Source organism: Saimiri boliviensis, chromosome 10, assembly GCF_048565385.1.
Source record: "Saimiri boliviensis isolate mSaiBol1 chromosome 10, mSaiBol1.pri, whole genome shotgun sequence".
Lineage (NCBI taxonomy): Eukaryota > Metazoa > Chordata > Mammalia > Primates > Cebidae > Saimiri > Saimiri boliviensis.
The window spans coordinates 9,265,766-9,407,198 of NC_133458.1; the positions used below are offsets into that span (position 1 = coordinate 9,265,766).

Below are 141,433 nucleotides of genomic sequence, written 5' to 3' on the forward strand. Positions count from 1 at the left end.
TGTTTTTTGAGATGGAGTTTTACTCTTGTTGTCCAGGCTGGAGTGCAATGGGGCAATCTCAGCTCCCTGCAACCTCTGCCTCCCGGGTTCAAGCTATTCTCCTGCCTTAGCCTCCCGAGTGGCTGGGATTACAGGCATGCACCACCACATCCAGCTAATTTTGTATTTTTAGTAGAGACTGGGTTTCTCCATGTTGGTCAGGCTGGTCTCAAACTCCTGACTTCCAGTGATCCTCCTGCCTCAGCCTCCCCAAGTGCTGGGATTAGAGGCATGAGTCACCATGCTGGGTTTGTGTACTCTTTAAAGAAGATGCACAATATTTTCAGAAGCAGATTTAGGTTATTGCACTAACTTATTTTTAATTCATAACAGTTTTTTCTGTTCTTGCTGCTGTATATAACCACTAGAGAAAAAAGTGTCCTAAAAGTTTGGATCTAGAAATGTGACTATGGACCAATTTAATTGTTTGTTGTTGTTGTTTTTTGAGATGGAGTCTTGCTCTGTTGCCAGGCTGGAGTGGAGTGGCCAGATCTTGGCTCACTACAACCTCTGCCTCCCAGGTTCCAGTGATTCCCCTGCCTCAGCCTCCCGAGTAGCCGGGATTACAGGTACACGCCACCGTGCCCAGCTAATTTTTGTATTTTCTTTTTTTTTTTTTTTTTTTGAGATGGAGTTTCGCTCTTGTTACCCAGGCTGGAGTGCAATGGCGTGATCTCGGCTCACCGCAACCTCCGCCTCCTGGGTTCAGGCAATTCTCCTGCCTCAGCCTCCTGAGTAGCTGGAATTACAGGCACGCACCACCATGCCCAGCTAATTTTTTGTATTTTTAGTAGAGACGGGGTTTCACTATGTTGACCAGGATGGTCTCAATCTCTTGACCTTGTGATCCACCCACCTCGGCCTCCCAAAGTGCTGGGATTACAGGCGTGAGCCACCGCGCCCAGCCTAATTTTTGTATTTTCAATAGAGACAGCGTTTCACCATGTTGGCCAGGATGGTCTCAATCTCTTGACCTCATGATCCACCCACCTTGGCCTCCCAAAGTGCTGGGTTTACCGGCGTGAGCCATCACACTCAGCTGTTTGTTTTTTGAGATGGAGTTTCACTCTTGTTGCCTAGACTGGAATGCAATGGCACAATCTTGGCTTCCTGCAATCTCCGCCTCTGGGTTCAAGCGTTTCTTCTGCCTCAGCTGGGATTACAGGTCTCCGCCACCATGCCCAGAAAAATGTTTTTTGTACTTTTGATAGAGTAGCTGGGATTACAGGCACCTGGCTAATTTTTGCACTTTTTACAGAGACAGGGTTTTGCCATATTGACCAGGCTGGTCTCGAACTCCTGACCTCAGGTTCCTTATGTGAAAGAAAAAATTGAGCTTGATTGTTCATATCCAAATGTCTTATGTACCAGATACTGTATATATCAAGCCATTCTCTGCCTCAGCCTCCTGAGTAGCTGAGATTACAGGCACCTGCCACCACACCTGGCTAATTTTTTTTTTTTTTTTTTTTTTTTTTGAGACAGAGTTTCGCTCTTGTCACCCAGGCTGGAGTGCAATGGCGCGATCTTGGCTCACCGCAACCTCCGCCTCCTGGGTTCAGGCAATTCTCCTGCCTCAGCCTCTTGAGTATCTGGGATTACAGGCACGTGCCACCATGCCCAGCTAATTTTTTTTTGTATTTTTAGTAGAGATGGGGTTTCACCATGTTGACCAGGATGGTCTCGATCTCTTGACCTCGTGATCCACCCGCCTCAGCCTCCCAAAGTGCTGGGATTACAGGCTTGAGCCACCGCGCCCAGACCTTAATTTTTATATTATTAGTAGAGATGGGGTTTTCACCATCTAGGCCAGGCTGGTCTTGAACTTCTGACCTCAGGTGATTCTCCCCGCTTGGCCTCCAAAAGCACTGGGATTACAGTATTTTATATATCAGATACTGTATATATCTGGTATATAAGACATTTTAAATATTTTATTATTGCAGCATATTTAATATGTAATTAACCTTTTTTGTGCACAGGAGAATATGAATCAGGAAAGTTTTTAGGTATGTTTCCTAAAAGAAGTCAATATTTAGAATTAGTACCTTGGGGAAATCAGACGGGGCACAGTGGCTCACACCTGTAATCCCAGCACTTTGGGAGGTTGAGATAGGCGGATCACAAGGTCAGGAGATAGAGACCATCCTGGCTAACACGGTGAAACACCGTCTCTACTAAAAATACAAAAAATTAGCTGGGCATCGTGGTGTGCACTTGTAGTCCCAGCTACTCGGGAGGCTGAGGCAGGAGAATCCCTTGAACCCAGGAGGTGAAGGTTGGGATGAGTGGAGATCTCGCCACTGCACTCTAGCCTGGGTGACAGAGTGAGACTCAGTCTCAAAAACAAAAAAATAAACAAACAGACAAAAAACCTGTCAAAACTGAACAATAAGAAAACAACCCACTTTCAAATGCCTGCCTTCTTAAACTAGGCTTTGTTAACGTGTTTATTGCAATCAGCATTATCTCTAAGAGTCTTTAACATAATAAATGAGGTCCGGTGGTAATCCCAGCACTTTGGGCGGCTGAGCTGGGCAGGTCACTTGGGGCCAGGAATTCCAGACAAACCTGGCCAACATGGTGAAACCCCTTCTCTACAAAAAATTCAAGGGCCGGACGCGGTGGCTCACGCCTGTAATCCCAGCATTTTGGGAGGCTAAGGTGGGTGGATCACGAGGTGAATAGATCAAGACTATCTTGGTCAACATGGTGAAACCCCGTCTCTACTAAAAATGTAAAAAATTAGCCGGACGTGGTGGCACATGCCTGTAATCCCAGCTACTTGGGAGACTGAGACAGGAGAATTGCTTGAACCCAGGAGGTGGAGGTTGCGGTGAGCTGAGAATGTGCCATTGCACTCCAGCCTGGGCAACGAGAGCGAAACTCCGTCTCAAAAAAAAAAAAAAAAATTCAAAACTTAGCTGGGTGTGGTGGTGCATTCCTGTAGTCCCAGCTACTTGGGAGGCTGAGGCATGATAATTGCTTCAACAAGGAAGGCAGAGGCTGCAGTGAGCTGAGATCATGCCACTGAACTCCAGCCTGGGCGACAGAGGCAGACTCAGTCCAAAAAAAATTAAAATAAAACTGCTGAAGGAAAAAAACCAGCCTGGGCAACCAAGTGAGACTCCATCTCAAAAGAAAAAGAAAGAGAGGAAGGAAGTAAGGAAGGCAGGAAGGCAGGAAGGCAGGCAGGCAGGCGATACTCTTTTACCTATTACCTGAAGTCTAGTTAACATATGTTTATAAGTACTAACTCAGAGTTGAAAAAAGAAACTTTAAGTTGTACAGAAAGATCATTAAGAATATAATGGGGGCCGGGCGCGGTGGCTCAAGCCTGTAATCCCAGCACTTTGGGAGGCCGAGGTGGGTGGATCACGAGGTCAAGAGATCGAGACCATCCTGGTCAACATGGTGAAACCCCATCTCTACTAAAAATACAAAAAATCAGCTGGGCATGGTGGCTTGTGCCTGTAATCCCAGCTACTCAGGAGGCTGAGGCAGGAGAATTGCCTGAACCCAGGAGGCGGAGGTTGCGGTGAGCCGAGATCGCGCCATTGCACTCCAGCCTGGGTAACAAGAGCGAAACTCTGTCTCAAAAAAAAAAAAAAAAAAAAAAAAAAGAATATAATGGGTGGGATGCGGGGGCTCACACCTGTAGTCCCAACGCTTTGGAAGGCTGAGGCAAGAGGATCTTGAGCCCAGTGGGTGGAGCCTGCAGTGAGCTATGACCACACCACTGCACTCCAGGCTGGCCAACAGAATGAGACCTCATATCAAAACAAAAACAAAACAATCTGAAGGTCACAAAAAAGAAAAAAATATATATATTAAAAAAAACATGTTGGAAACAGATGCTCAGTGCCGCAAAGAAAAATTAGCACCGAGACAAAGGATTTCAGGGTTTTTTTTTTTTTTTCCCCCGAGATGGAGTTTCACTCTTGTTGCCTAGGCTACAGTGCAATGGTGCAATCTCACTGCAACCTCCACCTCCCAGGTTCAAACAATTTTCCTGCCTCAGCCTGCTGTGTAGCTGGGAGGTTACAGGCATGCACCACCATGCCCAGCTAATTTTGTATTTTTAGTAGAGACAGGGTTTCTTCATGTTGGTCAAGCTGGTCTTGAACTCCTGACCTCAGGTGATCTGCCTGCCTCAGCCTCCCAAAGTGCTGGGATTACAGGCGTGAGCCACCACACCCGGCCTGACAAAGGGTTTCTTAGCAAGCAATTTTTTACTTTCTGGACTGCAGGAAGAGTAACCTCACTAGCCATTTTGCCAAGAGAGTACAATGAATAAAGGAAAAGCAGACATATTTATCCTTTTGGGTTTGTCCTTACTCCTGCGTCTGAACTCCATTGGTTGGAGCCAGACCTTACAATCTAAATCAAAACCCAATTGGCTAATAACTTAAAACTTTTCTAAACAGGTAAGGGGCATAGGCTGTGAGCTGCAACATGCCTGTGAGCACATCCCGCATAGATAGCTTGGTTAAAGTACAAGGACATAGAACAGGCGTCCCCAAACTTTTTACACAGGGGGCCAGTTCACTGTCCCTCAGACCATTGGAGGGCCACCACATACTGTGCTCCTCTCACTGACCACCAGTGAAAGAGGTGCCCCTTCCTGAAGTGCGGCGGGGGGCCGGATAAATGGCCTCAGGGAGCCGCATGCGGCCCTCGGGCCATAGTTTGGGGACACCTGACACGGAATATACTGTGTGCCTGTAAGCATGGCATGTTTAACAGCTACATAGGATAGGGCTTAACAAAGAGTTATTAGCACACATATGATTTATTCTTTAACAAGAAAGGAAACTTTGAAGAGGAAATTTTCCTTCCCACAAAACACAAAAATAACCAAAAAGGCCAGGTGCAGTGCCTGATGCCTGTAATCCCAGAACTTTGAAAACCTGAGGTAGGCAGATCACTTTGTCAGAGGCCTTTGAATCAGAGCAACTCCATCTTAAATAAGGGCTGGGTAAAATGAGGCTGAGACCTACTGGGCTGCTTTCCTAGATGTTAAGGTATTCTAAGTCACAGGATGAAACAGGAAGTTGGCACAACATACAAGTCATAAAGACCATGCTGATGGCTTGGCACAGTGGCTCATGCCTATAATCCCAGCATTTTGGGAGGCTAGGATGGACAGTTCACTTGAGCCTAGGAGTTCGAGACCAGCCTAGCCAATGTGGTGAAACTCCATCTCTACTGAAAATACAGAAGTTAGCCAGGTGTGGTGGCAGGTGCCTGTAATCCCAGCTACTCAGGAGGCTGAGGTAGGAGAATCACTCGAACTCCAGAGGCAGAGGTTGCAGTGAGCCAAGATAGCACAACTGCACTCCAGCCTGGGCAAACAAGACCAAAACACCATCTCTAAAAACAGGGGGGGTTGGGGTGGGGGAGGCACAAATAATTCACCCTTTGTTCAGCATATAATCAAGAAATAACCATAAAAATGAGCAACCAGCAGCCCTTGGGGATGCTCTGTCTATGAAGTAGCCATTCTTTATTTCTTTCCTTTCTTAATAAACTTGTTTTCACTTTTCTTTTCTTCTTTTTTTTTTTTTTTTTTTTTTTTTTGAGACAGAGTTTCTCTCTTGTTACCCAGGCTGGAGTGCAATGGCACGATCTCGGCTCACCACAACCTCCGCCTCCTGGGTTCAGGCAATTCTCCTGCCTCAGCCTCCCAAGTAGCTGGGATTACAGGCACGTGCCACAGTGCCCAGCTAATTTTTTGTATTTTTAGTAGAGACGGGGTTTCATCATGTTGACCAGGATGGTCTCGATCTCTTGACTTTGTGATCTGCCCGCCTCGGCCTCCCAAAGTGCTGGGATTACAGGCTTGAGCCACCGTGCCCGGCCCTGTTTTCACTTTATTCTCTGGACCTGCCCCAAATTCTTTCTTCTTCAAGATCCAAGAACCCTCTCTTGGGTTCTGCAGGACCCTCTTCTATAACAACTTGAGACCAGGAGTTCAAGACCAGCCTGGCCAACATGGTGAAACCCCATCACTATTAAAAATATAAAAATTAGCTGGGCATGGTGGTACACGCCTATAATCCCAGCTAGCTGAGAAGCTGAGCTACAGGAATCACTTGAACCTGAGAGGCAGAGGCTACAGTAAGCAGAGATCACACCATGGCACACCAGCCTGGGAAACACAGCAAGACTTTTTGTCTCAAAAAATAAATAAATAAATAAAAAGCCAGGGCACTGTGGCTCATACCTGCAATCCCAGCACTTTGGGAGGCCGAGGTGGGTGGATCACCTGAGATCAGGAGTTTAAGACCAGCCGAGCCAACATTATAAAACCCTGTCCACTAAAAATACAAAAATTAGCTGAGCATAGTGGCGTGTGCCTGTAGTCCCAGCTACTCAGGAGTCTGAGGCAGGAGAATTGCTTGAATCCAGGAGGTAGAGGTTGCAGTGAGCTGAGATCAAACTACAGCACTACAGCCTGGGCGACACAGTGAGACTCTCTCAAAAAAATAATAAAAAATAAATAAATAAAAGGCCAGGCACTGTGGCTCATGCCCATAAACCCAGAACTTTGGGAGGCTGAAGGAGGTGCATTACCTGAGGTCAGGAGTTCAAGACCAGCCTGGCCAACATGGTGAAATCCTGTCTCTGCTAAAAATACAAAAAATTAGCTGGGTATGGTGACAGGTGCCTGTAATTCCACTACTTAGGAGGCTGAGGCAGGAGAATTGTTTGAACCCAGTAGGCAGAGGTAGCAGCAAGCCAAGATCATTCCATTGCACTCCAGCCTGGGTAACAAAAACAAAACTCATCTCAAAAAAAAAAAAAAAAAAAAGAGAATGTAAGGAAGTCAGTGGAGATATAAACTGATGTAACCTCTTCTGAGCAACTTAGTAGTATATCAATTATAAATAAGTAGACCTTTAATCAGCTATTATTTCCTAGGAATGTATTCTATAAATATATTTGCAAATGTAGTATTCATCAAAAGCAATATTTGCAGTAGCAACAGACTATAAACAAAATATCTAGCAGAGGACGGGATGAATAAATTGTGGTAAATTGGTTTGCTGCATAACTGTTAAAGAAGATGTGAACATATTTAAAATGTCTAAAACTGTTAAAAGTGTTTAAATGTTTAAAAGTGTCAAAAGCAAAGAATTTTCCACCAGGATAGTAGACTAAGCTAAAATAGGAAACTCTCCCGCCTACTTCAAGTTCAATAGTAATTCTAAATAAAACATATATTTTCAAGTGTTTCCAAAGCTGGATTATGGATGTGGCTTATTATATTGTTCTGCATATACTAAAAGAATTGCCCATAATAAAATCTTTCCTTAATAAAAAGTCTATATTTATCAACCTGAAAAAAATGCAATTTAAAAATGGGCAAGGAACAAGAACAAAAACTTTACTAAAAGTTGGCAATTTGCACATAAAACAAATTTTGGTATCATTAGCAACTAGGGAAATGCAAATAAAAACTACACTGAGATGCCCCTACACTAAAACAGACCCAATTTGCCTATAGAACTGATGTTGATGGTTTCTTTGAATAAACACAGCAATGAATCCTCCTAATCTTAAAACTTGAGACAGTTACATTTGTCTTATCTGAGTTCCTTTCTCAGGAAACCAACCATCAGGCCTCCCAGATAGTTTTAAGAAGTTGAAACTCACAAGATTACTGCATTTGGACAATGAAAGACCCCTACCCATCATGATTGCCTAACCCACCACCTGCTTCCTGTTGACCAACCCCTCTTCCTTATCCCCTCACCAATTCCTGTTTTTCTGCATATGGTTACATTTCTTCCCAGCAATATAACCCTGTCATATTAGTCTGTCAGAGAGACGGATTTGAGACTGATCGCCCATCTCCTCAGCAGTAACACCCAATTAAAGCCTTCTTCCTTGGCAATACTTGTTGTCTCCATAATTGACTTGCTCAGCCAAAAAGAGCAACTCCTAGACAAAAAGAGCAGCTCCTAGACAAATACCCTAGTGTTTCAATAACACCACCATTGATCAGAATGTCAAACAGTTTCTTAAAATGCTAAAAATACCAAATAAAGGATGTGGGCCAATTGAACTCTCATACCTTCACAAGAACACATAGTACAGTCACTCTTAAAAATGGTTTGCCGGTTCCTTGCAAAATTAAATGTACAGCTGTGCACAGTGGCTCATGCCTGTAATCCCAGCAATTTGGGAGGCCTAGGTGGGCAGATCAACAGATCAAGAAATACAGACTATCCTAGCCAACATGGTGAAACCCTGTCTATATTAAACATATAAAAATTAGCTGGGTGTGGTGGTGGGCGCCTGGGAGGCTACTTAGGAGCCTGAGGCAGGATAATCTCTTGAACCCAAAAGGCAGAGGGTGTAGTGAGCCAAGATCATGCCACTGCACTCCAGCCAGACTCCATCCCCCGCCAAAATTAAATATACATATTTACCATGACTCAACAGTTCTACTCCTGGGTCTCTACCTTAAAGAAATAAAAATTGCCAGGCGTGGTGGCTCAAGCCTGTAATCCCAGCACTTTGGGAGGCCGAGATGGGTGGATCATGAGGTCAAGAGATCGAGACCATCCTGGTCAACATGGTGAAACCCCGTCTCTACTAAAAATACAAAAAAAATTAGCTGGGCATAGTGGTGCATGCCTGTAATCCCAGCTACTCAGGAGGCTGAGGCAGGAGAATTGCCTGAACCCGGGAGGCAGAGGTTGCGGTGAGCCGAAATCGCGCTATTGCACTCCAGCCTGGGTAACAAGAGCGAAACTCCGTCTCAAAAAAAAAAAAAAAGAAAGAAAGAAAGAAAAATTAATGTTCACACAAAAACCTGTATGCAAATATTTCTAGCGGTTCTATTCAGAATTGTAAAACTTGGGAAAGGCCAGGCACTGTAGCTGCAGCAGTTTGGGAGGCCGAGGCAAGTGGATCACTTGAAGTTGGGAGTTTGAGACCAGCCTGGCCAAAATGGTGAAACCCCTTCTCTACTAAAAATACAAAAATTAGCCAGGTGGGGTGGTGTGCACCTATAATCCCAGCTACTTGGGAGGCTGAGGCAGGGAAATTATTTGAACCCAGGAGGCAGAGGTTGCAGTGAGCTAGGAAAGTGCCACTGCACTGTAGCCTGGGCACTGGGCACCAGAGCAAGACTTCATCTAAAAACAAACAAATAAAAATTAAAAATGAAAAAACAATGAAACAGGAAAAAAATACAAATGATTTTCAATGGGTAAATATTCTTCAGTATATTCATACCATGGAATACCATCAGCAACTAAAATAAACTGTTGTAGGTTAGGCATAGTGGCTCATGCCTTTAATCCCAGAACTTTGGGAGGCCGAGGCAAGTGGATCACCTGAGGTCAGGAGTTCAAGACCAGCCTTACCAATACGGTGAAACTCCTTCTCTACTGAAACCATAAAAATTAGGGCAGGGCACAGTGGCTCAAGCCTGTAATCCCAGCACTTTGAGAGGCTGAGGTGGGCTTATTACAAAGTCAGGATTTGGAGACCAGCCTGGACAATATAGTGAAACCCTGACTCTACTAAAAATACAGAGATTAGCCTGGTATGGTGCCACATGCCTGTATAGTCCCAGCTACTTGGGATACTGAGGCAGAAGAATCACTTGAACCCAGGAGGTGGAGGTTGCAGTGAGCAGAGATCGCCCCACTGCACTCTAGCCTAGGTGACAGAGGGAGATACTGTCTCAAAAAAAAAAAAAAAAAAAAAATTAACTGGGGGTAGTGGCATGTGCCTGTAGTCCCAGCTAGTTGAGAGACTGAGACAGGAGAATCACTTGGTTTCAGTGAGCTGAGATCGAGTCACTGTACTCTAGCCTGGGCAACAGAGCAAGAGACTCTGTGTCAAAAAAATAAAAGTAAAAGCTAAATAAATAAAATAAACTGTTGTCACATACAATGATATGGATACCAACTAAATTGTGACCTTTCCTCCCTTCCTTTTATTTTGAGACGGAGTTTCGCTCTTGTTACCCAGGCTGGAGTGCAATGGTGCGATCTCGGCTCACCACAACCTCCGCCTCCTGGGTTCAGGCAATTCTCCTGCCTCAGCCTCCTGAGTAGCTGGGATTACAGGCACGTGCCACCATGCCCAGCTAATTTTTTGTATTTTTAGTAGAGACGGGGGTTTCACCATGTTGACCAGGATGGTCTCGATCTCTTGACCTCATGATCCACCCTCCTCGGCCTCCCAGAGTGCTGGGATTACAGGCTTGAGCCACCGCGCCCAGCCTTTCCTACCTTCTTGTCCAAATTTCTAACTAAGGGGCCGAGGGAGTCACGTACTACAAACCATAAAATCTCACCAGAAAGGTTTTATTTAACCCGATATAATGGCTTAGTTTCCAACCTGTCTCTGGCATAACAATGCATGACAAAGAAGGAAATCAAAATATTTTATCCCCAAATATGCTTCTTTGCCATATATATTATATATTTACATTAAAAATTGCCAAGACCAGCTTGGTTGTAGAGACCCCAACCCAGGCAGCGCTGAAGGAATTAAGAAACAGAAATAAAGATAGAGTGCAAAAGTGGATTAGAGTGGGACATCAGGGGACTGACAGCATTTCCCAGCTGAAAGCCCAGAGCAGATTCTGACCCATGCATTTATTCTTTGTGAACAAGTGATTATTTTTAATAAGCAAGTGCTCAGTGTTTCTTCATAGGATAAAGGTAGACTAAACAAGCAGGTAATGCCTGTTCACTACTAAAATAGAAATAAGCTAGAAAGCACTCTTTGCAAGTCAGCAATGGGGACAAGGTCATATATCCTGTGTTCTGGGAACTGGTTTAACTAGTGCATGACCAGTACATATTGCCTACTATTCTAGCAGTTTTCTGCCTGGGGAAGGCTCAGTATTCCTTGCCATCATCTCTCAGCAAACAACATATACTCTTGACATACACATCAAGACCTTCTCTCAACAAAAACATATATTATATATATATATTTTTTAGACGGAGTCTCCCTCTGTCTTCTTCTGTCACCCAGGCTGTAGTGTCATAGCACAATCTGGGCTCCGGCAACCTTCGCCTCCCAGGCTCAAGTGATCTCCCACCTCAGCCTCCTGAATAGCTGGGATTAAGGCTTTTGCGACTGTGCTGGCTAATTTTTTTTTTTTTTTTTTTTTTTTTTTTTTTTTTTTTTTGAGACAGAGTTTCAGTCTTTTTGCCCAGGTTGGAGTGCAATGGCAAGATCTTGGCTCAGCACAGCCTCTGCCTCCTGGGTTTAAGCAATTCTCCAGTCTCATCCTCCCAAGTAGCTGGAATTACAGGCATGCGCTACCATGCCTGGCTAATTTTGCATTTTTAGTAGAGATGGGGTTTCTCCATGTTGGTCAGGCTGGTCTCTCTCCCACACTCAGGTGATCTGCCCACCTCAGCCTCCCAAAGTGCTGGGATTACAGGTGTGAACCACCGCGCCTGGTCCTGGCTAATTTTTTTTTTTTTCAACCAGTCATCTTTTATTTGGAGGTTAATTCCATTAGGATATGAAAGGATTCAGCAATAATAGGGACTGTGTTCCTTATGGAGAGGCTCAAGCCAAGAAGGTCACAGACGGGAGTGCAGAGCTTGTCTTCTTCAGTGGTACTTGCTTCGCCGCTCATGCTTGAGCTCCTTGTAGGAAATGGTGTAGTTGAAGACCATGTAGCATGCCAGCAGCATGGTAAGCCCCGTGATGCTCCCCTTCTTCACGTCGATATATTTGTTATAGTACCGGTAGTAACCTCTTCGAAACGCTCTGACAATGCCACTAGGGCTGAAGTCCCGCATCAAGATCCAAACTTGGCATCTCTCCTAGTTTGACCTCCAGAAGTTTCCTGTCCTTCAATGGTATGACTGACACCATCTTGGAGTACTGGTGTCTGCTGTGTCTAATTTTTGTATTTTTTGTAGAGACGGAGTTTAGCCATGTTGCCCAGGCCGGTTTTGAACTCCTGCTCTCAGGCAATCCTATTGCCTCAGCCTTCCAAAATGCTGGGATTATAGACATGAGCCACTGCACCCAGCCAGATAATCCAGCATGTTTTAAAGGTCTAAATAGGAAATGTTTGCCATCTAAGGGCAGTCACTCTGGGACATCCTAAGAACCTTGGTCTCCATAACACTTATCTTAACCCAGACAGTCCTTTCTATAAACCCGGTTTTCAGATAACCAATTGCCAATCAGAAAATCTTTGAATCAGCCTACGACCTGTAAGCATCTCTTGGAGTTGTCCCATCTTTCCTGACAGAAGTAGTGTATACATTACATGTATTAATTGACATCTTAAATCTTCCCAAAACGTGTAAAACCAAGCTGTAACCCAACCACCTTGGATACATGTTCTTGGGACCTCTTCAGACAGTACCTCGGCCTTCATCACTCCTATTTGGCTTAGAATAAATCTCTAAATATTTTACGGAGTTTGACTCTTCATCAACATGGATGCATCACAAAAGCATTACTTTTTTTTTTTTTTTTTTTTTTTTTTGAGATGGAGTCTTGCTCTTGTTGGCCAGCATCCCAAGTAGCTGGGATTACAGGCATGTGCCACCATGCCCCACTAATTTTGTATTTTTAGTAGAGACAGGATTTCTTCATGTTGGTCAGGCTGGTCTCAAACTGCCAACCTCAGGTGATCCACCTGTCTTGGCCTCCCTAAGTGTTGGGATTACAGGTGTGAGCCATTGCACCCAGCCAGCATTATACTTTTGAGGAGCCAGTCACCAAGGTTACTATATGATTTCATTTATATGCCATTCCTAAAAAGAGAAAACTATGTTCCAAGAGCAGATCCGTCCTTGGCAGGGGTCTAGGTGTTACATGGAAAATTTTCGGTGCTGTAAAAGAAGTAGCACTCGAATATAAACTGCTGTGTCTACCCCTATTGGCTAGGGTTAGCACAGTTTAGTCTCATTCCAATTTGGCTATTTTAAAGGGAGCAGGGGTAGGAACAGGAGTGGCAGGGTGAGTAGTTTGGCGGGAAGGAGAGTTACGGGCAGGTCAGAGCAGGTAACTAGGGGTCAAAGCAGGTGACCCAATGAGTGAGGATGGAGCAGGAAACTGGGGGAACAGATGTGAACTACTGACTAGAACTGGTGGAAAAGGTTGTTTATTGAAACTACAAGGAAGTTAAACTTTAAAATGGAGCATTAAAGAGTAAGAGAGCTGAGCATACTGACGCACTGATTCTTTGAAGAGAAACTTGGGGTTCACTATATCTAACACACGTGTCGGAGGGAGTAACTATAAAGCAGCGAAAGCACGGAAGAGAATGGCCGCACAGGGAGTTTCGGCGAGGGATAGAACTCTTCTGTATCCTGGTTATAGTACTTACTACACGTATCCGGACATGACCAGGACAGAACGCGAGGCTGATTTTCTGTGCACAATCACCACCCCCTTCCTCACCCTCTCCCTCCTTTCTGTCTCCCCTGGTTTCTCCTGCGTCTTCCCACCTCTCCCCTGTTGCGTCCCGTGTTTCTCACGCCCCGTGTCATGGCTTCCTCCGTCTTCTCCTCGCGCTCTGTCTGTTTCCCGCCAGGACTGGGGGTGCCCGACCCGCATCCCTGGGCCACGCTGAGACCCTGAGTCCCGCAGGCGGCCCTGAAGCTGGGGTGGCTTCCCCATGGGGTCTCTGCCCGAGGCCGTTCTCTGCCAAGGAGGGAGCGTGGCGGCCGGGGGAGCCCAGAAGGGCGCTGGACCCACGGGGACCGGCCGTGCTGGGCGGACCCCACCTCCGCGTCCCCGACGGGACAAGCCTGGGGACCCCAGGGCCTCCACGTCCCCGGCGGGACGGACGCCCCGGGCCACCGCGGGCAGCGCGCGCCTCCCGCCCCCTGCCCCCTGCCCCCTGCCCGGCTTCGCTGGGTTCCCGGGACCCCCTCACAGACGAAGCCCTCGAGCTCATCCCTGAGTCGGGGGCGGCTTTGGGAGTCCGGACGCCCCCCTCTCGCTGCCTCTCAGTCTGGCTTCTGTGGAGCGCATCTTCCTGTCCCGGCCCCTGCTGTCTCCCAGTCCCTGCTCTCTCCATGTCCACCTGCTCCGCCATTTCCCCTCCCGTTAGCTCCCTCAGTCGTCTCCAGCCGCCTCCCTCCCATGCAGATCCTGGCAGGCCGAGGGTCCCACGAAGATCGGCGTGCTGCGGCCTGCACAGAGCGAGCCCGGGCCCCTCCTCCGGGGACCGAACCCCGGGCGGCGCCGCTCTTCCAGCCCGCAGGGGGCGCTGTGGGGCGGAGCGGCCGCCGAGGCCGGGTGCCGAGTCCCAGCATGCACCGCGCCCGGCCGCCGCTGCGTTTGGGGGCACCCAGGCAGTGCCTGGGAGTCGGGTTGGGGCGGAGCGGAGGGGAGGCCGTGCCAGGCGGGGCCGGTTCGTGCGGAACCGCCATGGCCGAGCCGGCTTCGGTAAGAGGGGCCGGTAGACGATGCAGGCGCTGTCGAAACTCGGGTCCCTGTCGCGGCTGGAGTGGGATCTGCGTCCAGGGAGTGGGGCGGCGGGGGCCCGGCCAGGGGGTTGGCAGTGGCCCACGGACTGAGCTCCGAGCCGGGCTGGAGGAGGCGCAGTCTTGGTGCGTGTGCTGTTCTGGAATTGACGCCGGGCTTGGCAGCGCGCTTCAGTGGCGCGGGCCACTCCGAAGGCTGAGGCGGGAGCAGCGCTTGAGCCCCGGAGCTCTGCACTGTATGTGCGCTGTGCCCATCGCGCGGTGGCTCCGAGTTTCGCATCTGTGTTGTGACCTCCCGGGAGCGGGGACCACCGGGTTCCCCAGGGAGGGGGAAGTGGCCCAGCTCGGAAACCGAGCAGGGCAAAACTCCCGTGCTGATCGTTAGTGGGAACGCGCCTGTGAATAGCCACTGCCCTCCAGCCTGGGCAACAGCCAGAGCCCGTCTCTTTAATAAATAAATAAAAATTGGTTTGGGAGAAAGAATCCGGGTGGGAAAGATCTGTGCCTCGGCCTGTTGTTGGCTCGGGTCACCAATGCTGTCCCCGCCTTCAGTGTCGGGGCTCTGAACCTTGGGGTCTCTCTGGAGCCCGTGCTCTCCTGCTGCAGTCTCAAAGAAGCACATCTGTATAAGCAGATGAGAAAAAGTTAGGAGAAGGAAAACTGGAATGAGAAATTGGAGACTGCTCCTTCTAGGAAAGAACAGAAAACAAAATGAGTTGGGTGGTTAGCGTAAATCGAATTTACCGTAAATGCTCTAGTATTGTAATGAAAAATTTGAGCGGTTTTAAAGTTTGAAAGGCATATCCTGAGGCTTAATCCAGGAAACCCTACTAAATTTAGTTAAGTATAACCTGCTTAAATGTGCAAGTTTTTCTTGTGCCCCCAATGAAATTTTACAATCTTACTAATGTAATTCTCCCTATTTGCATTTCATTCTTCCCTTTTGCCCCCTACCCCTTTTCCCCAGCCTCTGCTGGCTGGTACAGATTCTTTTCTGATTTCTTCAAGCTGTGTTTCTACAGCCAGACTTTCTTTTTTTCTCTTCTCTTTAAATGATTGGGAACCTCCTGGAATATTCCTCTCTGTTCTATGAAAGTTTGTGGTAGCTCTTCTTTGGCTGTACATTTCAGTTCATAGAAAATGTGCTAGCAGTTTCTTGGCTAATGTATTATTTGGGATAGGCAAGGAGAAATCGTTTTCTTGATTTTCTTTTCTATTGTAACAATTTAGTGCTAATTGTGAATATGGTCACAAATGGGAATTTTATAGATAGAAAACACATGGATGGCCGGGCACAGTGCCTCACACCTGTAATCCCAGCACTTTGGGAGGCCAAGGTAGATGGATCACCTGAGGTTTGGAGTTCAAGACCAGCCTGACCAACATTTAGAAACCCTGTCTCTACTAAAAATACAAAATTAGCTAGGCGTGGTGGCACATACCTGTAATCTCTGCTACTTGGGAGGCTGAGGCAGGAGAATTGCTTGAACCCAGGAGGCAGAGGTTGTGGTGAGCTGAGATCGTGCCATTGCATTCCAGACTGGACAAAAAGAGTGAAACTCTGTCTCAAAAAAAAACAAACAAAAAACACATGGGTGAGGTACAAGGAAACTGTAAAGGAATTTGGTTTAAATTGTATTGTAAAAATAACAGTAAGGCCGGGCGCGGTGGCTCATGCCTGTAATCCCAGCACTGTGGGAGGCCGGGGTGGGGGGGGTGGGGACTGATCAGCTGAGGTCAGAAGTTCCAGACCAGCCTGGCCAACATGGTGAAACCCCATCTCTACCTAAAAATAGAAAATTTAGCTGGGCGTGGTGGTGGGCGCTTATAATCCCAACTACTCAGGAGGCTGAGACAGGAGAGAGATCTTGAACCTGGGAGGTGGAGGTTGCAGTGAGCCGAGATTGTGCCACTGCACTCTAGCCTGGGTGACAGAGCGAGACTCTGCCTCAAAAAATAAATAAAAATAACAGCAAGTTTGAACTTGTTTGTCATAGTAGCTGATACTTCAGCTTTCAAAGCTATGATAGTTTTGATGATAGAATTCTAGCTCTGAAATTTTTCTCTCCAAAATCCCAAGTGTCAAATGTCAGGTCTTCTAGATTTCCTTATTGAGAGAATTTACTTTAGTGCTTCTGACCAACATTTTCTACTATACACTCGGGAAGAGCCTTAGCCATCTTTCAAGGTATTCAGTGCTCTTCTTGTAGGCTCTCTTCTACATTTATAGCACAGAATCTGAAAGGAGTGAAAATGGAATTTTCAGAAGTTACACATGTTCTGTTGCTTCCCTATCGCTGTAGTGGATCTGTCCTTGAACACCCAGGAAGAGCAGCCCCAGTTAGTTCAGTTCATACTAGAGGTTGTAGATTAATGGTCCATGAGCCAGTGGTGGCTTGCAGACATTTTGTTTGAAACACCTATTGTTAAAATTGTGAATTTTAGTTGCCAGCATGAGTTTACATAAAATGATGTATGTTTCCAGTTTCTCTTAAAGAAAATGAGACATCCCAGGTGTGGCACAGTGGCTCCCACCTGTAATCCCAGCACTTTGAGAGGCCGAGGTGGGTGAATCACCTGAGGGCAGGAGTTCAAGACCAGCCTCGCCAACATGGTGAAACGCCATCTCTTCTAAAAATACAAAAATTTACTGGGTGTGGTGGCACATGCCTGTAATCCCAGCTACTCTGGAGGCAGAGGCAGGAGAATCACTTGAACCTGGGAGGTGAAGGTTGGAGTTGTGGGCCAAGATTGCACAATTGCACTCCAGCCTGGGTGACAGAGTGAGGCTCCATAAAAAAAAAAAAAAGAAAAAAAAAAAAAAAGAAAATGACACATCTCAATGTAAATTATAAAGCTATAAAACCTGTAGAGGATGACACTGGAGAAAATTTTTGAGACCTAGGGCATGGTAGGAAGTTCCTAGATGTGGCACCATAAGCACAATCAATAAAGGGAAAATGATAAATTGGACATCATCAAAATTTAAAACTTTTGCTTTTTGAAGGATCCTGTTCAGAGGGCAAAAAGATACAGACTGGGGGAAAATATTTGCAAACCACGTATCTGACAAAAGACTCCTGTCTAGACTACATAAAGAACTCAGTCAAGCAAGGTGAATCACGCCTATAATCCCAGCACTTTCAAGACCTGAGGCCGGAGGATTGCTTGAGCCCAGGAGTTTCAGATTAGCCTGTGCAACATAGGAAGACACCGTATTTATTTAAAATATGTATATATATAAGAGGCTCCCCTGGACAGTTAAAAAATCCAATTAGAAAATGGGCAGAAGATATAAAGTGACATTTCACCAAAGAGAATATATGCCTGGGAAAAAACACATAAAAAGAGTTCAACATCATTACTAATTAGGAAAACCAAATTAAAGCTACAGTCAGAGGTCACTATACACCTATTAGAACAGTTAAAATGAAAAGTAGTGACGTTGCCAAATGCTGGGGAGGGTGCTAAGAAATGCTGTCTTATAGATTGCTGGTAGGAATTTAAAATGACAGCTGGACGCAGCGGCTCACGCCTGTAATGCCAGCACTTTGGGAAGCCGACACTGGCGGATCATGAGGTCGGGAGTTCAAGACCAGCCTGGCCAACACAGTGAAACTCCATCTCTACTAGAAATACAAAAATTAGCCAGGCCTGATGGCGCATGCCTGTAGTCCCAGCTACTCAGGAGGCTGAGGCAGAAGAATCACTTGAACCCAGGAGGTGGAGGTCGTGACCTGAGATCGCACCACTGCACTCCAGCCTGGGCAACAGAACAAGACTTCATCTTAAAAAAAAACAAAAAAAAAGGCCAGGTGCGGTGACTCACGCCTGTAATCCTAGCACTTTGGGAGGCCGAGGTGGGTGGATCACCTGAGGTCAGGAGTTCAAGACCAGCCTGGCCATCATGGTGAAACCCCATCTTAAAAAGAAAAAAAAAAAAGAGGAATGTAAATGTAAAATGGCTCAGCAACTCTGGAATATAGTTTCACATTTTCTTTAAAAACTAAACATATACTCATCATATGACATAGCAGTTGTTATCTTAGAAACAGAAAAATAAAAACATGCCCACCCAAAATCCTGTACATGACTGTCCATAACAGCTCTTTTGGTAATAGCCAAAAAGTTAAAACAAAAATATTTCTCAGTAGGTGAATGGTTAATCAAACTGGTATACCGTGGATACTACTCAGCAATAAAAAGGATGAAATACAGTCATGGGTTGCTTAATGACAAGGATACATTCTGAGAAACACATTGTTAGGCAATTCTGTGGTTGCGCAAATGTCACTGTGTACTTCCAAAAACCTAGATGGTATAGCTTACTATGCACCTAGGTTATACAGTATAGCCTATTTCTCCTAGGCTACAAACTTGTACAGCATGTTACTGCCCTGAATACTGCAGGCAGTTGTAACAATGGTAAGTTTTTGTGTATCTAAATATAAAAGTACAGTAAAAATGCAATATTATAACCTTTTTTTTTTTTTTTTTTTGGAGACAGAGTCTCATCTGTTGCTCAGGCCAGAGTGCAGTGGTGCGATCTCAGTTCACGGCAACCTCTGCCTCCTGGGTTCAAGCAATTCTCCTCAGCCTCCTGAATAGCTGGGATTACAGTGCAGTGATCTCAGTTCACGGCAACCTCTGCCTCCTGGGTTCAAGCAATTCTCCTCAGCCTCCTGAATAGCTGGGATTACAGGTGCGCACCACCATGCCTGGCTAATTTTTGTATTTTTAGTAGAGACGGAGTTCCACTATGTTGGCCAGGCTGGTCTCAAACTCCTGACCTCAAGTGATCCACCCGCCTTGGCCTCCCAAAGTATTGGGATTACAGGCATGAGCCACTGTGCCCAGCCCAGCAATATCATAATCTTTTAGGACCACTGTTGTATATGTGGTCTGTTACTGAAGCATCATGTGGCACATGATTATACTGGTAAACATGACAACTTGGATGAATCTCCAGGACATTATGCTGAGAGAAAAAAGTCAGTTTCAGAAGGTCAAATGCCATATGATTCCATTTATATAACGTTCTTTTTTTCTTTTTTTTTGAGACAGAGTCTCACCCTATCACCCAGGCTGGAGTGCAGTGGCGTATTCATGGTTCACTGCAACCTACACCTTCCAGGTTCAAGCAGTTCTCTTGCTTCAGCCTCCCCAGTAGCTGTACATAAATCATCTCTCAATTACTTACAATACCTCATACAATATAAATGCTATGTAAACAGTTATGCTGAATTTTAAAACTTTTATAGTATCTTTCATTCTTGTATTTTGAAATATATTAAATTTTTACTTTTTAATTAATTTATCTTTTTAATTTATTGTTATTTTTGAGACAGAGTCTTGCTCTGTCGCCAGGCTGGAGTGCAGTGGTGCAACCTCTGCCTCCCAGGTTCAAGCAGTTCCCCTGCCTCAGCCTCCCCAGTAGCTGGGACTACAGGCACGTGCCACTACACCCAGCTAATTTTTTGTATTTTACTAGAGACGAGGTTTCACCCTGTTGGCCAGGATGATCTCCATCTCCTGACCTCATGATCCACCTGCCTCAGCCTCCCAAAATGCTGGGATTACAGGTGTAAGCCACCGCACTCCGCCTTTTATTTTTTAATAGAGACGGTCTTGCTATGTTGCCCAGGCTTGTCTCAAGCTTGAGCTCAAGCAGTCTTCCCAACTTAGCTTCCCAAAGTGCTGGCATTACCATACCCGGCTTTTATTTTTAAAGTACTTTTGATCCAAGGTTGGTTGAACTTACGGATGTGGAAACTGCAAATACAAGGGCTGACTGTAGTTAAGTTTTCTGATTGCGGTAGTGCTTACATGAGTCAGTATATGTGATGAAATAACAGAATTATACACACACATCGTACCAATGTCAGTTTCCTTGTTATCATATTGTACTATAATGTACAGTACGACATTTTGGGTAAACTGGGTGAAGGGTACATGGAACCTTTTTAAAATTCATTTTTCAGCCAGGCACGGTGGCTCAGGCCTGTAATCCCAGCACTTTGGGGTGGATCATCTGAGGTCAGGAGTTGGAAACCAGCATGGCCAACATGGTGAAACCCTATCTCTACTAAAAATACAAAAGTTAGCAGGTGTGGTGGCAGGTGCCTGTAATCCCAGCTACTCAGGAGGCTGAGGCAGGAGAATCATTTGAACTGAGAGGTGGAGTTTGCAGTGAGCCAAGATTGCGCCATTGCACTCCAGCCTAGGGGTGTACTCCTGGCCTGGGGGATAAGAGTGAGACTGTCTCAAAAAAAAAAAAAAAAAAGAATTTCAAAAATGTGAGCTGGCCAGGTATGGTGGCTCATGCCTGTAATCTCAGCACTTTGGGAGGCCAAGGTGGACAGATCACTTGAGGTCAGGAGTTTGAGATCAGCTTGGCCAACATGGTGAAACCCCATCTCTACTAAAAATACAAAATTTAGCCAGGCATGGTGGCAGGCACCCGTAATCCCAGCTACTTGGGAGACTAGGGCAGGAGAATCACTTGAACCTGGGAGTCGGAGGTTAGAGTAAGCTGAGATTGTGCCACTGCACTCCAGCCTGGGTGACAGAGCAAGACTCTGTCTAAAAAAAAAAAAAAAAAAAAAAAAAAAAAAAAAAAAGGCTGTGCACAGTGGCTCATGCCTGTAATCCTAGCAGTTTGGGAGGCTGAGGTGGGTGGATCACCTGAGGTCAGGAGTTTGAGACCAGCCTGACCATCATGGAGAAACCCTATTTCTACTAAAAATACACAATTAGCTGGTAGTGGTGGTGCATGCCTGTAATCCCAGCTACTCAGGAGGTTGAGGCAGGAGAATTGCTTGAACCCAGGAGGCGGAGGTTGTGGTAAGCAGAGATTGTGCCATTGCACTCCAACGTGGGCAACAAGAGTGAAACTCTGTCTCAAAGAAAAAAATAATCCAGGCTCGTTTGGAACTCCTGAACTTAAGCAGTCCTCCCGCCTCAGCTTCCCAAGTAGCTGGGACTATAGGCCGACTTACATGGAAGTCTTCTGTGTTATTTTTACAACACCTTATGAATCTATAATTATTTCAAAGTGAAACATTTTCAAAACCTGACCCATCCAGCAAAACTGGATCCAGTCTTCCACAGCAGTAATTGGTTGCTGCTAAGTAAAGCATCCCTCTTTAGATGATCTTTGTGCTCAAAGGCCTGTTATTCATTTATTCTAGTTTGTTATTTTTGAGATGGAGTCTCACTCCGTAACCCAGGCTGGAGTGCAGTGGCATGATCTTGGCTCACTGCAACCTCTGCCTTCTGGGTTCAAGTGATTCTCCTGCCTCAGCCTCCTGAGTAGCTGGGACTACAGGCATGTATCACCACACTCAGCTAATTTTTGCATTTTTAGTAGAGATGAGGTTTGCCATGTTGGCCAGGCTGGTCTCTCAAACTCCCGGCCTCAGATGATCCACTCACCTTGGCCTCCCAAAGTGCTGGGATTACAGGCATGAGCAATCATTCATTCATTTTATTTGGCTCCAGTGGACATTTATGACTCCTTTGTTGTTTATTGTATAGGCACCATCCAGCGATAATTAACATGTTTTCTTTCTGTATCTCAATAAAGTAATGGACATTAAAAAACAAGGCAGCCTTAAAGTAAAATGTATGTATATGCTATTTGTGATTCCAGGTGACTGTGACATTTGATGATGTTGCCTTATATTTTTCGGAACAAGAGTGGGAGATCCTGGAGAAGTGGCAGAAGCAAATGTATAAGCAAGAGATGAAGACCAATTATGAGACCCTTAATTCCCTGGGTAAGATGGGCTTCTAAGGAATCACTTTTTGGGAACCAGCCTAGTAGTACCAGGCCTCCTTCCCTGTATGAGTCATGGGCTGGTTGAATATGGTACTGTGCCCTAATGTCTCTTTCCTGATGTCTCCTTCCAGCTGCATTGGTGGTATAGTGGTGAGCATAGCTGCCTTCCTAATGCCTCCTTCCCTATCTATAATAGCCTGGGAATATTAAATTCCTTTTTATCCAGTGGTATCTGTGCCTTTAGTATTATTAATATTCTGAATTCTCTGTCTCCCACCTTAACCCTCCCCCATTTCTCCCACAGTTAGAATTACTAAGTAATCTAATTGCCCCTCTCTTTTAAAAAAGTGTATTCTTTGGGAGGCCGAGGCGGGTGGATCACGAGGTCAAGAGATCGAGACCATCCTGGTCAACATGGTGAAACCCCGTCTCTACTAAAGGTGCAAAGAATTAGCTGGGCATGGTGGCGCGTGCCTGTAATCCCAGCTACTCCGGAGGCTGAGGCAGGAGAATTGCCTGAACCCAGGAGGCGGAGGTTGCGGTGAGCCGAGATCGCGCCATTGCACTCCAGCCTGGGTAACAAGAGCGAAACTCCGTCTCAAAAAAAAAAAAAAAAAGTGTATTCTTTTATTTTTTAATATTTTTGTGCCTCCTTATTGTGTTGCCTAAATAAGATGAATTTCTCATCTTCACAGGAACTATGGCTTCCATGAGGAGGACATAGTGATTGAAAATAAGCTCGGACACAACATAGTGCACAGTGTGAATATAACAGGCAAGAAAAGGTGCCTGAGTAGAGAAGGAAGGACAGAGCAGTGGGATGGGACACTTAGGTATCTCCAGGGACATACTCAAGGAGTAGATTAAAAAGATTACAGAGAAATTTGGGGAAATTCTAACTTGCTACTTACCTGGCTCAGTCTGACACATTTTTGTATCACAAAATGTGTGATACATTTTTGTATCAGTAAATAACTAAATTTCTGCTAAGGTATCAATATAAGTGATTCTGGCTGGGTCTGGTGGCTTATGCCTGTAATCCCTAGACTTTGGGAGACTGAGGCAGGCAGATCACCTGAGTTCAGGAGTTTGAGACCAGCCTGGCCAACATGGTGAAACCTCATCTCTACTAAAAATAAAAAATTGCGCTGGATGTGGTGGTGGGTGCCTGTAATCCCAGCTACTTGGGAGGCTAAGACAGGAGAATCACTTGAACCTGGGAGGTGGAGGTTGCAGTGAGCCAAGATCACAGCATGGCACTTAGCCTGAGCGACAAGAGCAAAACTCTGTCTAAAAAAAAAAAAAAAAAAAAAAAAATGATTAAAGAGAAATTTAGGGAAATCGTAACTTTCTGCTTATCTGGCTTACTCTGACACATTCTTATATCAAGAAAACCATTTCTACTGGTATTAATATAATAAGTGATCTCAGTCTAGCCTGAAGAAGTCATTCCCTGTTTGGGGTGTTTATTTATTTATTTGTTTGTTTTTGAGATGGAGTTTTGCTCTTGTTACCCAGGCTGGAGTGCAATGGGGCGATCTCGGCTCACTGCAACCTCTGCCTCCTGGGTTCAGGCAATTCTCCTGCCTCAGCCTCCTGAGTAGCTGGGATTACAGGCACGCGCCACCATGCCCAGCTAATGTTTTGTATTTTTAATGGAGACGGGGTTTCATCATGTTGACTGGGATGGTCTTGATCTCTTGACCTCGTGATCCACCCGCCTCGGCCTCCCAAAGTGCTGGGATTACAGGCTTGAGCCACCGCGCCCGGCCTGGGGTGTTTATAATTTACTGTGTGAGATATGAAGGACAAGAGTTGACCATGTGAAATTAGGGGGAAGAGAATTCTAAGCAGAGAAAAACTAGGGCAAAGACCCCAGAGTAGGAATGCACGGGCTCAGTTTGTTGGGACCCACACTGAGCCTGTGGTAGGACACACACAGAGGGCTGGTGAGAAAGTGATGCCAAGGCAGGAAGGGCCCCATAGGACAAGATAAGGAGTTGGATTTTATTCTCAGCACAAGGGGAAGATGATGAGGGGATTTAAACAGAGGGGAGTGATTTCCTTTTTTTTTTTTTTTTGGAGATGGAGTCTCACTTTTTTTGCCCAGGCTGGAGTACAATGCATGATCTTGGCTCACTGCAACCTCTGCCTCCCAGTTCAAGTGATTCTCCTGCCTTAGCCTCCTGATAGCTGGGATTATAGGGGCCTGCCACCACATCCAGTAAATTTTTTGTATTTTTATTAGAGATGGGGATTTCACTGCATTGGCCAGGCTGGTCTCGAACTCCTGACTTCAGGCAATCCACCTGCCCTGGCCTCCCAAAGTGCTGGGATTATAGGCGTGAGCCACCATGCCTGGCCAGATTTACTTTTTAAATGGTTACTTGGGTTGCTACGTGGAGAATGAATCATAGTGGGTAGCAATGAAAGGCGAGACTAACCAAGAGCTTTGACTGTTCTGGTGCGATTTTATGGCAGCTGAACCAGGTAGTTAGTAATTAAGACAGATAGAAGAAGGTGGTCTCTAGACAGGTTCTGGGGGCAGAATCCCAGATTTTGCTGATGGATTGGATGTGGAGTAAAAAGGTAAAAAGAATCAACTTCTCGATTTTTGGTTTGAGCATCCTGATGGCAAGTGGCTTTGTTCACTAACATGAGGAAGGGTCAGGAGGTCACACATTTGGGCCACATTGCATCTGAGATGCTCATAGACATTTCCATGAGCATAAAGTATGTGAAACTGAAATTCTAAGTTAAGGTCAGGACTGGATTTACAGAATTGAAAGACATTATAAGGTTGGTATTTTAAACTGTGGGGCTGGTTTGGGATCATCTAGAGAGAGAATGTATAGATAGAACAGAAAGAGCCCAGGGACACCTCGGCATTTAGAGACTAACCAGAGGAGACTGAGGCCCAGTAGCCAGCAGGGTGGGACAGATGAGAGCCATGTGCTGATCCAGTGTTGTTTTGAGATATCACAATTAGTGCTCCAGAACTTGGAGAATTCAGTCTGATTTTTCCAATTTTTAAAAATTAAATGGTATTACCTGCCAATGATTTTCTGTAGAGAACATCCAGATCCCAGCCCCAGAGCTTAGGGTTCAGCAGGTTTGGGCACAGGCCCAGGGATCTACATTTTTCACAAGTACGTGAGGTCCTGCTAATGCTGGTGGTACCCACTTCCCTTGGAGAACCCTTGATCTGAGGGCTGAGCCATAGCTGACACCACCAAAGGCTCGTAAAGGAAGAGGCTTCCTGCTGCCTGCTCTGAAGACCCTTTACTGATTTATGAAAACCCTTCTTTTAGGCTTACACCACTAGACTGCATTACTCTCTACCTCTTCATCACTGTCATTTAACAACCTCCCGTTTCTATTACTTCACTGATCAAAAATGTTGGTACTTCGATATTTGCCAGGCACAGTGGCTCACACCTGTAATCCCAATACTTTGGGAGGTTGAGGCAGACAGATCACTTGAGGTCAAGAATTTGAGACCAGCCTGGCCAATATAGTGAAACCCCATCCCTACTAAAAAAAATTAGCTGGTCGTGGTGGCCCATGCCTGTAATCCTAGCTACTCAAGAGGCTGAGGTAGGAGGATCGCTTGAACGTGGGAGTTGGAGGTTGCAGTGAGCTGAGATCGTGACACTGCACTCCAGCCTGGGTGATTAAGACTCCATCTCGCCGGGCGCGGTGGCTCAAGCCTGTAATCCCAGCTCTTTAGGAGGCCGAGGCGGGTGGATCACGAGGTCAAGAGATTGAGACCATCCTGGTCAACATGGTGAAACCCCATCTCTACTAAAAATACAAAAAATTAGCTGGGCATGGTGGTGTGTGCCTGTAATCCCAGCTACTCAGGAGGCTGAGGCAGGAGAATTGCCTGAACCCAGGAGGCAGAGGTTGCGGTGAGCCGAGATCGTGCCATTGCACTCCAGCCTGGGTAACAGGAACGAAACTCCGTCTCAAAAAAAAAAAAAAAGAAAAGAAAAGAAAAAAAGAAATTTGATATCTGAATAGTTCCTTGGATGTTAGCCATCTAATCTGAAAGTTTAGTGATTGAACTTCCCTCCTTAACTCCCTGTAAATTTTCTGTTTTTTTTTTTTTACTCACATTGTTCTCATAATGATCACTTTTTAAAATCCTCATCATCCCTAACTTCTCTGCTTCCTTTAATTTTGTGAAATATTGGGCCGGGCACGGTGGCTCATGCCTATAATCCCAGCACTTTGGGAGACTGAGACAGGTGTATTACGAGGTCAGGCGTTTGAGACCAGCCTAGCTAACATGGTGAAACCCTGTCTCTACTAAAAAGACAAAAAATTAGCCGGGCATGGTGGCAGGCACCTATCATCCCAGCTACTCAGGAGGTTGAGGCAGGAGAATCATTTGAACCCAGGAGGCAGAGGTTGCAGTGAGCTGAGATCCAGACCACTGTATTCCAGCCTGGGCAACAGAGCCAGACCCCATCTCAAAAAACAAAAAAAAAAAAAAAAAAAGAGGGGACAGGGCGTGTTGGCTCACGCTTGTAATCCCAACATCCCAACACTCTGGGAGGCCAAGGCGGGCGGATCACAAAGTCAGAAGTTCCAGACCAGCCTGGCCAATACGGCAAACCTTGTCTCTAGTAAAAATACAAAAATTAGCCAGGTGTGATACGCACCTGTAATCCCAGCCACTTGGGAAGCTGAGACCAGAGAATCCCTAGAACCCAAGAGGCAGAGGTTATAGTGAACTGAGATTGCACCACTGCACTCTCGTATGGGTGACAGAGTGAGACTCTGTCTCAAAAAATTTTTTGAAATATTGCAGAGAATATTTAAACTGAACAGTCTTTTTTTTTTTTTTGAGACAGGGTCTCGCTTTGTTGCCAGGCACCAGGCTGGAGTGCAATGGCGCAATCTCGGCTCACTGCAACCTCTGCCTCCTGGTTTCAAGCAATTCTCCTGCCTCAGCCTCCCAAGTAGCTGGGACTACAGGCACGCGCCACCATGACCAGCTAATTTTTGTATTTTTTAGTAGATATGGGGTTTCACAATGTTGGCCAGGATGGTCTCGATCTTCTGACCACCTCGGCCTCCCAAAGTGTTGGGATTACAGGCCTGTGCCACTGAGCCCAGCCAGTCATTTTTTTTTTTTTTTTTTTTTTTTTTGAGACAGAGTCTCACTCTATCACCTACCTAGGCTGGAGTGTGTAGTGTTATGATTATGGCTCACTGATACCTTGATCGAACTCCTGGGCTCAAATAATCCTCCCAGCTCTGCCTGCTGAGTAGCTGGGACCACAGGTATACACAACCACACCTAGCTAATTTTTATCATTTTTGTAGAGATGGGGTCTCCCTATGTTGCCCAGGCTGGTTTTGAACTCCGGGGTTCAAACAGTCCTTTCACCTCAGCCTCCCAAAGTTCTGGGAATACAGGCATGAGCCACTGAGCCTAGCCTAAACTAAACAGTCTTGGTAAGGCTGTCTTTGATTGTTATTCATGTAATTTCTTTTTTTTTTTTAGACTGAGTTTCGCTCTTGTTGCCCAGGCTGGAGTGCAATGGCGCAATCTTGGCTCACTTCAACCTCCACCTCCCGGGTTCAAGCAACTCTCCTGCCTTAGCCTTCCAAGTAGTTGGAATTACAGGCGTGTGCCAGCATGCCTGGGTAATTTTGTATTTTTAGTAGAGATGGGGTTTCTCCATGTTGGTCAGGCTGGTCTCAAACTCCCAACCTCAGGTGATCCACCCACTTCAGCCTCCCAAAATGCTGGGATTACAGGCATGAGCCACCACGCCCGGCCATCATTCATGTAATTTCAGCGGCTTTCATTTTTTTTTTTTTTTTGAGACGGAGTTTCGCTCTTGTTACTCAGGCTGGAGTGCAATGGCACGATCTCGGCTCACCACAACCTCCGCCTCCTGGGTTCAGGCAATTCTCCTGCCTCAGCCTCCTGAGTAGCTGGGATTACAGGCACGCGCCACCATGCCCAGCTAATTTTTAGTATTTTTAGTAGAGACGGGGTTTCACCATGTTGACCAGGATGGTCTCGATCTCTTGACCTCATGACCCACCCACCTCGGCCTCCCAAAGTGCTGGGATTACAGGCTTGAGCCACCGTGCCCAGCCCCAGCGGCTTTCATTTTTTGACTTAACTTAGATCTCACGTCTCTAGGAATCAAAGTCAACTATGAAATGATTTTTATTGTGGATAATGATAAAAGACAGAGAGAGAGAGGCTGGGCATGGTGGCTCATGCCTGCAATCCCAGCACTTTGGGAGGCTGAGGTGGGTAGATCACCTCAGGTCAACAGTTCCAGACCAGTCTGGCCAACATGGTGAAACCCTGTCTACTACAAATACAAAAATTAGCCAGGCACGTTGGCGTGCACCTGTAATCCCAGTTACCCAGGAGGCTGAGGCAGGAGAATGGCTTCACCTGGGAGGTGGAGGTTGTAGTAAGCTGAGATCATGCCATTGCACTCCAGCCTGGGCAACAGAGCAAGACTCCATCTCAAGAAAAAAAAAAAAGAGAGCGAGAGAGAGGAAAACAAAATTAAAAAAATAATAATTTTGGCTGGGTACCTGTAATCCCAGCACTTTGGGAGGCTGAGGCAGGCAGACTGCTTATGCCCAGGAGTTTCAGACCAGCCTGGGTAACATGGCAAAACACTATCTTTATAAAAATACAAAATTAGTCGGGTATGGTAGCAAGTGCCTATATTCCCAGTTACTAAGGAGGCTGAGGTGGGTGGATCACTTGATCCCAGGTTGGAATGAGCCAAGACTGTGCCACTGCACTCCAACGTGGGTGACAGAGTGAGACTCTGTCTCAAAAAAATAATAAAATAAAATAATAATGATAATTTAAAAGTATATATATAGAGAGAGAAACAAAGTCTCAGTCTGCTGCCTAGGCTGGAATGCAGTGGTGCAATCTCTGCTCACTGCAACCTCTGTCTCCCAGGTTCAAGCAACTCTCACACTTCAGCCCCTCCGGTAGCTAGGATTATAGGTATGCACCACCATACCCAGCTAATTTTTGTATTTTTAGTAGAGACAGAGTTTGCCATGTTAGCCAGGCTGGTCTCTAACTCCTGACCTCAAGAGATCTGCCCACCTCAGCTTCCCAAAGTGCTGGGATTACAGGCATGAGCCACCACAACCAGCCAAAAAAATTATTTTTATTTAAGTATTGGTTGGGCACGGTGGCTCACGCCTGTAATCCCAGCACTTTAGGAGGTCGAGGCAGGCGGTCAGGAGTTTGAGACCAGCCTGACCAACTTGGAGAAACCCCGTCTCTACTAAAAATACAATATTAGCTGGGTGTGGTAGCACATGCCTGTAATCCCAGCTATTCAGGAAGCTGAGGCTGGAGAATTGCTTGAACCCAGGAGGCAGACGTTACAGTGAGCCAAGATCGCGCCATTGCACTCCAACCTGGGCAACAAGAGCAAAACTCTGTCTCAAAAAAAAAAAAAAAAAGTATTCAGTAAACTCAAAGTCTGTGTGAACTCTATTTGCAGGGTATGCTTTTTCCAAGCCAGATTTGATCACATGGATGGAACAAGGGAGAATGCTATTAATCAGCGATCAAGGACGCTTACATAAAACAAAAAGGACAACTGGCCCTCCTACTGATGAACAGTTGGACATGAAGAATACTGAAAAGTTGCCATGTTTTGGTGAGTAAGATGGATTTAAGGTCATGAATTATTTAATTTTTCTAGCCTTGTTTCCTGAATATTTCTTTTTGGATACCTGACTAGAGCTAGTCAATAAGAAGCATTATTTTGATGGAGAATGTTAATTTTCTTTACTCAAGAGCGTAGCAGAAGTGGCCAGGGATGGTGGCTCACACCTGTAATCCCAGCACTTTGGGGGCCTGAGGTGGGTAGGTCACTTGAGGTCAGGAGATCCAAACTAGCCTGGCCAACATGGTGAAACCCCGTAGTGGCAGGTGCCTGTAATCCCAGCTACTCGGGAGGCTGAGGTAGGAGAATTGCTTGAACCCTGGAGGTAGAGGTTGCAGTGAGCTGAGATTTCACCAGTGCACTCCAGCTTGGGTGACAGAATAAGACTCCATCTCAAAAAAAAAAAAAAAAAAGAAAAAGAAAAAGAAAAAAGAGGGTAGCAAATGTGAGACTGTATTATGTATTACTTTCATACATATGTACTTTCATACATATGTATATACATATTAAAAAAAATTTTTTTTGAGACAGTCTTGCTCTGTCACCCAGGCTTGAGTCCAACAGTGCAATCTTGGCTCACCCCAACCTCCGCCTCCCGGATTCCAGCAATTCTCCTCCCTTAGCCTCCCAAGTAGCTAGGATTACAGGCATGCACCACCATGCCCAGCTAATTTTTTGGTGGTTTTTTTTTTTTTTTTTTTTTTTTTGAGACGGAGTTTCGCTCTTGTTACCCAGGCTGGAGTGCAATGGCGCGATCTCGGCTCACCGCAACCTCCGCCTCCTGGGTTCAGGCAATTCTCCTGCCTCAGCCTCCTGAGTAGCTGGGATTACAGGCACGCACCACCATGCCCAGCTAACTTTTTGTATTTTTAGTAGAGACGGGGTTTCACCTTGTTGACCAAGATGGTCTCGATCTCTTGACCTCGTGATCCACCCACCTCGGCCTCCCAAAGTGCTGGGATTACAGGCTTGAGCCACTGCACCCGGCAACTGTCATTTTTATATTCCTGAGAAAAATGCTTCTATTAGCATTTATTCCAGAAAATCTTTCCTGAAATTTCTGGTAGAAGGGAGACAAGAATATGGCCCTAAGCCTTCCTCCTTTAATATTTGCCATTTATTTCATAGATTTAATGGTAAAGTCAGATTATGGGAGTAACTCATTTTCACTGTCTCTAACTTCTGCTTACCCTCTGAGGGCAATTTATAGTTCACAAGATGTATTTGCTTGCAATTTTTTTTTCATGCTAAGTTATTTCTTAACACATGGTGAAAGGAATATAAAAGTTAAATATGATTCACCTGTAGGAGGCAGATTCACAAAGTCATTGAGGTCAATGGGATTCCCTTTTCTACTTTTTTTTTTTTTTTTTGAGACAGAGTCTCACTCTGTAGCCCAGGCTGGAGTGCAAATGACATGATCTTGGCTCACTGCAACTTCCACCTGCCGGGTTAAGCAATTCTCCTGCCTCCACCTCCTGAGTAGTGGGCATTATAGGTGTGCACCACCACACCCAGCTAATTTTTGTATATTTAGTAGAGACAGGGTTTCACCATGCTGGCTAGGCTCGTATCCAACCTCTGGCCTCAAGTTGATCTGCCCGCCTTCGCCTCCCAAAGTGCTGGGATTACAGGCGTGAGCCACTGCGCCTGACCTTCCTTCCCTTTCCTACTTTGTTAGTGATATGAAGACAGTCCTTGATTGGCTGGGCATGGTGGCTCATGCCTATAATCCCAGCACTTTGGGAGGTGGAGGTGGGCAGATCACCTGAGGTTGGGCGTTCAAGACTAGCCTGACCAACAGGGTGAAACCCTGTCTCTAATAAAAATACAAAACTTAGCTGGATGTAGTGTCATACACTTGTTTAATTCCAGCTACTTGGGAGGCTAAGGCAGGCGAATCACTTGAACCTGGGAAGCAGAGGTTGCTGTGAGCTGAGATCACACTACTGCCCTCCAGCCTGGGTAACAGAGCGAGACTCTGTCGCAAAATAAATAAATAAAATAAAATAAAAACAATTTTTTTTTAAAAGATAGTCCTTGAGCCCAATTATAGAGTAGACATGATATGAGATGAGACTAATACTTCTTTCCTTTCCAGATGATGGAGGAACTCTCGGGACAAAAGAAGAGGATTGCCATTTAAATGGTCCTCAAAAACAGGACTTGTGTGCTGCCTTACCAGGGAGGGAGAGAAAGATTTTATCAGCTCAAAGAGCCAGCTTCCGGTCTCCAAGTATCCAAGAAACAGAGATTGTACATAAAAAAGTCAGCATCACAGCATCTGATCCAGATCAGAAAGATCCGTGGCATAAGCCTTGGGAGACCCCAAGCCACTTAGAAATTCCCACTGGGCCAAGGTGCTATTCCTGCTATGTCTGTAGGAAAGTCTTCCAAGTAAAGAGGGACTTGCTAAAGCACAAACGGAGCCACTCTAAGAACCAGCCTTACAGATATCCAAAGCACAAAAGCACGCCCAGAGGGAAGACTGAACTCAGGCGGCCGCAGAGGCTCCTGTGTCCGAAGAAGCCGTTCCAGTGCAGCGAGTGTGAGAAGAGCTACTTCCTGAAGGGCAGCCTCGTCACTCACCAGGTTGTCCACACCGGCCAGCGGCCCTACCCGTGCTCGGAGTGCGACAAGACCTTCCGGTACAGGGCCAACCTGAAGAAGCACCTTTGCCTGCACCGCGGGGAGCGGCCATTCGGCTGCGGGGAGTGCGGCCGGGCCTTCGTGCAGCAGTGCGAGCTCACGGAGCACCTGCGGCTGCACAGCGGCGAGAAGCCCTTCCAGTGCCCGCAGTGTGACCGGCGCTTCCGCCTGAAGAGGGGCATGAAGGTCCATCTGTCCCAGCACAGCGGGAAGAAGCCCTTCCACTGCCCCGAATGTGGCCGGAGCTTCTCCCGGAAGGCGGCCCTGAAGACCCACCAGAGGACGCACAGCGAGGAGAAGCCGTTTTCTTGTGATCAGTGTGGCAGGAAATTCATCTACAAGATTAAGCTCGACGAGCACATCCGAGTTCATACAGGAGAGAAGCCGTTTTCGTGTCCCGAGTGTAATAAAAGTTTCCGCCTCAAGAGAAGCCTGAAGGCCCACGGGCTGCAGCACAGCGGGAAGAGGCCGTTCCAATGCCCGGAGTGCAGCCGGGGCTTCTTCTGGAGGAACGCCATGCGCGCCCACCAGCGCCTGCACAGCGAGCAGAAGCCCTTCCCCTGCGCCGAGTGCGGCAAGCGCTTCACGCGGCCCTCCAAGCTCGCCTGCCACGCCAGAGTCCACGACAGGCAGAAGGAGTTTCCCTGCGGCGAGTGCAAAAAGACCTTTTCTCAGCAGTCGCGGCTCATGCAGCACCTGAAGGTCCACACCACTGAGAAGCAGTTCTCCTGTGCTGAGTGCGGCCGCAGTTTCCGCCGGCGCTCGCATCTCAGGGAGCACACGAGGCTTCACAGTGGCGAGGAGCCCTTTCAGTGTCCCGAGTGTGACAAGAGCTTCTCCTGGAAGGCCTCCATGAAGTTCCACCAGCGGGTGCACAGGGACGAGAAGCCCTTTGCGTGCAGTGAGTGTGGCAAGACCTACACACATCAGTCTCAGCTCACCGAGCACCTGAGGCTGCACAGCGGAGAGAAGCCCTTCCAGTGTCCTGAATGCCAGAAGACTTTCCGCCTCAAGGGAAATCTGAAAAGCCACCTGCTGCAGCACAGTGGCCAAAAGCCATTCTCTTGTGTGATGTGCGGCAAAAGTTTCACTCAGCAGTACCGGCTCACAGAACACACTCGAGTCCACAGTGGGGAGAAGCCTTTCCAGTGTCCGGAGTGTGACAAGAGCTACTGCGTCAGGGGCAGCTTGAAGGTCCACTTGTACACGCACAGTGGAGAGAGGCCCTTCCAGTGCCCCGAGTGTGGCAAAGGCTTCCTCCAGAAGAGAAGCCTGAAGGCCCATCTGTGCCTTCACAGTGGGGAGAGGCCTTTTTCTTGTGATGAGTGTGGAAGGAGCTTCACTTATGTGGGGGCCCTCAAGACCCACATGGCAGTCCATGCCAAGGAGAAGTCCTCCAGCCTCTAGGTCAGACCACGTGGTGGTCCCGCAAGCACAGCTTTCAGGTGGTGCCAGGAGCCCTGTTGGCCTCGAGTGGAGGCAGGTGAAAGGATTCCTAGAGTAAGATTGGGCACAGTGGCTCCCGCCTGTAATCCCAGCACTTTGGGAGGCACAGGCAGGAGGATAACTTGAGCCCAGGAGTTTGAGACCAGCCTGGGCAACGTTGCGAGACTCCATCTCTACAAAAAATATAAAATTCAGCTAGGCGTAGTGGTGCATACTTGTGGTCCCAGCTACTTTGGGAGGTTGAGGTAGGAGGATCGCTTGAGCCCAGGAGGCAGAGACTGCAGTGAGCCATCCTCACAACACTGCACTCCAGCCTCGGTGACAGAGCAAGATTCTGTCTCAAAAATAAATAAATAAATAAATAAATCATAGAATACTGGCTGCAGACACACTGGACAGATGTGTGGTCTGCAGAACCGGATGGTTCCTTGACAAAAGTTCCAAATACTCCAGGCAAAGACAAAGAGACATCACCCTTCAATAATCCTCATAGGAAAAACCTTCCAGTTGTGGAGGAAACATTTTCTACTGATCTGCTAGTCCAACAGATCTCTTTGGTGTCATCCAAGAACGTAGTAATAATCCCTTCATTAAATTCAGAAACTACAGCCTTAGTGAAGAAGTGTTACAGGCAGGAGCATTCCTTCATACTCCTCAGTCAGCTTTTCCATCCAGGCCACTTTACTGAAATTTGCATTAAAGCCTTCAGTTTTTTCTCATAGTGGATTTTAGTTTTCTCTCAGGTGGTGAGACAGCATCTGTTCTTGAAATTTTCCATATTGCTAAAAATAAATGTCTTCCACAATCTCGTTTGTTAAAATGATTACTCATGTGTTATTTCCTTCTGAATTGACTTACATCACCTAAAAATCCACCATTATGAGTAATAAGCAGTGCTATTTATCTAACCCCTCTGCATTTTTGACAGTGTTATGTCAATTCTCGAAGAACCATACTTACCTTGGCCGGGTGTGGTGGCTCGTGTGTGTAATCCCAGCACTTTGGGAGGCTGAGGTGATTGGATCACCTGAGGTCAGGAGTTCAAGACTAGCTTGGCTAACATGGCAAACCCTCTTTCTACTAAAAATACAGAAATTAGCTGGGTGTGTGGGTGGGCACCTGTAATCCCAGCTACTCGGGAGGCTGAGGCAGGAGAATCGCTCGAACCCAGGAGGCAGAGGTTGCAGTGAGCCGAGATCGTGCCATTGCACTCCAGCCTGGGCAACACGAGAAGGGGCAGTTCCATGTCATAGTCCAAAAAGCATGGGGCTTGGAGTAAAACCCACAAAATATAACAGACTCTGGCTCTGGCCTTGGGCAAGATACTAGAGCTCTGTAAGTTTCAATTTCTACATTGAATATAATGGTGAGGGGAGGGTACCTTTATGAAAATCAGCCACATCTACAAAAAAAAAAAAAAAATGCTTTTTTTCAGCTATACTGGTAACACAGGCGTTCTTGAGTGTGAGCTAGGTGATGGATTGCAGTACATGGAGTGGCCTACAGAATCACTCCCAGTCCATACATAGCATAGGGGACTGGCACAGAGACAGCAATAAAGAGTGCTTCTGAGGTCAAACTGAGGCAGGAATTCTAGGAGCAAAAAGTGACCAAGTGCAGGTAGAGAATGGGGAGGAGCTGAGAACAAGGAGGAGGGGTAGCTTTAAGAAAGGAGAAAGGGCTGGGCGAGGTGGCTCACACCTATAATCTCAGGACCTTGGGAGGCCAAGGTAGGTGGATCACCTGAGATCAGGAGTTTGAGACCAGCCTGGACAACATGGTGAAACCCCATCTCTATTAAAAATACAAAAAAAATGGCCAGGTGGCGCACACCTGTAATCCCAGCACTTTGGGAGGCTGAGGTGGGCAGATCACGAGTTAAGATATGAATACCATCCTCCCAACACAGTGAAATGAAGTCTCTACTAAAAATACAAAAATTAGCTGGGCTGGGTGGCATATGCCTGTAGTCACAGGTACTCAGGAGGCTGAGGCAGGAGAATCACTTGAACCCGGGAGGCGGAGATTGCAGTGATCTGAGATTGCACCACTGTACTCCAGCCTGGCAACAGAGCAAGACTACATCTAAAAAAAAAAAAAAAAAAAAAATTAGCTGGGTGCAGTGGTAGGCACCTGTAATCCCAGCTACTCATGAAGCTGAGGCAGGAGAATCACTTGAACCCAGAAGGCAAGTGATTCGCGATCATGCCATCGCACTCCAGCTTGGGCAGCAAGAGTAAAACTACTGCGTTTCAAAAAAAAAAAAAAAAAAAAAAAAAAAAGGAGGAGAAAGGAACTCTGCTAAGTGTTACCGGGAACTTTCTAGATGCTCAAGCTTATTGAGGAGTCAAGCAAGTTTCTATTTAAGCTGTCTTCCTTGCCCCCAAATCCGGTCACCTAAGTAAGGGAGTATAAATTGTTTCATGCCCAGTACTCAGATTCTGGAAATAAAGGCCAAGTTAGTGGACACTATAATGTGAGAATGAAAGTGAGATTATGAATGTAAAATACATAGTGTCTAGTCAAGAGTAGGCATTCAGGGCTGGGCACAGTGGCTCACGCCTGTAATCCCAGCACTTTGGGAGGCCAAGACAGGCAGGAGAATCGCTTGAACCCAGGAGGCAGAGGTTGCAGTGAGCCAAGATCACGCCACTGCACTCCAGCCTGGCAACAGAGCGAGACTTCGTCTAAAAAAAAAAAAAAAAAAAAAAAGGAAAAGAAAGAAAAGAAAATGGTTTGTAATGGTTTGTTTCTTATGAACATGTACTTACTGAACGACCAGAAATCCTACTCTTGGGTATTTATTCTAGACAAATGAAAACCTCTTTTCGCCCAAAAACATGTATATGAATGTTTCCAGCGGCTCCTCCCATAATTGCTAAAATGTGGAGCAACCCAAATGTCCTTTGATGGATGGTTGCTATACAAACTACAACATACATAGTACTAATGCATTTTTTCCCTTTCTTTCCAAAGTCTTTCTCTGTCACTCAGGCTGGAGTGCAGTGGTGTGATTTCCACTCGCTACAACCTCTGCCTCCCAGGGTCAAGTAATTCTCCTGCCTCAGCCTCACAAGCAGCTGGGACTTCAGGCAGGTGCCACCACACCTGGCTAATTTTTGTATTTTTAGTAGAGATGGTGTTGCCATGTTGGCAGGGCTGGTGTCAAACTTCTGACCTCAAGTGATCTGCCCGCATCCGCCTTCCAAAGTGCTGGGATTACAGGCGTGAGCCACTGTGCCTGACTTGAATTTTGTTTTCTTTTTAGAGAAAGGAGTCTTGTTATAATGCCCAGGCTGGCCTTGAACTCCTGAGCTCAAGAGATCCTCCCACCTCAGGATCCCTTGAGGGGACCTACAGGTGAGAGCCACTACACCCAGTGTTCCTCGATAACATTGATACAGATAACAATGTGGATAAATCTCAAAGGTGTACTGAGTGGAAGTATGTTGTAACCTTTTACAAGTCTCAAAAGGTTACATACTGTATAATTTTATTTATGTCACATTCTTGAACGGTAAAACTATAGAGACAGAAATAAATCAGCTCTTGCTAAGGGTAACAGATGTAGGAAGGGAGGTGAATCCAAAGACATCATAAGCTAGTTGGGCACGGTGACTCTCACCTATAACCTGAGCACGTTGGGAGGCCCAGGCAGAGGATCGCTTGAGGCCGGGATTTTGAGATCAGCCTGGGCAACATAGCAAGACCCTGTCTCTAGAAAAAATTTTTAAAGAAAGATATTATAAGGCATTTCAGAGGGTGATAAAACTTCCAATAGCCTTGTAATCGGTGCCCTTGAGAGTTGAGCATCCTGCAGTTCTTAAGGACTGAAATAATGAAAATTCTGATCAGGACTTTGCTTGTTTGCATGTTTTAACCACTCACTTTTTGCTCAATATTCCTTGTTCTCCCAAAATAATTATATACTGCTGATGCACTGTTTCATTGTCAAGGAGGAGGAGATAACTTCAGGGTTATGAAAAATTGTTGTGGGGAATTAATGCCTTCAAGGTCATTGAGGCCAGCCACTGAGCCCAGAAGTCTGGTTGTTCAAGGTGTTATCAGAGACTGAAGAAACACAGACTTTTCCCCTTGGTTCCCTGAAACTTCCTTCCCTTATTCTCTAGCCCCATTAAAACTCCCTGTTTTTTTTGTTAAGACAGATTTTAGAGATTTGCTCTGCTGCCTTCTTTGGTAGAATCAAAACCTTTTTCTATCTCCAAGCACCGATGTCTCAGTGTTTGGCCTCAGCTGCCCAAGGTACACAAGCCTGATTTTGAGGTTCTACAACAGTCTGATTATGATGTCAGTTACATGTTTACACATATGTTAAAATTTGGAGCTCTATGTAGTAGTATAGAAGTATACTTATTTGGGGGGGGGCGGGGGTACAAAGTTTCGCTCTTGTTGCCCAGGCTGGAGTGCAATGCCGAGATCTCAGCTCACTGCAACTCCCACCTGCCTTATTCAAGCATTTCTCCTGCCTCAGACTCCCGAATAGCTGGGATTACAGGTATGTGCCAACATGCCCGGCTAATTTTCTATTTTTAGTAGAGATGGGATTTCTCCATGTTAGTCAGGGTGGTCTCGAACTCCCGACCTCAGGTGATCCACCCGCCTTGGCTTTCCAAAGTGCTGGTATTACAGGCATAAGCTGCCGCACCCAGCCAGAAGTTATACTTCTATATACCTTAAAAGTATTTTTTTAAGTTCATAGTTAAAAGTTCACAGCACTATGCATAAGAAAACAATTGTACCGTATAACATTTGTAAAAATAAAAAATGTTCAACAGTAAGGTGCATGTACACGTCTTGATTCAGTGGCAAACACAGATATGTGCACACGCTCCTTAGCCTATTCGGGGACTATTTTACTTCTCATGGACACCCTCTCCCAACTGCACACTTTTCATTTGTTACTTTAGCCTGACACCTAAGACATGACCAGGACAGAATGCGAGGCTGATTTTCTGTGCACAGTCACCACCCCCTTCCTCACCCTCTCCCTCCTTTCTGTCTCCCCTGGTTTCTCCTGCGTCTTCCCACCTCTCCCCTGTTGCGTCCCGTGTTTCTCACGCCCCGTGTCATGGCTTCCTCCGTCTTCTCCTCGCGCTCTGTCTGTTTCCCGCCAGGACGGGGGTGCCCGACCCGCATCCCTGGGCCACGCTGAGACCCTGAGTCCCGCAGGCGGCCCTGAAGCTGGGGTGGCTTCCCCATGGGGTCTCTGCCCGAGGCCGTTCTCTGCCAAGGAGGGAGCGTGGCGGCCGGGGGAGCCCAGAAGGGCGCTGGACCCACGGGGACCGGCCGTGCTGGGCGGACCCCACCTCCGCGTCCCCGACGGGACAAGCCTGGGGACCCCAGGGCCTCCACGTCCCCGGCGGGACGGACGCCCCGGGCCACCGCGGGCAGCGCGCCTCCCGCCCCCTGCCCCCTGCCCGGCTTCGCTGCGTTCCCGGGACCCCCTCACAGACGAAGCCCTCGAGCTCATCCCTGAGTCGGGGGCGGCTTTGGGAGTCCGGACGCCCCCCTCTCGCTGCCTCTCAGTCTGGCTTCTGTGGAGCGCATCTTCCTGTCCCTGCTCTCTCCATCTCCACGTGCCTCCGTTTCCCCATCCGTAGGCTCCCTCAACTCGTCTGCGACTGCCTCCCTCGATGTAGATCCCGGGAGTCCGAGGGTCCCTCAAAGACCGGACTGCCGCGGCCGGCACGGAGGGCGCCCGGAGACCCCTCCTCCTAGTCCCGACCCCTGGGCGGCGGCGCTCCTCCCGCCCACAGAGGGCGCTGTGGGGCGGAGCGGCCGCCGAGGCCGGGCGCCGAGTCCCAGCGTGCACCGCGCCTGGCCGGCGCTTCGATTGGGGGCCCCCCGGGCTGCCCCTAGGAGTCGGCTTGGGACGGAGTGGAAGGGGAGTCCGTGCGCGGTGGGGCTGGTTCCCGCGGAGCTGCCGGGGACGGTCAGCGTTGCCAGGGCCGGGCGGGACGGCGGGGGCCATGGCGGAGCCGCCTCGGGTAAGCGGGCTGGCCTGTGTGGACGCCCGGTTTCGGGGTCGGGGTGGGTCCTCGGGTTCCGGGCTAGCCCGTGTCCTGGGGTCCCCGTGGGCGGCTGCGGTGCACGGGTCGGACGGAGTCTGCAGGCCGCTTCGTTTGGGGGTGTGGAGTCCGGGCCCTGCGGGGAGCTGGTGGCCCCCGCTCCCGCGGTTTGTCTCTGGCCAAACCCCTGACAAAGCCGAGCGTGGACCGAGGCCGACCTAGGAACGGGGAGGAGCCTGGGCGAGGCTGGCAGACGGCGGAGAGGATAAAAGCTCTGAGGCCAGAGGTGGATGTCACCCGTCAACCAGTTTTACATTATAGTCATCGAGGTCAGAACAGCCGTTCCAAAAGATGTTAGGTTCCGAGAGGTTGAAATGGTGTTTCAGAATCTGTATTTTCTAACGTGGTTTGTGTTGAGTGTAAGATGATACAATTAGAAGGAGAAGAGGATACAAAAATTTAAGTTAGTGGTTTCTTAAAATCGAGGTTTAGAGGGTATTTTGATCTTGCAAACTTTTCTGTTGAGGATTTTTGCTGATTATTAAATGAATTAGGCTGGGCCTGGTGGCTCACGCCTGTAATCCCACCACTTTGGGAGGCCGAGGCGGGTGGATCACTTGAGGTCAGGAGTTGGAGACAAGCTTGGCCAAAATGGTGAAAACCCCAAGTCAATTAAAAATACAAAAATTAGCTGGGCGTGGCAGCTCACGCCTGTAATCCCAGCTATTTGGGAGGCTGAGGCAGGAGAATCGCTTGAACCCGGGAGGCAGAGGCTGCAGTGAGCCGAGATCGCCCCATTGCATTCCAGCCTGGACAACAAGAGTGAGACTTTGTCTCAAAATAAATGAATAACAAGAGTGAGACTCCGTCTCAAAATAAATAGATGAATGAATGAATGAATGAATGAGTGGCCAGGGGTGGTGGTTCACTCCTATAATCCCAGCGCTTTGGGATGCAGAGGCGGGTGAATCACCTGAGGTCAGGAGTTGGAGACCAGACTGGCCAATATGGCAAAACCCGGTCTCTACTAAAAATACAAAAATTAGCCAGGCATGATGGTATGTGCCTGTAATCCCAGCTATTAGAGGGGCGGAGGCAGGAGGATCACTTGAATCTGGGAGGCGGAGGTTTCAGTGAACCGACATTATGCTATTGCACTCCAGCCTGGGCAACAGAGTAAGACTCCATCTCAAAAGAAAGAAAAGAAAAAGAAGGCCGGACGCGTTGGCTCACGCCTATAATCCCAGCGCTTTGGGAGGCCGAGGCGGGTGGATCACGAGGTCAGGAGATCGAGACCATCCTGGTCAACATGGTGAAACCCCGTTTCTACTAAAAATACAAAAATTAGCTGGGCATGGTGGCGCACGCCTGTAGTCCCAGCTACTTGGGAGGCTGAGGTGGGAGAATTGCTTGAACCCAGGAGGCAGAGGTTGTGGTGAGCCAAGATTGCAGCATTGCACTCCAGCCTAGGTAACAAGATCGAAACTCCGTCTCAAAAAAAAAAAAAAAAAAAAAGGGAAAGAAAAAGAGTACATGCATACATCCATAAGCATATCAATGTGCTAAAGGGAAGATAGGGATCCGATTCTTCCATAGACTCTAGGGCTTAGAGCTTTTCAGAGAGAACCTGGCCTTGCTGGCACCTTGATTTCAGACTCTGTAGTCAACGAAATTATAAGAACACATTTTTATTATGTTAAGCCACCCAGTTTGTGGTACTTAGAAACAGCAGTCCTAGGAAACTAATACACAGACCCCAAAAGCTGACTTCGGACCACTGACTTTTCCATTTGAGGGGTAAGAAAAAACATAAATTGCTATCTTATACCATTAAAAAAAAAACATGCTAGATGAATTAAAAATCTAAACATAAAAGAACTTGAGATGTTCAGGCAAGAGCATCTGTGATCTCAGTATAGAAAAGAATTTAAGACTCAAAAAGTAAAGAGACCTAAGAAAATACTGTTATATTTGCATTAAAATTGAAAACTTCTGTATAAGATAGCATAAATAAAATTTAAAAGTAAGCCACAGGCAAGGACAAAGTATTTAATTGCATAGTCAATAATCAATATGTAAGTTATATAAGGAAATACAACAAATGAAAGGATAAGTAACCCAATACAAATGTGGGGATAGGGCCGGGCACCGTGGCTCACGCCTGTAATCCTAGCACTTTGGGAGGCCTAGATGGGTGGACCACCTGAGGTCAGGAGTTTGACAGCCTGGCCAACATGGTGAAACTCCATCTCTACTAAAAATACAAAAAGTAGCCAGGCATGGTGTCAGGCTCCTATAATTTGAGCTACCTGAGAGGCTCAGGCAGGAGAATCACTTGAACCGGGGAGACAGAGGTTGCAGTGAGCCGAGATCAAGCCATTGTACTCCAGCCTGTATATACAGTTATTTTTTGGAGGCGAAGTTTCGCTCATAAATACATACATATATATATATATATATATAGAGAGAGAGAGAGAGAGAGAGAGAGAGTGAGTGTGTGTGTGTGTGTGTGTGTGTGTGTGTGTGTAAAGGATATAAACAGTGAAATTATAGACCTGAAATGATTAATGAATAAAAGAATGGATTTAAAACTGGTGACATTCAGGCCAGGCACAGTGGTTTACGCCTGTAATCCCAACACTTTGAGAAGCCAAGGCAGGCATATCACCTGAGGCCAGGAGTTTGAGACCAACCTGACTAATATGGTGAAACCCTGCCTTTACTAAAATACAAAAATATTTATCCAGGTGTGGCTGCACATACCTCTAGTCCCAGCTACTTGGAAGGCTGAGATGGGAGAACTGCTTGAAACCAGGAAGGGGAGGTTGCAGTGAGCTGAGATTATGCTCCAGCCTGGGTGACACAAGGAGACTCGTCTCAAAAACAAACAAACTTGTAACATTCAGACAGTGGAACACTATACAAAATTAAAATAAATTAGCTCTATATATAATCAACAGGGTCAGATCTCAAAATGTTGATTTTGAGGGAAGAATACAGGTTGCAGTATAATAAAGTATTTATGTATAAAAGACACTAATATTATTTATTGATACATATGTATATTAAAATGAAGCAAAAAGTTCCCATATTAATCATAATGTTTGCCTTTACAAAGGAAAGAGAATGTGACAATACCAGAAAGTGATTGAAGAGAGGAACCACAGGAACCTGTTTCATCTGTTACATTCTATTTCGTTAAAAGGAACTCTGAAGAAAAATGTTGAGGCCAGGTGCGGTGGCTCAAGCCTGTAATCCCAGCACTTTGGGAGGCCGAGGCGGGTGAATGATGAGGTCAAGAGATCGAGACCATCCTGGTCAACATGGTGAAACCCCGTCTCTACTAAAAATACAAAAAATTAGCTGGGCGTGGTGGCGCATGCATGTAATCCCAGCTACTCAAGAGGCTGAGGCAGGAGAATTGCCTGAACCCAGGAGGCAGAGGTTGCGGTGAGCCGAGATCGCGCCATTGCACTCCAGCCTGGGTAACAAGAGTGAAACTCCGTCTCAAAAAAAAAAAGAAAAGAAAAATGTTAAACTTATTAAATCAGTGGGGACTACTAGGATGCTTGTTATAGTTTTCTCTGTAACTTTATGGATCTTTAAACTAGTAAAAATAAGGAATTTTAATCAGAGAAGAGGACGTCTCAAAAAAACAAAACGAAAAATGTTAAACTTGTTAAATCAGTGGGGACTACTAGGATGCTTGTTATAGTTTTCTCTGTAACTTTCTGGATCTTTAAACTAGTAAAAATAAGGAATTTTAATCAGAAGAGGAGAGAATGGGTTCTTTAACACAGAAGTTTAAACATACGTTCAGTTCTGCAATAATACAGCATATGCATTTCTGAAAATCATAGTACTATGCAAAATTGTACAGTAAAAACCACAGAGCTTATTGGGAGAAATGTTAAGCAAGCAGTACTCAAACTTTCACCTGCGAAGTGTTAACAAGAAAGGAGTAGAACCTAAAAGCAGTTTTATGCACTTCGATGATTAATAACTAATCTTAATTGCCTTAAAAACAGTTTGTCTAGCTGTTGTTTGTCTGAAATAAGCCGGGGCAGGCCTGGTGCAGTGGCACACGCCTGTAATCCCAACACTTTGGGAGGCCAAGGCAGGCAAATTACCTGAGATCAGGAGTTCCAGATCAGCCTGGCCAACATGGTGAAACCCTGTCTCTACTAAAAATACAAAAAATAGCTGAGCATGGTGATGGGCACTTGTAATCCCAGCTGCTTGGGATGCTGAGGCAGGAGAATCACTTAACCTCATAGGCAGATGTTACAGTGAGCTGAGATCGCACCATTGTACTCCAGCCTGGGTGACAGAGTGAGAATCAGTCACACACACAACAAAAATACCATGGGCAACATGGTGAGACCCCTCTCTACAGAAAATTAGCCAGGCGTGGTGGCATATCCCTGTGGTCTCAGCTACTCGGGAGGCTAAGGCGAGAGAATCACTTGAGCCCAGGAGATCAAAGTTATGGCGAACTGTATTGGCACCACTGCACTCTGGCTGGGGCAACACAGTGAGACCCCATCTCAAAAAAAAAAAAAAAAAAGCCAAACCTAAAAGAACTACCTGAAATGTGCTTGTGCAAGTGGGTATAACAAACGTTGCAATTTGTGAGCTATATTTGAATGAGGTGGAAAGTTGTGACCCCAGAGGTGAATAGGCAGGGGTCATAACACGGGGTAATCTGATGTTTGAAATGTGTTGCATGTGTGCATTTTACGAATGTCTAGGCAGCTCAGTTCTGTTTGTTCACGTAGTTCGCAAAGTTTCTCACCCTTGCCACTACTAACATCCTGTGCTGGATAATTTTCTGTTTTGAGGGCTGTCCTGTACATTGTAGGATGTTTACCAGTATTCTTAGCTGCTCCTCACTAGATGCCAGTAGGCTGCCCCCCCCATTATAACAATAAAATATGTCGCCAGGGGACAAAATTGTTCTGATTGAGAACCACTAATCTAGTGTTTCTTTTTTTTTTTTTTTTTTTTTTTTTTGAGACGGAGTTTCGCTCTTGTTGCCCAGGCTGGAGTGCAATGGCGCGATCTCGGCTCACTGCAACCTCCACCTCCTGGGTTCAGGCAATTCTCCTGCCTCAGCCTCCTGAGTAGCTGGGATTACAGGCACGCGCCACCATGCCCAGCTAATTTTTTTGTATTTTTAGTAGAGACAGGGTTTCACCATGTTGACCAGGATGGTCTCGATCTCTCGACCTCGTGATCCACCTGCCTCGGCCTCCCAAAGTGTTGGGATTACAGGCGTGAGCCACCGCGCCCGGCTAATCTAGTGTTTCTTATAGACAAAATTGCACATGAGCAAATGCAAAATTTTGTAATATATTGTCTCCTTATACAGCAATCATGGTGAAATAAATTCACATTTCAAAACAAGCATTATAGCAGAAATGACTATATTTCATTAAACTTAATGAATTTGATTTAAGTGTTGCTACATCTGCAGTTTGGATATTTGTCCCCAAACCTCATATCAACATTGGATCTGCAATGTTGAAAGTGGGCCCTAATGGGAGGTGTTTAGGTCATGGGGGGTGGATCCTTCATGAATGTCTTGATGCTATACTCTGTTAGTTCCTGAGGGAGCTTGTTAAAAAGAGTCTAACACATCCACCCCTTGGTGTCCTTGTCTTGCTTCCTCTCACCATGTGATGATCTCTGCACATGTCAGCTCTTTTTTTTTTTTTTTTTTTTTTTGAGATAGAGTCTTGCTTTGTTTCCCAGGCTGGAATGCAATGGCGTGATCTCAGCTCACTGCAACCTCCACCTCCTGGGTTGAAATGATTCTCCTGCCTCAACCTCCTGAGTAGCTGGGATTACAGGCCCCTGCCACCATGCCTGGCTAATTTTTGTATTTTTAGTAGAGCCAGGATTTTACCATGTTGGCCAGGCTAGTCTTGAAGTCCTGTCCTCAGGTGATCTACCCACCTTGGCCTCCCATAGTGCTGGGATTACAGGTGTGAGCCACTGGGCCCAGACCCCTTCACCTTCCACCATGAACAGAAGCAATCTGAGAACTTTGCTTCTTGTACAGCCTGCAGAACTGTGACCCAAATAAACCTCTTTTCTTTCAAATTTACCCCACCTTGGTGTTCCTTTATAGCAATACTAAACATACTAAAACAAATACAGAGGAAGCATTTGAGTTTTAAAAACTCAAGTCTAAATTTCACAATGAATATAACAAAAAGATGGGAAGTCCTAGGAAGAGCAATCCAGCAAGAGAAAGAAATAAAAGGCATCCAAATAGAAATAGAGGAAGTCAGGCCGGGCACGGTGGCTCAAGCCTGTAATCCCAGCACTTTGGGAGGCCGAGGGGGGTGGATCACAAGGTCGAGAGATCGAGACCATCCTGGTCAACATGGTGAAACCCTGTCTCTACTAAAAATACAAAAAACTAGCTGGGCATGGTGGCGCGTGCCTGTAATCCCAGCTACTCAGGAGGCTGAGGCAGGAGAATTGTCTGAGCCCAGGAGGCGAAGGTTGTGGTGAGCTGAGATCGTGCCATTGCACTCCAGCCTGGGTAACAAGAGCAAAACTCTGTCTCAAAAAAAAAAAAAAAAAAAAAAAAAAAAAAAAAAGAAAGAAATAGAGGAAGTCAAACTATCCTTTTCTGCAGACTCTATGATTCTATATGTAGAAAAACCCCATGGTGTGCCCAGACGCTCCTCGTTCTGATAAACAACTTCAGCAAAGTCTGAGAATACAAAATCAGTGTACAAAAATCAGTAGCATTACAATACACCAACAGCATCCAAGCTGAAAGCCAAATCAAGAATGTAGTCCCAATCACAATAGACACAAAAAGACTCAAATACCTGGGAATACAGCTAAGCAAGGAGGTGAAAGATCTTTACAAGAAGTACAAAACACTAGTCTAAGAAATCAGAGATAACACAAAGAAAGAGAAAAATACTTCATGCTCATGGATAGGAAGAATCAATATTGTTAAAATGGCCATACTGCCCAAAGCAGTTTCCAGATTGCCATTCCTCTCAAACTACCAGTGACAATTAGGAAAAAAGCTATGTTGTTTGTCTCTTTCTTTTCTTTTCTTTTCCTTCCTTCCTTCCTTCCTCCCTCCCTCCCTCCCTTCCTCCCTTTCTTTCTTTCTTTCTTGCTTTCTTGCTTTCTTTCTTTCTTTCTTTCTTTCTTTCTTTTTCTTTCTTTCTTACTTTCCCTTCTGTCTTTCTTTTTCTTCTTTTTTTTTGGATGGAGCTTTGCTCTTGTTGCCCAGGCTGGAGTGCAGTGGTGTGATTTTGGCCCACTGCAACCTCTGCCTCCTGGGTTCAAGCAATTTTCCTGCCTCGGCCTCCTGAGTAACTGGGATTACAGGTATGCTCCACCATGCCCAGTAATTTTTATATTTTTAGCAGAGATGGGGTTTCTCTATGTTGGCCAGGCTGGTCTCAAACTTCTGACCTCAGGTGATCTGCCCACCTTGGTCTCCCAAAGTGCTGGGCTTACAGGTGTGAACCATTGTGTCTAGCTGTTGTTTGTCTATTTTTGAGGCAGGGTTTTGCTGTGTTGCCCAGGCTGGAGTTTAGAGGCACGCTGCAACCTCTGCCTCCCAGACTCAAGCAGTTCTCCTGCCTCAAACTCTCGGGTAGCTAGGACTACAGGCATGTGCCACCATGCCCTGCTAATTTTTCTGGGTTTTATTATTGTTTTGGTAGAGATGAGGTTTAGCTCTGTTGGCCCAGACTGGTCTCAAACTCCTGGGCTCAAGCAATTAATCTACCTTGGCCTCCCAAATTACTGGGATTACAGGTGTGAGCTAGTGTCTGGCTGAAAAAACTTTAAAAATTCATATGTAAAAAATAAAATAAAATTCATATGTAATCAAAAAAAGAGCCCAAATAGCAAAAGCAGTCCTAGGCAAAATGAACAAAGCTGGATACATCTCACTACCCAATTTCAAACTATACTACAAGGCTACAGTAACCAAAACAGCATGGTACTGGTACAAAAACAGACATATAGACCAATGGAACAGAATAGAGAGTCCAGAAATAATGCCACACACCGACACTGATCTTCTACAAAGTCAACAAAAGCAGTGGGAAAAATGACTCCCTATTTAACAAATGGTGCTGGGATAACTGGCCAGCCATATGCAGAAGACTGACACTGTGCCCATTCCTTATGCCATATACAAAAATCAAGTCAACATAGATTAAGGACTTAAATGTAAAACCTAAAACTATACAAACCCTGGAAGATAATGTAGGAAATAGCATTCTGGACATAGGCCCTGGCAAAGATTTTGTGATGAAGACTCCAAAAGTAATTGCAATGAAAACAAAATTGACACATGGGACCTAATTAAACTAATGAGCTTCTACATAGCAAAAGAAGCTATCAGCAGAGTAAACAGACCCTACCGAATGAGATATCTGCAAACCATGCATATGACAAAGGTCAAATATCTAGAATCTACACGGAACTTAAAATTACAAGCAAAAAACTGATTAAAAAGTGGGCAAAGGACATGAACAGACACATCTCAAAGGAAGACATACACCTGGCCAACAAGTATATGAAAAAATGCTCAGCATGACTAACCATTTGAGAAATACAAATCAAAACCAAAATGACAAAGCCACAATGAGGTACCATCTCATATCAGTCAGAATGGGTACTATTAAAAAGTTTCAAAAAAAAAAAAAAAAAACAGATGCTGGCAAGGTTACAGAGAAAAGAACACTTATTCACTGCTGGTAAGAATGAAAATTAGTTCAGCCTTTGTGGAAAGCAGTTTGGTGATTTCTTAACTCAAAGCAGAATTAACTTTTTTTTTTTTTTTTTGAGATGGAGTTTCACTCTATTGTCCAGGCTAGAGTGCAGTGGTGCATCTCGGCTCACTGCAACCTCTGCCTCCGGGTTTGAGCGATTTTCCTGCCTCAGCCTCCCAAATAGCTGGGATTACAGGTGCCCGTCACCACACCAGCTAATTTTGTATTTTTAGTAGAGACGGGGTTTTGCCATGTTGGCCAGGCTGGTCTCAAACTCCTGACCTCAGGTGATCTGCCTGCCTCGGCTGCCCAAAGTGCTGGGATTACAGGCATGAGCCACTGCAACTGGCCATAATTGCCATTTGACCCTGCAATCCCATTATACCCAAAGGAATATATACCCAAAGGAATATAAATTATTCTGCATGAAGACACATGTATGCATATGTTCACTGCAGCACTATTCACAATAGCAAAGATGTGGAGTCAACCTAAATGCCCATCAGTGGTAGACTGGATAAAGAAAGTGTACATATGCACCATGGAATGCTATGCAGCCATCAAAGAAAATCGTATCCTTTGCAGAAAGATGGATGGAGCTGGGGGCCATTATCCTAAGTGAAGTAATACAGGAAAAATAGTATCACATGTTCTCCTAAGGGGGCGCTAAACACTGAGAACATCTGGTTACAAAGCAGGAAATAACAATGGGGCCTACTTGAAGGTGGAGGTTGGGAGGAGGATGAGGACTGAAAAATTACTTATCGGTTCTATGCTTATTACCTGGGTGATGAAACAATCTGCACACCAAACCCCCACAGCACGTAATTTGCCTGTATAGCAAACCTGCACATGTACTCCTGAACCTACAATTAAAAAAATTTTTTTTTTCTTTTGGCTGGGCTTGGTGGCTCACGCCTGTAATCCTAGCACTTTGGGAGGCCAAGGCAAATGGATCTCCTGAGGTCAGGAGTTTGAGACCAGCCTGGCCAATGTGGTGAACTCCATCTCCTAAAAATACAAAAATTAGCTGGGCATGATGATGGGTACCTATAATCCCAGCTACTCGGGAGGCTGAGGCAGGAGAGTTGCTTGAACCTGGCAGGAGGAGGTTGCAGTGAGCCAACATCGTGCTGCTTCAGTCTGGGCAAAACAGCAAAACTCCATCTCAAAAAAAAAAAAAAAAAATTAAAAGATGAAGAGGCTGAGCACGATGGCTCACATCTGTAATCTCTGTACTTTGGGAGGCCGAGGTGGATGGATCACTTGAGGTCAGGAGTTGGAGACCAGTCTGGCCAACATGGCAAAACCCCATCTCTACTAAAAATACAAAAAAAAAAGGGCAGTGGTGCACACAGGTAGTCCCAGCTACTTAGGAGGCAGAGGCAGGAGAATTGGGAAGCGGAGGATGCAGTGAGTTAAGATCATGCCACTGCACTTCAGCCTTGGCAACAGAGTGAGACTGTCTCAAAATAAAAGTAAAGAAATAATAAAAATTAGGCTGGGCATGGTGACTCACGCCTGCAATTCCAGCACTTTGGGAGGCTAAGGTGGGCAGATCACAAGGTCAGGAGACCGAGACCATCCTGACCAACATGGTGAAACCCTGTCTCTACTAAAAATACAAAAATTAGCCGGGTCTGGTGACACATGCCTGTAATCCTAGCTCTTCAGGAGGCTGAGGCAGTAGAGTAGCTTGAACCAAGGGGTTGGAGGTTGCAGTGAGCCAAGCCGAGATCTGACCACTGCACTCCAGCCTGGCGACAGAGCCAGACTCCATCTCAAAAATAAAGTTGAAACAAGATTAATACACTTAGAAAATAAGGACATACAGCAATAACAGTTGCAGTTCAATAAAAAGTGGGATGTGGCCGGGCACGGTGGCTCAAGCCTGTAATCCCAGCACTTTGGGAGGCTGAGGCGGGCGGATCACAAGGTCAAGAGATCGAGACCATCCTGGTCAACATGGTGAAACCCCGTCTCTACTAAAAATACAAAAAATTAGCTGGGCATGGTGGCGCGTGCCTGTAATCCCAGCTACTCAGGAGGCTGAGGCAGGAGAATTGCCTGAATTGCCTGAGCCCAGGAGGCGGAGGTTGTGGTGAGCCGAGATCGCGCCATTGCACTCCAGCCTGGGTAACAAGAGTGAAACTCCGTCTCAAAAAAAAAAAAAAAAAAAAAAAAGTGGGATGTATGCTTATGTAGTTAGAGTATTTTAAACTAACAAATATGTAATTTACATACTCCTACTTATGAACCTCAGGAAGTGTCCATTTATCCAAGTCAACTATAATAAACATAAATATTAAGCAATACTAACAAATTTTCGTGTGTTGCATTTTTTCTAATGCAGTTTTTAGAAAAGCAATAAAATTCAAAACCAATTGCTGGTAACTATTTAGTCTTCTGCTTCTTGGGGAGGCCTCGGGAAATTTACAATCATGGCAGAAGGCAAAGGGGAAGCAGGTACAGTCTTCACATGGCTGGAGCAGGAGACAGAGAGTGAAGGGGGAAGTGCTACACTTTTTTTTTTTTTTTGAGACTGCGTTTCACTCTTGTTACCCAGGCTGGAGTGCAATGGCACGATCTCGGCTCACTGCAACCTCCGCCTCCTGGGTTCAAGCAGTTCTCCTAAGCAGATCTCGTAAGAACTCACTATCCTGAGAACAGCAAGAGGGAAGTCTGCCCCCCATGATTGAGTTGCCTCCCACCAGGCCCCTCCTCTAATCCTGGGGATTACCATTCAATAGGAGATTTGGGTGGGGACACACAGCCAAACCGTATCAAGTGTATGCCTAGGTATTTTATTGTGTTTCCAGCCATTGTAAAAGGTACTGAGTTCTCGATTTCTCAGCTTGGTCATCGTTGGTGTATAGAAGTGCTACTGATTTATATACATTTTTTTTTTTATAACCTGAGACTTTTCTGAATTCATTTGTCAAATCTAAGAGAGTCTTTTGGAGGAGTCTTTAGGGTTTTCTCTTGCCTGATTGCTCTGGCTAGGATTTCCAGCCTCACATATTAATGTAAATTAAAACACTGAAATACAATTTGCTGCCCCACATTGGCAAAAAATAAGGTTTAAGAACATCTTGTACTGACAAAGGTGTAAAAAAAACAAGAAGTCTCATGTTAGTAGCAAGGGTAAATGTGTAAATAAATTGTCTTTTGGAAGACAATCTAATGTTATCTATTAAAACTGAAGATGTGTATACTCTTTGATTTAGTAGTTCTCCTTTTTTTTTTTTTTTTGAGGCAGAGTCTCACTCTGTCTCCCAGGCTGGTGGGCAGTGGCACGATCTCGGCTCACTGAAGCCTCTGCCTCCTAGTTCAAGTGATTCTCCTGCCTCAGCCTCCCAAATAGCTGGGATTACAGGTGTCTGCCACTACGCCCAGGTAATTTTTGCATTTTTGGTAGAAACAGAGTTTCACCATGTTGGCCAGGATGGTCTTGATCTCCTGACCTTGTGACCACCTGTCTTGGCCTCCCAAAGTGCTGGAATTACAGGCATGAGCCACCATGCCCAGCTAGTAGTTCTCCTTTTTAGACTTAACCTGCAAAAGTAAAAGCACTGATAGCTAGGAAGCACATGAGAACACTGTATTTTATAAGTCAAACAAACAACATGTGTCCCATCAGTGGGGTGTATCTACTCGTGGAATATTAATGCAACTTTACCAAACAAATAAGTTTGCCTCAATATATATTATTGACTTAGAAAGAGATCTGTGACATATTAAGTGAATGAAGCTACAAAGTGATTTGTTCCCATTTTTGTAAAAAAAATTCCATACTTTACATATGTACATATACTTTGAACAAACATAATGAAACATGGAGGGGGCGTGTAGTGGTTAACAGCAGAATGATGTGATTGGAGTTTGGGAAGGAGTAGTTCTCCAGGAAGAAGCTGCTGAACAACGAAAAACAGTTGTCCACTGCAGAAGTCTTTTAAATTAACAAGGAGAAGGAGCTGGAGTCGTTTTGAAGCAATCATGAATGCATATGTCTTATGTCTACAATTTCAGCTACCTCTGACTTTTGAGGATGTTGCCATTTATTTCTCGGAGCAAGAATGGCAGGATCTACAGGCATGGCAGAAGGAGCTTTACAAGCATGTGATGAGAAGCAATTATGAGACTCTCATCTCTCTAGGTAAGGCCTGTTCACCTTTGTGGGTAGGGCATGGAACTGGATCCTGTAAGGGGTCACAGTCACTTGATGCTCCTGTTTCTTGGGTAGCAAGATTTCTCAGAAGGATATTTTTACTTTGTAATCTTTTGTTAATACTTTTGTCTACATTGTTAATCCTTACTCAAGGGTAGATGTTCGCGTGAGAATATTTGAGCAGTGTAAGGTGATGGGGTGACTAAATATTATATATGAAGGGCCTTTAGTCATGACTTACCGTCAGGATGCCATGATCGTCCACATAGGAGCACACCTAGCACACATTCTTGAAGCACCCTGTATATCTTTAACCTAGGATATTCCTACCTCACAACTTTTACAGTGGAGTCTAAATACTTCAGAAAACCTATTTTGGAAGGCCGTACAAGGAAGTGTTTTAAGAGTAGCTGTTTCTGCCTGGTTATGGTATTGGATGTTCTTTTTGCTTATTTGGTTTTTATATTTCTTTTTATTTATCAATATAATTTTTTAAAAATCAGTCTGTTCAGAGAAGCATCAAGTGAAAGATCAGAGAGTCTCCTGCTTCATTCTTACCTCCACATTCAGTTAACTACCTGAAGGCAATCACTTTTTTTTTTTTTTTTTTTTTTTTTGAGACGGAGTTTCGCTCTTGTTGCCCAGGCTGGAGTGCAATGGCGCGATCTCGGCTCACCGCAACCTCCGCCTCCTGGGTTCAGGCAATTCTCCTGCCTCAGCCTCTTGAGTAGCTGGGATTACAGGCACGCGCCACCATGCCCAGCTAATTTTTTGTATTTTTAGTAGAGACGGGGTTTCACCATGTTGACCAGGATGGTCTCGATTTCTCGACCTCGTGATCCACCCGCCTCGGCCTCCCAAAGTGCTGGGATTACAGGCTTGAGCCACCGCGCCCGGCTGGCAATCACTTTTAACCATTTTTGTTTGTTCTTAAAGTGGCTTCCTCCAATCCAAATATGCTTATACTAACTATCTTGATTTATTGAGTTTAGAAAGCATTAATTACTATAAAAATGAGGCATTAGCTCACTTATACACTATTCTGTCTTCTTTTCCCCAGTTTTTGATAGTTTTCTGTGCCTCTGTTGGTCAGCTTTATAATTTAAAATAATATGTTTAAGATTCTAGCTTGTGCCGGGAGTGGTGGCGAGTGCCTGTAGTCCCAGCTACTCCGGAGGCTGAGGTGGGAGGATTGCTTGAGCCCAGGAGTTCTGGGCTGTAGTGTGCTGTGCCAATCGGGTGTCCACACTAAGTTCGGAATCAATATGGTGACCTCCCGGGAGCGGGAGTGTGGGACCACCAGGTTGCCTAAGGAGGGGTGAACCAGCCCAGGTCGGAAACAGAGCAGGTTAAAACTCCCGTGCTGATCAATAGTGGGATTGTGCCTATGAATAGCCACTGCACTCCAGCCTGGGCAATATAGACCCTATCTCTTAAAAAAAAAAAAGGAAAAAAAAAAAGATCTAGCTTGTGTTTCATCAATTTCGTCTCTTGACTCCTTCAGTACATAATGATAATTAGTTCTCTAGTACTTCCCTTCATTTCTTCTGCCAGTTCATGACAGCCATACTTCCTTATATTGCAAAGTTTCTATTATTTATATTCTGTTCTGTTAGCATAGTTAAGTTTTACAGGCTGTGTCTATGGATTGTTTCTAAAACATATAACTGAAAACATTACATTATTTTCATTGTTACTGAAGAATCAGTTGCAGTAAATGAATCTATAGAAACATAAATATAATTCTATGTCACTAACCCTGTGCCAACCTGTTAAGAATGTTCCAGGCATCAAGATCAAATGGATTCCCTTTTTGTCATTCTTATAAGTTGTTCAAAATTATGCTACATTTTGACCAGGTGTGGTGGCTCACGCCTGTAATCCCAGCACTTTGGGAGGCCTAGGTGGGTGGATCACTTGAGGTCAGGAGTTTGACACCAGCCTGGCCAACATGGTGAAACCCTGTCTCTACTAAAAATACAAAAATTAGCTGGGCATGGTGGTGCCTGCCTATAATCCCAGATACCTGGGAGGCTGAGGGAGGAAAATCACCTGAACCCAAAAAGTGAACGAGTATTGTGCCACTGCACTCCAGCCTGGGTGACAGTGAGACTCTGTCTCAAAAAAAAAGAAAAAGACAAAATTATACTGCATTTTAATTTGTTTCACTGTTTTCATTGTTAGGCCACAACTTTTTTTTCATGCTTTCATCATATCCCTGTGATTATCCATCATCATGATCATCTTTATTTTTTTTTTTTTTGAGATGGGGTTTCACTGTCACCCAGTGTCACCCAGCCTGGAGTGCAGCAGTGTGATCCCAGCTCACTGCAACCTCCACCTCCTGGGCTCAAGAGATCTCCCACCTCAGCCTCCTGAGTAGCTGGAACCACAGGTGCACACAACCATGCCTGCCTCATTTTTTGTATTTTTGGTAGAAACAGGGTTTTGCCATGTTGCCCAGGCTGGTCTCAAATTCCTGTGGTCAAGTGATCCACCTTCCTTGGCCTCCCCAGTTGCTGGGATTATAGTCATGAGCCACTGTGGCTAGCTAGGAGAATCCCCATCTTAATCTAACAGTCAGTTACATGGACCTTTCTGCCTTCTGTGAATCCTCTCCCGTAATCAATCTGTAGATTCAAAGCAAGTTCAGTCAGAATCCCAATAGAGCTTTTCATGGAATTTGATAAGCTGATCCTAAAGAACATGGGAGAACCAAGTCAAGAATAATGAAGACAGTCTTATGGAACAAGATAGAAGGTGATTGTCCTATCAGATAGCATGACTTATTATGCGGTACTATGTTCGAGATAGAAAAACATCTGATAGCATCGTGTATTGTCAAGATGTGAAGCAAAGTGAACATTCCTACTCTATTGAGATTGTCAGTCAGCACAGCCACTTCGGAGAGCAATTTGGTAACATACAGCAAAGTTGAAGACGTGCTTATCCTATGATACAGCAAGTCACTTCAGGAACTGTCAGTGCTTATGTGTGTATTCATAGAGGCATGCCAGGGAACAGAAGAAAAAGACAGACTGTGATATATTCATATAATCAAAGACTATCAAACAAATGAAGCCAAGTGTTCCAAAATGGAGACATTTTGAAAATGTAATTTGAGGAGAGAACAGCAAGTTGCAGTAAGATGTAGCATGGTCTATATAAAGTTTAAACCCAGCAATATTTTATACATTTTTATGTATATATTTTGAAATAAGAACATACATAGGAATAATACACACCAGATTCAGGGTAGTGCTTACCTCTGGAGAGGGATATATGGGGGCTTAAACTGTGTAAAGTCTCATATCTTTGAAAAACATGAAGTAGGCTGGGTGTGGTGGCTCATGCCTTTAATCCCAGCACTTTGGGAGGCCAAGGAAGGGAGGATATCTTTATCTCAGGACCAGCCTGGACAATCTAGGGAGACCCTGTCCCTACAAAAAAATTTAAAATTAGCTGAGCATGGGGACTCCTGCCTGTAGTCCTAGCTATCAGGAGGCTGAGGTAGGAGGATTGCTTGAGCCCAGGAGGTCAAGGCTGCAGTGAGCTATGATTGTACCACTGCACTTCAGCCTGGGAGACACAGCAAAACCCTATCAAAAACAAAAAACCTGAAGTGTGTCAGCATGGTAGGATTTGACAGAATTAGATGGCATCCAGATTTTTGTCTATTTTTCTCCTTTTCCATGTGCTAGAAATACTTTTAATAAATTAAATCACTGGCCAAGTGTGGTGGCTCACGCTGTAACTGCAGCACTTTGTGAGGCCAAGGTAGGACTACTTGAGCCCAGGAGTTTGAGGCTAGCCTGAGCAACACAGTGAGAGCCCCATCTCAAAAACTAATAAAAAAAATGAGCTGGCGTGGTGGCTCTTGCCTGTAGTCCCAGCTACTCAGAAGGCTGAGATGGGCAGATCGCTGGAGCCCAGGAAGTTGAGGCTGCAGTAAGCTGTGATGCCACTGCACTCCAGCCTGGGAGACAGAGTGAGACCCTATCTAAAATAATAATAATAATAATAATAATAATAACTGAAAGCATTATTTTTAAAAATCCTTTTGACCACATTTTTGCCATAACCAACTTGCTTTAAAATTGGACCCCTAGGATTTGGCTCTTATTAAATCACTATTAAGAATATTGAAGGCCGGGTGCAGTGGCTCATGCCTGTAATCCTAGCACTCTGGGAAGCTGAGGCAGGCAGATTGCTTGAGCACAGGGATTCAAAACCAGCCTGGGCAACATGGTGAAACCTGTCTCCACTAAAAATGCAAAAATTAGCTTGGCCTGGTGGTGCATGCCTATAGTCCCAACTATTCAAGAGGCTGAAGTTGAAGAATCATCTGTGCCCAGGAAGTTGAGGCTACAGTGAGCCATGTTGGCAGCACTGCACTCCAGCCTTGGCAACTGGATAGAGACCCAGTCTCAAAAATATATTTTATATATATATATATATATATATATATATATATATAAAACATATAAACATTATATATAATATACATAAGCATTAGCCATTTTGTTTTTGGACAAAATAGAGCATTGCTAAATGTATGGGGCCCATGACAAAATTAAAACACAACTGCTCTGACATGCCCAGACAGACTAAGGAAGCACTGTTAGGATGTGTAGGCAGTTTTCTCATCTTTGTGTAAACGTGTTTGTTTTTTGATATGTGTTCTCATTCTTTGTCCCAGGAGTGAATGTTGAGAAATTGAGAAACTTAGTGTGCTTTAGAGTCAGGAAGCTAAACTACCCTGTCTGACTTCTTTGTGCAGATGATGGACTTCCAAAACCAGAACTAATATCCTGGATTGAACAGGGGGAAGAGCCCTTCAGGAACTGGAGAGAATCACAGAAATCAGGAAACATAATTTGTTCCTCTGTTGATTTGCATTTAGAGGCAGGTTTTGAGGAACAGCTGTTTTGGGGTGAGTATTAAGAAATCAGGCCGGCCGGGCGCGGTGGCTCAAGCCTGTAATCCCAGCACTTTGGGAGGCCGAGGCGGGTGGATCACAAGGTCGAGAGATCAAGACCAACCTGGTCAACATGGTGAAACCCCGTCTCTACTAAAAATACAAAAAAAATTAGCTGGGCATGGTGGCATGTGCCTGTAATCCCAGCTACTCAGGAGGCTGAGGCAGGAGAATTGCCTGAACCCAGGAGGCGGAGGTTGCGGTGAGCCGAGATCGCGCCATTGCACTCCAGCCTGGGTAACAAGAGTGAAACTCCGTCTCAAAAAAAAAAAAAAAAAAAAAAAAAAAAGAAATCAGGGCCCTGACCTTAAGACATGGCATTTAGATTTGTTTCCCTTCTCTGATCTTGACATCCTGTTTGGGCAATCTGAGGTTTGATGATTCTTATATTCTACATAAAGGCAGTGAAGCGTAATGGTTAGGAATATGGGTTCTGGAGCCTGTGTCTGGATCTTGCTTTTTCTTGGTGACTTTGGGCAAGTTATTGAACCTTTCAGTATTTCAATGCCTCATCTATAAAATGAAAGTACCCATGTTACAGGACTGACTTGATTAATATACATGGTGTTAGGCCAGGTGTGGTGGCTCAAGCCTGTAATCCCAGCACTTTGAGATGCCAAGGCAGGTGGATCATTTGAAGTCAGAAGTTCTAGACTAGCTTGGACAACATGGTGAAACCCATTCTCTACTATCAATACAAAAAAATTAGCCGGCCGTGGTGGTGGGCACCTGTAATCCCAGCTACTTAGGAGGCTGAGGCAGGAGAATTACCTAAACCTGGGAGGTAGAGCTTGCAGTGAGCTGAGATTATGCCACTGCACTCCAGCCTGGGTGATGGAGCAAGACTCAGTCTCAAATATATATATATATATGTGTATGTGTGTGTGTGTGTGTGTGTGTGTAAAGAAAGAGAGCATTGATGTATAGTAAGAACTCAGCAGAAACTGGTTATCCAGATTTCTTTTTTTTAAGACACAGGATGTGGCTGTCACCCAGGCTGGAGCGCAGTGGCATGGCCATAGGTCACTGCAGTCTCGAACTCCTGGCCTCAAGCAGTCCTCCCACTTCAGCCTTCCAAAGTGCTGGGAATATAGGTATGAGTCACCATGCCTGGCCCATGGTTATCCAGATTTTTGTGACTAATGTGGCTTCCTTCCTAACTAGAAACTGTTGTCTACTTGAATACTTCAACCTTAGCTCTTCTCTTTCATTTCTTGTCATGATGAGAGAGTCTGAGATTTTTGGATTCTTAAATCAGTTTTAAAGTACAGAATGAAAAAGTCAGATGGGAGCATCGTTTCAAGAAATCTTGTCAGATAGTTTTAATCTGCTTCTTTCGAAAGTGAAGGTTTTCCCCCACAAATTACTTAACTTTCTACCATTAGTTATTATTTCCAAGAAACCTTCTTGAAACATTGGCAGAAATGGGATTAGGGAGAGAGAAATAGGACCAACCCTTGCTGCCAAGTCTTAGAGATAGGATGGCTCAAGGATCACGTGTAACTGTGGTATTAGTCAGGGCTCTGATAGGAACTTACTGCCATCCTCAGCTCAGGACTCCGTGTGTGTCTGTACGTCAAAATGGGATACATCTGATGTTCCTGAAGTCATGACAGCAGTCAGCACTTACAGAGTGCATGCACTATGCCAGCCACCATGCCAAGCACCTCATGCACATTAGCTCATTTAATTCTTACGGCCGTACTTTTGTTTTCATGTTTTTACAGAAGGAGCTGAAGCCAAAAGAGATTAGCCTGACAAAGGTTACACAGTGGACAGATAGGATTCAAAAGCAGGCAGTCTGATTCCAGAGCTTACACTCTACATTTGTAACCTATATTTTCCATTTTTCAATATTATCAAAAGATATGTCTGTTCAGTTTAGTTTCAGCAGACTCAACCAAACTCACTTTGGCCATAAGACAGACCACACTGTATGATTGGGTAGCTCAGTGGAAGCTGGGTTCCCAGGCCACCACAAGACACTCTGTGGATCACTTGACTCTGAGAATCGTTAGTCGTGCAGTGGACAGGAATACCGACTGAATTTCTGTTTTCAATTGCAGGAAGGCAGCAGGCTGTGAAGTCAGAAAAAACTAAAAGCCATTTCCAGTTAGATCCTCTTGAGAGCCAGTGTTCCTTTGGATCCCTTTTAGGAGAAAGGGAAGCTGTTTCCTTCCGGTCTGACCAAGGCATCACCCTTGGGAGCCCACAGAGACATGACCCTAGGGCTCCTCCACCACTGGCCCGTGGCCCCAGTGAATTGGCCCAAAAAGAAGGAATCCCAGGTCCCAGAAATCTGGATCTCCCTGGTTTGCGGGATGTCCCTGCTGGGGAGAGCACCCAGCACCCTTGTCCTGTCTGCGGGGAAAGCTGTTGGGAGAACAACCATTTAGTAATGCACCAGAGGGGCCACTCGAAGGACCGGCTACCTAGGGCCTGGGAGAAACTCAACAAGCGGGCAGAAACGCAGCTGCCGCTGAGCTGCCTTTGGGCACAGAAGCACTTCCGTTGTGGCACGTGCGGTAAGAGCTTCCGCCGGAAGCCATGTCTGCTGCGCCATCTGGCGGCCCACACGGGAAGGGGCCCCTTCCAGGGCACTGACAGTGAAATGTGCTTCCGCTGGGAGCGGGCCTATCCCAGCCACTGCCTCCGGCAGAAGCCTGCCCAGTGCGCCCCGTGCAGCCAGCTCTCTCTCCCGGTAGACAGCACGCAGGCCTGCCGATGCCAGCACAGCTGGGAGGGGCCGGCCTCCCGGAGAGAAGGCGGTGGGGCCTCCAGCAGTATGCACTCAGGACAGAAGCCAGGCTCGCGCCTGGCCAGGGAAGGGAATGGCCACCAGGAGCGGGACACGGAGGCCCTGCAGCACCGCGCGGAGGGGCCCTGCTCCTGCCCAGCATGTGGCGAGCGTTCCCCTATGAGCGCCAGGCTCGCCAGCCACTGCAGGGCACACACAGGAGAAATACCCTTCCGGTGTCCGCACTGCCCCGGGCGCTTCCGCCTGCGCCGCCTGCGGCAGGTCCACCAGCACGCGCACGGTGGGGAGAGACCGTTCTCCTGCAGGAAGTGTGGCAAGGCCTTCGCCAAGCAGTGTAAACTCGCGGAGCACATTCGAGTCCACAGCGGGGAGAAGCCTTTCTGGTGTGCCCAGTGTGGCAGGAACTTCCGTCAGAGGGGACAGCTGCTGCGGCACCAGCGGCTGCACACGGACGAGAAGCCCTTTCAGTGCCCAGAATGTGGGTTGAGCTTCCGCCTGGAGAGCATGCTGAGAGCCCACCGGCTGCGGCACGGCGGGGAGAGGCCGTTCTCCTGCAGCGAGTGCGGCAGAGGCTTCACCCACCAGTGCAAGCTCCGCGAGCACCTGAGGGTGCACAGCGGGGAGAGGCCCTTCCAGTGCCCGGAGTGCGACAAGCGCTTCCGCCTGAAGGGCATCCTGAAGGCCCACCAGCACACGCACAGCAAGGAGAGGCCGTTCTCGTGCGGGGAGTGCGGCAAGGGCTTCACCAGACAGTCCAAGCTCACGGAGCACTTGCGTGTGCACAGCGGGGAGAGGCCCTTCCAGTGCCCGGAGTGCGACAGGAGCTTCCGCCTGAAGGGACAGCTGCTCAGCCACCAGCGCCTGCACACGGGAGAGAGGCCCTTCCAGTGTCCGGAGTGCGGCAAGCGCTATCGCGTGAAGGCCGACATGAAGGCCCACCAGCTGCAGCACAGCGGGGAGATGCCGTTCTCCTGTGAGTGCGGCAAGGGCTTCGTGAAACACTCGAAGCTCATCGAGCATATCAGGACGCACACAGGAGAGAAGCCTTTTCAGTGTCCCAAGTGTGACAAGAGTTTCCGCCTGAAGGCGCAGCTGCTCAGTCATCAGGGCCTGCACACAGGAGAGAGGCCTTTCCACTGTCCTGAGTGTGACAAGAACTTCCGGGAGAGGGGACACATGCTGAGGCACCAGCGCATCCACAGGCCCGAGAGGCCCTTTGCCTGTGGCGACTGTGGGAAGGGCTTCATTTATAAATCTAAGCTTGCAGAACACATCAGAGTGCACACAAAATCCTGTCGTGCTCCAGATGAGCTGGATATTAAGAAAAGGCTCAGCCAACTGTTTGCAATGATAGAGGCCGATTGGAGTTGAGGCAGAGTGGGACAGCTAAATCATTGAGCAGATGGGTATTGCCAGGGAATCCACAGCAACAGCAGCCAGGCCCGCTGGAAGATGGATTGTACGAGCAGGGGTCCTTCCTTGAGCAAGAGTGTAATACAAGTTAGGAATATGAGGAACCACAAAGGATTTCCTCTTCGGAAAATCACCAATTTCTTGTTTTTTTTATTTTTTGTTTTAAGTCAGAGTCTTGCTCTGTCACCCAGGCTGGAGTGCAGTGCCACGATCTCGGCTCACTGCAACTCCTCCTCCCGGGTTCAAGCAATTCTCCTGCCTTAGCCTCCCAAGCAGCTGGGATTACAGATGCCTGCCACCACATCCGGCTAATATTTTGTATTTTTAGTAGACGGGGTTTCACCATGTTGTTCAGGCTGGTCTCAAACTCCTGACCTCGTGAGCCACCCACCTCAGCCTCCCAAAGTGCTGGGATTAGAGGCGTGAGCCACTGCGCCCAGACTTATGTTTCCTATCTAGTGATCAAAAGAGATCTTTATTCTTCCTGCCATCTTCGGTGGCAATTTTTGCCCAAATACCAAGCCCACTATAAAAATACCAGCTTGAATTAAGACAGAAGGAAATCCCTACAGTACCTTTCTCAAGCTGAAAGGAGGGGTGGCTATTAAATGTTAATTCTACTTTTTTTTGTTTGTTTGTTTGTTTTTTGTTTTCAGAGTGTGATCTTAAACTGTGGGTTAAATCCAGTGAATTTTGTTGCAGGCCTTATATGCTATTGGATTTGGTTTTCTTTCATTTATTTGTAAACTGGTAGCAATTAAATGCATTGTCCTGAATCTTAGTTTGTTTATGTGAATGCTGAAGTTTCTTAACTGCTTCCATAGTGATTATGCATCATTCACCCTAAGGAAAAGCTGATAGTTTCAGCAAAATTTGGCTAACTTCATTTGAAGAGACATAAGCCTGGAAGCCCTAAGTACAGAATCAGAACTTAGATAAGAGTTTGGAGCAGGAGATACAGATTTGAAAGTTAAAAGAGATGCTACTTGAAGAAGAGAGCTACTTTAATTGGAGGCTAAATGGCTGAGTTATGACAAAATAATCAGAAGCCTTACAGCCATTTAGTGTGGAGAGTTAAAAATAAACATGATGCCAAAATAAACAAAAGAAAAACATGACACAAGTCCAACTTCAGGGAAAAAGTGAAGGCTGCCTTGTTTGTGACATTAGGTGAATGTGGGGTGTTCATGGTGTATATACTAGGAACAGAGTTGTACTCTGTACAAATATTACTGATTTTCAGAGGGTTCATGTTTCATGTAAAAGATGGCTGACCTGGCTGGGCGCTGTGGCTCACACCTGTAATCCCAGCACTTTGGGAGGCTGAGGCAGACAGATCACCTGAGGTCAGAGTTCACAACTAGCCTGCCCAACACAGTAAAACCCTGTCTCTACTACAAATAAAAAAAAAATTAGCCAGGCCTGGTGGTGCATGCCTGTAATCTCAGCTACTGGGGAGACTGAGGCAGGAGAATCTCTTGAACCTGGGAGGTGGAGGTTGCAGTGAGCCAAGATCATGCCATTGTACTCCGACCTGGGTGATAGACTCTGTCTCAAAAAAAAAAAAAAAAAAAAAAAAAAAAAAAAAAAAAAGGGTGACCTGAAATTCTGAAGAATGAAAGAAAATGGAATTATGAGTAAACTGTAATAGACATTACTACAAAACAATATATCGCAACCAATTTTCTATCCAATATTTTGAACAGAGAAATACTGGGCCAGAGATATTCTGCAGTGAAAGAATTATATGGTGAATTGCACAGAGATCATAATTTTCTGTTGCTGCATTCTTAAATATGAATAGTAGGCAAATGTAACCAAATATTTAAGGAAAAGGTTTTATATGAAAGAGAAAGAGCAGCTGGGCACAGTGGTTCATGCCAGTAATCCCAACACTTTGGGAGGCTGAGGCTAGAGAATTGCTTGAGCTCAGGAATTGAAGACCAGCCTGGGCAACATGGTGAAACTTGGTCTCTACAAAATAATTAAGTGAGCCAGGCATGGTGGCACTGCCCATGGTCCTAGCTACTCAGGGAGGCTAAGTGGGGTGGATACTTTGAGTAATCCAGGAGGTCAAGGCTGCAGTGAGCCATGATCATGGCACTATGCTCCTGCCTGGGTGACAGAGTGAGACCCTGTCTCAAAAAGGAAAGATTAAGATAAGAAAATATGTTCTGGAAAAATCATGTAATTCAGGAAATAGAAGATAAATTTTTAAAGCACATTCAGAAAAATTAGAAAAGACAGCATTATTATAAAACAAGGACAATATGAAAAAGGAGGCATCTGCAAACAAAAACAAGTTCTACAAGGTTATATGTGATTGTTAAAATTTTTAAGAAAAAGTGCACAGACAGAAATTCCAGGCAGGATGTGATTACCTTTGTGCATTTATATAAAAACATGCTTGTCTAATTATGAGGAAGTTCTGACATTTTAAAAAGTAATTATTATAAAAGTACATTTAGGACAGGCACAGTGGCTCATGCCTGTAATCCCAGCAATTTGGGAGGTGGAGGCAGGAGGATCACTTGAGCCAAGGAGTTTGAGACCAGCCTGGGCAACATGGAAAACTGTCTCTAGTAAAAATACAAAAATTAGCCAGGCATGGTGGTACACACCTGTAGTCCAAGCTACTTGGGGAGCTTAGGTGGGAGGATGGCCTGAGCCCGGGGAAGTCGAAGCTGCAGTGAGCTGTGATAGTGCCACTACACTCCAGCATGGATGACACTGTCTCAGAGAAAAACAAAAAACAAATTTAGTATCCCAAAGGAAGGCTGGCAACTCCTTTTCATTCTCTTCACAATTGATAGGATATAGCCTGGTGTAGTGGTTCACACCTGTAATCCCATTACTTTGGGAGGTCAAGGCAGGAGGATCACTTGAGGTCAGGAGTTTGAGACCAGCCTAGTCAACATGCTAAAACACCGTCTCTACCAAAAAGTACAAAAATTAGCCAGGTGTGGTGGTGTGCACCTGTAGTCTCAGCTACTCAGGAGGCTGAGTCAGGAGAATCACTTGAAGCCAGGAGGTGGAGGTTGCAGTGAGCTGGGATGTACCACTACACTCCAGCCTGGGCAACAGAGTGAGATTCCATATCGAAAAAATTATAGAATATATATTTAAATAAATAATATATAAAGATATAGAATAATTTATACTTACAAATTCCTTTAATTTTTTTTTTAGAGACAGGGTTTCTGTTACCCAGCCTAGAGTACTGTGCCATGATCATAACTCACTGCAGCCTCTACCTCCCAAGCTCAAGTGATTTTTCTGTCTCAACCACCCAAGTAGCTGGGACTACAGGTGCATGCCATCACACCAGCTAATTTTTGTGTTTTTTGTAGAGATGAGGTCTTACTTTGCTGACCAGTATAGTCTTGAACTCCTAGCCTCAAGCAATCCTCCTGCCTCAGCTTCCTGAAATTGCCAGGGGCAGGGGCTCAAGCCTGTAATCTCAGCACTTTTGGAGGTCAAGGCAGGCAGATCACTTGAGGTCAGGAGGTTGAGATCAGCCAAGCCAACATTGTGAAACCCTCTCTCTACTAAAACACAAAATTAGCCAGGCATGGTTGCACATGCTACTCAGGAGGCTGAGGCAGGAGAATTGCTCAAACCCAGAAGACGGAGATGGCAGTGAGCCGAGATCATGCCACTGCACTACAGCCTGGATGACAAGAGTGAAACTCCATTTTAACAACAACAACAACTACAATCCAAAGCGCTGGAATTACAAGCATGAGCCACCGGACCCAGCTGAATTCTGTCAATTTTAGAACTTTAAGGAACAGAAAGTTGTTTTTTGTTTTTGTTCTTTTTCCAATCTGTAATGTTAAAAGAAAGGGAACGAAAGCCACAGTAAACGTGTCATCCAACGTCATACCTAGTTAGTAACTGAGAGCTGGGGTTCTGCAGGTCTCCTAACTTCTGGGCAGGGGATGCTTCTTTTATTGCACTTAATTGAAAATCCAGGAAACGCATGTTCTATGAATAAGAAATAGCAAGCATGGGCCGGGCAAGGTGGCTCACACCTGTAATCCCAACACTCTGGGAGGCCAAGGCAGGCGGATCATGAGGTCACGAGTTGGAGACCAGCCTGGCCAACATGGTGGAACCTTGTCTCTACTGAAAATACAAAAATTAGCCAGGCGTGGTGGTGAGTGCCTGTAATCCCATCTACTCAGGAGGCTGAGGCAGGAGAATTGCTTGAACCTGAGAGGCAGAGGTTGCAGTGCGCTGAGATTGTGCCATTGCACTCCAGCCTGGGTGACAAAAACAAGACTCTGTCTCACAAAAAAAAAGAAAGAAGGAGCAAGCATAGCCAGGCGTGGTGGCTGACACCTGTAATCCCAGCACTTTGGTAGGCTGAGGCAACACATCACTTGAGGTCAGGAGTTTGAGACCAGCCTGGCCAACTTGGCAAAACCGCATCTCTACTAAAAGTACAAAAATTACCTGGGCATGGTGGTGGGTGCTTGTAATCCTAGCTATTCGGGAGGCTGATGCATGAGTAATTGCTTGAATCGGGAGGCAGAGGTTGCAGTGAGCCTAGATCATACCATTGCACTCCAGCCTGGGCGATAGAGCAAGACTGCATTTAAAGATAAAAAAGAAAAAGAAAGAAAGAAAGAAAAAATAATAAAGAAATGACAAGCATTTGAACAGAACCAGCCCAGTTACGTAAATGAGTTAGTTCGTTGCAGAAGGGGGAAAAAGGACAGTTTTCAAAATATGAAAGAAGACTACAAGGGGAAGAAAACAAAAAAGCAAGTATTCAATGTAAAAATCACACAGGCCGAGGGAGATTCCTAGCAGCACCTTGGAAGAGATCAAAAGATAAATAAAAGGGCTTCTTTTTTTAAATAAGGAAAAAAAGCAATTAAATAATTAATGGAACCCTTTATGATTTTATGGGCAAAAGGATTCTTTAGGGACAAAATGGATACTTCCTTCGGATTGAATAGAATTCATCACCTCAGTTTGTAACCAAGACAGTTTTGTTAGAATAGGCAGGTAGCCAGGCATGAGCAGGCAAGGGAGGCCCCCGGGAAAGAAACTTCTAGAAAGGCAGCCCGTTGACTGTCTCCTTGGAGAGGCCGACAGCCAGCAAAAAGAGGACAATGGCTACATTAGCTACACCTGGCCTTGCGGCTGGGCTCCTCTCGACTGAAGAGACGTATGAGGTGCTGGCCTGAGATAATGAGGTAAGGATCAACGTAAAATGAGCAGTTTGGAGTTATTAAGTCAAATAGCTAAAAATTCAGGATCTTTTAGGTATAATTGACAAAGGGCAATTTGTCCTCAGAAGTTTTTTTTTGTTGTTGTTTTTTTGTTTTTCTTTTTTTTTTTTGAGACGGAGTTTCCTCTTGTTACCCAGGCTGGAGTGTGCGATCTCGGCTCACCGCAACCTCCGCTTCCTGGGTTCAGGCAATTCTCCTGCCTCAACCTCCCGAGTAGCTGGGATTACAGGCAGGCGCCACCATGCCCAGCTAATTTTTGTATTTTTAGTAGAGACGGAGTTTCATCATGTTGACCAGGATGGTCTCGATCTCTTGACCTTGTGATCCACCCACCTCAGCCTCCCAAAGTGCTGGGATTACAGGCGTGAGCCACCGCGCCCGGCTTGTCCTCAGAAGTTTTAAAATGAAATGGGAACAAAGTAGGATGGCGCGGTGGCTCACACTTAGAATCTTAGCACTTTGGGAGGCTGAGGCAGGGGGATCACATGAGGTCAGGGGTTTGAGACCAGCCTGGCCAGCATGGCAAAACCCCGTCTCTATTAAAAATACGAAAAATAACCGGGCACGGTAGTGGACGCCTGTAATCCCAGCTACTCAGAAGGCTGAGGCAGGAGAATCACTTAAACTGGGAGGCGGAGGTTGCAGTGAGCTGAGACTGCGCCACTGCACTCCAACCTGGGTGACAGAGTGAGACTCTGTCTCAGGAAAAGAAAGGGGGGGGGGGTAATGGAAAAAAAGAGGGATTTTTAAACTGTGACCCTGCTCTAAGAGGATAGCTCCAGGGGAAACCAGTGCAGTGGTACCCAGCTCAGGACTGCCTGGGAGAATTGACAGAAAAGAATGTGTTACAGTGGAGGGCCTTGACTATCAGTTGTCCAGGTCCCCGGTGTTTTGAACAAAGACTTGAACAAAATGCACCAATAAAGTAGCAGAGGGATGAAACCGAGGAATGAAGCAGTGAAAACCGGAATGTTCTTTTTTGAGACGGAGTCTCACTCTGTTGCCCAGGCTGGAGGGCAGTGGCGCTATCTCAGCTCATTGCAACTTCTGCCCCTGGGTTCAAGTGAGTCTCCTGCCTCAGCCTCCTGAGTTGCTGGGATTACCAGCGCCTGCCACCATGCCCTGTATTTTTCGTAGAGACAGCTTTCACCATCTTGGTCAGGCTGGTCTTGAACTTCTGACCTTGTGATCCACCCGCCTTGGCCTCCCAAAGTGCTGGGATGACAGGCATGAACCGATGCGCCCTGGCTGGCGAAAGCAGGGATTTATTAAAGTGAGAAAATGCTCCGCAGGGTGGGAGTGGGCCTGAGCAAGCGGCTCAAGGACCCCGTTACAAAGTTGTCTGGGCTTTAAGTAGTCCGTTTGAGGTTCTCATCGGCTACCCCTTATTTGGATGAATGACTCGGTCTGTGGCTAATTAAAGGTTGAGGTGAATTGGCACCCTATGCAGATGAGTCCAAGGCACTCTCCTTTCCATCTGCGCTGTGGGGGAAAAGGGAGGGTTGCAGGGAAAGTAGCCTTTGCTTCTTTGCTACTCAGGGTGGGGAGATGGGGGATTCCCTTTTGGTCTAGCTTTAGGAAGTTTGCATTGATTGGCCTTAGGTTCCCTGCCCCCAGACCCAGGTATTTTCCTTTTGATCCAACTTTGGGAAGCCATCGTGAATTGGCCCTGGATTTCCTGCCCCCGGACCTTGGTGTTTTCTCTTTAGGAAGTCAGCACAAATTGGCCTGACGTTCCTTGTCTCCGGACCCTATTCTCTTGCCTCAGATGCACTCACCACACATGTGAACCAAATAAGCTGTTGAGGGGAAAGCAACTATTTCTAAAGGAAAAATTATGCCTGTTTGGTGTTTTGAAAGAATAAAAAGATAGTTTCTCATTGTGTACGCTTGAATATTTAGTAGACATTTCAAATTCAACATTTCCAACATTTCCAAAGTCAAACTCCTGATTTTCTTCCCCTAGCCTGTTCCTTTTGAAACAATAAAAATTTCCTGACCCCTTTGCAGGACTCATGAAGGATGTGGTTTATCTAGTCAGCTCAGAGCTCTCAACCCCTCACAGGAGGGGAAGCATGTAGGTGAGTGGGGGTGGGGGCTGGGACGAGAAGCTCTTGCTTCTGGGCCCCAGTAGGAGTAGACCTCTGTGCAGCCCCACGGCAGCATCTAGGGGGATACCTGTGACCCCTGGAGTCCCAGAGAGCATGTGTGACGGTACACCCTTTTAGCTTTGCCACAGGACGGCTTAAGTGTTTAACAGCTCAGTGTGACAGCCGTTTGTATCCCGAGCTCTTGTTCGGTATCCAGGAAGAATCAGGTGGTGAAAATGAATTGAAGATGATAAATGCAGGGGATTTTATTGGCAATGAAAGTGGCTCAGGCTGGGCGTGGTGGCTCACACCTGTAATCCCAGCACTTTGGGAGGTCAAGGCGGGCAAATCATGAGGTCAAGAGACCAAGACCATCCCGGCCAACATGGTGAAACCCTGTCTCTACTAAAAATACAAAAATTAGCTGGGCATGGTGGCGTGTACCTGTAGTCCAAGCTACTCAGGAGGCTGAGGCAGGAGAATTGCTTGAACCCAGGAGGTGGAGGTTGCAGTAAGCTGAGATCTTGCCATGGCACTCCAGCCTGGCAACAGAGCGAGACTCTGCCTAAAATAAATAAATAAATTAAATAAATAAAAGTGACTCTCAGTGGGATGGAGAGCTGGAAAGGAGATGGAGTGGGAAGGTGGTCTTCCCCTGGAGTTCCACAGTCCCCCACCAAACTCTTCTCTGAGGTGCTGCTGTCAATTCATTACTCTGAAGTCAAACTGTTTCTTCTCTTCTCTCCTTCTTTGCCACTCTGCTGCCAGTGGAACCTGGGGTTTTCACGGGTAAATGACGGGGGCAGGGTGACCCAAGGTGGTTTTTGAAAAAACAACATTCAAGTGGGAAAATGGGGATGTAAAGTTCTCACTTTGGGCCGTGGGTTGAGACTTAAGGGTGGGGCCTCACTAGAGACAGTCTTCTGCCCAGCATTTTCCTGCCTCCTGTTTGAATCACATCCCATCTCAGTGAATAGAAACTCCATCTTCTAGTTTCTCAAGTCATAAATGTAGATATTTCTCTTTTTATCTCAAAACTCTCACTTAATCCATCAACAAATCCTGAGAGCTCTACCTTCAAATGTATCCTGAATCTTACCTCTTCTCACCACACCCTCCAAGACATGGATATGTACTTCAGAGACTCAAAGCAGATTTCATGGAAGACCTCGCACAGTAAGATTTTATATATATATATATGTGTGTGTGTGTGTGTGTGTGTGTGTGTGTGTGTGTGTGTAGTTTCACTTGTTGCCCAGGCTGGAGTGCAATAGCATAATCTCAGCTCACTGCAACCTTTGCCTCCCGGGTTCAAGCAATTCTCCTGCCTCAGCCTCCTTTGGCAGGTGGATCACTTGAGTCCAGGAGTTCAAGACCAGCCTGACCAATATGGTGAAACCCTGTCTCTACTAAAATATTAAAAAAAAAAAAAATTAGCCAGGCGTGGTGGCATGCGCTTATAGTCCCAGCTACTCAGGAGGCTGAGGCAGGAGAATTGCTTGAACCCGGGAGGTGGAGGTTGCAGTGAGCCAAGATCACTCCGCTGCACTCCAGCCTGGACAACAGAGTGAGAAAAAAGAAAAAGAATAAGGAAATGGCCACCAGTTACAAAGAGACCTGGGGATAAGGACCAAGAAAAGCACAGAAGTAGACTGACTAGTAGTCACTGGCTTTCTTTGCGAAAGTTTAGTTAGGAGGTAAGGAATTCCTCTGGACAGTTACAATCTTGTTGTTAGTGGTGGAAAAGATCCAAGCGGTGGCATATCTGTATGGGTTCATAGCAACTTCAGTCCTTGTCTCCTCAGAAGAAATAATTTGACTGAGGGGCATAAAGCAGAAAAAGAAACCGAGGCAAATTTCAGAGCAGGAGTGGAAGTTTATTTTAAAAGGCTTTAGAACAGGAAAGAAAGGAAAATTCGCTTGGAAGAGACCCAAGCAGGTGCCTGATGGTCCGAGAGAGAGGAGAAGACAGCAAAAAAAGGGGTCTTTCACCTTGATCCTAGGACTGCATAGGATCCCCTCCTTCCCATGATTCTTCCCTTAAGGTGGGCTTCCCGCATGCACAGTGCTTTCCTTACCCTTTGGGGGCACACAGTGTGTCTAGGGAGTTACATGCACGCCCATCTGAGGCTTTTTTCCTCTTTCCAGTGGCATGTGCCCCCGGAATGTCATACTTTGCCATTTTTTCTCCTTTTTTTCTTAGATGAAGTCTCACTCTGCACCCCCAGGCTGGAGTTCAGTGGCGCAATCTCGGCTCACTGCAACCTCCGCCTCCCGGGGTTCAAGTGATTCTCCTACCTCAGTCTCCTTAATGCTGGGATTATAGGCGCGCGCCACCACACCTGGCTAATTTTTTGTATTTTTAGTAGAGACACGTGTCATCGTGGTGCCCAGGCTGGCCTGGAACTCCTGACCTCGTGATCCGCCTGCCTCGGTCTCCCAAAGTGCTGGGATTGCAGGCGTGAGCCACTGCACTCTTCCGGCGGTTGGTTTTACAGACAGAAAAAGCTTGGGGGGAAGCAGAAACAGAAAACTAAAAATGGGTTGGTTGTTTCAAAGTTACTTTTCTTCTAAACGTTAAAGCAGAGGGGTCTTCCTTATCATGCTGGCCTGTTTGGTCAGATAAGCATCTCCGTTTGCCTTGGTGATGCGGCACTTTTGCCTGAGTAACTCCATTTTGGTGTGGTCTGTTGGACCCTAGTGCGGGAGCTGAGTTCGAACCCACGGCCTCCTGTTATTTTATTTGATAACACACTTTCATTTTGAAGACAGGCGGCTTGAAGTAGAAAAAAATTGAGACAGAAAATGGCGACGTTACACATGCTCCAAATCTGCAAGTCCCTAATGTACATACCGATCACATTCAGATGCAATCTCGTGTAACCCCAAAGGAGGAGGGGGTCAGCGCTCAGGAGGGCCTGGAGCAGCTCCAGTTCACATTCAGAGATCCAGGGAGCCCAGAACGCACAGCGCCGCAGGGGCGCCTCCCGCCAGCAGGCGGCGCTGTGCACGGGATCCCAGCTGGAGCTGTGTTCAGGAGCCGAAAGGCAGCGTTATCCTGCCCTGCGTGTCCCCAGGGCAACGGCCGCCGCCCGGCGGGATCCCCGGGTCGCGCGGGGTGGAGGTGGGGCTGAAGGGCGCAGGCCCCGCCTAGGGGGACCACACCTGCTTTTCCTCCGCGAGACTAGAGCTCAGACTCCGGGTCTCAGACCCTCGTCGGGCAGTCGCGGGAGGGCTCGGGCTCGCAGAATCTGCGGGTGTTGGGGCTGCAGGTGTTGGGGCCCGAGCAGTGGAGGCAGGTCCGCTGGCCCCCGAGGACTAAGCGGAGTCGGGCCGTTCCCGCCCGGAGGAGGCGCCTCCCCGAGGCTGCCTTGACAGAGTGACATCTGCGGGGGCGCCCTGGGGCCTGGACAAAGGGCGGTGAAGAAAACACAGCCCTCGGCTCTGCGGTCCTGGGAACAGAGACGGCGGCTTTTCGTCTTCGTTTCCCATCGAGTGTGGGGTCCCAGTGTTCGCATGCTGTGGAATCAATGAATTAATCAGTGCAGGTGTCCCGCACGCACCCCGCTGACTTTGCTCAGTCCAGAGCTTTCTGAGAGGGTCTGCTTCCCTAAGCTCAGCTTGTGGCCGGAGACCCTGCTGGGTGAGGTGCAGATTGGGAACAAGAACAGGAAATTACGGGTGAGAAAAGGAAAGGATTCCCATAAGGGGCACGTGTGAAAGTACAATGCTAAATTACAATATTAGGCACTTCGATTTTCTTTATATTTAAGACAGAGTCTCGCTCTGTCGCCCAGGCTGGAGTGCACCGGTGCGATCTCGGGTCACTGCAACCTCGGCCTCCCGGGTTCAAGGGATTCTCCTGAGTAGCTTGGATTACAGGCACGCACTACCATGCCCGGCTAATTTTTCATTTTTAGTAGAGACGGGTTTCACCATGTTGGCCAGGCTGGTCTCAAACTCCTGACCTCAGGATTTGCCCGCTTCGGCCTCCCAAAGTGCTATGATTATAGGTGTGAACCACTGCGCTCAACCTAATTTTTGTGGTTTTGGTAAAGATGGGTTTTCACCATATTGGCCTTGCTGGTTTTGAACTCCTGACCTCAAGTGATCCCCCTGCCTCACTCAGCCTCCCAAAGTGCTGGATTACAGGGGTGAACCACAACGCTTGGCCTGGCACTTGCTTTTAATTACTCAGCTTCCTGAGTAGCTGGGATAGCAAGCACTAGCCACCACACCTGGCTAATTTTATATTTTTAGGAGAGATGGGGTTTCACATGTTGGTCAGGCTACTCTGGAACTCCTGACAGGAGATCTGCCCACCTCGGCTTCCCAAAGTGCTGAGATTGCAGGAGTAAGCCACAGCACCTGGCCAAGAACCTTTTTTATTTATTTTTTTAATTTATTTTTATTTTTGAGACGGAGTTTTGCTCTTGTTACCCAGGCTGGAGTGCAATGGCGTGATCTCGGCTCACACAACCTCCGCCTCCTGGGTTCAGGCAATTCTCCTGCCTCAGCCTCCTGAGTAGCTGGGATTATAGGCATGCGCCACCATGCCCAGCTAATTTTTTTTGTATTTTTAGTAGAGACAGGGTTTCACCATGTTGAACAGGTTGGTCTCGATCTCTCGACCTTGTGATCCACCTGCCTCGGCCTCCCAAAGCGCTGGGATTACAGGCTTGAGCCACCGCGCCTGCCCTACCTTTTTTACAAATCATGTTTAGTAGTCACACCCTTTAGAACTGGAATTCTGTGGAATTCTCTTTGGGAAGTACGGTGAATTTCTTATACAAAGGACAGAGCAATTAATTCTTCCTGTGTAGGTTTCACTAAGGAAACGTCAGTTGTTCTGGGCCTTAAATGATTTAAAAAAAAAAAAAAAAAAAAAAAAAAAAAAAGTTTTCCTAGGTTAAGGAAATGGGAGAGGGCATTTCAAGAGGGTTTGAGAAAAGACAAGGGGTGGCGAAAATGGAGTGTGTTCAAGACTGGCCTGCTCATCTTTTCTGGCTAGATCATAGGGTTCTTTGGGGGAAAGTAGCAGGAAATAACCTGTGTTAAGCCAGCTCATGGACAGCCTTGAATGCTACATTGGATTTGGCCTGCATCCTAAAGGCATTAGGCTGCCACGGAGGCTTTAAAGAAGAGAAGGGTATAATCTGTATATTGGAAAGTTAACTGATCATATGATGTAGGTTAAATGAATCTAGATAAATTGGAAGAAAATGGCTAGATAAGAGGCTATTTCTGCTGCAACTTCTCAACTCTGCAATTGTAATATGAAAGCAGCATAGACTATACATTAAAAAGTGAGAGTGGCTGTGTGCCAATAGAAATTTAGTTACGAATTCTGAAACTTGAATTACATATCATTTTTACATGCCATGAAATATTATCCTTCTTTTGATTTTTTTTTTTTTTTTTTTTGAGACAGTCTTGCTCTCCAGGTTAGAGTGCAATAGCTTGATCTCAGCTCACTGCAGCCTTTACCTCCTAGGTTCAAGCAATTCTTGTGCCTCTACCTCCCAAGTAGCTGGGTTTATGACAGCTTTTTTTTTTTTTTTTTTTTTGAGATGGAGTCCCACTCTGTCATCCAGGCCGGAGTGCAGTGGTGCAGTCTTGGCTCACTTCAACCTCCAACTCCTGAGTTTAAGTGATTCTCTTGCCTTAACCTTCCAAGCAGCTGAGATTACAGGTACTGGCCACCATGCCTGGCTAATTTTTTTTTTTTAAATTTTTAATATAGAGATGGGGTTTGCCATGTTGGCCAGGCTAGTCTCGAACTCCTGACCTCAAGTGATCTTACTGTGTTGGCCTCCCAGAGTGCTGGGATTACAGGTATGAACCACTGTGCCTGGCCCTTCTTTTGACTTTTTTTTTTCCAATGGCTAAAAAAAGTACAGCTGGTCATGGTGGCTCACAACTGTTTCCCTTTGATGATTGAGTGCTGCCCCTTGGCCCCTGCCACCTTGGGGTCCAATTACTCCCATCGTATTTAAATTTTGTAGTTGAGTGACTGTAGTTCCCACTGTTATATCTGACATACAGAGAAGAGCGATTACAGGACTCTTCAAAGATGCAGGCGCTGCCCTCACAAATCTATTTTGCAAGGCATTGGTCAAGGGTATATATTCTGGACCTTCCCAGCTGGGATGAGTAGGTCTAAAGTGATTAATACACTCCACCATCCCAAGCTCCCTAAGCCTTTGGATCCCTCGCTTTACATTAAACCAAGGGAGATCAGATATTTATAGCTCACTCACAGTGGACCATCTTTTAATCCATAGTTCAGCTAACCAAGCAAATACTTTTTTAACTCCCTGAACTGTAACATTAAATGCAGAGTCCCAAATCAATAAATTCAGCCTGATCCTGTTTAGTAGGCCCAAATCAATAAATTCAGCCTGATCCAACTCTATGTTCCTTCTACCTTTTTTTTTTTTTTTTTTTTGAGATAGGGTCTTGTTCTGGTGCAATCTCGGGTCACTGCAGTGGCTCATGCCGGTAATCCCAGCATTTTGGGAGCCCAAGGCGGTGGATCAACTGATGTCAGGAGTTCGATACCAGCTTGGCCAACATGGCAAAGTCCCATCTCTACTAAAAATATAAAAAAATTAGCCAGGCGTGGTGACCCACGCCTATAATCCCAGTTACTCGGGAGGCTGAGGCAGGAGAATTGCTCGAACTTGGAGGGGGAAGGTTGTAGTGAGCCAAGATCATGCCACTGCATTCCAGCATCAGTGACCCAGCCAGACTCTGTCTCAAAAAGAAAAGAAAATTATGCTAGAACTTCCTTATTCAGTGAGAAAGATTGATGAGAGGAAAACAGCCTCTTTCCTGCTGAATAGGAAAGAGGAAGGAAGCAGCCATAAGAACTGCCGACTCAATGCCACGGAAGCAGAACTGAGACAGGGAAAGCTCCTGTTCACATCATTGGAGCCCTAGACTAAGCTACACCTGAATTTACACTATGCCAGGATGCTGGTTACAACAACTAATACAATTTCCTTTTTGTTTAGGACACTTTAGAGTTGAATTTTCTCTTACAAAATAGAGAGTCCTAACTGACACAGAAATTGTTAGCTAAATGGGGGGTTGCAAGTAACAGTTGCTAAACTATGGAACTGGCCGCATAGAGTGGGGTGAAGGGAGGGAAGTGAGGACCCTCCTGGAAGTTGACAGCCTTTGTTAGGTGGGAGTCATCATCTGTGTTTCTCAAGACGAGACCACATACATACTAATATGAAGCACTGGGGACTTGGTAGGAAAAAAGTTTAGGTATTAATAGCTTGCTTCTTTCAGCCCTCAGCAAATACCCAGAAAAAAAGAGACAGCCTTATCCTGAAAAGTGGTCACTTTGTAAACAAAGACGGGAGAAATATGGCTTTGCTAAGAGGGACCCTTTCTAAACTTCTGCAATTTCTTCACATTTCAGTGCCAATTAAATTTCTTCGGGTAAAATTTAAATTAATGATTTTATTAAGAATTATGGGCCGGGCGCGGTGGCTCAAGCCTGTAATCCCAGCACTTTGGGAGGCCGAGGTGGGTGGATCACGAGGTCAAGAGATCGAGCCAGGAGGTGGAGGTTGCAGTGAGCCAAGATTGTATCACTCCACTTCAGTCTGGGTGACAGAGGGAGACTGTGCCCCCAACACCAAAAAAAAAAAAAAAAAAAAGAGTAGTATGAATACCATGATTGCACTTAGTAAAAATTCCTGTCCGTCTTTATACTGTCCTCTCAATTCAATGCAGAGAACTTTTGAGAGTAAATTCCCTCAGTTCCCATTACCCGCCAAACAAGGACGTTCTCCTACATAACCACAATACACCATCGAAATCAGGAAACTGGAACGGTACCATCAAAATGATACCATAACCATCCAAACCAGAAAACTGGAATGATACCGCCAATCCTTAGGGCTGCTTCCAGTTTTGACAGTCGTTCCAATAATGTCCTTTTGGCAAAAAGAGCCAGTTTAGAGTTGCCTGTTGTGTGCAGCTGCCCTTTCTCTCTAGTCTCTTTCAGTCTAGAACAGATTCATCCTGTTCTTGACTTCCATGGCCTTGCTGCTCTTCAGGACTACAGAACGGTTATTTTGTCAAATGCCCCTTAATCTGAGTGTGTCTAGTGTGTCTGTCTTCATGAGTAGGTTCAGGGTCATTTCTTCCGGGGGATGTCCAAGAAGTGATTGCCTGTTCCGTTCATCTCAGCAGGTGGCACACGACTTCAATTTGTATCAATACTGGCGATGTTCACTTTGATCACTTACTCTAGCGTCTGCCAGACTTTTCCACTAAGGAAGTTGCTTTTTCTCCCTCTTGATAACTTTTAAGTATTTTTGTGATTTTTGTGGGGATAATTTGAAATCATGTGAATATCCCATTCCTCAAGTGTTCCATGTATTCCTCTGCAGATTTTATACTTCTGTGACTCTTAGTGTCCTGTAGTCCTGTTTTATCCCATGGGTTGTAATCAATCCTTCTCGCTCATTATTTTGATGCTCTGTCTCAGATTTGGCCAGTGGGAGCCCTGTACACACACATCACTGCCTTTTGCGTGTCCCTGGAATTCTCTGAGCGACTTTCTTCCTCTCCCTGCACAAGAAGATGTTCTGGGCTCATTTATAATTTCCCTGTCCTGACACTGGAATCCACCATTTCTCAGAGAAGCCCTTGCTCCTTTTAAATGAAGAATGGTTAGAAGCCAAGAACTGGACATGGGATGTGCTCGTGGCTATTTAAGTGTGGCCACGTCCAGGTTCTCTCAGTGGGCAGAGCTAGGATGTGAATACGTGGGACACACATGCGAACACAGAACACACGTGCATACATGGAACACATGCATACATGCAGCACACAGATACATTTACACTTACACTTATTTCTATATATTTTAAACATTTTTACTGCTTTTTTGAGGTCTCATTAAAAAATAAAAATTGCATATATTTAATATGCACAACGTGATGATTTGATACACACGTACACTGTGAAATGATGATCATGACCAAGCCATAACACATCCTCCACCTCCCCTAGTTACCATTTGTGTGTATGTGGCGAGAACACCTGAGACCTTCTCTCAGCACGCTGCAGGTACACAACACAATAGTGTTAACTGTAGTCACCATGCTGTATCTCCAAATAGATTATTTTTATTATTATTTACTTATTTTTTGAGACAGGGTCTTGCTCTGTCACTCAGGCTAGATTGCAGTGGTGCGATTTCGGCTCACTGCAACATCCGCCTTCTGGGTTCAAGCAATTCTTATCTTTCGGCTTCCCAAGTAGATGGGATTACAGGCATGCACCACCACAGCTGGCTCATTTTTGTATTTTTAGTAGAGACAGGGTCCCTCTATATTGCCCAAGCTGGTCTCAAACTCCTGGCCTCAAGTGATCTGCCTGCCTCGGCCTCCCAAAGTGCTGGGACTACAGGTGAGAGCTACCATGGCTGGCCTCCAAATCTATTTTTTAAAATGACTTTAGGTGCTGTGGGTCATGCCTGTAATCCCAGCACTGTGGGAGGCCTAGATGGGAGGATCACTTGAGTTTGAAAGCTCAAGAGCAGCCTGGGCAACACCATGCCTGGCCAGCAATGTGTTTTGGTTAAAACAGTTCATGTACGATTTGGATGGAAGGCAAAACCAAGTCCTTGTAAGGAGGGAACTGAGACGAATTATCTGCAGCCCTCCAGCCCCGGACTCCCCATTCCCCCACACTCCAGGTCTCCCACTGTCTTCTGCCATTTGCTTTCTAAACTACAACCCAGTCAGCTCCCCTGCTCATTTCTTGGGCCTTGTCGTCCAGCCCCTTGGAAAACAGCTGGAATAGACGATCGGTTCTGAGTAGCATGGCCCTTTTATTTCGGTTAGATGCTGGTGAGAGCTGCTACCTGCAGCATTCCTGATAACGTTTCTCCTGGAGCAATCTTTCTTTCTTTCCTTCTTTCCTTCCCTCCTTCCTTTTCTTCCTTCCCTCCCTCCCTTCTTTCTTTCTTCTTTTTTCCTTTTTTATTTGAGATGGAGTCCCGCTCTGTTGTCCAGGCTATAGTGCAGTGGCGCGATCTTGGCTCACTGCAACCTCTGCCTCTGGGGTTCAAGCAATTTTCCTGCCTCAGCCTCCAGAGTATCTGGGACTACAGGCACGCACCACCATGCCTAACTAATTTTTAAAAATATTTTTAGTAGAAATGGGATTTCACCATGTTGGCCAGGCTGGTCTCGAACTCCTGACTTCAGGTGATCCACCCGCCTCAGCCTCCCAAAGGACTGGTATTACAGGTGTGAGCCACTGTGCCCATGCTCCTGGAACAATATTTCTACTACTGCCATAAGATATGTGCTTCGCTGTGCTTTTTAGTTGCATTAAAAGTCCAGCAAAATGGCTACCACAATTCCAAATAAAGGCTACAATCTTGGGAGCATGACTGGCTTCATTTTCTCTTCCTGGCATCACAGAGTCTTCAGGATTTGGGGGTTTTGTTTTGATTTTATGTTCCCCAGTACCTTGTGCCTGTAGTAAAATATGGGAGTTCCAGCCCCTGCATTGTGCTTTCACACGTCCAGCTCAAGGAATCTAGACCACCTCATGACGCTCTCTCTGTGCAGACTACATCACTCTACCACCAGATTCGATACCCCAGATTGAAATGGTGGAAGATTCATTCTTCAGGGACCAAGGGGGAAAGGAGATTATGGAAAGGGTGGTTTACCTTCATGCCAATGAGCATTTGTATTTGAAGAGCATTAAAGCGTGGTTGTTTGGAGCAAGTCTGACGGGATTAGGGGTGCTGACATTTGAAGCTATACGTTGGCATGACCTAACTTCCTTTTCTTAGTATTCTTGTCATACTGGCAGAATTCGGGTTTGGGAAATGGAAATGACAACTGGTAAAAGGCCTCGGTCTAGATGGGCTAAGAGATGCTGGCTTGTTCATTGGTCTATTTATATTATATGTTATGCACATTATTTATTAATATAGAGACATACGTGTACATGTGCACGCACACACAGACACACATACATATATATGTGACATTGTGTGTATGTGTGTGTGTGTGTAAATACAAGAGGTGCAGCCCTGGATGGAATTAGAGGGACAGTGCCATTCTGATGAGCCCAAGCTGAGTCACAATTGAAGACTGGGAAGACACACTGGAAATACTGTATTTCTATCTCTGAGATAAAGCTTTTAAGGCCCAAAGAAGTTACCCTCAACCTGAGATTAGAACCCAGATATTTTATTATTATTATTTTGAGATAGAGTCTCACTCGTGTTGCCCAGGCTGGAGTCTAGTGGCGCAATCTCGGCTCACTGCAACCTCTGCCTTCTGTATTCAAGCGATTCTCCTGCTTCAGCCTCCCAAGTAGCTGAGATTATAGGCGCCCACCAACATGCCCGGCTAATTTTTTGTTTTTAGCAGAGACGGGGTTCACCATGTTGTCCAGGACGATCTCCAACTGCTGACCTTAGATGATCCACCTGCCTTAGCCTCCCAAAGTGCTGGGATTATAGACGTGAGCCACCACACCTAGACCTCTCTCTCTCTTTAACCATTTGGGAATAGTCCACAAGTCAAATATTTGTATTCTGTTTGGTGCTTAGCTTTGTTTCAGCACTGAGGGAGATGCAGAAAAATGGCAGCACAGTATTTCAGAATCAGTGTAAGTAATGTTTTGGGAGAACAGAAATGTCCACTAAATTGAGACGAGGCCAGGTGTGGTGGCTCACACCTCTAATCAATCCCAACACTTTGGGAGGCCGAGGTGGGCGGATCACCTGAGATCAGGAATTTGAGACCAGCCTGACCAACATGGCGAAACCCCGTCTCTGCTAAAAATACTATATTAGCCAGACATGGTGGTAGTTACCTGTAATCCCAGTTACTTGGGAGGCTGAGGCAGGAGAATCACTTGAGCCCAGGAGGTGGAGGTTGCAGTGAGCAGAGATTGCACCACTGCACTCCAGCCTGGGCAACAAGAGTGAAAGTCTGTCTGAAAAAAAAAAAAAATTAAGACAAGTTCTGATAGCTTATAACAAAATGCCAAGTGTGTTAGCTTCCTAAGGCTGCCATAACAAAAACTACAGGTTTGGAGGCTAGACGTCCAAAATCAAGGTGTCAGCAGGGTTGGTTGGTTCTTGGAAGCTCAGAGGAAGAATCTGTCTAGTCATCTTTTTTAGCTTCTGGTGGTTGCCAGCAATTCTCTTTTCCTTTTTTTTTAATTTTCTTTTTCTTTTTTTTTTTTTTTTTTTGAGACAGGTCTCACTTTGTCACCCAAGCTGAAATGTAGTGACACAATCATGGCTCACTCTAGCTTCAATGTCGTGGGCCCAAGTGATCCTCCTGCCTCAGCCTCCCAAATAGCTGGGACTACAGGTGTGTGCCACCACACCTGGGCTTTCTTTTTTTTATTCCTGGATGGAGTCTCACTCTGTTGCCCAGGCTGGAGTGCAATGGTGTGATCTCTCAGCTCACTGCAACCTCCGCCTCCCAGGTTCAAGCAATTCTCCCACCTCAGCCTCCTGAGTAGCTGGGATTACAGGCACACACCACTACACCTAGCTAATTCTTTGTATTTTAGTAGAGTTGGGGTTTCACCATGTTGCTCAGGCTGGTCTCAAACTCCTGAGCTCAGGCAATCTGCCCACTTTGGCCTCTCAAAATGCTTGGATTACAGGTGTGAGCCACTGCGCCTGGCCTAGCTAATTATTTTTGTTTTTATTTTGAACAGCCCCCTAAAGGATTACAAGTGTGAGCCACCTTGCCCGGCCCGATTACCGACAATTCTTGGTGTTCTTCCGCCGTAGCCGCAACACTCCAATCCCTGCGTGTGTCACCACGTGGCCATCTTCCCTCTGCTTGTCTCTGTGTCTCTTCCTATAAAGATACCACTGAGATTGGATTAGTGACCCACTCTACTTCAATACAACCTCATGTTAATTCATTACATGTGCAATGACCGTTTCCAAATAAGATCACAGTCTGAGGTTCTGAGAAGGACATAAATTTTGGGGGGACACTTTAATTCAGGTATAGGAAAATGGCAACCCAGTATTTCAAAACTCAGTATTCCAAAACTGTTTGCAGGAGAAGACAAGTGTACATCAAATAAGGACCAATTACAATAGCAAATAATGAGGCTGGGCGCAGTGACTCACGCCTGTAATCCCAGCACTTTGGAAGGCCAAGGTGCGTGGATCATTTGAGGTTAGGAGTTCAAGACCAGCCTAGCCAACATGGTGAAACCTGTCTCGACTAAAAATACAGAAAAAAAAAAAAAAAATTAGCTGGTCATGGTGGCATGCCTGTAATCTCAGCTACTTGGGAAGCTGAGGCAGGAGAATTGCTTGAACCTGGGAGGTGGAGTTTGCAGTGAGCTGAGATTGTGCCCCTGGCACTCCAGCCTGGGCCACAGAGTGAGACTCTCTGAAAATTAAATAAATAAATAAATAAATAAATAAGCAAATAATGAAATGCCAAGCATGAAAGAGTTTCATGTGGGCTGGAATAACTGGGTAAGTCTTTGGGAATAAGATGGAACTTGGGTAGGCCATTGAAGGAAAGTGAGGGCAGGCATTTTGAGGTGGAGCACAGTGAAGGTAACACATGGAGGTGAGGATGATCCCAGGCCAAGCAGGCAAACAGGCTGGTGATGACTGGTCTAGCACAAGGGGGAGAGATATGCTTTTGAAACTGGCCCAATAGTCCCACAGACCATTGTTTTCAGATAAACATAAAAATTGACCCTTCTGCTCACTTGAACCCAGGAGGCGAGGTTGCGGTGAGCTGAGATCATGCCACTGGACTCCAGCCTGGGTGACAGAGCGAGATTCTGTCTAACAATAAATAAATAAAATAAAATAAAATAAAATATTGTATTTTAGGCCAGGTGCAGTGGCTCATGCCTATAATCCCAATACTTTGGGAGGCTGAGGCAGGCAGATCACTTGAGGTCAGGAGTTCAAGATCAGCCTGGCCAACATGACAAAAAACCTGTCTCTACTAAAAATATAAAAATGAGCCCGGTATAGTGGTGCATGCCTGTCGTTCCAGCTGCTCGGGAGGCTGAGGCACAAAAATTGCTTGAACCTGGAAGGCAGAGGTTGCAGTGAGCTGAGACAGTGCCACTGCACTCCAGCCTGGGCGACAGGGCAAGATTCTATCTCAAAAAAGAAAAAAAGATTTTTTTTTTTTTTACTTTAGTTTATTTTGGCCTGAGCCACATAAATGACTCTCTGGATTTCTAAATAAAACTATAATGTTCTAAACTAGGACTTAATATGTCACATATTAATTGTCTAACCTTATGTTAGACAAGTTTGAACTCTGAAATGATTTTTCCTCTCCTCATTGCATAGAAATAGTTTTTCTCCTGAATTTAGCAGTATACAGAAGTGTGATTTGTGGGAGGACATCAGCCTTTTTTTCCATGCACGGCAGCTCACATCTGCAATCCCAGCGCTTTCGGAGGCTGAGGCAGGCAGATCACTTGAGGTCAGGAGTTCCAGATCAGCCTGGCCAACACGGTGAAACCCCATGCTACCAAAAATACAAAAATTAGCTGGGCGTGGTGGTGCATGCCTGTAATCCCAGCTACTCGGGAGGCTGAGGCAGGAGAATCACTTGAACTCAGGAGGTGCAGGATTCAGTGAGCTGAGATCATGCCGCTGCACTCCAGCCTGGATGACAAAGACTCCGTCTCAAAAATAAAAAAGACTATATATCTTTCTTTAGGGCTTTTTGTACAATAACAATGAAATCAGCTTTGCTGACAATTTATTTTTTATTTATTCATTTTAAAATATGAAACACTTCACAAATTTGTGTGTCATCCTTGCACAGGAGCCATGCTAATCTTCTCTGCGTTGTTCCAATTACTTTTTTCTTTTTAATATATTGCTGCCGAAGCCAGCACATGATGTCAATTTTTTTTTTTTTTTTTTTTTTTTTGAGACGGAGTTTGACTTTTGTTACCAAGGTTGGAGTGCAATGGCACGATCTCGGCTCACCGCAACCTCCGCCTCCTGGGTTAAAGCAATTCTCCTGCCTCAGCTTCCTGAGTAGCTGGGATTACAGGCAGGCGCCACCATGCCCAGCTAATTTTTTGTATTTTTAGTAGAGATAGGGTTTCACCACGTTGACCAGGATGGTCTTGGTCTCTTGACCTCGTGATCCACCCGCCTCAGCCTCCCAAAGTGCTGGGATTATAGGTGTGAGCCACCGCGCCCCGCCTTTTTTTTTTTTTTAAAGAGAGGATCTTCAGGCATGGTCGTGCATGCTGCCTGTAGTCCCTGCTACTCGAGAGGCTGAAGTGGGAGGATGGGAAGAAAACACTTCGAGTGCTGTCTATATATGTATATAAACACACATAGATCTTGTAGAAATTAAAGTAACAATGTTCTTTTTAAAAGCATTTAGGGTGGGGTGTGGTGGCTCACTCTTGTAATCCCCAGCACTTTGGAAGGCCGAGGAGGTAAGTGGATCACCTGATGTCGCAAGTTCAAGACCAGCCTGACCAACATGGTGAAAACCCGTCTCTACTAAAAATACAAAATTAGCCAGACATGGTGGCACATGCCTGTAATCCCAGCTGCTTGGGATGCTGAGGCAGGAGAATTGCTTGAACCCGGGAGGCAGAGATTGCAGTGAGCCGAGATCACGCCATTGTGCCAAGATCGCACCATTGTACTCCAGCCTGGGCAACAAGAACAAAAAAAAAAAAAAAAATGAATTTAGGGCTGGGCATGGCGCCTGTAATCCCAGCCTTTAGGAGGCCGATGTGGGAGGATCACTTGAGGCCAGGAGTTCAAGACCAGGCTGAACAACAAAGTGACATCAACCTCACCCTCCACACTACATCAACTCTGTCTCTACAAAAAGAAAACTTACAAAAATTAGCCTTGCATGATGGCACACATGTGTGGCCTAAGACAAGAAGATCTCTTGAGCCCCAGAGTTTGAGGATGCAGTTAGCTCTACTATTGCACCACTGCACACCAGCCTCAGTGTGGATGACAGCTGGTATTTTTTTTTTTTTAAGACAAGGTCAGACCCTGCCACTCAGGCTGGAGAGCAGTGGCACAATCTCAGCTCACTGCAACCTCTGCCTCCTGGGCTATCTGATATTTTCTTTTGCAGAAAATCACTGGAGGGCCAAGTAAGACGAGGCAAAGTTTAGGTAAGAATCTGATGGCTTGTTTCTCCGAGATGAAATCTTGGAGGGAGGCTTCCCCAAATTCTAGTCTGGATTCACTTTACTGCATGCTTCCCCGCTCTCCAGCTCAGTAATCCGGAGGGAAATGCAAACTTTTATTTGCTAGAGCAGAAAAAGAAATTAAGAAGCCCAAGAACACGTAGGCGACTTGGAAGCCCCGTTCTGCCCTCTTCCCACCAACAGACAGGTTCGTGCTTCTCCGCCCGCGTTAGTCTCCAGCCTCCCAGAGCCCCGGCGGGTTGCTAGGACCGCCAAACTCCCCACCGCTCCGGTACCGACACGTGTTCTTCCAGCCCAGCACCGCAGCAGGACGCCGAGCCGAGCCGAGCCCCGCCTCGCTTCACATTTCCCAGGCTCCGCCTCTCCTGCCCCGCCCCTGGCACCGATGGCCAATCGCGCCCCGAGGCGTATTCAGGTCCCGCCCCCGCCGTGCCCGGCCCGCCGCCTTTGTTCTCCCCTGCTCCTTCTCTCGGCCTGTGCGCTCCGGGCAAACCGAGTGGCAGCTGCTGATTGGTGGTCGTGGCGCAGCCAATCAGAAAGGGGCACCTCATGTTAGGGCTCGGAGTTTTAAACGCGCAGTCGAGGGCCGCGCGCAGAAGGGAGGGGGTCTAGGGCGGCGGAGCTGCCTGGACGTGACTGAGGCGCACGCGGTCCGCGCCGGCGTCTCACTGGGATTGGCCGGCCCGCGTTTTCCTCCGCCCCCCGCCCTTCGTCGAGACCGACTTCCCGTGGGTTTTTCCGGCCCTCCTGCGTCGCTCGGGAGCGGGGGGCGGTTAGCCAGACCCGGAGCTCCCGGAGCGCGCAGCGGCCGCGGACGCCAGGAGGCCGCGCTCCGCCTCCGTCACCATGAGGCCCGGGAAAGTCTGCCTACTCCTGCTGCTCCTGGCGCTGGCGCAGCTGCTGGTCGTGGCGGGCGCCGATGGCCCGGACGAAGGTGAGCGCGAGCGCGCTGTGGGGCTGGCTGTGCTTGCGGGGACTGCAGAGCTTTGCAGCGGCTCGGGCGCTGCGACCCCGGCTGGCGGGCTTCCGCGCGGTCCGTCCCAGAACTAGCGACTGGCGCCGAGCCCGGGGCAAACTTGGCGGAGTTGAAGGGGCGGCGGTGGTGGCAGTGGCTGGATTGCTTTGGGGCTCCCGGGAGAGGAAGGCGGCCAGAGTCTCTTGGGCTCCGACTCCCTGGAAGCCCCCTGTCACCCGAGGCTTGGAGAGGGCTGCAAGGCGCCTTTTTTGCTGCTGGCTCCTTGGCCCTAATTTGCTGATTTTTCTCAGGTTCAGGCTGAGTCTCCAAGCGAACACGCCCAGGGACTGGGAAGGGACAGGGAGCCACTGTAGAGAAGGGGCGAGGGCGTGAAGAATCAAGTGCGAGTTCTTCGGAGCAGCAAGCATTTTACTTCTTAAAATGTGGCCTGCAGATGTGGAAATGATTAATCCAAAGATGCTGGTTCAAGGGAGAAAGGGATGGCTTGGTTTGCGCCTTTTATTTACTTTGTGCCAGTTCCTGCACTGGGTTTTGGGAGGAAAAGATGGTGAGTGTGGTCCCTGCCTAGGAAGCGCGCACTCCAGCGGAATAATAACAGCTACTGGTCATGGTTCCTGCGTTTTTCTTCGAAATCGGCTAACTGCAGCCATAAGAGAACTCTGAAGATTAGGAAGTACTAGTTAAGAAAAGGTCCTCATTCTTAGAGAATAGTATCCCGGTACTGGTCTTAACCTTCTCTCTCTGCCCTGACTTTTAATCACTAGCTTTTTAACCTACTTTGTTCCAATATAAATATACACTCTTTTCTAATATTAGTGTGTAGGGAAATCGTGAACTTTATACCCTTTCAAACACATTGAGTAACTTCTGTGTGGGTCACGGATTCAAAGAGAGTCTTTGCCTAAATAGGAGAGGAAGTGAAAACCCATACTCGGCGAGAAAAACACCTGCTGAAAGGAACCAGATAGCGGGGCTGCTTAAAATTTGTGTCTTGAGACCTTTACCCAGATCACCTGAGTGCTTATTTAAATACAGATACCCAAAATACACTGAAGCAGAATGCAGGTGTGGGCCCCGGAATCTGCGTTTTAAGTCAGTTCTCCATAGAGACACAGGCAAAATTAACCTCGGGAGGCACAGTGAAGTTTGAGGACCAGTGTGGGTGGAAGGTACTTTTTGGAACACAGCGGAAAAGTACGATAGCACTGTCTTAAGGGTCTCGATCCAGTGATTCTATTTTGGGGGGATTCTTGAGAGGCCTGGGAGAGTCACTTTAGGAGCTGAACTCCTGGGCGCGTAGGATCCTCCTGCCCCAGCCTCCCAAGGAGCTTGGACCGCAGGTGCTCACCATCACCACGCCTGACTAATTTCGTTGGTGGTGGTGTACGGACTGGCTAATTTTTATTTTTATTTTTATTTATTTATTTATTTATTTTTTTGTAGAGATAGGGTCTCACTATGTTTCCCAGGTTGGTTTCGAACTGGTTTCAAGCAGTCCTCCGGCCTTAACTTCCCAGTGTTTAGGATTACAGGCGTGAGCTACGGTGTAGGCTTACCTTGACCCCTTCTCATCCCCAAGGATGTGGCTCGGCCCTTCATTGTCAAAGCCTGTCATAGATTCACAGATTACCTGTCCAACAGATTTATTTCAGGGCTGCACTACCCCACCCCTCAAATGTTTCAAGTCTTGAGGCTTTTTGTTTGTTTCCTTTTTGCTTCTGTTATATTTTAAATTCAAACAGCTCAGTGATGTCTAGGCACCCAAATGCCCTCCTTCCCCCAACACCGTTGCTAAATACACGGTAAGCCCTGATGGCTTAAGCCTCAGGTTGCCTTTCTGTGTCTCAGGTTAGAAGGTGCCCCTGTTCTACACATCCTTCCTGCTAAAATAGGAAAGGAAAATATTCTGATCCTGTTTGTTGTCTGCTTTTTTGTGGGATTGGTTTGTTTAGATTGAAAAGTAAGTGGAAATTCACCTGTGTTTCATGCTAAGGAACTGTTAAACTTCTCTCCTCTTTTCCATTCCTGAGACATAATTATTTTCAGAGCCATAAAAATGTGGAAAATCGAAATGATTCCACCAAAAACTTTGGGTGTATTGAGAAGAAAATCTAATATGACAATATAGCATAGCAGTTAAGTGGTCAGGACCCTCCACTAAGTAGCTTTGTGATCCTTGGACGGGTGACTGAAGTTCCCTGCGTCTCAATTTCTTCATCTGCACAGTGTAATATGACCTGTAATACAATCTCCCTTAAGGGGTGAAGTGGCATGTGTAAGAGCCCAGCACAGTGCCTCAAGCATATAATACCAGCTGTAATGATACCATAGGTGACAACACAGTTCTTGTTTCTGTGTTTAATAGAAACTCTTCAGTATTGGCTGAATGGTAGTTAGTGAAGCTGTCTCATGCGCTTTTCTGGTGGAGATGAGAGAGTGATCAGCTGAGGATGGAGAGTGAGGACATCCTGAAAGGAGCTGCCTGCATCTGGGCAGGAACCCAGTGTTGTGATCAGGTGTGCCCCGTGGGAGAGGACAGGGACTGCAGCAACCTGCTTAGGTTAGGGCCCCACGTTTCGGGAGGGACTGTAGCATGTGTACTGAGCAATGTGGAGATGAACGTGGGAGTCTCATGCTGAGACTGAAGGTTGCACCTTTTCAGAAGGTGCTGAAAGGTTCTGGATATGTTTTCTATCCTAGAATATCCACCTTTAAAAATGAAGCCCAGTGAAAAGTGTTTCCCACTAGAATGTGGAGTGTTTTGCTTGCAGGGATGTGTGGGTTTCTGGTAGATCGGAGTCTAGAGCCAGCACCTTTTCAAATTGCAGAGGAATCAATCCTGGGCTTGTCTGTTAGCTGGGGAGGGATGGAAAGGTAGGGACATTCACTTCAGAGTTCTTAATTACGTAGAGAACGTCCTGTCATTTTGTTTATCCTTTAAAAAGATAATGGAATTCTTTTTTTTGGTAAGACAGAGTCTTACTCTCACCCAGGCTGGCGTATTGTGGCGTGATCTTGTCTCAGTGCAACCTCTGCCTCCTGGGTTCAGGTGATTTTCCTGCCTCAGCCTCCTGTGTAGCTAGGATTACAGGCATGTGCCACCACGTCCAGCTAATTTCTGTATTTTTAGTAGAGACAGGGTTTTGTCATGTGGGCCAGGCTGGTCTCAGACTCCTGACCTCAGGTGATCGTCTGCCTTGGCCTCCCAAAGTGCTGGGATTACAGGTATGATCCACTGCAACTGGCCAAAATTTATTTTTTAAAAGGGTCAAGAAATAAGTTGCCCCTTAGGAATGCTGTGTCCTATGGTGGCTAGTCAGCTCCCACTTAATCATGAGAACTCTTATTACTCAGTAGTGTTGAGAGCTTCCTTGAGGCTGACCGTAGGTAAGAGCACATCTGGAAAGGAGTTGCCCATGTAGTCATGTTTTAGGGCTCTTCACTGCAAAGCTGTGCACTGAGCCAGTTGTTGAGTTTCCCTTTCTCTCCTAGCTGTGACTCCCAGCTGGAAGAGAAGATTAAGTCCCTAGTGCTTTATTTCTGACCTTCCTCCAGTCTTCCCATCTGTTTGCAAGTAACTTTGACTCTTACTGGGCAGAGCAGCTAGGTAGTGAGAGTGGATACGAGTGGCCCCAAAGCCCTACGAAACTGCCAGCCAGGGGCCTGTGTGAACACAGCATGGTGCCTGCTGGCCCTGACTAGAGCAGAGAAACTGCAGAACATCTTGGCCTCAAGTCCCCAGGTCATTTTGGATGGACTCTCAAGTGAGGGGCCTTTTGGAAAGCCACAGTGATTAGGGTCTCACAGGTCAGCCTAGTTCTCAGCCCTTTCCTTACAGGACTGCTGTAGGCAGGATCCCTTTGCCTAGGGCAGAGACCACTGGCAGTCTCTAATGCACAAGGACAGGGGCAGATAGTGTATGCTGCCAGTCAGAAGTAGAAGGGGCTTGGGTCTAATGTGAGTGTGAAAAAAACAAGCTGAGGCCTTCAGTCCTGGAATGGTGGGATGTCAGTTACTATTGGGTTGGTGGGTTGGTGTAAAAGTAATTGGGATTTTTGCCGTTTTAAAAAAATGGCAAAAACCACAATTACTTTTGTACCAACGTAATATTTGGGCTTACTCTTAGTGACATCAGAGCAAGATGTGTATCCTCACATGGTTCTTTCAAAGACACAGGTAAATAGAGTGGTGGGTGAGATTTTCTAAATAGCCCAGAGCAGACGTTCTTTTCTTTTTTTCTCCCTCTTAGGGGTCTAGAATGATCTGAAGCGGGAGACCAGCAAACCTTTGGAACATTGGGTTGCCCTCTCCTCTTCTGGGAGATGTCAGCCTGGCCCCTGCCTGTGCCATCAGACACACACAGTCCTGAGACCCCAGAGTGGGAGGTGGGCCTGTGCCCAGGCTGGCCTCCTCTGCCACCTGCACTTCTGACAGTGCCTGGGAAGCTACTGCTGTGGAGGGAGAGGTGGCAGGCAGAGGCTCATCTCAGATTGGTGGGTTTGCTTTTGACATTTTAGAGCTGTTTCTCCCTCCCCCGACAAAGGAGGAGCTTAGGCCTGAAGTTGGAACAGGAATGTGCAAGTCAGGAAAAGCTGTGGGATGCTTAAAAGGAAAAGGGCTGAGCGGGGGTGACATGTGCTGATGGGCTTTCTTGTTGGCTTTTTTTGTAATGTTTGCAGATTGTTGAATGTTGACAGTGATGAGCAAAGCTGCCCCCCTGCCCCTGCCCCACACAGATCCAAGGAGTGGGTTGGAGGAGCAGAGGGCAGCACAGCCATGTGGGGCGGGTGCAGGCTGCCTCCAGTCCAACTAGCCACAGAGTCCACACAGGGTTCCTTCATCAGAGTTGATGAGCCGCAGGAGTTCAGGGATCCCAGGAGCAGGTTTCAGGCCCTGACCTCACCCACAGGCCCAAATAATAACTAGCAGCGTTCACTTACCTCCTGGGACACATCTCCAGAGAAGAGTAATTGGCCCCTGGAAACATTCTGGCTTCAGCGTTAATGAAATTACCATGCTTACTGTGCCCAGTTCTGTTTACTGGTATGATAGTAGCCAGAGAACCTGGTTAATAAAAACAGCATTTCCATGTTCTTTGTGTCTGTGGTTTGGCAAAAAAAAAAAAAAAAAATTAAATTGAACCTTGAACAAGTAAATATACACAGTTTCTCACATTCTCGGAAGGAAACTTAGCTTCCAAACAAAGGTGTAATTTTGATACATGTTGCCTCATCAATTTCTATGTTTGTCATCCCAAAATAACATCTGCCCCGGAGATTACTCAGAGGTGCCTTTATAAGTAAAATGTGATTCCTCACCCTCTTCCCCTTCACCCTTGAGCCTTTTCCTCAAGGATTATAAAACCCCAAAGGCTGTTTTTTTTTTTTTTTTTTTTTGAGACAGAGTGTTGCTCTTGTTACCCAGGCTGGAGTGCAATGGCGCGATCTCGGCTCACCGCAACCTCCGCCTCCTGAGTTCAAGCAATTCTCCTGCCTCAGCCTCCTGAGTAGCTGGGACTACAGGCACGCGCCACCATGCCCAGCTAATTTTTTGTATTTTTAGTAGAGACGGGGTTTCACCACATTGACCAGGATGGTCTCGATCTCTCGACCTCGTGATCCACCCGTCTCGGCCTCCCAAAGTGCTGGGATTACAGGCTTGAGCCATCGCGCCCGGCCTAAAGGCTGTTTTTTATGGGTATGAGATAAAATGCCACCCTCTTTCAGAAATGGAATTAGTATTCCATCCTCTGCAATGAAAAGTCAAGATTGAGTACTCATTTCCTATTTATAGTCTTTTGGGGCTAGGCAGGTAATTTGTTCATGGGAGGTGTTCCTGAGGCCTTGCCTGTGGAAAGCATATAGGGTGAGGAGGAGGAGGAGGAGGCACATCAGTGAGTGTAAGCTTGAACACAGACAAGCTGGGAGGGATCGTGAAATGCGGTGCCCTTGAAACTCAGAGTGTGGGACGTAGAGAGCGGAGCCCGAGCTTCAGGACTGAGGCCTGGGAAGATTGCAGAGGGTGGTACAGGGGAGTAGGGAGGAGGTGGCCAATGCTGAGACTCTCTGGGCTCAGGGCAAGGTTTGCAGAGCAAGGCAGGGGGCCGCAACTCTGGAAGGGTGACCTGTCCTGCCCTCCAACTTTCGCTGGGACATTTGGACTTTATATTCTAGAGCTGTGGTTTTCAGATACTATTTAGCTATGACTTCCCTCTGAATGAATTTTTTTGCTGGCGTGAAGGAGGCCTGATGTCACCAGCCAGTCACGTGGTGGGTGCCCCAGGGACCTTCTAGGACTCATGACACATTCCAAAGCGTATGGGTTTTAGGAAAGTTTTAAGGAGAGTCACTACCAGGTTTCTAACCAGTCTGGGCATTTTCCACTCAGATTCTTCTAACAAAGAAAATGCCATTGAGGATGAGGAGGAGGAGGAGGAGGAAGAAGATGATGAGGAAGAGGACGACTTGGAAGTTAAGGAAGAAAATGGAGTCTTGGTCCTAAATGATGCAAACTTTGATAATTTCGTGGCTGACAAAGACACGGTGCTGCTGGAGTTCTATGCTCCGTGGTAAGGACCGCGTTCTTATTCCTGCAGGTGGACAAGCTCTGTGCTCCATGCACTCAGCCCCTCACCAGCTCATCCAGACCCCGGCGGGTGGCAGTGTCTGGGTGCAGGAATTTGCACTCTAGCTGTAGGAATGCTGGGAGCTCAGTCGTTTTGCCACTTTGCGTTGAACAGCCAGTGAGCCAGCCCTCATGGAAGGCGTTGTCCCCTTGTCTCAGTCCAGTGGGTTAAAGATGAATACATCCTCTGATGGTCGCAGCTGGGGGACGGGCATTTAACAAGCAGCAATCACACAGAGCCCTCTGTTGGTAACAGACACATCCTTGTTACAGATTCTGCCCCAACCTGTCTCAGGCCACCCGCTTTCCTCTTCCCTCAATGGCTGGTGCTTAGGCAGCTGCTCCAAGCGCAGGCTATTAGCCTGTGTGGTGAAGTTTTTACTACACAACAGGCCCTGTGGGGGACCAGTCAGGCATCCCCATTTCTTTTACTGTCATTACCCCTCCTGGTACAGTCCGTTAGAGCGCTCATGTTCCTCTCCTCCCTTAGCTCTCCTCTGCTGTTTTGTATCTCATGACCCCTGTTTTGCTTTTCTGTCTCCTGCTCTCCCTGTTTCACTTCTGAGACCAAATAGTCAGGATATACTCACTTTTGTCCAGTGCCTGAGGGTCAAGCACAAGTGTTTTTTATAAAACATCTAAATAGGCCGGGTGTGGTGGTTCATGCCTGTAATCGCAGTACTTTGGGAGGTCAAGTAGGCAGATCACTCGAGACTAGGAGTTTGAGACCAGCCTGACCAACATGGTGAAACCCCTTCTCTACTAAAAATAAAAAAATTAGTCAGGTATGGTGGTGCACACCTGTAGTCCCAGCTACTCAGGAGGCCAAGGCAGGAGAATTGCTTGAACCTAGGAGGTGGAGGTTGCAACTGGCTTAAATCATGCGACTGTACTCCAGCCTGGGCGACAGAGCAAGATTTTTGTCCCCCCCACCCCCAAAATCTAAGTAGTCCTTTTAACATATCTATGAGATTAGGCCGGGCGCGGTGGCTCAAGCCTGTAATCCCAGCACTTTGGGAGGCCGAAACGGGTGGATCACAAGGTCAAGAGATCGAGACCATCCTGGTCAACATGGTGAAACCCCGTCTCTACTAAAAATACAAAAAATTAGCTGGGCATGGTGGCGCGTGCCTGTAATCCCAGCTACTCAGGAGGCTGAGGCAGGAGAATTGCCTGAACCCAGGAGGCGGAGGTTGCGGTGAGCCGAGATCGCGCCATTGCACTCCAGCCTGGGTAACGAGAGCGAAACTCAGTCTCAAAAAAAAAAAAAAAAAAAAACATATCTATGAGATTATTCCTCGATCCTTTAACACTCTTAAAAAGTGAAGACATCAAAGAGCTTTATGTGGGTCATGTTTATCAGTATTTACCGTATTTGAAGTTAAAACTGAGAAATTAAAAAAAAATTTTTTTTTTGAGACAATTTCACTCTTTTGCCCAGGCTAGAGTGCAATGGCATGATCTCTGATCACAACCTCTACCTCCTGGGTTCAAGCGATTCTCATGCCTCAGCCTCCCAAGTAGCTGGATTACAGGCACCTGCCATCATGCCCAGTTACTTTTTGTATTTTTAGTAGAGACAGAGTTTCAGCATTTTGGCCAGGCTGGTCTTTTTTTTTTTTTTTTTTTTTTTTTGGAGACGGAGTTTCGCTCTTGTTACCCAGGCTGGAGTGCAATGGCGCGATCTTGGCTCACCGCAACCTCCGCCTCCTGGGTTCGGGCAATTCTCCTGCCTCAGCCTCCTGAGTAGCTGGGATTACAGGCACGCACCACCATGCCCAGCTAATTTTTTGTATTTTTAGTAGAGACAGGGTTTCACCATGTTGACCAGGCTGGTCTCGATCTCTTGACCTCGTGATCCACCCGCCTCGGCCTCCCAAAGTGCTGCGATTACAGGCTTGAGCCACCGCGCCCGGCTCAGGCTGGTCTTAAACTCTTGGCCTCAAGTGATCTGCCTGCCTCAGCCTCCCAAAGTATTTTTTGTAAAGATGGAGTTTCTCCATGTTGACCAGGCTGATCTGAAACTCCTGGGCTCAAGTTATCTGCCCACCTCAGCCTCCCAAAGTGTTGAGATTACAGGCGTGAGGCACCATGCCAGCCAAAGACTGAGGTTTAGATGTTGAAAGTATTTGCCTAGGGCAGAGCTGGAATTTAAACCTAGACCTGTTTGACTTTGAACTTCTTTATGTTTTGTTGTGTCTCTCTTAACTGCAGATAAATCTAAAAGTTCTCATTTTTGTGTTTTGGTCCATTTTGTGTTGCTGTAACAGACTACCTGAGACTGGGTGATTTATAAGAAAAGAGATTTATTTCAGTCATGGTTCTGCCAACTGGGAAGTATAAGAGCATGGTGCCAGCATCTGCTCAGCTTCTGGCGAGGGCCTCATGCTGGTTCCACTCCTGGCAGTAAGTGGAAGGAGAGTGGGCACATACAGAGATCACATGGTGAGGAGGAAGCCAAGCTTGTTATCTTTTCTTTTTTTTTTTTTTGAGATTCGCTCTTGTTGGAGCGTGGGCAACAGTCTTGTCTTTGGCAACCTCCGCCTCCAGGTATAAGCGATTCTCCTGCGCCTCAGCCTCCTGAGTAGCTGGGATTACAGGCACCCACTCCTACGCCCAGCTAATTTTTTATATTTTTATAGAGACAGGGTTTTACCATGTTGGCCAGGCTGGTCTCAAACTCCTGACCTCAGATGATCCACCCGCCTCAGCCTCCCAAAGTGCTAGAATTAGCGGCGTGAGCCAGCGCACTGGGCCATGCCAAGCTTTTTTAAGTTATGTTGCTGAAAGTGCATTTACCTATTCATGAGGGATCCACCCTTATGACCTAAACCCTTCCCACTAGGTCCCATCTCCCAGCACTACCACATTGGGAATCAGATTTCAACATTGTGGTGTGGACAGACCACATCCAAACCATAGCAGTATGTATCATTGGATTTAACTCCATAGGTACACTTAATGTTTTCCCCTCCCTAATCTGATTGTTAGGTGTGGACATTGCAAGCAGTTTGCTCCAGAATATGAAAAAATTGCCAACACATTAAAGGATAATGATCCTCCCATTCCTGTTGCTAAGATCGATGCAACCTCGGCGTCTATGCTGGCCAGCAGGTTTGATGTGAGTGGCTATCCCACCATCAAGATCCTTAAGAAGGGGCAGGCTGTAGACTACGAGGGCTCCAGGACACAGGAAGGTGAGCTGGTACCTGAGCTGGTGGAGGAAGAACTCCTTCTCCCAGGAACAGAAAGTGCAGGGAATGGGAATTTGGGTAATAGAGGAAGAAAAGTTGAGGGTACCAGGGACTGACTTTCTTAGGAGCCCTAGCCCTCTGCAATGTTTACTTGTTCTTGGGGCAGCAGAAGGCATCTTTACATTTCAGGCTCTGCAACTCAAGACTTGGTCAGGAGTGTTAAGAAATGGGCCAGACACGGTGGCTCACACCTGTAATCCCAGCACTTTGGGAGGCCAATGTGGCTGGATCACTTGCGGTCAGGAGTTCAAGACCAGCCTGACTAACATAGTGAAACCCCGTCTCTAAAAATACAAAAATTAGCTGGGTGTAGTGGCTCATGTGTGTAATCCCAGCTACTTGGGAGGCAGAGGCAGGAGAATTGCTTGAACCCAGGAGGTGGAGGTTGCGATGAGCTGAGATTGTGCTATTGCACTCCAGCCTGGGTAACAGAGTGAGACTCTGTCTCACAAAATAAATAAAGGTGGGGTGCGGTGGCTCATGCCTGTAATCCCAGCACTTTGGGAGGCCGAGGCAGGTGGAACACGAGGTCAGGAGATTAAGACTGTCCTGGCCAACATGGTGTAACCCCATCTCTACTAAAATATAAAAAAGCTAGCCGGACATGGTGGCACTCGTAGTCCCAGCTACTTGGGAGGTTGACGCATGGGAATTGCTTGAACCCGGGAGGCAGAGGTTGTAGTGAGCTGAGATTGCACCACTGCACTCCAGCCTGGCGATAGAGCACTACTCCATTTCAAAAAAATAATTAAGTAAAAAGCAAGAGTGTTAGGAAATGACTTCAGAGGCCAGGGTTCTTGGTTGTGGTTTAGAGCAGTGGTTCTTTTTTTTTTTTTTTTTTTTTGAGACGGAGTTTCGCTCTTGTTACCCAGGCTGGAGTGCAATGGCGCGATCTCGGCTCACCGCAACCTCCGCCTCCTGGGCTCAGGCAATTCTCCTGCCTCAGCCTCCTAAGTAGCTGGGATTACAGGAACACGCCACCACGCCCAGCTAGTTTTTTTGTATTTTTAGTAGAGACGGGGTTTCACCATGTTGACCAGGATGGTCTCGATCTCTCGACTTCATGATCCACCTGCCTCGGCCTCCCAAAGTGCTGGGATTACAGGCTTGAGCCACCGCGCCCGGCCGAGCAGTGGTTCTTAATGTTTAGCAAGCATCAGTCACCTGGAGGGCTTGTTCAGATTGCTGGGCGTCAGTCCCAGATTTTCTGATTCAGTACATTTCAGCCCAGATATGGCACAAGTCAGGCCAGATAATCTGCATTTCTTACAGGCAAGCAGGGCTCACCATTGCTACCAGCTCAAACCCATATGCTGAGAACCTCAGGCGCAGAGAGCCACATCCAGGGGTTCTCCATGGATGTCTGCAATCTGGCATGATGGATCCCTGCCTGGTTCACATTAGCCACTACGTACATTTTATTAAGTAAATGAACCAATAAAATCATGGTATCCTTTAGCAAGGGCATTTCTCTCTTAATCACTGGCACAAAAAGATGAGGCTGCATTTTTCCCTTCCCAGTGTGGAGTAGAGGAAAGAACATTCAATAGACTTCTGGTCCTTATAAGATAGGCCTGTGTTCTGGACGAGTGCCTTCCCCTTGCCAGGCCTCAGCTTCTCATCTATGGAGCATGGTGTCAGTTGGATGTGGTCTGAGATGACATCTCCGAGGTAGTGTAAGGAACTCTCCTCTGCTCCTTTAAGCAGTGGAAGTCATTGTGAGGTACACAAAGAAAATGGAGTCACTTGCGTTGATATTTAGTGTTATGTTTTATTTGTCTGTTGACTAGGTAATATGTTTATATACTTGGTAATTCAAAGAGGTAGACTAATGAATAGTCTTTCTTCCCTGAACCTGGGTGATCTAGCTCCCCTCTAAGAAGGTACTAGTGTAACAAGTTTCTTCTGTGTTGTCGAGAGATATTTTGTATACTTAAGTATGTGTATGTGTGAGAGTTTTTTGTTTTTAAGACGGAGTCTTGCTCTGTGCCTCAGGATGGATGGAGTACAGTGGTGCAGTTTTGGCTCATTGCAGCCTCTGCCTCCTAGGTTCAAGCAATTCTTCTGCCTCAGCCTCCTAAGTAGCTGGGATTACAAGCGCATGCCACCATGCCCGGCTTTTGTATTTTTAGTAGAGACGGGGTTTTACCATGTTGGCCAGGCTGGTCTTGAGCTCCTGGCCACCCATGACCCATCCATCTCGGCCTCCCAAAGTGCTGGGATTACAGACATGAGCCACCATTCCTGGCCTGAAAGTTGAGTACTTCTATTGTTGCAAAGTAAATAGGCATATGTGTTTGGATGTCTGTGGCCAACGTGTGACTGTGAGAGACATGGCCATTTTGGAACCTTTAGAGCAGTGTATGCTATGTTTTGTTAAACAGGCCTTCCATGTGTTAACTGGCTCAACCCCTGAGTGTGGGCTAGGGGCAGGGGACAGACACTTCATGCTGTGAATGCACAAAGGAGGTGCTTGTCATGTTTCAGTTTGAAGACTGCAGCTTTGCAGAAGTGGTTTTAGATTTGGCTCCTTGGTAGATTCACAGTGGGGAAAAAGAGTGACAGTTTGCAACCACTGGTCCTAAGATCTACTTGGCACGTTTTTTGTATGAATATATTGTTCCACTCCTGGAATTCATTCCTGGGGAAGTGAGGTCACGGACGAGCATTTTTAAAAGGCCTTCTCAGGTAATGCCACTGCAGCCTGAGCAGTGGGAGCTACTGCTTCTCTTTTAACTTTTCCTTTTTTTTTCTTTTTTCTACACACATCTTACAGGTATGTAATATAATAACATTAGATGTGAATGACTAAGTATATATACATTTTGTATGTGTTAAGGAGATGCCCACAGTTGTATCCATAGGCATATGTAATCATGGGGTAAAGGAAGTCTTGATCATCGGTAAGTCTTAGGCCATCTGGAGAGGTCTGCAGGCTGTGGAGATGTGATGGACAATGTTGGGAAACAGTGAATCTTCTGACTTTTAACTGTATCCCCAAAGCTGCAGAGGTGCGGCCGGGTTTTAGGAAATCTGACATCTGTTCTTGTGGGCCCCGACACCTGCTTTTTTCCCCCTCCCCATCTGCTTCTGGAGGGAGGCGAAGCGCCTGCCAGTTCAGGCCTCATGTGCTCAGTCTTGCTTGGTTTCTTTCAGAAATTGTTGCCAAGGTCAGAGAGGTCTCCCAGCCCGACTGGACGCCTCCACCAGAAGTTACGCTTGTGTTGACCAAAGAAAACTTTGATGAAGTTGTGAACGATGCAGATATCATTCTGGTGGAGTTTTATGCTCCATGGTAAGGTGATGTCAGGCCCTTCCTGTATTCGGTGCCATTCTGGGTGGGCACTAGGTATGGGGTGGCAGGCGCAGACAGCAGGCCCCTGTCCGTGAGGCAGGAACAGCAGAGGAGCAAGGTGGGCATGAGTTGCAGGCCAGGGTTGAGGCGCCAGGTCTTCTGGAAGAAGCATGGCTGTAAGGGAGCTGTTGGGAGAATGGATATGGAAGGAGCTGCCAAGTAGTCCATTCTTGGGGGTGGAGAAGGGACCCAAAGGAAAGATGATGGCAGAAAGAAAGGTGGCCGGCGTGGGAGCGAGTATAGTGGCTGATCTGAGCTGCCCAACTTGGGGAACTGAGGTGGCTGCTTCGTGAGCGAAGGGAAGGGAGGCATGACTGGGTCTGTGTGGATAAGCCGGGAGCAGTCAGAGTAGAGCGGAAGAAAGACAATTTGAGGGAGAGGGGAGCCTAGCTCCAGGAGAGACCATCTGCCTTCCCAGGAGATGGCCCAGCATACTGTTTATCTTGGTGACTTTGCGGTGGGTCACCTATGGTTCTAATTCCTGAGCAGTCCTGGTATGTCTGATCGTTAGTCCAGCAAGAACTGCCTCAGGTAGATGTGTTCTGTAGTGAGTCCCAGGAGAGCCAGTAGGAGAGGAAGCTGTTGGGCCTAGAACCAGCAGGTGGGGGCCATGGCTGATGAGCAGGCCAGGGGATGGGTCGCACTTTCTGCACAGTGGGGTCAGGTTTAGGACCAGGATATCCTTGTTCCAGGCAATGCCTGGATAAGCCCAGACGTAGCAGAAACCTGGGAGTTGTTGGGTGTACAAATGAAAGGAGAAAACAGACGGGTGGTTAGAGAAGGAAATGAGCTGGGAGAGAAGGAAGGAAGCGTCTGGGACACATGGGGCATCCTCCGAACCCCCCTGTGATGCTGGGAGACACAGGCCCTTGTTTTGCTACACATGGGGCCCTGGCCTGATGTGTGAGAGGGAGAGTGGCAGCTGCACGTCTTACTGGCCGGCTGCTTTGTGGCTCACTGAGGGGCCAGGTTGCTGCACAGCACACGCTCAGCGTGTACTGCGAGTTCCCTGATCTGGTTTCTGATGCCTCAGAGGATGATTATCCATTTATTCACAAATAGTTTTTTGATCTTTTGATGTGTTTTTTGTGTGTGTGTTGTGAGAGGTTGTTTGGTTTTTTGTTTTGTTTTCTGAGATGTTTTGAGATGAGGCCTTGCTTTGTCACCTGGGATGGAGTACAGTGGCACCATCATAGTTCACTACAGCCTGGGCTCATCTGATTATCCTGCCTCAGTCTCCCTAGTAGCTGGGACCACAGGTGTGTGCCACCATGGCTAGCTAATTCAAAAAATATTTTAGAGAGATGAGGTCTCATTATGTTGCCCCAACTGTTCTTGAACTCCTGGTCTCAAGTCACCCTCCCACCTCAGCTTCTATAAGCACTGGGATTACAGGAATGAGCCAGTGCCAGCCAGCAAATGGTTTTGAAGTTGCAGGATGCACCCTTTAATTCATTTGGGTGTCCTAAAGACTTTGATAAGACAGTGTGTGTCAGACCCCAGTTGGGTGTGATTCTTTCATTTTTTGAGATAGCGTCTTGCTCTGTCACCCAGGCTGGAGTGCAGTGGTGTGATCTCAGCTCATTACAACCTCTGCCTCCTGGGTTCAAGCAATTGTCCTGTCTCAGCCTCCTGAGTAGCCGGGATTACAGATGCCTGCTATGATGCCTGGCTAATTTTTATATTTTCAGTAGAGATGGGGGTTTTGCCATGTTGACCAGGGTGGTTTCAAACTTAAAACCTCAGGTGATTTGCCCACCTTGGCCTCCCCAAGTGCTGGGATTACAGGTGTTAGCCACTGCGCCTGGCCTGTAATGACTCCAGGGGACTCTCCCTCATCTCCTCCCTGGGTGGTCTGTCAGTGAGGATTTGTGACGCTCTTCTGTTCTCCATGACTCTGTTCCTGTTACCTGGACCTGCCAACACTCCCCTCACCCCACCTCCTCCGGGCTCTTGGTTAGTTCCCTGCTTTCCCTTGGATCCCAGCTCCACTGCTGCTTCCTCTCTGAAGCCATCTGTGACATATCTTTGTTGGCTCCCAACTCCCCAACCAAGTCCTCTTCCTTAAGACCCTGTCTGTCTCCCTTGGCCTTTGCTGTGTATTCCCCACGTGCCGCAGTTACTAACATCCTGTCTGAGTGTGTCCTGTGTGTGTGTGTACGCATGCCCCACCCCTAGTGTGAATGCCGTGGGATGAAGCCTGTGTCTGTCCTGCAGGAGAGCCCAAGGGCCTAAGGGTCTAGGAGGCATTCGGAGGTTTACTACGTGTGGCCAGGTGACTGGGGAGCACAGGATGGGTTTCTGCAGCCCACTTAGCTAGAAAGTGAGTCCACACTAGAATGAGCCCCTGACAAACCAGTTTCCTCTTGGCAGGTGTGGACACTGCAAGAAACTTGCCCCTGAGTATGAGAAGGCCGCCAAGGAGCTCAGCAAGCGTTCTCCTCCAATTCCACTGGCAAAGGTCGACGCCACCGCAGAAACAGACCTGGCCAAGAGGTTCGATGTCTCTGGCTATCCCACCCTGAAAATTTTCCGCAAAGGACGGCCTTTTGACTACAATGGCCCACGAGAAAAATACGGTATGGCCACTCCCTTCTCTCCCACCACAGTGGGGAAGGGAAGGTCCCTGGCAGGAAGCTGTTCTGGAAGGTGCTGGTTGCTGGCAGGCATGGGCTGCGGGAGGTGAGCAGTTCTGAGGGTCCCTGCTCAGGCGTGTGCCCCACTCTCAGGAATCGTTGACTACATGATCGAGCAGTCCGGGCCCCCCTCCAAGGAGATTCTGACCCTGAAGCAGGTCCAGGAGTTCCTGAAGGATGGAGATGACGTCATCATCATCGGGGCCTTTAAGGGGGAGAGTGACCCAGCCTATCAGCAGTACCAAGATGCCGGTGAGTTGTGGCCCTTCGCGCTGAACAAAATGTGCATGCCCTGGACCGTTGGTTGTCATCTGGTTTTGTAGAAAGCTCCTGGGACATCGTTTAGGGGGTAGTTTGATGAGGTACCTGTGGGAATAAGCTTCCCATTCTGGGGTTGGTGCTGGGGCTGGAGCTGGAGATGAGTCCCCTGTGGCCCTCCTGGCCTCGGTGCAGGGGAGGGGCACAGTCAGACCGGTCCCAGCTCCATGTCTGCCTTCCAGAGCCCGAGCCCCTCTGCTAGAGGGAAGGTCTTCAGGCTGTCAAGTACAGGTTTCTGAATCAGACTGGCTTTCAAGTCCTGGCTCTTCCAGTTATTATAACTGTGACCACAGGCAATGACTCAGTTAGCCTGGTGGTCTCTTGCCCAAGGTGGTGGTCTTTCCGAGAGGTTATTAAATTGAGATAATGCAGATGAAGTGGCTTAGCAACGTGCCTGATAATGCTGAGTATGTACTAAATGCTAGTCTTGCTAGCCTGAGGAGTAAAATGACTATGAACAGCTGTCAGCAATAGCGTTCTGCAAGGGTAGGGGCCCAGTCCTGACATCCGTCATCTGCCTAGGTCTGGCTCCTGATGCCTGGGGACAGGTGTACTCAAGGTCCTCACCATCTGTATTAATGTCTTCTGAGTGCCACCCTCTCCCCCTCCACCAAAACCCGCTTGACTTTCTGTGTTAAGTACTAATTACAATCTTTCAAATGCACAGCTTGCCATTTAGTGCTAATGTGGTGCTGTACAATTACAACTGTGCATATGTCAAATGCAGATTAATGTTGTATAAATCCAGTACAGCTAAGTTCCCTTCATCTGTTAATTAGGTTGCCTTGTTATTCACTTGTAACTCATCAGGAAGAAACTTGCAGAAGGAAACCCCAACCCACCCAGGGTTATGGGCAGCAGGGGAGTCCCCAGCCCTAAGTCTGACTGCAAGTTAACTCACATTGATGTGCATGTAAATCCCTGGGGAATTTGTTAAAAATGCAGGTTCCAGTACAGTGAGTCTCGGGCAGGCCTGGCACCGCATTCCAAGGAGTCAGAGTCAGGGTCTGTGATTTAGCATGGGCAGGTTTAGGGCTACAGATGGGGCAAGAGTCACTGGGCCTGCTGTGTCTGTCTGCTTAAGAAAACAGTCTTCAGACCATGAGAGAGCAGGTAGCCCCAGTGATACAAGGTATTTACAGACTGGCTGGCAGCGCTGGAGCAGAGAGGCCGGCTGGTGGGATGAAAGGGTCTGTGATCCTGGGGGGCGGGAAGTGAAGTTCTTGGTGCGAGTCTGTCTCTGCCTGAAGCCAACTGACTACAAATCCCGGGGAAACCTGGAGGCTTAGAACAGGCGCCGTCTTAGATAGATGGGGCATTATTTATTTTGAGACCGGGCTCTCACTCCAGTTGCCCAGGCTGTACTGCAGTGGCGTGATCTCAGCTCACTGCAGCCTTAACCTTCCCAGGCTCAGCTCAGGTGATTCTCCCACCTCCCAAGTAGCTGGAACTACAGGTGAGTGCCACCACATCCAGCTTTTTTTTGTAGTGATGAGGTTTTGCCACGTTGCCCAAGCTGGTCTCGTACTCCTGGGCTCAAGGGGGGGAATTACAGACATGAACCACAGCACCCAGCCCATGTGGCCTTAGTGGATTTTAATGCCCCTGCAGCTTGGAAGGTTAATAACTAACAAGCCTAAAGCTACAAAGTTAGTAGGTCACAAAATTATGATTTGAATCTAAGTCCATCTGACTCTGAAAGCCACAAGCTTATCCAGGCTGTTCCTCCATCCCCAGCCATGTGTGTCCTCTAACCCAATTGGGAGTCACAAACCTCTAGTCCAAGAGCCTTTCAAGGGTAGAGTGACACCAGTGTTTAAATCTCAGAATCGGCCCGGGATGAGTTTGGATCCCTTGGGGAGGAGAATAGGGAGAGACTGAAGGTGCATTATCTGTAGGAGCTAGGGTAGGGATTGACACTGTGGGCCACGCACCCAGTCTGGCCATGGCGTGTCTTTGTGTGTGACATCTCACTGGAACACAGTTTCATTTGTTCACACCCTTTCCAGCTGCTTTCGCCCTGCAGCAACAGAGTTAAGCAGCTGCGACAGACAATGTTGTCCTTCGAGCCAAAACTGCTCACTCTCTAGTCCTTCTCAGAAAGTTCGCCCAGCCCTGTTGTAAGGTGTCCTCAGACCGTGGGGTTTCATCATGCATTTTCACAGATTTAGGTAAAAGTATCTTTAGTTAAAGAACTTCATTCGGAGCTCCAGCCCACAAACAGGCAGCCCACCAACCCAAGGCAGGGAAATTTAAACCCTACGAAGAGTGCTGGACGTGAAAACTCAACATAGGGATATAGGACTGTGTGCTTCTCACACAGGCTCCAGAACATTCTGCCTGCCAGAGAATCTGTGCTGCTTATAAACATCAGTAGACAGCAGGTCCTGGCAAATTGGCCCTGTTTTTCAATGAACTCTTTTTTTTTTTTTTTTTTTGGAGACAGAGTCTTGCTCTGTCACCAGGCACCAGGCTGGAGTGCAATGGCGCGATCTCAGCTCACTGCAGCTTCTGCCTCCTGGGTTGAAGCAATTATCCTGCCTCAGCCTCCCGAGTAGCTGGAACTACAGGTGCATACCACCATGCCCAGCTAAAGTTTGTATTTTTAGTAGAGATGGGGGGTCTCACCATGTTGGCCAGGATGGTCTTGATCTCTTGACCTTGTATTCTGCCTGCCTCGGCCTCCCAAAGTGCTGGGATTACAGGTGTGAACCACTGCACCTGACCCTCTTCTTTTTTTTTTTTTTCTTTTTTCTTTTTTTAATTTTTTAATATAAAGACAGAATTTCACCATGTTGATCAGGCTGGTCTTGAACTCCCGACCTCAGGTGATCTTGCCTGCCTTGGCCTCCAAAATGCTTGGATTACAGGCATGAGGCACCACGCCTGGCCGACTCTCTTCTTTTCTAAATTTATTTTATGTTTGTAGAGATGGGGTCTTACCATGTTGCCCAGGCTGGTCTTAAGCTCTTGGGCTTGACTGAACGTAGTGGCTTATGCCTATAATCCCAGCACTTTACGAGGCCAAGGCAGGCAGATCACTTGAGGTCAGGAATTCGAGACCAGCCTGGCCAACATGGTGAAACCCTGTCTCTATAAAAATAGAAAACATAGTTGGGCATAGTGGCATATGCCTATAGTCCAGCTGCTCAGAAGGCTGAGGCAGGAAGGAGAATTGGCTTGAAGCTGGGAGACAAAGGTTGCATTGAGCAGAGGTCACGCCACTGCACTCCAGCTTAGGTGACAGAGCCTGTCTCAAATGAATAGATGAACTAACTCCTGGGTTTAAGCAGTCCTCCTGCCTTGGTCTCTCAAAGTGCCAAGATTATAGGTTTGAACCACCATACCCGGGCAGGACTTAGACGTTATATCTGTACCGGGTTTCTAAAAACAAACGTCCTTTTAAGTGTTTAAGTTATAGGAATTGTCCACACAATTTATGGTGGTGACTTTTTTCTTTCTTTCTTTTTTTTTTTTTTTTGAGACTGTCTCGCTCATCACCCGGGCTAAAAGGACAGTGGCGTGATCTCGATTCACTACAACCTCTGCCTCCCCAGTTCAAGCAATTCTCATGCCTCAGCCTCCCAAGTAGTTGGGACTACAGGCTTGTGTCACCACACCTGGCTAATTTTTGTATTTTTAGTAGAGATGGGATTTCACCATGTTGGCCAGGCTAGTCTAAAACTCCTGGCCTGGCCTCAAGTAATCCACCTACCTCGGCCTCCCAAAGTGCTGGGATTACAGGTGTGAGCCACCACGCATGGCCTACAGTGGTCATTTTCAGAACATTTTCTTTGGCTGATGTGGGTAATAAATTAAATCTCAGACATTTAGGCAGTTAAAAAAATAACATCTTATCATTCTGTTAACTTTTCAGCTAACAACCTGAGAGAAGATTACAAATTTCACCACACTTTCAGCACAGAAATAGCAAAGTTCTTGAAAGTCTCCCAGGGGCACTTGGTTGTAATGCAGCCTGAGAAATTCCAGTCCAAGTATGAGCCCCGGAGCCACGTGATGGACGTCCAGGTGAGCAGGGCCCTCTGCTTTGGGCCACCTCTGAGGTTTCAGTCTGTCTGCAAGGTCTGGAACTCCTTTTCCAGCGCCCTCTCCCCACCCCACAGGTTTTCTCCAGGTGGCTATGGTCTGAGTTTGCTGGAGGGACAGGGCTGGGGCTCCTGCACACCTGGCAGGTCTTGGGGCCTGGCCGAGCTCCAGCTGGTTTTGCCAGAACAGTTGCTGCCACCCTTTGTCCCTCCTGACAGGCAATCACCAGTCTCCCTCCAGCACCTCTTCCACTGTGGGTTTGGCCTGGGCCAACACATGGTGCTTGGTGGAGGCCAAGCCACGTTTGCTGGGGCCGCTTGGGCTGTGGGCGGGCTGCGGAGGCTATGGAGGGACGGCAGCTTTTTCTGTTCACCAGAGGAAGCTGTTGAGCTTGGTGGGTGAAGTTTGCCTTTTCTTTCCACTACTGTCCTCCTGTACTTCATCCTGGAGTGTGACACACTCAGCCCTAGAGGGGCAGTGGGAGTTTCCAGCCCAGGGGGAACCTGGGGCCAGTTCAGCCTCCTGAGTGCTTTAGGCAGGGCCCCGCACTTCAGTGAACTGATCTCAGATTTGGAAGGATCCTAGATGTTGAGTCTGAAGCTTCTGTTTAACAGAGATTGGGCTGCAGAGAAGTGAACTCTGCCCTCCCCAACCCCTTCCTGGACCCCACAGGTCCAGGTGGGAAGTAGAGCTGAGACTCGGGTACAGGGGCCTTTCCAGGTCCTACTGGCTCCATAGTGTCAGGACCCTGGCTGTTTGGGCTGTGGGCTCTCATGTGACCTGGAGGAAGGGGCATGATAGGACAGGAGTCCTGGGGCCCTGCACCAGAACATGCCAGTACCTTGGAGAGCACAACCTGAATCTTTCAGTCCCGCATCCTCTGTCTCCGTTCTCAGTCTTTAGTCCTGTCGCCCCTTCTCAAGGCCTGTGCATCCATCCCATTTGCTTCTCTGCCAACTGGAGGCTGAGGGCAGCTCTCCTCTTCTCTAGACTCACAGTGACTGCTGCGACCCCTCCCCCCAGCTTCTCTTCCTTCCATCCAGAGATAAGATCCTGGGCCCAAAGAGGGGTCCTGACGAGCTTGAGGGGCCATGGATCCCAAGAATCGGACACAGTTCTGTGCAGTAGTGCATGTTCCAGGAAAGGGATCTGTGGCTTTCAGTAGACACTTAAAGACCTGTGTGGTCGTGTCTGTTGGGAACATTGCTGCTGCTCCTAGTTCCTCTGGCATTTCCCTGCTGAGTGAAGTGCGTGCAGCGCAGTGTCATGGTTAAAGACTCCATGGCCTTCTGCCACCTGGGAGATAGTCGGATCATCTGTGCCTTAGCATGGCCTCCCAGGCCCTCCTTTCCTACCTTTCCAGAACATCCCACCTTCCACTGCTGCCACGCCAGGCCCTCTTTGTGCCTCGTGCCCTGTCTCAGTCTCTGCTGCCTCCTCCCTAGGTGCCTCTGCTCCCGTCCTGCCGGCGGAGCCGTCCCGCTCTTTAGTGCCACACGAGAGCCGCTCCCTGAGTGCCCCATCCCCACAGGAGCCCTTGGGCTCATGGGCCCACCCACAACTGACTGGCTGTACACCCTTGGGCAGGTGGCTGACCCTGCTGTGCCCACCTCTGGAGGGCAGTCTGTGGGGAACTCAAGTCCTTGTGAAGTGTGAGCCCTTGGGACACCGTGTGTGCACGAGCACACTCTGCTGCCTGCCCAAGGCTTCGTGCTCTCAGTACCTGCCACTGTGCACAGCTGGTCACCAGTGCTGTGTGAAATCAGAGCTGGATTCACCTGACACTAAAGCATCCCTCCCAGAAAGCTTCACGGTCCAGCTGGAACGAGCTGCATCACTGAACCTGTCCAGGAACAGCTGCCTGGCCAGACTGTGCAGAGCCCTCTGCGGCCCAGCCTCCCTCTCCAGAGGGAGGAAGGGAGGGTCTCAGCCACCCATCTTTGTCTGACTCCAAATTCTTCCCTGAGGCAACACGGCTATGCTGTAGTGTGCAGGTTAAGGGGTGATTTTTCAAGACTGGACCACCTACCAGCTGCATGAACTTGGGCCTCACTTCACCTTGTCATATATGAAATGGGCTTCCTAGGGCTGTCGTGAAGATTGCACCAGCTACAGGTGGAAAGTTCCACACAGCTTAGTCCGTGGTAACCCTTCCTGTACGCCAAGAGCCAGGCCTACCTTGAGCAGTCTCTTTTTGGGATTAGTAAGCCCACACCCTCAAAGAAAGGGCCCAGATACTTGCCTTTTCCCAAGAAGCCATTTACGATCCACTGGAGGGAATGGAGCCCTGAAAGATAGCAGGAAATTGCTGAGTGTGCTTGAGTGGGGTCATGCCTGGAGTGTTTTGCCTCCTGAGACTAATCCCTTCAAAGTAGCCACTCCCCCGAAGTCCCTCAAACATTGTACCCAAGCACAGTGGTGGGTGGGGAGATGGTGGCCCCCTCACCTGTTCCCTCTTTGAAGCAGGGCTCCACTGAGGACTTGGCCATCAAGGACTTCGTACTGAAGCACGCCCTGCCCCTGGTTGGCCACCGCAAGGCCTCCAATGATGCTAAGCGCTACACCAGGCGTCCCCTGGTGGTTGTCTACTACAGCGTGGACTTCAGCTTTGATTACAGAGCTGGTGAGGGACCCCCACCAAGACTTGCCGGGGGGTGGGGGGCTGGCCAGGTACAGACTCGTCCATTTAGGCGAGACGGAGCATTCAGGAAGGTGTGGCTCTATGTACATGGCTCATTGATAAATCCCAGCCTGGGGCCCTTGTGGGTTGGTGGTTTCTCTTTTTAGCAAGAGGGAAGCTTAGATTCAAGTCTAGAGCCCTCTTAGGGTTGAGGTAGCTCAGACCTGGCGGAGTTCAGAGGCTGCAGAGCTGGGACTAGACCAGCCCCCAGCCCCGGGCAGCCATGGCCGTGCCACCTGGGCATGGGTCTCATGGGCCTGTTGAGTTTGCAGCTGTGGCCCACCTGCTACAAGTGGGGCTTTTCCAGAAATGCATTTCCCTCCAATCAAGGCAAATCCAGGGCTTGAGCGTTATCAGAATATTAGTGACAGAACCTGAAGCCTGACCTCCGAGTCTGAGCTGGGACTTGCTTTGCGTGGCTGCCTGGCTCACGGCCCTTGATCCCTTTCAGCAACTCAGTTTTGGCGGAGCAAAGTCCTAGAGGTGGCCAAGGACTTCCCTGAGTACACCTTTGCCATCGCGGATGAGGAGGACTATGCCGGGGAGGTGAAGGACCTGGGGCTCAGCGAGAGTGGGGAGGACGTCAACGCCGCCATCTTCGACGAGAGTGGGAAGAAGTTTGCCATGGAACCGGAGGAGTTTGACTCTGACACCCTTCGCGAGTTTGTCACTGCTTTCAAAAAAGGTGAGCCGTGGCTAGGGCTGGGATCTCCCTTCAGCTGCTGTTCCCCTTGCACAAAATCAGACGGGCCGTGGGGCATCTAGTGCTCTGGCCATGGGCACGACACCCCCACAAGTCAGCCAGAAGCCCCCTTCCACCCCTGAGGGACCCTCTGCTTCTTGTCCAGAGAAGGGTTGGATGTGACCCCAAACTCCAAGGCACCAGAACAGCTTAGAAGAAGGAACATTTGCAAGTATTATTTCTTTTCTTGGCAGTTCTTCCAGTGTTTCCTTTGAAAGCAAAAGCAAGATTTGGGGTCCACCTCAGGGCTTACCTAGCATCACTCAGCATCAGCGTGCTAAAATTTGGGACCAGGGCCGGGGTGTGCAGAAGAGGGCATCTGAAGATGGAGCCCAGACAGGGCAAAGTCTGGGTGTGCTGAACACCCACCCCTTCTGGCTTCAGAGCCTGACTTGAGCCTCTTCACCTTCGGCCACCTTGCTTTGCAGCTTTAAACAGAGCCTCTGTTGATCTTGGCTGAGCACATGGCCCCAGGTCCCCAGCACCAGCCACGTTGTGGGCAGACCATGCTGTTGCGATGTCTGTGGGTTGTCCTGGCACTTCCCCACCATGGCTCCTGGGCCCTCGGTGCTAATACTCACAGGACTTCCTCTTCCCTGGGCAGTGACTCTTATGATGACCTCCCTGACAGGACCCGATGGCCCCTTAACGCTGGGGCTGGAGCCACCTACAACCTCTGGCCTTTGCAGGGACAGAGAGAGGAGAGGATAGCAGCTCGCCAGAAAAATAAACTGCCCATTGTTGGGATGGGGCTTTTGCAGACAAGGCTCTTCTGTGTCACTTGCCCCTCTGGGGGCCACACCAGCCTCACTGCCTGGTCTAGAGGATGCCCCAGAATCTTTGGCCTTTTTTGCACTGACGCCCCCTCCTCTCCTTGGCAGGGAAACTGAAGCCAGTCATCAAATCCCAGCCGGTGCCCAAGAACAACAAGGGACCTGTCAGGGTCGTGGTGGGAAAGACCTTCGACTCCATTGTGATGGACCCCAAGAAGGACGTCCTCATTGAGTTCTACGCACCATGGTGCGGGCACTGCAAGCAGCTGGAGCCTGTGTACAACAGCCTGGGCAAGAAGTACAAGGGCCAGAAGGGCCTGGTCATCGCCAAGATGGATGCCACCGCCAATGATGTCCCCAGCGATCGCTACAAGGTGGAGGGCTTCCCCACCATCTACTTTGCCCCCAGTGGGGACAAAAAGAACCCAGTTAAATTTGAGGGTGGAGACAGAGATCTGGAGCACTTGAGCAAGTTTATAGAAGAACATGCCACAAAACTGGGCAGGACCAAGGAGGAGCTTTGAAGGCCTGAGGTCTGCAGAGTGGGGAGCAAGCAGGCGGCCTGTGTGGCCCATGGTCAGGGTGCCTGCGCCGAGGCCGGCAGTATCTCGGGATTCCTTTTTTTTTTTTTATATACTTTGGTATTTCACCTCATGCTCTGAATACTGAATAACCATCAATGACTCAATAGTTTAGTCCAGATTTTTACAGAGGATACATCTATTTTTACCATTATTTGGGGTTTGATTTTTTTTTTTTACACCTTCTAATTTCTTTACTATTTCCTCAAAGCAGATAATTCTGTGTGAAAATGTTTTCTTTTTTAATTTAAGGTTTAAAAACCCTTTGCCAAATCATGTTGATTTTGCTCTTTGTTTTTCGTTGTCTGAGGAATTGTCAGTGTAGAAGATTGGACTTCTGGTGTGTGTTTCTGATTCTTCCTGTTTCGGCACAGTGGGAGCTGGCACTGAGCACTCTGCCTGGGGTGCCTTTTTAGGCTGGGTGTCGGCAGGCAGTCTCCCTGCAAACCAAGGGACGTAGGCGAAAGGACATGGTCCAGGTCCAGGGTTCCCCAGAGTGGGCTCAGCTCCAGGGAGCGGCCACCCATGTGGCAGCCCCACCTCTTCAGAGCACCATGCCAGAGCAGAAAGGATCTTGGACTCAGATGCAGAGACTGAGGGTGGTAGAAAAGTTAGAGTAGGCTGGTCGCAGTGGAATAAAACTTTATCAAAAATGAACCTTAAGAACTGTTTTAGAAAACATCTGCTCTGTGCTGGGAGCCTTAGGGTGGGAGAGGAGCAGGGTGTAGCTGAAGCTGTGCAGAGGCCTGGCATGTAGCCCCCACATCCTGCGGGACACAGATGAGCAGGGATCGTCCTGACCTAGGCTGAGGACTTCAGAGGTCTCTCCTGAGCACTTCTGCGGGGCTGTGGGCTCCTCTGGACCGGCCCTTGTGTAGAGGTGGTTCTGTGCCATAAGGGTTCCAGGGCCTTTGAGTGAGACATGAGTTTCGTTTCATCGCAGGGGCTTGTTCGAGATAAGCCATTGCCATCCTCACCCCACGCCTCTCCTGTCACTCAGCTGCTTCTAATTTTGGCTGAAGAGTGGCAAGGGTGAAAATCCTTGTGCTGGTGGCAGTTCTTGCAGCAGTGACGAGTGTGTGTTGCTGCAGTTGGCACAGGCAGGAAGCATTGGGTCGCCCAGGAAGGGGCAGTCTTGGTGGACTTACCCAATTATCCGCTGTAACGTTAACCCTGGCCAGGGGAGGCTGAGAGTTGTGGGTGGGCCGTGCTCTGTGAGTCCTCGAGTTCCCTGTGTGATAAGAAGTCTCTTCACTCCCCCCATGCCCTCCCTCACATCAGGACAGCGGGTGGCCTCGGTCCTGGTTATAGGCCGTTTCTTCAAGGCCCTTCCCTCAACGCTGCCAGAAAGCTCAGGAGTGACCCGGGTGGGGCGCTGGTTCGGACCGCCTCCTGAAGCGGTAGTCCCATTCATTCAGTGCTGTGCCGTGACAACAAAGTGGTTCCTCTCCCGGTGGCTCCCACAGGTTCAAAGGGCCCTGAGGAAGACAGCCCCTCTGGGGAGGAGCAGCAGTGTGGCCTCACTTTGTGTGTCAAGAGAAGCCCTGCTCTGAAGTGACACCAAGCCAAGACCCTCCAGAGGAGTTGGCTTGAGCTGGGCAAAGAATAGGAGTGCCCAGGGACCCGCGGCTTTGGTATGGCCCAGATGTTTGTCAGAAATGTAGAGTCTCAGGCTGGGCCCTGGTCCTACTGAACTACTCTGCCTATAAGAAGATCCCAGGAGAGTCCTAGGCATATTGAAGTCTGGGAAACGCCTGGAGTAAATGTTCCAGGCATGGGGCCAGCATGTGCAAAGGCCCTGAGGCAGAAATCAAAATGTTTCCTCTGGAGGTCAGATAGCCCAGGAGTGTCTTGAACAACTGAGTCAACTCCCTCTATATTGCCCACAAAAGACAGGATAGGAGAAAGGGTGTGTGTTATCCTAGGCAAGAGTAGTTTGATGAGAGCCCGCATAATCCGTGCCACAATGAAAGTATGTACGGGGCTGTGGGAGCCCAGTGGGGACGCTGTCCCAGGTGCAGGCCTGGACAGGCTACCTCAGGAGCTGGGAGGAGAAGGTGAACTTCCCTCCGTCTTCTTCACCAGTGGCACGGAGCACTGTGCAGGGAGGCTGGGTTGCTGAGGTTAGGAGTGGCAGGGCCAGGTGTGGCGGGCCTGGATTCAGGATCTTGACCTTTATTTTAGTTTGTAGGGAATCTGATGGTTTTAAGCAGGGAGGTGATGTGATGAGACTGATAGCAAGAGTAGCAGTTAACATTTATCTCGCCTTTAGCAAAAACCAGACCCTGTGTTGAGCATTGCCAGATTGTCTCATTTAAGCGACCTGTGAGGTGGGTTCTTGTGTTCATTTTACAGCTAGAAAGGAGGGGGATGTGGGGCTGAGGAGCAAACAGCCGGGATGTGAGCACAGGCTACTCTCACTGCTGTGGCACCTCCCTCGGGAGCGGGGGATCCAGGGTGGGCTGCGTTGTGGGTAGCCAGTGGGTCTCAGGGATCAGGGGCAGGATCTGCAGGGCTCTGAGGCTGATCAGATGCTGAGGGTGGGTGAGTGGACCTGGGAAGACAGATAAGATGCCCAGGTTTCTGAATGAAGGATTTTGTCATATGAAACTTTGCAGCATCTGCAAAAGTGGATACTAGGATAACACACATTTTACTCATCACCCACTTAAAATGTTGCTGCATTTTTAAACATGGCTATCCCACCTTTTTTTTTTTTTACAATGTGATGGAGGCAGGACAGGTCTTGCCTGCCTAGGTCATATCATCTCTACCTCATAGAAAAGGAACCAGAGGTCAGAGATGAAAGAATTTCCCCCAGAGCCACAGGATGGGTAAACTGGGAAGCGGGAACAGAACTCAGAACTGGTGTGTCCCTCACGGCCCCAGCAGCTCCCAGAGCGTGTTCAAGCCTTCTGAAGGAAGTTAATACACACTCCACTAAAGTAGAATTTTGTGAGTTATTTGGCTTGGGGAAAAGTGGAGCTCAAACAAAACTTCCATGGGGTTCTTGGTTGAAGAACCTCTTAGAGCCTGTGGCCCTGGCAGGCCGGGCCTCACTCCAGGAGATGATAGGACTTTTGACTTCAAGGTCCCTGGCTTTGACCACACATCCCACAGATCAGTGAGCTCCTTAATGACCAGCTCTCCTAACACTGAGTCTTGTCAGCTATCTGTCTTCTGAACACACACCTGCCTTTGGAAGTACCAAGGTGTCCCTCACCTGCCTTTGGAAGTACCAAGGTGTCCCTCACCTGCCTTTGGAAGTACCAAGGTGTCCCTCGAGGTGGGCCAGCCCTAGGGTGAGGACTGTGAGCTAGCAAGGGCTCCAGGAGCCCCACGGACAGGTCTGACCCTCCAGTCCACCAGGTGTACAACCTCAGACCCTACCAGGTGCAGCAAAGGGATCAAACCCCAGTGGACATGCTGCTTTGACTCCTACTATAATGCATTAAAGAGGTACACTTGGCTGGGTGTGGTGGCTCACGCTTGTAATCCCAGCACTTTGAGAGGCCAAGGCAGATGGATCATAAGGTCAGGAATTCGAGACCAGCCTGGCCAACATGGTAAAACCCTGTCTCTACTAAAAATACAAAAAAAAATTAGCTGGGTATGGTGGCAGGCGCCTTTAATCTCAGCTTCTTGGGAAGCTGAGGCAGGAGAATTGCTTGAATTGGGGAGGCAGAGGTTGCAGTGAACCAAGATCACACCACTGCACTCTAGCCTGGGCAACAGAGCTAGACTCCATCCTAAATAAATAAATAAATAAATGAAATAAAGAGCCAGGTGTGATGTCACTGGCTCTTTATTTACTCATACACTGAGTAATGACATTTCTGTCAATGATGGACCACATTTCTGACAGTGGTCCCATAAGATAGTGGAGCTGAAAAGTTCCTTTCACTTAGTGATCTTGTAACCTTCATAACATAGCAAAATTTCCATATTTTATTTTATTTATCTTTTCTTTTCTTTTCTTTTTTTTTTTTTTTTTTTGAGTCCGAGTCTCGCTCTGTCACCCAGGCTGGAGTGCGATGGCGTGATCTCTGCTCATTGCAACCTCTGCCTCCCAGGTTCAAGAGATCCTCCTGCCTCAGCCTCGCAAGTAGCTGGGATTACAGGCGCCTGCCACCATGCCGGACTAGTTTTTATATTTTTAGTGGAGACGGGGTTTCACCATGTTGCCCAGGCAGGTCTTGAACTCCTGACCTCAGGTAATCCACCCACCTTGGCCTCCAAAAGTGGTAAGATTACAGGCATTAGCCATGGCGCCTGGCTGCTACTGTATTTTAAAAATGAATTTATCATCACTGGAATGGGCAAAAAAGAGAAAAATAAAAATGAACTTAGTGTGGCCTCGGTTTGCAGTGTGTATAAAGTCTACAGTAGTGGACGGTAAAGTCCCAGGCCTTTGCATTCACTCACCACTCACTGACTCACCCAGACAACTTCCAGTCCTACAAGCTCCACTCATAGAAAGTGCCCTTTACAGACATACTGTTTTAATCTTTGATACCATATTCTTATTGTACATTTTCTGTGCATAGATACCCAAATGTAGCGCAGGAGCATGACATTACACTGTACAGCCAGGGTGTGTGGCAGGCGGTACCTCTGTGATGTTCACACAATGCCACAATCTCCTGACAATGCATTTCCCAGTACATGTTCCTGTTATTAAGTGACACGAGTGTATTTAGTGTTTTTTCAGTATTCAGTATAGTTTTTAGTTCTTAGTTTTTTTTTAATCTTGCAGAAGGCTTGGAAAGCAAAAGTGAGAGGTGGGGCCAGGCACGGTGGCTCACTCCTGTAATCCCAGCCCTTTAGGAGGCAAAGGCAAGCAGATCACCTCAGGTCAGTAGTTCGAGACCAGCCTGGCCAACATGGTAAAACCCTGTCTCTACTAAAAACACAAAAATTAGCCAGTCGTGGTGGCAGACGCCTGTAGTCTCAGCTACCCAGGAAGCTGAAACGAGAATCCCTGGAAACCGGGAGGCAGAGGCTGCCGTGAGCCAAGATCAAGCCACTGCAATCCCACCTGGATGACAGAGTAGGACTCTGTCCCCACCAAAAAAGAAAAAAGATAGTGAGAGGTGAAACTGGGAGGCTGCCCAGGGCCAGCCCTTAGTAACAGTAACTGAACGCCTTTTGAATGAATAAATGGAAAACTGTAGATTCTTGGGAAGCCCAGTCTTGAGGATCCAGACAGGGAAGGGGCTCTCTTGCCTAAACCAGGACTTCCCCTCCCCTCGCTCCACACCTTTTCACTCTGCTCAGCATAAGGCAAGATGAGCACAGCTCTTGAATTCATTGTGTTCCCATCTAAGTTACAGAGAGACAGTGGAAGAGAGAGAACAAAAAACCTCTGGTTCAAAAGTCAAAACAGAAGGTTGTGGTTTTTTTTGAGACAGTCTTGCTGTTGCCAGGCTGGAGTGCAGTGGCACGTCCTTGGCTCACTGCAACCTCCGCCTCCTGGGTTCAAGCAATTCTCCTGCCTCAGCCTCCAGAGTAGCTGGGACTACAGTCATGCGCCACCACGCCCAGCTAATTTTTGTATTTTTAGTAGAGACGGGGTTCCACCATGTTGGCCAGGATGGTCTCCATCTCTTGACTTCGTGATCCACCCGCCTCGGGCCTCCCAAAGTGCTGAGATTACAGGTATGAGCCATCACACCTGGCTATTTTTTTTTTTTTTTTTAGACAGAATCTCACTCTTACCCAGGCTGGAATGCAGTGGCATTATCTCAACTCACTACAACTTCCATTTCCCAGATTCAAGCAACTCTCATGCCTCAGCCTCCTGGGTAGCTGGGATTACAGGCATGCCCCACCATGCCTGGCTAATTTTTTGTTTGTATTTAATAGAGATGGGTTTCCCCATGTTGACTAGGCTGGTCTTGAACTCCAGACTTCAAATCATCTGCCTGCCTCGGCCTCCCAAAGTGCTGGGATTACAGGCTTGAGCCACCGCGCCCGGCCTCAGGGTTTTTTTTTTAGAAAGCAGCTTGGAGAAAGAATCATGGGAAAGGAGTCCTTCTATTTATTTTTTATTTTTTTATTTTTTTGAGACGGAGTCTCTATCTCCTCCTGGCTGGAGTGCAGTGGTACAGTCACGGCTCTGTACAGTGGTACAGTTCAGACCAGCCTGGCCAACACGCTCACGGCAGCCTCAGCCTCCCAGGCTCAGGTAATCCTCCCACTCAGCCTCCCAAGTAGCGGGTACTACAGGTATGCCCTACAGGCACACCTGGCTACAGTTTGTATTTTTTTTTTTCTTTTTTTTTTTTTTTGTAGAGATGAGGTCTCACGATGTTGCCCAGGCCCCAGGCTGGTCTCAAACACCTGGGCTCAAGTGATCTGCCCGCCTTGGCCTCCCAAAGTGCTGAGATTACAAACGTGAGCCACTCTTCCCATTCCCTTCTGTCTATTCTTTCTGGCTTTTCTCTATTAACAGCAAGTGTAGGCTCAGGTCAGGTTGAATTGAAAGCGTGCCTTCGAATCCTCCCTCCCCAGTATGTTACAAAAGTCTCCTACTTGGAATTCATCGACATCGGGGTTTGCTGGAGTCCAGAGGTTGAAACTCCAGGGTTCAAGGGACCTGGCAGGCAAGGTAAGTACGGCAAGGGGTGGTGGGGAATGGTGGTGACCAGGGTGCACTTGAGGTCCTCTGTCCCCCTGAATTGGGTGCAGCTGCTTGACCCCAGGCACTTGTTGCTGGTGTGAATCTGAGCCTGCTGGTGTGAATCTTGAAAAACTCTTGTGGTTTTTCAAGAAAAGCCAGGCAATTTTATGTGAAATCACCCAATTTTTTACAGTGTCAGATCTAATTCAAATGGTCTTATCAACACTGGCTGAGCCAAAGAAAGGCACTTAAGGGCTGGATTTAGTTAGAAACGTCTGACCTAAGTCAATGCCCCACTTTTTTTTCCCTCATAGTATTATAACCCCAAGAAACAAACCAGCACACAGGGTGCCCCAATTGTAACAAAGGTTTAAAACTAGAGGAGTTCCCTTAGAAAAGCTGAAGATTCCAGCCCAGAGCTGCAGTTCAGGCTGCATTCAGGGTGGTCTGGCTGGATTACTGAGTGCACGGCATAAATGCCTCAACTGCCCTGGAACACAAGAATGGTTCCTTGCCTGGGCTGCAGTGCTCATGTCACAGGTCATCTCAACACAGTGCCCAGAGGAGCTGTCCTGCTCAGAAGCCTTCCCATTCTCTGACCTGTTAGTAGCATACTCCATAGAAACCTACTACACCTCCTGCTAGGTGGCCAGCTTTTTTTCTGTTGTTGTTTGTTTGTTTGTTTGTTTGAGATAGAGTCTTACTCTGTCACCCAGGCTGGAGTGCAGTGACACGATCTCAGCTCACTGCAACCTGTGCCTTCCAGATTCGAGTGATTCTACTGCCTTAGCCTTCTGAATAGCTGGGATTACAGGTGCACACCACCATGCCCAGCTAATTTTTGGTAGAGACAGGGTTTTGCCATGTTGGCCAGGCTGATCTCGAACTGCTGACGTTACGTAATCTACCTATCTCAGCCTCCGTAAGCTCTGCGATTATAGGTGTGAGCCACTACACCTGACCTCCCATGCAGTTTTGAATACTTGGAAGTATCCTGGCCAGCTCTGTGGCTTTGGGCAAGGCCATCTCTTCTCCAATTCTCAGTTTCCTTAAAAGGAGGGAGTTTGGCCAGGTGCGGTGGCTCATGCCTTTAATCCCAGCACTTTGGGAGGCCGAAGCAGGCAGATCACTTGAGGCTGGGAGTTCAGACCAGCCTGGCCAACATGGTGAAACCCTATCTCTACTAAAAATACAAAAATTAGCCAGGTGTGGTGGCATGCGCCTGTAGTCCCAGCTACTCTGGAGGCTGAGACATGAGAATTGCTTGAATCCAAGAGGCGGAGGTTGCAGTGAGCTGAGATTGTGTCACTGCACTCCAGCCTGGATGACAGAGTGAGACAGGAGGATCACTTGAGCCCAGGAGTTTGAGTCCAGCATGGACAGCATAGCCAGACCCCAGTCTCTAATAATAAACATAATTTAAAAATCCAAACTGCATGGGGTTGGCTGCTGGCCGAGTATGTTCCATTTCGATGCCTTGAGACTTCAAGCCTCTCTGCTGAGTTAGCACAAGGTGTAGACTCCACCTGTCCCCTTTGCTGCCACCAGCCCAGGTGCCTAAATGCTGTGACCTTGTGGCTGCCAGGCTCCTGCCCCTACTCATGTGGCCCGGAAGCAATCACTCTGATCACAGGCCATAGTGGCTCTACTGCCTCAGCCCCTCTTTCCCAGATCCCCTCCTCTTGGTGAAAACCAAACCAGGTAAAGCAGGGGCCCGTGCTCTCCAGAGGGGCTGTTTGCAGTACACACTTATCCCATAGGAGTTCAGGTAAAGAATTACTAGATCTTTAGAGAGGCTGTCTAGAAATCTTTCCCAGCTGAGGCAAGGTGGCTGGCCCAGGACCAGGCTGGAGGTGAGGGGAATGTCTCTTGACCCTGTCAAAGGGGACCTAGCTGGTACCTGTGAGTCTTCTCTCTGACCCTAGGAAGCTCTACTTGTAAGGAAGACAGCGATGGGGACAGAGGTAGCCTCCTTTTGAAAAGAAGGATAAGGCCGGGCGCGGTGGCTCACGCCTGTAATCCCAGCACTTTGGGAGGCCGAGGCGGGTGGATCATGAGGTCAAGAGATCGAGAGCATCCTGGTCAACATGGTGAAACCCCATCTCTATTAAAAATACAAAAAATTGGCCGGGCGCGGTGGCTCAAGCCTGTAATCCCAGCACTTTGGGAGGCCGAGGCGGGTGGATCACAAGGTCAAGAGATCGAGACCAACCTTGGTCAACAAGGTGAAACCCCGTCTCTACTAAAAATACAAAAAATTAGCTGGGCATGGTGGTGCATGCCTGTAATCCCAGCTACTCAGGAGGCTGAGACAGGAGAATTGCCTGAACCCAGGAGGCGGAGGTTGCGGTGAGCCGAGATCGCGCCATTGTACTCCAGCCTGGGTTACAAGAGCGAAACTCCGTCTCAAAAAAAAAAAAAAAAAGAAAAGAAAAGAAGGATAAAATCTGTAAGAGAAAACCCAGACACTGAGGCCATGAACAGGGGGCGGTCAGGCCTGGCCAAGGCCATTCAAATTCCAGAGGAGAAGGCTGAGGATGGATCTTTTTATAGTTTTCAGTTATTTATGACTTAGTGAATGCTGCCTGAGACAATGTGGGTTCTATAATCACAGGAATGCTGGGAAATTGCCCTGAAGTGTGAAAGTGCCTATCCCCACACCCGGTAACACATAGAATGGCAGATGGCAGCACACTGTGGGGACAGTGGGGAAAGCTTGTGGGAAGACCCTTTGTGTTTTGAGAGATTAAAAAAAAGTAGCCAAGCCATCAACCAAGGTCCTCAGGGAGGGAGGGGCCCTGGGCTTCAGCATCTCTTGGGTGCTGATGTGAGACCCAGTGCTCCAGGCCTGGCTGTGCTGAGGGGTGTCAGTTACATGACCCGCAGGGGCCCAGAGCTGCAATCTCGGGGCCTGAGCAGGGAGCACCCAAGTGCGCCCATTTTCACTCTGAAGACCACTCCAGCCCGTGCGGTGACCTGGACCAGGAAAAGCAGATCAAGTAGGGACCAGCCCCACAGGTCTGACTGCACAGGGCATAGTTTTGACACAACCCTGGCGAGGCCATGACTGTAGCAGGTCACTCAGACCCCAGGCCCTTTCCAGTTGGGTGTGAAGGTCAGAGGGACCCCAGCTCCCCCATGGGACCTTGGAAGCTCTGGGACACCTTTTGTTTTTTATTGTCACTTGGTTTTATTTATTTATTTAAGACAGAGTCTCCATCTGTTGCCCAGGCTGGAGTGCAGTGGCACGATCTCGGCTCACTCCAACCTCCGCCTCCTGGGTTCAAATGATTCTCCTGCCTCAGCCTCCCAAGTAGCTGGGACTACAGGTGTGAGCCACCATGCCTGGCTAATTTTTGTATTTTTAATAGACAGGGTTTTTGCCATGTTGGTCAGGCTGGTCTTGAACTCCTGGCCTCAAATTATCCTCCTGCCTCAGCCTCCCAAAGTGCTGGGATTACAGGCATGAACCACTGCAACTGACCTATTGTTACTTAGTTTTATTTTCACAATTTAAAGGCTGGATTACTGTTGGTTAGCACTTAAATTAAAAATAATAATAATGAAGGCTGGAGGGTATCAAGCAGGGAGACACTCGATTTCCAGCTCACTCTCCAGATCGATGATCACATGAAGCAGAAGAAAAAGCCATGACTTCCTTCGAGGTTTTGGTATTTGCACAATTTTAAGTATTATTTCCCTGGGTTTTGGTTTTGGTTTTTGTCCCCTATTTATTTCCCCCGATCCAGGGAAGTAACAGACAAGGAGTCAAGAAGCAGCTCACACTCGGAGGGTCAGAGTGGTGCCAGTCCCACGCCCCACACCCTACAAGTGCTCGGGGCCTGGCTATGCGGAGGAGTGTCAGTTACATGACCCGCAGGGGCCCTTTCCGTGGGTGCCCCAGGAGCTTCACTGGCACAGCCCCACGATGCCAAGGTTGGGACTTTGAAACATTTCTTCTGTCAGCCTCCCGAGTAGCTGGGACTACATACACGTGCCACCACACCTAGCTAATTTTTGTATTTTTAGTAGAGATGAGGTTTCGTCATATTGGCCAGGCTGGTCTTGATCTCCTGACCTCATGATCCACCTGCCTCGGCCTCCCAAAGTGCTGGGATTACAGGCGTGAGCCATCGTGCCTGGCCCATCCTTTCTTTTTACGGATGAATCACATTCCGTTATACATGCGTCCCACCGTAGTTTATCCATTCTTGCATCAGCAGACGCATGGTTTGTGTCCACATTTTGGCTGTTGTGAATAGTGCTGCTGTGAATATTTGTGCTCAGACTTGTGTGTGGACATGTTTTCTGCTCTTTGGGGTATATACCTAGGAGTGGAAGTTTGGAGTCATATGGTAATTCTGTATTTAACTTTTTGAGGAACCACCAAACCATTAGTTGAAAGCATTTTTGCAAAGTCAGGAATCATTCACATGGAGGAAGTGTGTGTCACCATCTTGCTTACCTTGCCCTGAGCGGGCTTTCCTTTGTTGATGTCTTTTTTTAAAATATGGGACCCCAAACTGACCCTGGGTCCTGGGTTCCATCCAATGAGTACAGACCTTGGGGACAATGACAGCCTTCTGTGAAGCTACATTTCATTTGCATTTTTACTGCGTGGGATTCTCTTATCTGGTACTTGCTCAGATTTGTCATTGGTGTTGTTTGTATTTTTAACCAAAAAGGGAAACTTCAGCTCTGATAATTTGTGTCTGTTACCTTTCTAGTTTATGTCTGTTGGTTTCTTGTTAGCTTGTGTCCATTCAGCCAGGAAAAATGATTCCGAACCCTGATACCTAACATTCTTTTTTAAATTTTGTTGTTGTTGTTGTTGTTGTTGTTGTTGTTGTTGTGGAGTTTGGCTCTGTCTCCCAGGCTGGAGTGCAGTGGCATGATCTTGGCCCACTGCAACCTTTGCCTCCCAGGTTCAAGCAATTTTTCTACCTCAGCCTCCTGAGTAGCTGGGATTAGTTACTAAAGACCCGGTCTTTACTAAAAATACAAAAATTAGTTGGGCGTGCACCACCACACCTAACTAATTTTTGTATTTTTAGTAGAGACGGGGTTTTGCCATGTTGGGCAAGGCTGGTCTTGAACCCCTGCCTCTGCCTCCCAAAATGCTGGGATTACAGGCGTGAGCTACATTGCCCAGGCTTTAATTTTTTTACTCTTCCCTTTCCATAGGTTTTTGGGGAACAGGTGGTGTTTGGTTACATAAGTAAGTTCTTTAATGGTGATTTGTGAGATTTTGATGTGCAGCCATCACTGGAGCTATATATACTAAATCCAGGTTTTGCTTTGTTTTGTTTTGTTTTGACACGGAATTTCGCTCGTTTCCCAGGCTAAAGTGCAATGGCCTGATCTCGGCTCACCGCAACCTCCTCCTCCCGGGTTCAAGCAATTCTTCTGCCTCAGCCTCCTGAGTAGCTGGGACTGCAGATGCGTGCCACCATGCCCAGCTAATTTTTTGTATTTTTAGTAGAGACAGGGTTTCACCATGTTGACTAGGATGGTCTCGATCTCCTGACCTTGTGATCCACCCGCCTCGGCCTCCCAAAGTGCTGGGATTATAGGCGTGAGCCACCATGCCTGGCCTAAATCCAGTTTTTAGCCTTTTATCCCTCACACCCTTCCTACCCTTTCCCCCCAAGTTCCTGAAGTCCACTGTATTATTCTTATGCTTTTGCATCCCCATAGCTTAGCTCCCACTTATGAGTGAGAACATAAAATGTTTGATTTTCCATTCCTGAGTTACTTCACTTATAATAATAGTCTCCAGCCGGGCACGGTGGCTCAAGCCTGTAATCCCAGCACTTTGGGAGCCGAGATGGGTGGATCACGAGGTCGAGAGATCGAGACCATCCTGGTCAACATGGTGAAACCCCGTCTCTACTAAAAATACAAAAAATTAGCTGGGCATGGTGGCACGTGCCTGTAACCCCAGCTACTCGGGAGGCTGAGGCAGGAGAATTGCCTGAACCCAGGAGGCGGAGGTTGCGGTGAGCCGAGATCGCGCCATTGCACTCCAGCCTGGGTAACAAGAGCGAAACTCTGTCTCAAAAAAAAAAAAATAATAATAATAGTCTCCAGTCCTATCCAGGTTGCTGCAAATGCCATTAATTAATTCATGGTTGAGTAGTATTCCACTGTGTATATATATACCACAGCTTCTTTATCCACTCGTTGATTAATGGGCATTTGGGCTGGTTCCATGTTTTTGCAATTGTGAATTGTGCTGCTGTAAACATGTATGTGCAAATATCTTTTTCATATAATGATTTTTTTTCCCTCTGGGTAGACACCCAGTAGTGGGATTGCTGGATCAAACGGTAGTTCTACTTTTAGTTCTTTAAGGAATCTCCACACTGTTTTCCATAATGATTGTGTTAGTTTACATTCCCGTCAGCAGTGTAGAAGTGTTCCCTTTTCTCTGGGTGCTGTGGCTTGTGCCTGTAATCCTGGCACTTTGGGAGGCTAAGGTGGGCAGATCACGGGGTCAGGAGTTTGAGACCAGCCTGACCAACATGGTAAAATCCCATCTCTACCAAAAAATACAAAAATTAGCCAGGAATGGTGGTGCGCGCCTGTAATCTCAGCTACTCTGAAGGCTGAGGCAGAAGAATCACTTGAACCCAGGAGGTGGAGGTTGCAGTGAGCCGAGATGACACTATTGTACTCCAGCCTGGGTGACAGAGTGAGACTCTGACTCAAAAAAACAAAAAAAATTAGAAGTGTTCCCTTTTGACCACATCCACACAACATCTATTATTTTTTGATTTTTTGAATATGGGCATTCTTGCAGGAGGAAGGTGGTATCGCACTGTGGTTTTGATTTGCATTTCCCTGATGATTAGTGATGTTGAGCATTTTTTCATATGTTTGTTGGCCATTTGTATATCTTCTTTTGAGAATTGTCTATTCATGTCCTTTGCCCAGTTTTTTGATGGGATTGTTTTTTTCTTGCTAATTTGAGTTCCTTGCAGATTCTGGATATTAGTCCTTTGTTGGATATATAGATTGTGAAGATTTTCTCCCACTCTGTGGGTTGTCTGTTTACTCTGCTGACTGTTCCTTTTGCTGTGCAAAAGGAGAGCTAACATTCTTTTTTTTTTGAGATGGAGTTTCGCTCTTGTTACCCAGGCTGGAGTACAATGTCATGATCTTGGCTCACCGCAACCTCCGCCTCCTGGGTTCAGGCAATTCTCCTGCCTCAGCCTCCTGAGTAGCTGGGATTACAGGCACACGCCACCATGCCCAGCTAATTTTTTGTATTTTTAGTAGAGACAGGGTTTCAACATGTTGCCCAGGATGGTCTTGTTCTCTTGACCTTGTGATCCACTTGCCTCGGCCTCCCAAAGTGCTGGAATTACAGGCGTGAGCCACTGTGCCCGGCCCACTAGAGCTAACATTCTTTTTATTATTATTATTATCTTTATTCTATGAATAACACTTTTTTCTTTTTTTCTTTTTTTCTTTTTTTGAGCTAACATTCTTTTTTTTTTTTTTTTTTTTTTTTTAAAGACAGGGTTTCACCATGTTTGTCAGGCTGGTCTTGAACTCCCGACCTCAGGTGATCCACCCACCTTGGCCTCCAAAATGCTTGCATTACAGGCATGAGCCACCACGCCCAGCCTTTGAGCTAACATTCTTATAGGAATTTTTTTCTGTGCCAGCAAACTCTACGTGAGTCCTCATTTAACTTTCCCAACACCCAGTAAGATACTTTGATTATGACCATTTTCTAGACGGAGAAACTGAGGCTCAAGCAAGGTAAGCAACTTGACAGTGATAGCTAGCTGGTAGGTAGTGAAAACTAGTATTCAAGCCATGATCATGTGTCTGCAGCCCACACTGTCTACCTCTAGTGCCTGCCAGATTCTCACCCGTATGATGACGCCTATTATGTCATCAGGCAATTTGATTAGTCAGCTTTGGTGTCTTCATTCATGTGGTTGTTGGAAACAGTTGAGGCAGGATCTGGCCAGGAAACAGCCCCAGAAACCTCCTCTCCCAGAGTGACCCTAATCCCCATCCACTGCCTCTGAGTCTGGCCACTGAGTGGACTTCTAGTCCACTCATTGGACTAGATCATCCCCAGCCCATGCAAAGACAGAGATGAGAGGTATAAACAACTTAGTAAAATCATGCTGTGCAATTAAAAACAAAAACAGACCAGGCACAGTGGCTCACACTTGTAATCCCAGCACTTTGGGAGGCCAAGGTGGGTGGATCACGAGATCAGGAGCTCAACATCAGCCTGGCCAACACAGTGAAACCCCATCTGTACTAAAAATACAAAAATTAGCTGGGCATGGTGGTGGGTGCCTGTAAGCCCAGCTACTTGGGAGGCTGAGGCAAGAGAATCGCTTGCACCTGGGAGGTGGAGGTTGCAGTGAGCTGAGATCACGCCACTGCACTCTAGCCTGGGTGACAGAGCAAGATTCTGTCTCAGGAAAAAAAAAAAAAACAACTTCGTATTGGTGACTTTCTGAGTCCCTCCCCAAAACAAGAATTTCTTTATTTATTAAACTGCTCACAAAACACATTGTAAGTTATAGATAACAAAAGTCAAAGATAATCAGGCTCAAATCATCAAGTCTTGGAGAGAGGACAGAGCAAGCTTGGAGGAACCAGCACAGAACAGGCTCAGGGAATTGCTGGTTTAAGAGGGTCTTCAGGTGTCCTGGAGCCAGTGGTGGAAGGCAAGGCGGAAGTCAATGTGTGGAGGCCTTTGAACATCTGGGAAAAAGAAAAAGAAGAAGAGGCCGGGCGTGGTGGCTCAAGCCTGTAATCCCAGCACTTTGGGAGGCCGAGGCGGGTGGATCACGAGGTCGAGAGATCAAGACCAACCTGGTCAACATGGTGAAACCCCGTCTCTACTAAAAATACAAAAAATTAGCTGGGCATGGTGGCGTGTGCCTATAATCCCAGCTACTCAGGAGGCTGAGGCAGGAGAATTGCCTGAACCCAGGAGGCGGAGGTTGCGGTGAGCCGAGATCGCGCCATTGCACTCCAGCCTGGGTAACAAGAGCGAAACTCCGTCTCAAAAAAAAAAAAGAAGAAGAAAAAAGAAAGCTGTTCTGGTACACAACTTTTTCTTATTAATTTCAAGTTGGCTGCCAATGTATGCCTGCCTTGTTCTTAAAATAATCCATTCTAGAATTCTGCTACGGAGCAACATCATTTAGAGAGTGTCATTTATTAAACTCTCACTCTTGTTTTCCCCTCTTTTGAAAATTAGGACAACATCTAACCATGTCTAGTTTTCTGGGGTTCTTCATTCTCCTCGATTGCATTCATTCATTCATTCACTCAACGCATTTACATAGCACCAGCTGTGTCCTAGGTACTGTGCTAGGTACCAGGAGGAGTCAAACATCATCAATGATCCTGCTTTTCCATTGGCTTGGGGCACCCAGGGGCACATTTTCTCAGGCCTTGGAGATGTGAATTCCATTGGGCAGTGGCTGCCTTTCCCCTCCCCTTGCCTGCACCTTTACAGTAGGGTCTACTTGTTGCTGCAGGAGGAAGATCCTCCATCAGGAGTAAAACAGAGCTGTGAATTCTGCTGCCCCAGGAGCAGCCCGAGCCTTGTTGCTCCAGACGCATCCCTACTGTCTTTTTGTTGTTCTTTGTTTTTGGCGTGAGTTCCAGGTCTTTCAGCGCTTTGCCTCTGACAGTTTCACAGAAATCTTTTCCACTTGCCTTTTCTTAGTCATCTTTACTTCGGACTTTCTGCTTCTGCCTTTTGTCCCTTTAGATTCTGAAGTCCTCAGGAGCAATCCCAGATCTTTGGGCATTTCAGAGGCTTCCCCTTCACGTTCCTGAGGTGGTGGTTTCTGTTCTATCAGTTGGGGTTTAGGGAGGAGGCAGGGATCTTGGGCAATGGGGGAAGCACCTCTGTAGGGAAGTGACTCAATGAGATGGAAAAGTGTCAGCCTCCACATAGTGGCGCTTGCTGGGATTCACCGACTCAGGAAGCACAGACTATCTGTAGGACTCACAGTTTCCTCCAGGTCCCACAGAGCTGTCCTGAGGGTCACACAGCAAACAGATAAAGGAGGCCATTGCAGATTGGGTGGCTCTCCTGGACCTTGTGGCGGCTGAGCCACTCAAGACAAACAGGACCTGAGGAGAGAGACACGCCCTGATGACGAGATGCTAATTTTGCATGTCCCTTTCCCAGGATGCTTAGCAACACTGCCGATTCTTGTTGTTTAGTACATTTTCCATCTATTGATAAATAGATGTGCTGGAGAATTCTTAGAGGATGTATATCATCTATATTGTAAATATAGTCATCAATAAATGGAAACTAAAATATCACTGTAAGGAAAAAATGATCAGATTTGGAGGCTTTAAATGCTTCAAGCAGTAAGCAGCACTGTTGGCTGGTCCGAAGGTAGTGAGTTATCTCAATTGATTGTTCACAGTCAGTTACAGATCGAACTCCTCGTTCTACTCTTTCCCCCCTTCTCACTACTGCACTTGACTAGTCTTTTACAGAGTCGGTACCATCCTGCCTTCTCTTGTTTCTTACTTTCATCACCTCAATTTTAAAATGTTGAAAGTCAGCATCACCAAATAGTAATGTTGTGTTTCTATCATTGAGATAAGAACATGGAATGCGGCGGGGAGAAAGCAAGGGAAATACCATCCTTTTCTTCCAGAAACGAACAGTAAATTTGGGAAAACCCATCACAGACAAAAAGAAAAAAGAAAACTGTAATCAAAGAAATAGTAATAGATGCTAAGGACCAGTTATTGAGAAGATAGTATTAATATGTCCTAAGAGATCAAAGACAGGAAATGGGATGAGGATGAACAGGGCTTTTTCTTTTCTTTTCTGAAATAGAGTCTCACTTTGTCACCTGGACTGGAGTGCAGTGGCGTTATCTTGAGTCACTGCAACTCCCTGAGTTAGGGTTGGGGTTACGGTCAGGGTTAGGGTTAGGGTCACTGCAGCTCCTGGGTTCAAGTGATACTCTTGCCTTAGCCTCCTGGGTAGCTGGGACTATAGGCTCATGCCACCACACCTGGCTAATTTTTCTATTTTTGTAGAAATGGGGTTTCAGCATGTTGGCCAGGCTGGTGTTGAACTCTTGACCTCAAGTGATCCTCCCACCTCAGCCTCCCAAAATGCTGGGCTTACAGGCATGAGCCACCACACCTGGCCAGGATTTTTAAATGTGGAAAGACTGGTATTTGATGATACAACCTTCAATGGACAAAAGAGATATTTAAAAGTTGACAATCCGGGCCGGGCGCGGTGGCTCACGCCTGTAATCCCAACACTTTGGGAGGCCGAGGTGGGTGGATCACGAGGTCAAGAAATCGAGACCATCCTGGTCAACATGGTGAAACCCCGTCTCTACTAAAAATACAAAAAATTAGCTTGTGGCACCTGCCTGTAGTCCCAGCTACTCAGGAGGCTGAGGCAGGAGAATTGCCTGAACCCAGGAGGTGGAGGTTGCGGTGAGCCGAGATCGCGCCATTGCACTCCAGCCTGGGTAACGAGAGCGAAACTCCGTCTCAAAAAAAAAAAAAGTTGACAATCCTGTTTTTTATTTTTATTTTTATTTTAGCATTATCTCTTTCTGTTAAGTTTTGAAACTAAGAGATGTGAATATTCTCAGAGAGAAAGCATTTTGAAGCATGACAAGCGAAGTCCAAGAGCTTGAATACAGAGAAGAAGGCGGAAGAGGGCAGAGTACACTGTGGGACGGCCATGTGAGGCAACAGAGCCACTTTCCAATCCTGGTTCAGCCCTTAGGTTCTTGTGTAACCATAAGAAAGCCATGCAGCTGCCTCCTCATCAGAAACAAAGGGTCATTCACTGATCTTTCTCGCTTCATGACATGGAAGTATAAATTCCTAACAGCCTCAGAGGCAAAGCGTTGCTTGATAAGATTGTGGTGGTGTTACAGTCCAGTGACTGCCACAAATGTGTATATAACAAAAGAATACTTAGTTTGTTCTTATAGGTGCAAGTAACTCAAGGCACCTTGAAGACACATGTGGGTTTCCCAAGAGCTTCCATGTTTATCTTCTTGTTTCAGTCTCAAGACGATCCTACAAGAGAGGTAAAGGGGTCACTAGGAGCATTACACTCAGGAAGCCAAGACTTACAGAGACCAAGGGCTCTCTGTGAGTCTTCTCAATCTAAGTCCTGAGCCTTTTCCTGTACAGCTAGCTTGCTGCTTCTTCGGTAATAGACATACATTAACTACAGTGATTGTTCAAGCCAACTGATGATGCTATGATTTTGCACCAACTATTAACACAGGACTGTCACTGTATCTCAGGAATAATGGCAATTAAATGATACTGCAATAGAGTAACAGTCTATTGGCCATAGTCACCATTTTATATTTGCAAAGGAATACATTTCTTTTTTATAAGGTACAGGGTATTTTCATATGACTTATTTCATTTAATATTTTTTGCAACCCAGTTAGGTTAGTTTGACAGACATTACCATTTTACAAATGAAGAAACCGAGGTTCTGAGAGAGAGCATATAAACAGCTGAGTGTCAGCCACTGTGTTCATTACTTGCAGAGCCAGAATAACCTTTCTTCCCCAAGAGTATTCTCTCTGCTACTCCGCAAAGAAAAACCAGCAACCAAACAATGGCAACAAAGCCATGAAACCAATTGCTGTACTATTCCAGTCAGTGGAAACATTGCTAAAAACTAAAAGATGGATGGATGGATGGATAGTTAGGAGGGAGGGAGAGCGAGAGAGAGAAAAAAGTGTGTAATTGATGGTGAAATAACTGTTAATATGGATGCTACGAAATGAACAAACACGAGAGCAGAGTCAGTTTCTCTGACTTTAGGCAGATTTCATTCCACAAATATGGGACTGTACAATTCTATTAGTCTTGATGACATATGTACCCTATCATCTCCAGAAGCTTCCTAACCAGATAATATCTGCAAAGCAATAATGAATGCCCAGTGCAACTATAAGGCCAGCTGAGAGTAATATGATAACTTGAGGAAGAAAATAATTTGGCATTAGTTCTCTCCTAAGACGTATTTGAATAACATAGGGTTGCCAGATGAAATACAGGATGCCTGTCAAATTTGAACAATAGTGTACACAGCTTTTTATATAAGTATGTCCCAAATATGGCACACTATATCCTACTATCATTGCACACACAGTAGTTTGAAACCAAAATAATTTTGATTTGCAAAAGTGCAGCATTTGCGAAAAGAAGGATATTTTCCAATACCGAAATCTTTATGTTTCACAAGAAAAGAAAAGCTTGGTGGATCCAGGTCTTAGAGATAATACCGCGAACCCTGACGTCCGAGGTGAGCAGTTTCCCTACCCCGTGATATATCATTTCGAGGTTAACAGCTTGGGATTTCCTTCATCTTCAATCTTGCTAATACTGTATTAACACAGACAAGCTTATGCACAGATGTGCAAAGTGTTTTCCTTTGTAGTGTGAAATAGAATCATGCTATACACGTTACTTTGGAACTTGCAGAACTTGTTCTGTTACCACTGCACTCTGCAGACTTTTGGCCTCTCCTGGATTCCTCTTGTTCATGTCTGACACCGTGGGTAAGGAGGTGCGTGAGATATGGCTCATTGCTGAGGTCACCTAAAGCTATGGTTCTCCTTATTCTCAAAGTACAATTCAGAGACAAGGGGACCTCCTTTTCCAACATGGACCATGCCAGGCTCCTAATAGCACTCAGTGTGCTCTGTCCTCTAGCCATCTCTACTGGCAAGTAGTGATGTGTTTAACAAAACCCTCAGGCAGGGTCTAATACTTGACTTTTCCATAGCGGGGAACAGAAAATGCTTCCCAACCCCAAATTCGCAGCAAAAGGCTAGTCAAGTGAAGCAGTGGGAGTGGAGAAGGAACAAAGAAATCTGTAACTGGTTGTGATCAATTAGTTGTAAACACCACTGCACTCGGACCAGCCAGAACCGAAAGCCATGCTGCTGCTTATATAAGCCTCAAAAGTTCCATCGCTTTCATACTTATGGTGACTATTCACCGGCGTTAAAAAAGAAAAATATAAATACCCCCCCAAATATAAAGTATATGTTTAAAAATAAAACTATTGAACACATTGGCTTTTAAGAAAAGAGGCCTTCCTGTCTTCAGTGGCATTAAAGGAGCTCGGGCTACCCTGCTCAAAGCATTGTGGGTGATTTGCATGGAAACTCAGCATCCGCCGCATCCATCAGTGACATCCATCGAGACGCCGACAGTGCACGCGGCGGGGCCTCAGACTCCGGGGCCAGGGCGTCTGGAGCGAGCGGGGCGCGTCCTCTTAGGAAGGAAGAACCAACCCAGAGCGGGCGGTCGGGACCCTTCGGAATTCAGTGCCCCCCTCCCCCCATCCGGAGTCCCCGGGGTTCGGCGGTCTCGGACCCCCTCCCCCCACTGCCCCCGCGCAACGCTGGCGCGGTTCTGCCCGCCTCGGTTCCCCGTGGGGGGAGCGCGCGTTTCTCTTACCCGGGATCCCCCCCTTTTCCTTCCCAACGACCCTCTTTTAAAAGAAAGAAATAAATGAAGTCCCAGATCCTGGTGTCACCCACGATGTTTTTCTAGAGCTTTCCAAGGCTTGTTTGGCTTTGTTTGAGCTGTTGAGGAAGCTTTCCTGGCGTTTTCGCCACAGTCCTGCGCCTCTGTTATCAAGCGGTTTTGTTTCAAAGTGTGTTGGGCACCTCGAGCTATTCTGGAAGGAGGTAGAAACCGCCCCCCTCCCAAACAGAAAGGGAAACATTCTATCCATGGAAGCTAAAATTTAAAAATACATAATTAGCAATTATCCTTTTAAAAAGCGATACCGTGGAGGAATGAGGCGCACAGAGCCTCGGAGAGACTCCCGGAGGCTGGGAGCGCGCCTGGCTTAGCAGGGGCTGCCCGGGACCCCCGCCCTGGGCCGCACGGCTCATCCCAGCGGCTGCCGGTGGAGCCGGACCCCACGCGAAGGGCGTGGGGAGAGCGGGGAGCGCAGCTTCGGAGCTCTTTGCCTTTCCAGGCTCAGTAGCGGGGGCCCGGCCCCTTGACCCCCAGAGCAGGTCATTTTGAACAATCCTCTAACGACAAAATTCTTTTCTTTTCTTTTGAGACGGAGTTTCGCTCTTGTTGCCCAGGCTGGAGTGCAATGGCGCGATCTCGGCTCACCGCAACCTCCGCCTCCTGGGTTCAGGCAATTCTCCTGCCTCAGCCTCCTGAGTAGCTGGGATTACAGGCGCGTGCCACCATGCCCAGCTAATTTTTTGTATTTTTAGTAGAGACGGGGTTTCACCATGTTGACCAGGATGGTCTCGATCTCTTGACCTCGTGATCCACCCACCTCGGCCTCCCAAAGTGCTGGGATTCGCCCGGCAAAATTATTTTCAGTAAAACGCATGGAATCATCCTAAGGATCATTGGTATTTTTCGATTAGTTCATTCGTTTTAAAAGAAGCAACTAACAATTTTAAAAAGAAGATATGTCCATTTTAAAGACTTTTTTTTCAAATTTAGAAAAAGATTTCATGTTATGAAATGAACTTTCCACCTATCAAATAAAAATATTGCATCTTGTGTTCCCTTCATAAAGGCTGTGTTTTCACTTTTACATTAAACACACTTAAATTTTCCTTTTCTTTCTTCCTTTGTTTCTTGCTTTCTCTTTCACTCTCTCCCTTCCTTCTCTCCCTCCCTTCTTTCTTCTTCCTTTCTCTCTTCTCTTTCTCTTTCTTCCCTCCTCCTCCCCCTCCCCTCCTCTCCTCCTCCCCGTCCCTCCCTCTCCCCTTCTCCTCCCCCTCCCCTCCTCCTCCCCCCCCACCTCCTCCACCTCCTCCTCCTCCTCCTCTCTCTCTCTTCCTCTCTTCCTCCTTTCTTTCTTTCTTCTTTTAAGACAGGGTCTCCTCTCTGTGTCGCACAGGCTAGAGTGCGATGGCACAATCTCTGCTTACTGCAACAACCTCCGCCTCCTGGGTTCAAGCCATTCTCTCGCCTCAGCCTCCGGAATAGCTGGCACTGCAGGTGCACGCCACCACGCCCAGCTAATTTTGGGGTATTTTTAGTAGAGACAGGACTTCACCATGTTGGCCAGACTTATCTCAAACTCCTGACCTCAGATGAGCCTTGGCCTCCCAAAGTCCTGGGATTACAGGCGTGAGCCACCACGCCCCACCTTCAGTTGATTTTTAAAATTAAAAATGTTGGATGGGCCCGTTGGCTCATGTCTGTAATTCCAGAACTTTGGGAGGCTGAGGTGGGTGGATCTTCCGAAGTCATGAGTTTGAGACCAGCCTGACCAACATGGTGAAACACCATCTCTACTAAAATACAAAAATTAGCTGGACATGGTGGCACCTGGAAGGCTGAGGCCAGAATCACTCCAACCCAGGAGGTGGAGGTTGCAGTGATCTGAGATCACTCCACTGTATCCCGGCTTGGGTGACAGAGCAAGACTGTTTCCAAAAAAAAAAAAAAAGAAAGAAAGAAAAAAGAAGTGTTGATACGGGGTTTGGCTGTGTCCCCACCCAAATTTCATCTCGAATTGTCTGTTTTTTCTCTTGTCGCCCAGGCTAAAGTGCAGTGGTGTGATCTCTGCTCGTTACAACCTCCTTCTCCGAAGTTCAAGCAAATTCTACTGCCTCAGCTCCCCAGTAGCTAGGATTACGTGCACCCACCACCATGCCCAGCTAATTTTTGTATTTTTAGCAGACACGGGGGTTTCACCATTTTAGCCAGGCTGGTCTCAAACTCCTGATCTCAGGTGGTCCGCCCACCTTGCCTTCCAAAGTGCTGGGAATACAGGTGGGAGCCACTGTGCCGGGCCTTGAATTGTAATCCCCAGGTGTTGAGGTAGGAACCTAATGGGAGGTAATTGAATCAGGGGAGCGGTTTCCCCTATACTATTCTCGTGATAGCGAGTGAGTTCTCACGAGATCTGATGGTTTTATAAGTGTTTGATAGTTCCTGTCCTGCTTGCTCGGGTCTCGCTCTGGCTGTTTTGTGAATAAGGTGCTTGCTCCTCTTTCCGCGATGATTATAAGTTACCTGAGGCCTCAGCCACGAGAACTGTGAGTCAATTAAACCTCTTTCCTTTATCGCTTCTTGACCTTTTGGCTAAGATCAAGTGTGAACCTCTTTCCTTTATAAATTACTCAGTTTCGGTAAGGTTTTTTTTTTGTTTTTTTTGAGATGGAGTTTTGCTCTTGTTGCCTAAAGAAACTGTAGTGCAATGGCCCGATCTCCGCTCACTGCAACCTCTGCCTCCCAGGTTCAAGCGATTCTCCTGCCTCCTAAGTCTTGAGATGACAGGTGCCTGCCACCATGCCCAACTAATTTTTTTGTATTTTTAGTAGAGATGGTGTTTCATCATGTTGGCCAGGTTGGTCTTGAACTCCTGGCTTCAGGTAATCCACCTGCCTCGGCCTCCCAAAGTACTGGGATTACAGGCGTGAGCCACCGCACCTGGTCAAGAAGTTCATTATAGCAGTGTGAGAATGGACTAATACAAGTGTATTGTTTAATCCTCAAGAATTTGGGGATTTTCCAGATATTGTTCTGTTATTGATTTTTAGTTTGATAACATGGTGGTCTGAGAGCAGACGTTGTATGATTTCTATCCTATTAGATTTGTTGAGGTGTAAACATGCCGTTTATGGCCCAGAATGTGGTCTATCTTGGTGAGTGTTGCATGTGAACTTGAGAAGAAAGTACATTCTGCTGTTGTTGGATGAAGTAGTCTATAGATGTCCAGTGGTGGTTTATTATTAGTCAGGTGATTCCTGGGGACCCTAAAGGAACTCCGTCTTCAAACAAATGTCTTAACTGAATCTGCACGTGTTGGTTTGAGAGTTCTCCAAATTAACATAATAAAGGGAAGACTTAAAATGTGCTAATTCCAATCCTCCATGTATATTACTAAAATCCAGCAACTGCAGCAACATTTTAGAATTTAGACCAATAGAGGCTTTACGGGAGGAACATTTTCTTGTTGGGATTGTTTAATGTTGCCAGAACATTGCCATGAAAATCGTGAAAAGCCAGCCACCTTCTAGCTGGTTTCTGATTGTTTCAGATCTTCTCCGACAGCTCCCTGCTCTGTGCAGGGTGATGATAAGCCGGACACCCCAGCCAGTTCCCTCCTAGCACACTCTTTCCTTGGATTCCCAGGCCCCTGGGAGAGCCATTTGTTCTATTGTTTTTCAGTCTGAGCCTGGGGTCTGGATGAGGCTACTCACAGCTGCCTGGGTTCTGATTCCCGGACAAGTCCCTCTTCCTTCCTCAGGTGGCTCTTAAAGGGACACTTCATCTTGTCCCCTTTCTGCTGTCCAATCCCAGTAGTCCCTGAGCAGCTGCGAGCCCGCACTTCTCTGCCTCTCCACATCCTCTAATCTCGGAATTTTCCTGCAAATCCCTTAATTTCCTTTCCCACAGAAGCACAGTCCTCATTCCTCAGCCTGTGCTGTACCCACCTCTTGTAACGCCATTGGAGGACATATTTCATTCCTCTGTCCTGGCTGTATGGAGTTCACTCTTAAATTGGCCCAGAATTTAGGGAAGTATTTCTTCCCATATGTATCATCAAAAACTCATATGATTTTTGTACCCACAGAGTGAGACTCTGTCTTAAAAAAAAATTAACCCCACTGTTCCCCCGTATCTGTTGCAATCCCTCTCTAACGGTAGAGGGGCTACATTACTGACTTTTAGTGATTGTTTCACAGACACCTCCATTCAGTGATCCTGCACTCTGGGACGTAGTGTGAAGGATTCCACAGCTGAGAAACAGACGGCAGGGCTGGGATCAAACCCAGGGCTCTCCAACTCCACAAGCCTGTGCTGAGCGCACTAGAGCTTCCTTGTGTGCTGCAGAGAATGTGCCCAAAATACCTTCACCACTTCATCCTGACCCCTCAAATCAGCCGTGCCCCCCGCCCCCACTGTGGCATGAAATAAACTCTCCAGCTTGCTACAAATCCATTATTCAAGCAGTAGTTGGCCAGCAAAGGCCAGAGGGAGCGCCCATAGCTTCTGCCAGTCTCTTCTCTAAGCGCAGAAACTGCCACCTAAATTGTCCTTAAACAAACAAGAATACATTTGAACTAAGTGTAAAGAATATGTATGTAGAGTGAGACTCTCTCTCAAAAAAAAAAAAAGAGATTTTTTTCCAGCTTGTCTTTTGAATTTGAATCCAAAATAAGATCCGTCCACCGTAACTGGCTAATGTGTTTCCTTTTCTTGTTAGTTTGCGGCCCGGTCTACTTTGTCACCCAGGCTGGAGTGCGGTGGCGGCATCTTGGCTCACTGCAACCTCCGCCTCCTGGGTTCAAGTGATTCTTGTGCCTCAACCTCCCTAATAGCTGGTACAGGTGCATGCCACCATGCCTGGCTAATGTTTGTGTTTTTAGTGGAAACAGTTTCACTGTGTCACCCAGGTTGGTCTTGAACTCCTGTAATCACAGCTATTCAGGAGACTGAGGCAGGAGAATCACTTGAACTCGGGAGGTGGAGGTTGCAGTGAGATCACGCCACTGCACTTATGTTGAGCGTATTCAGAAGATTCTGCAACCATCACAAACTATCTAATTCCAGAACGTTTTCATCACCCCAGAATGTAATCTCTGTATTCATGAGTAGTCACTCCCAATTCCCTCTCCTGCCCCCTAGCCCCTGGCAATCACTAATCTACTTTCTGACTCTTAGTTCTCCTTTAACCTACAGGTTTCTCTCTGTTTCTCTTGCAATTCACTTGTTGAGGAAACCTGTGGCTTTTTTTTTTTTTTTTTTTTTAACCTGTGGCATTTTTACAGGTTCGGCTTCTTGACTGCCCTCAGGGGCGATGTTTAAAGCGCTCCCTTCCCCCGTGTCTCCCGTAAGTGGGTAATTGGGTCTCGAGTCTTGATCAGATTCCAGTTGGATCTTTTTTTTGGCATTACTTTATAAACGGTAATGTGAACTTCGATGAAGAGTTACATAATGTCAGATCCTCTCTTTTTGTGATGCTAACATCTGGTAATAATTATTGCCTAACTCTGTTAATTTGTCACGGGTTGCAAAATGGTGATGTTTTAATTCTACTACTCTTTCATTTAGTAGTTGGCATGCTCTGTAAAGAGAAACTTTCCTTCAGTGACTATTAAATTACTTAGGTGCATGCAGTACGTTTAATAGAGGCAGAAAGGTTTGACTCTTTTGGTTTATTTACACTTACACAAATAATTGAGTTGCTTGGGTCTCAAGCATTCTTCAAAACCAATCTGTGAGGGCTTTTGGGGGGGGGGGCGGAAGGTGGGGATGGAGGAGAGGAGGGGGATGAATATTAGATTTTTATAAACCACTCGTTGTAAAGGCTACTATACAGATAGGAAAGGTAGAATGGGTCCAGATTCTGGGGTTCTTTGCCCCCAGCAGGGTGTCTGCATTGCGGCAGTAGGGGAGCCTGATTCATTCCTAATTGAGACGTTGTTTGGTGAAAATGACATTGAAGGAAGTGTGGAAAAGGCAGGCGAATGACAGAACAGACTCGGGTGGAGTGGGGGGTTAATGCGCGCAGCTCTTGGAGCTCAGCCAGGTCAGTCAGGAACTGTCCTGTGGTTTCCATTTTTTCCCCTTTCATGAGCCATGTGCAGGAATACCTTTCTTTTTTTTTGAGATTGATTTCACCATGTTGACCAGGCTGGTCTTGAACTTCTGACCTCAAGTGATCTGCCCACCGTAGCCTCCCACAGTGCTGGGATTACAGGTGTAAGCCACTGTGCCTAGCCAGGAACACCTTATTTTATTTTATTTATTTATTATTTTTGAGATGGAGTCTCGCTTTTGTTGTCCAGGCTGGAATGCAGTGTGGGGTCTTGGCTCACTGCAACTTCCACCTCCCTGGTTCAAGCAATTCTCCTGCCTCAGCCTCCCAAGTAGCTGCGATTACAGGCATGCACCACCACACCCAGCTAATTTTGTGTTTTTAGTAGAGACAGGGTTTCACGATGTTGGTCAGGCTGGTCTTGAACTCCCAATGGCAGTGATCCACCCGCCTCGGCCTCCCAAAGTGCTAGGATTAGAGACATGAGCCACCATGCCCGGCACACCTTTTTAAAAATTTATTTTTATTTATTTATTTGTTTTGAGATGGAGTCTCACTCTGTCACCCAGGCTGGAGTGCAGTGGCATGATCTCGTTTCACTGCAACCTCTACCACCCGGGTTTAAGCAATTACCCTGCCTCGGCCTCCCAAGGAGCTGGGATTACAGGCACCCACTACCATGCCCAGCTAATATTTGTATTTTTAGTAGAGACGGGGTTTCTACATGTTGGCCAGACTGGTCTTGGACTCTTGACCTCAGGTGATCCACCTACCTTGGCCTCCCAAAGTGCTGGGATTACAGGCGTGAGCCACTTCACCTGGCTACCTTTTTTATTTTTCAATACATTTTTTTAACTGCCGTAATTTAGTGAGAGATGAGCAGCTGGACAAGAATGGAAATAAAAGTAAAGAACACAGCAGAGGAATCATTTTGAAGAACAATTCAGACAAAAACAAGCCATTGACAGTGGATGGGGAACCTGAATGAAGTCTCTAAGGTTTCCAGCTGGGGCGGAGGGGGATGGTCCTTTTGTGAATCAAAACAGGGCGCAGTGGCTCAGGCCTGTAATCCCAGCATTTTGGGAGGCTGAGGTGGGCAGATCATGAAGTCAGGAGTTCGAGACTAGCCTGGCCAACATGGTGAAACCCTGTCTCTACTAAAAATACAAAAATTAGCTGGGCATGGCGGCGGGTGCCTGTAATCCCAGCTACTCGGGAGGCTGAGGCAGGAGAATTGCTTGAACCCAGGAGGTGGAGGTTGCCGTGAGCTGAGATCGTGCAGTTGGAGTAGCAGATGTGTCAAGGGATGGACACAAAGGCTGGAGAACGCAGGGAACAGGGAAGCAGAGTCAGGCAAACCATGCACCTTAGCCTCCCAAAGTGCTGAGATTACAGGCTGAGCTACTGCACCTGTCGTTTTTCAAGATGGTTAAGCCTGGCACATGTTTTCAGACGGACGGTGGGGGAAATTGATGCACAAGAGGTGAGGGGTTAAGTGTTGGGGGGCTGCTGGAGTCAGGGATTGCCTTGTTACAGAATGCAATGAAAATAAACTTGAAGGCCACGTGTGTTGGCTCATGTCTCTAATCCTAGCACTTTGGGAGGCCAAGGCAGGAGGATCACTTGAACCCAGGAGTTTGAGAACTGTCCAGGCAACATGACCTTGTCCCTACAAAAACATAAAAAAATTAGCTGGATATGGAGGCACACGCTTGTTGTTCCAGTGCCAAGAGCGTACCACTGCACTCCAGCCTAGGAAACAGAGTGAGCCTCCCAGCTACTTGGGAGGCTAAGGTGGGAGATTTGTTTGAGCCCAGAAGGTTGAGGCTGCAGTAAGCCATAATCACACCACTCCACTGCACCCCCAACCTGGATGAGAGAGCAAGACACTGTCTCAAAACAAACAAACAAACAAAAAAAAAACGCTGAACACTGGGGCTCATGCCTGTAATCCCAGCACTTTGGGAGGCTGGCAGATCAAATGAGGCCAGGAGTTGGAGACCAGCCTGGCCAACATGGTGAAACCCCATCTCTACTAAAAATACAAAAATTAGCCAGGTGTGGTGGCACGCACCTGTAGTCCCAGCTACTTGGGAGGCTGAAGCAGGAGAATCGCTTCAACCTGGGAGGAGGAGGTTGCAGTGAGCTAAGATCGTGTCACTGCACTCCAGCCTGGGCAATAGAAAAAGACTCCATCTCGGCCGGGCGCGGTGGCTCAAGCCTGTAATCCCAGCACTTTGGGAGGCCGAGGCGGGTGGATCACGAGGTCGAGAGATCGAGACCATCCTGGTCAACAAGGTGAAACCCCGTCTCTACTAAAAATACAAAAAGTTAGCTGGGCATGGTGGTGCGTGCCTGTAATCCCAGCTACTCAGGAGGCTGAGGCAGGAGAATTGCCTGAGCCCAGGAGGCGGAGGTTGCGGTGAGCCGAGATCGCGCCATTGCACTCCAGCCTGGGTAACAAGAGCGAAACTCCGTCTCAAAAAAAAAAAAAAAAAAAAAAAAAAAGAAAAAGACTCCATCTCGAAAAAATAAAAATACAAACGAAAAACAAAAA

General features: G+C 47.2%; 3 protein-coding genes and 2 pseudogenes across 8 annotated transcripts; 3 read left to right on the forward strand and 2 right to left on the reverse strand.

Moving 5' to 3' along the window:
- Positions 1 to 10,588: 10,588 nt before the first annotated feature.
- On the reverse strand, positions 10,589 to 13,849 carry LOC141580011 (ATP synthase F(0) complex subunit f, mitochondrial pseudogene; annotated as a pseudogene).
- Positions 13,850 to 14,310: 461 nt separating this feature from the next.
- Positions 14,311 to 38,565, forward strand: ZNF425 (zinc finger protein 425). Of its 2 annotated transcripts, none has more exons than XM_003929834.4 (4): positions 14,311 to 14,445; positions 22,135 to 22,261; positions 29,781 to 29,939; positions 32,050 to 38,565. In XM_003929834.4, exons 1-4 carry the CDS (start codon positions 14,311 to 14,313, stop codon positions 34,002 to 34,004), a joined length of 2,376 nt encoding a protein of 791 aa, XP_003929883.2. In that variant the 3' UTR covers positions 34,005 to 38,565. The 2 variants fall into 2 exon arrangements, with proteins under 2 accessions (XP_003929883.2, XP_039328947.1); XM_039473013.2 differs by lacking the exon at positions 14,311 to 14,445 and adding an exon at positions 14,452 to 14,609.
- Positions 38,566 to 39,832: 1,267 nt separating this feature from the next.
- On the forward strand, positions 39,833 to 63,780 carry ZNF786 (zinc finger protein 786). 3 transcript variants are annotated; one of them, XM_039473014.2, is made up of 4 exons: positions 39,833 to 40,051; positions 52,867 to 52,993; positions 57,786 to 57,938; positions 60,050 to 63,780. In XM_039473014.2, exons 1-4 carry the CDS (start codon positions 40,034 to 40,036, stop codon positions 62,110 to 62,112), a joined length of 2,361 nt encoding a protein of 786 aa, XP_039328948.1. In that variant the 5' UTR covers positions 39,833 to 40,033; the 3' UTR covers positions 62,113 to 63,780. The 3 variants fall into 3 exon arrangements, with proteins under 3 accessions (XP_039328948.1, XP_074235048.1, XP_074235047.1); XM_074378946.1 differs by lacking the exon at positions 39,833 to 40,051 and having other exon boundaries at positions 50,913 to 52,993; XM_074378947.1 differs by lacking the exons at positions 39,833 to 40,051; positions 57,786 to 57,938 and having other exon boundaries at positions 50,912 to 52,993.
- Positions 63,781 to 84,285: 20,505 nt separating this feature from the next.
- Positions 84,286 to 84,384, reverse strand: LOC120365449 (U6 spliceosomal RNA; annotated as a pseudogene).
- A 1,900-nt stretch (positions 84,385 to 86,284) lies between these two features.
- Positions 86,285 to 112,022, forward strand: PDIA4 (protein disulfide isomerase family A member 4). Of its 3 annotated transcripts, none has more exons than XM_039472739.2 (10): positions 86,285 to 86,636; positions 93,066 to 93,246; positions 96,294 to 96,499; positions 99,713 to 99,851; positions 102,271 to 102,407; positions 102,641 to 102,799; positions 106,743 to 106,894; positions 109,379 to 109,535; positions 110,044 to 110,277; positions 111,216 to 112,022. In XM_039472739.2, exons 1-10 carry the CDS (start codon positions 86,549 to 86,551, stop codon positions 111,629 to 111,631), a joined length of 1,869 nt encoding a protein of 622 aa, XP_039328673.1. In that variant the 5' UTR covers positions 86,285 to 86,548; the 3' UTR covers positions 111,632 to 112,022. The 3 variants fall into 3 exon arrangements, with proteins under 3 accessions (XP_039328673.1, XP_010338738.1, XP_003929882.1); XM_010340436.3 differs by having other exon boundaries at positions 86,287 to 86,636; positions 102,285 to 102,490; positions 109,376 to 109,535; XM_003929833.4 differs by having other exon boundaries at positions 86,288 to 86,636; positions 102,285 to 102,490.
- The last annotated feature ends 29,411 nt before the right edge of the window (positions 112,023 to 141,433 follow it).

What these genes read in the sequence shown, in the direction of transcription:
- ZNF786 (XM_074378946.1), top strand. Translation starts at nt 52,834, where the DNA reads ATGAATGCATATGTCTTATGTCTACAATTTCAGCTACCTCTGACTTTT. An exon ending in TGAGACTCTCATCTCTCTAG is followed by an intron (nt 52,994 to 57,785) that starts GTAAGGCCTGTT and finishes TTCTTTGTGCAG; the next exon opens with ATGATGGACTTCCAAAACCA. An exon ending in TGAGGAACAGCTGTTTTGGG is followed by an intron (nt 57,939 to 60,049) that starts GTGAGTATTAAG and finishes TTTCAATTGCAG; the next exon opens with GAAGGCAGCAGGCTGTGAAG.
- PDIA4 (XM_010340436.3), top strand. Translation starts at nt 86,549, where the DNA reads ATGAGGCCCGGGAAAGTCTGCCTACTCCTGCTGCTCCTGGCGCTGGCG. An exon ending in CTGGAGTTCTATGCTCCGTG is followed by an intron (nt 93,247 to 96,293) that starts GTAAGGACCGCG and finishes TCTGATTGTTAG; the next exon opens with GTGTGGACATTGCAAGCAGT. An exon ending in GGGCTCCAGGACACAGGAAG is followed by an intron (nt 96,500 to 99,712) that starts GTGAGCTGGTAC and finishes GGTTTCTTTCAG; the next exon opens with AAATTGTTGCCAAGGTCAGA.
- ZNF425 (XM_003929834.4), top strand. Translation starts at nt 14,311, where the DNA reads ATGCACCGCGCCCGGCCGCCGCTGCGTTTGGGGGCACCCAGGCAGTGC. An exon ending in CCATGGCCGAGCCGGCTTCG is followed by an intron (nt 14,446 to 22,134) that starts GTAAGAGGGGCC and finishes TTGTGATTCCAG; the next exon opens with GTGACTGTGACATTTGATGA. An exon ending in TGAGACCCTTAATTCCCTGG is followed by an intron (nt 22,262 to 29,780) that starts GTAAGATGGGCT and finishes CTCTATTTGCAG; the next exon opens with GGTATGCTTTTTCCAAGCCA.